Below are 110,193 nucleotides of genomic sequence, written 5' to 3' on the forward strand. Positions count from 1 at the left end.
TGGTAGTTTCGACCATCTTCAATGACAGGCAGGCCCCAGTCATGTGATGTCAGAGACATCACAGAAGTAGGCCTGAACCTTGTCTGGAACCCGGAGAGGTAACTAACATTGTTTTTTTATGTTCCCTTACCTCTCCTGGGCCTCCGATCAATATACTAGGGAGTCTGAAAAGACCCCTGAGTATAATAATAGTGTTCTAGGGTCCTAGGTTCAAATTCTACCAAGGGCAACATTTGCAAGGAGTTTGTATGTTCTCGTGTTTGCGTGGGTTTCCTCCGGGTACTCCGGTTTCCTCCCACACACCAAAAGACATGCTGATAGGGAATGTAGAATGTGAGCCCTATATGGGACAGTGGCTGACAATATCTGTAAAGCGCTGCGGAATATGATGGCGCTATATAAGTAAGCATAATAAATAATAATAATAGTGTTTGTGGGGCCTACCAATCCCAGCCCCTGCCAGGATCGGTAAGTAAATAGGGCCCGTTACCGGCTGGAGTTAAACGACCTATTAAGAAAAGAAAAGTGCTGCGGTAGCGGCTGTCGCCAGACCCCTAATTTTACAGGGCCCAGTGGCAACTACTACCGCTGCTACCCCGGTAGTTACGCCCCTGGGATAGAGCTAACATATGCAGGAATAATACACTCTACTGATAGAGCATATGTTATGGTATATATCTCCTTGTTTTTCTCTGAGTGATTTTCTAATGTTTGAACAATGGATATTATTGTAGAATGTTTATAAGTGTAAATAGGCATAGAGAAATACTTGAGAAAATTTTACAATGGATGCACAATAACTATGGGAAAAGCCAGTATAAGTTGACGTTAGTGATATCTAAAGTAGAAAGGAAGGAGGTCATGATTCCACTGTATGGCCACATCTTGAATAATGATAAAATGGGAACTTTAAATAACTTTAAATAAAAACTTCAACTCCATGTTTTCTATTGGATATATTGGATAGTGACGATGGAAACACAAACTAAAACTACAATAGCATGAGAAACAAAGCAATCGTAATTTAGAATAAGCTTTCTGACAATGGAAAATGAACAGTACCAGCATACTGGTAATAGTGAACAGTGTACATAGGGGCGGATTAAGGCTTTAGAGCCCTAGATAGTATGAAGGTTAGCTGATGGTGACTTTGCAGAATAACAGCAAATTGGCCCCGTTATACCCCATACAGTACAATGGCCCCTTCATGTCCCCAAACAATATAATAGCCCCCTTTTTACCCCATATACACATCAACAGACTCCTTAAGACCCCACAGCCACTGCCCATTACAAGTCAATTAGTTTTAACCATCTCTATTGATGGAACTGCTCATTGTGAACCTTCAGTGGGCTCTCCGGGTGCTGTGGGCCCTGGCACCTGCCTGGGTTGGCCATGTTCTGATGCCAGCTGTGCATTTATCAGAAACAGTGCTAAGCAGTACCCATATACAGTATACAGGATTTGATTACTGAAACTATGTAGTGCTTATCAGGGCTTCTTTAACCATAGGGTCAACAGTGCACTTGGGTCATCTTTAACCATAGGGTCCTGCATACGCTATCCCACCAGGCTTCCCTAGTTGCATACAATTATGATGCACAGAGCCGTCCACTCCCTGCTTCACCATTCTTCCCGGAAGCTGCAGGTTCGATGTGAGGACATCACTTACATCGCGCCTGCAGCTTCCTGAGGACTCCAGACCCAAGACAGCAGGGAAGAGAGGAAAGGTGAGTATTATTGTTTTTTTTGGTGTTCTAGGAGAGGGTTATTAAACTGTGGGGACAACTGCATGGATAAGATGAGACTCTCATCTTTAAAATGATACCAAGATCATTATGATCCAGAGTGACAGATTCAGAGTGATTCACTGGTGAAAATTATGTTTGGCATTGAAATCCCAATGCAGATCTCAATTCCCGACAGCGTTTGTGAATCACTTCAAATCTGTAAGGGCTATCATGATGATCTTGGTATCATTTTACAGATGATATGGGGCTCCAAAGTGTCCTCCGTCCTTAGGGTGAGTTCACACGGAGTAAAGTGCCGCGTGATGTGGCACGTATACGCCGCGTGAGTTTTTGCAGGCCGTATACACTCCCATTGATTTCAATGGGAGCCGGGATCATATACGCGGCGCTATTTTGTGCGGAAACATAGCTTTTTTTGTTCCAGATTTTGTTGCAGTTTTCTAAGCTAAGGCCAGGAGTAGATTGAGCAGAATGTAGTAGTATAAGGACTTCCTACATTTCCCTTTCCTTTGCTCAAAAAACTAAGCAAAATATGCAACCAAAAAGCTGTGTTTCCTCAATGTGGGGTCTTAACCTTAAGGGAGCTTTCCCACACTTTTTGGGGCTTTTGGTTCTGTCAATCTGTCTGGAGTTGCCATTCAATCATTGCAGCCACTTATCAGTATGGTGGATCCATGTCAATCTGGGATTTCAGCTTGGGCCCTACTCAAAAGTCCGCATTGCAAAACTTACCGCAAGTCTAGAGTATAATACACACTCTGATGTCACATTACAGGGATAATGACAACAGTGATGTCACTGTACAAGGACAATACATGATTATTATGGATGGACACGACTTTAGCAACTAAAATCCCAGGATTGCTGTATTCATGTCCAACATCAGCAGTACATTCTGTAGGGGATATGCGTTTTTCTTGCATGTCACTTTGTTTTTATGCTATTGTACAGGGATAATACACAACATAATGTCACATAACACAGGATAGTGTTCACAGTGATGTTACAGAACAGGAATAAAGCACACTGTTATGTCATGGTACAGTTACAGTCCTATGAAAAAGTTTGGGCACTCCTATTAATCTTAATCATTTTTAGTTCTAAATATTTTGGTGTTTGCAACAGCCATTTCAGTTTGATATATCTAATAACTGATGGACACAGTAATATTTCAGGATTGAAATGAGGTTTATTGTACTAACAGAAAATGCGCAATTTGCATTAAACCAAAATTTGACCGGTGCAAAAGTATGGGCACCTCAACAGAAAAGTGACATTAATATTTAGTAGATCCTCCTTTTGCAAAGATAACAGCCTCTAGTCGCTTCCTGTAGCTTTTAATCAGTTCCTGGATCCTGGATAAAGGTATTTTGGACAAACAATTCAAGTTCAGTTAAGTTAGATGGTCGCCGAGCATGGACAGCCCGCTTCAAATCATCCCACAGATGTTCAATGATATTCAGGTCTGGGGACTGGGATGGCCATTCCAGAACATTGTAATTGTTCCTCTGCATGAATGCCTGAGGATTTGGAGCGGTGTTTTGGATCATTGTCTTGCTGAAATATCCATCCCCGGCGTAACTTCAACTTCGTCACTGATTCTTGAACATTATTCTCAAGAATCTGCTGATACTGAGTGGAATCCATGCGACCCTCAACTTTAACAAGATTCCCGATGCCGGCATTGGCCACACAGCCCCAAAGCATGATGGAACCTCCACCAAATTTTACAGTGGGTAGCATGTGTTTTTCTTGGAATGCTGTTTCTTTTTGGACGCCATGCATAACGCCTTTTTTTATAACCAAACAACTCAATTTTTGTTTCCAAAATGAAGCTGCCTTGTCCAAATGTGCTTTTTCATACCTCAGGCAACTCTATTTGTGGCGTACGTGCAGAAACGGCTTCTTTCTCATCACTCTCCCATACAGCTTCTATTTGTGCAAAGTGCGCTGTATAGTTGACCGATGCACAGTGACACCATCTGCAGCAAGATGATGCTGCAGCTCTTTGGAGGTGGTCTGTGGATTGTCCTTGACTGTTCTCACCATTCTTCTTCTCTGCCTTTCTGATATTTTTCTTGGCCTGCCACTTCTGGGCTTAACAAGAACTGTCCCTGTGGTCTTCCATTTCCTTACTATGTTCCTCACAGTGGAAACTGACAGGTTAAATCTCTGAGACAACGTTTTGTATCCTTCCCCTGAACAACTATGTTGAACAATCTTTGTTTTCAGATCATTTGAGAGCGGGCTGTCCATGTTCGGCGACCATCAAACTTAACTGAACTTGAATTGTTTTGTAGAAAGAAATGGTCCAAAATACCTTCATCCAGGATCCAGGAACTGATTAAATTTTGGTTTAATGCATATTGCGCATTTTCTGTTAGTACAATAAACCTCATTTCAATCCTGAAATATTACTGTGTCCATCAGTTATTAGATATATCAAACTGAAATGGCTGTTGCAAACACCAAAATATTTAGAACAAAAAATGATTAAGATTAATAGGGGTGCCCAAACTTTTTCATAGGACTGTATTATGCTATATCACTGTATAGGGATAGTTTGCTAATAAATAAAAAAATGTGAAAGTGTAGCCCAGGGGTAGGCAACCTTTTTTGTTCGGCGTGCCAATTTAAATTAAAAAATCAAAGATGAGGTCCTCGGAGTGCTGGGCAATAATTGTAAAGCTGACGACACCTACACTAAAGTCATATAGCATAAACATAGGGGTGCTGTCATTCTGTGCTCCCAGCCACATGTGCTTACCACTATTTGCCTGGATATACATGTTCTTTTCCATTAGAACCAATGTAAGTACATGTGTAACCCACAATTAGTGGTAATGTATGTGATTGGGAGCAGAGTAAGGTCATACCTGTAAAGAGCTGACACACAATGTACCTGGATGCTGCATCCAGTCCTCGGCTGTTAGTAACTTCAGTTTTCTGTAAGTGAAACACAGATTAATTTCAGTCACTTTTAGTTCCTGGCGGTGCAGTAACCGCAAAACCCCAGCCAGGAATTAATGGGTGTCACACTTACACCAAAGTGACCGCACTGGTGCCCAGGAACTGGCTATAATTGCATCTAGTTACAGTGTCACCACCCAATAGAATCACACTAAGGCTGAGGCCCCACATTACAAAAATGCAGCTTTTTCTGTTGCAGATTTAGCTGCGTTTTTTTTTCCGTCAAAGCCAAGAATGGCTACAGAAGGAATGGGAAATGTATAGGAAGCTTCTTAGGGAGCGTTCACACTACCGTCATAGTCCGACAGGTAGTGTCCGCTGCTAGTGTCTGTTCAAAATCTTGCACGGACATTAGCAGCGGACACTAGCTGTGTCCGTGACACTTTTCATTCATTTAAATGGCGATCAGGTGCGTTCTTTTGCACTCCGTGCCTCTCCTTAACTGTCCGTTTGTAAAGATGTCCGACTTTTCAAGCAGACAGAAAAACCTGACATGTAGGTTTTGCCTGTCAGACAATGACGGTAGTGTGAACGCCCCCTTATATGTCTCCCTTCTGCTCAATCCACTCCTGGCTTCAGCTCAAAAAACACAGCAAAATCTGCAACGAAAAAAAGCTGTTTCTGCAACGTGGGGTCTTAGCCTAAGGCCGAGGCCCCCACGTTGTGGGAACACACCTTTTTTTTTGTTGCATATTTTGCTGCGTTTTTCTGAGCCTCAGCCAAGAGTGGATTGAGCAGAAGAGAGACATATAAGAAGCTTCCTATATATTTCCCATTCCTTCTGTAGCCATTTTTAGCTTTGGTTGAAATAAACCGCATCGAAACCTGCAACAAAAACACTGCATTTCTACAACGTGGGGCCTCAGCCTTACGCCTCCTGCACACAAATGGCACGGATGTGGTTTTCACTGACATACATGTTAAAAATGAATTGACAGGGCTGCAAATGCAGACAGATATAGGGTATGTATAGGACAAGTATAGGACAGATATAGGACCTGCTCCATAATTTTTAGTTCTTCATTTTGGCCCAAATACACACCCACAATAAATGGCTGTATATATGGGTCAATTGAAATGTATAAGTATGTACTCTTATCCAAAGTTGTGGATAAAAAGTCCGGTCATGTACATTACAGCTTAGTAACTCCATGTGCCTCATATTAATAGCAGTTAACCCCATCATGTCCCTCACATTAACTCCCTGTGTACTTTACATAAGGGACACTGATATGTGAGACATATGGAGGTAATAAGTGAATATCTTCATTATATAGGTCCTTCATTAGTACCCCCATATGTCTCACACATCAGTAACCCTTATGTGAGCCACACAGGGGTTAATGTGAGGAACATGATGGGGATAACTGCTATTAATGTGAGGCACATGGAGTTACTAACACTAAATTAATAACCCCAAATGCCTGACATTAATAAGAATAGTTAGTAACACACACGTACCTGGTGTTGTGTTTGCTTTCACTTTGCTCACAGGCGCTTCCTCTCCTCCTCAGGGCTGCAGACGGCAGGAGCTCCTCCTCACGTGTAGCAGCAGGTCCAGGGAGCCCTTATCCTGTGCAGTGAGAGGCTCACCTCTGATTGGTGGCAGGGAGAGAAGGGGGCGTGTCCTACACCTCAGCTTTAGCAGAGCACTGAAAGGACGCTCTCTCTCTCAATTTAGTGTATGAAGTTTGCGGGCTGGCTGGCGTGCCAACAAAATATGCCTCGCATGCCACTCTTGGCACGCGTGCAAAGGGTTGCCGGCCCCTGGTGTAGCCTGTGACATAGTGTAATGAAATATAAATGTGAAATGGTGTCACAGACACGTAATGTTACAAAGAAGGAATACTGCTTACACGGGAGAGGCTATATCGAAGATTCATTATTAAAATTTAGAATGGGGCTATGCTCAATTTTTTTTATAACCCTAGTGATCAAACTATCTTTTATTTGCATGCAAATGTGCCCCAATAACATCTGCTATGTCTGATATCCTTGTAGTTTCACCCAAAAAGCAATGAAATTCTGAGGACATTTGCGTAAAGCATCTATTGTACGGCCTTGGCACCATTGCTGCATGTACCGCTGTCAGCAATTTACATAACTGTAAAGATTAAAAGGGATTAATTTACCAAGCAAACCTTTTCTGTTGATCCATGGTAACAAGGGAAGGACTGTCAGGCAGGTATTAAGGCTCATTTTTTATGTGTTTCATCCTCTGATGCATTCTCAATGGGGTGTTGTACGTAAAAACAACTCATAAATGATTTTCATTGGTGGTGGGCAGAGTGTAATGAGGTTTTAATTCAATAAGGCTGGGAATTACAGTTTACCGTAATGATGTGGCGCTTACTACAGCTGGAAAGTTTTCTGAAGTGTGCCAGCATTGATTACATTTCTGATGAGCTCCTGAGACATCTAAGTGCACGGCTAAGGCGAGCGAGTGCAAATGAATAGATTCCTAAAGCGCTTTTCATTGTGCCATTTAAAGGGCTAGTATTCCTATTAATGGTCCCTGTTATTTTCTGCATTATCGCGCATTCGTTACAGCATATTTGGTTAAATGGATTTAACTGGCTGTAATAATAGAAAACACACAAAGAAAAAAAAATGGGCTATTTTTGTGATCAGCTCTAATGTAAAATATTCCATACAATTTACTCAGTTTCCAGTTATTATTTGTAATATAATGCCCTGAACACAGTGGTTGTGTTTTCAAGATATCTGTGCGAGAAAAGTTAATAAAGCTATCATTTAAGTTTAGAGCTGAGCCACAGTTACAGTCGGGCACCTGCAAGGCAATTACCAGTATATGAGAGGAAGGGTGATGTTAATCCTGGAGGAAAGCTCACAGTGAGAATCCGAGATTTGTCATTGGGGAGCATCCGGAGCACAGAAGTGGGAGATACGGCGTCCTGCACTTCATGGATCATGTTAATGAAAACAAATGCCTAAGTATGGACTATATGGGGCTACATTGTAATGTAGTAAGGCAAAAACAACCTCCCCTTGGGGGTTCTTCTGCTAAAATGTCTTCAAAGGTTATGTAAATTAAATAAATAAATGAATGAATAAATAAATCAGCATCTCCATGTCTACTGAGAAAATCTGAGAGAACAAAAAGGCTGATATGTCCTTTCAAAACTAAGAACAAGTAATGTTACTAAGATAGTGTTTTGGAAATTGTTAAATAAAAAATGCTTGTATAATGTATGTGGAAGTTAGCTCGGTAGAAGCAGTGATGCAGACCCAAACAGTCAAGACAGGGACACAAAATGTGCAGCAAACTGGTTTATTTAGAAAAAAAAACAGGAAAATAAATAAACATTGACTCCAGGCACAAAATAAATAAAACAAAATACAGCCTTAACTTCAGGCCAAAACAAAATAAAACCTGCTCGTCTGAGCGACTATCTAAACAGAACTGATAACCTAACTTTCACTCCATGGAACTGACCACAATGCAGGATCTGCAGCCTTTTTCTGGCCCAGTAATGAGCCATGGATCTACACCTAGGCTGAGGCCTACTACAGATCTTCACTGGACCACGCATATGTCAGAAACCTGGGGCTGATATATCTGGACTGCCTGTCACCTTCTCACAAATGATATTGGTAGTGTTATTGTTTGTTTTATGCTGTACACAAATTAATACAAATGCTCATGGTACGTCTGTTACAGGGAATGGTCAGTCATTATAGTGAGGTTGGTGTTTGGCAGGTGTTTGACCAATATAGTCCAGTAGAATAGATCAAATGATGACACAATGGCATTTGGCTACTGAGTCTCGCACAGGATAAAATATTTAACAGTCTCACTTAGCAACTTCATAGTAGTATAACTAGAAATTGACATGTATGACTTGTTTGGAAGAGTTGCCTGGAGAAAGCCTCTTCTTTCCAAAAAGAACATGGTAGAATGGTTAAAGTTTGCAAAGTTGCCACTGAACAATCCAATAGACATTTGGAACAATGTCCTATAGACAGACAGCACCAAAGTGCAAATGTTTGGGCATAGTGCACAGTACCAAATTTCTTAAAAACCAAACACCTCATACCACGTCAAGCACAGTTGTAGTAAAATGGAGTAAAAATGATATGTAATTGTTTTACATCCACAGGACTTTGGTAATTTGCAGTCATTGAGCTGACCATGAATTCTTCTGTATATCACAGTATTAAGAAAGTCAAACGTGAGGCCATTAGTCTAAAAGCAAAAACCTTTCTGAAACCAGATCTTGGTACAGGAAATTATCCCAAGCACCATTGCAGCTCTATCTATTCATGTTTGTAAGGTATCTGCTATAAGCATGAATGAAGAGATTGGCACCTAAGTGGCCAACACTCTATCGTCAGTGGCCACCAGACATCTGTTCTTAAGGTCAATGCATACTGTGTGTCTACAGCTCTGGAATCTCTGGATTACCAGAAAGGGAGACTGGTGAAGATTTCCAGAAGCCTCCATTGGAAGAGGGAGGAAGGAGTGACTATTACGCCATTTTTTTGTAGCATTGAAATGTTTTATTAGATTTTCAATAAAATTAAATAATAAAAAAAAGAAAACAACATTAACAATAACATCATAGGAGAACAAGGGGCAGGATGGAGGGGGAGACGGCCAACAACGGGGAGGCAGGTAAAGGAATAGGTGGAGAAGAATACAAAGCTCTGTCGTAGCAGAGAGTTCATAATAAAGAATACAATAACATGAGTGAGGCAAACAATAGAAAGGAGGACATGCCTCCAGCATTATAGAAGAGGGCAGTCAAGAACCATGGGGGAATGAAGGGAAGAGAGTTGAACATGGGTGACTCCATTTTTATTTTAACCAATTTCATGCCCCTGACTTTTACCCTATTCACACACCATTGTTTGATCCGCGTTTTGCTTCACTGTTTGACTACACAGATATAAGGTATAATGTAAAAATGTATACTTTTTTTTTTCCTATCCCCTCTTTGTTCTGATTTAAAACACTGATGCACAACACTGATCAAAACATCGATGTGTGAATAAGGCCTAACGGACTTTCAAGAAATCCATACAAATTGCTTCTCTAACCAGGAATCTGGAGCATATAAGTGAGCTGGAATTTCCCTGTGGTAGAGCTTAGATGTAATAAAAAAAAAAAAATCAAATGATTAAATGCAGCTCTGATGTTGAGAGGGAAGAACATTACAACAATTGAGTTAGGGATTCTGTGGTGGGAGACTTCTGGCATATAATAGCTTTTGATTGATGACTTTTGGTCCCATGAAAACCTCTTCATAGTAGGTGCTCGGTTACATTACTGTACCTTTGGCCAGACACCTGCCTGCAGGCTGGAAGACTGAAACAGATCCACTGCTCTGTAACTGCTAATTATATTGATCATTGCAAGATAACTGTATAGGTCAGCTGAAAAGTAGCACAGACTCGAGAACTGTGTGGCAGGTTAGATATTTCCAAAGTCACCTTAAACTCCTTCTCTCCGAGGTCTGATCAAACCAATGATATTTTAAGTAAAGCAAAATTTACCAAAATTCTAATTGACCTAATTTCTTATCCAGTGTATACGGAAGTTACTTGACAGTGTAACAGATTCAAGTTCTATTTTAACTACAGATCCAGAAGACAAATGGTATGCCGATAAATGATAAGATGCATAATGTTGCAACTATTTATATATTGATATCAGTGGAAGCTACAATAATTCATATAATAAGATCTACATTATAACTGTGAAACAGATATAGAAAATGTTGCTTTTAGAATTGGGCTCTGGTTTTCAGTATGGCAAGTACATGTAGAGCTCATCTTTACTATATATATTTCTAGATGATGGGCCATTTACATAATTTGTCAGACTGACAGCAAGATCATTATAAATCATCTTTTTCTGTTTTACCATTATAGTGTCAGCTTCATGTCACAATAGTTAATACAAAATAGCATTTAGATTTGCCATATCCTGACCTTGTGTGGTGTGGAGATTTTTATAGTTGCAGGTATCTAGGGTTCATGTATGCGTAATGACTGGTCTACTACACACATGGACAAAATTGTTGGTATCCCTCGATTAATGAAAGAAAAACCCACAATGGTCACAGAAATAACTTGAAGCTGACAAAAGTAATAATAAATAAAAATTCTATGAAAATGAACAAATGAAAGTCAGACATTGCTTTTCGCTTCAACAGAATTAAAAAAATATATAAAACTCATGAAACAGGCCTGGACAGAAATGACAGTTCCCTTAACTTAATACTTTCTTGCACAACCTTTTAAGGCAATCACTGCAATCAAACGATTCCTGTAACTGTCAATGAGACTTCTGCACCTCTCAACAGCTATTTTGGCCCCCTCCTTATGAGCAAACTGCTCCAGTTGTCTCGGGATTGAAGGGTGCCTTTTCCAGACGGCAGGTTTCAGCTCCTTCCAAAGATGCTCAATAGGATTTAGGTCAGGGCTCATAGAAGACCACTTCAGAATAGTCCAATGTTTTCCTCTGAGCCATTCTTGGGTGTTTTTAGCTGTTTTGGGTGACCAAGGTTTCTGACACTGGGCTGCACATTTCTCTCTAGAATCCTTTGATAGTCTTGAGATTTCATTATACCCTGCACAGATTCAAGACACCCTGTGCCAGATGCAGCAAAGCAGCCCCAGAACATAACAGAGCCTCCTCCATGTTTCACAGTAGGGATGGTGTTTTTTTTAAGATATGCTTCATTTTTCATTCTGTGAACAATGAGCTGATGTGCCTTGCCAAAAAGTTCAATTTTTGTCTCATCAGTCCATAGGACATTCTTCCAGAAGCTTTGTGGCTTGTCAACATGTAGTTTGGTTATTATTAGTTTTGTCAGATTCAGGTTATTTCTGTGACCATTGTGGGTTTTTCTTTCATTAAATGAGGGGACCAACAATTTTGTCCATGTGTGTATTTGTAGAAAAACAAGATTTTAGACACAGTATTAAGGCTCCGAGGCTAGTAGTGCTCCAGTGTTCCAATACATTAACCCTTCTATTCTCAGATCCACTCCCCTACTGATACCTAAGGGAGATTGAGAGCCATCTGTTTTCAGCCCACACCTATCCCCTACATGGGGTTAACAATGAGTGTTCCTAGGTGTTAGAAGGACTCCAAAATCTAATCCCAGAGTCTGGTTATAATAAACCGATATGGTGATATTGTTCCTCACACCATTCTCTATATATTTGTCTCAACAGTTCTCAGCTCTGACAGTGTATCAGAGCTAAGATTGCTAGGCTATGGTACAGAAGTAGTTTTATTTGTTATCAATAACATTAGGTGCCTAGAAATTAATTGAATATATACTCACTAGGCAGTCTTAATCCCAGAACAGGGGGACTACACTCAGATTCCCTAGTGTTTGGACTGTATATCACACTCCTAAAAAAAATTCTTGTATTTATAACAATAGGGGCCGCCTGCCATGACTTTTTACTTGATTTTACAATAAAAAAGTTAAGTTTTAACGTTTGTCTTGAGGACACCCATTATGTGAATTTATACTGTAGAGTAGATTGAGACGACGAGATTGATATATATTTTGTGGAAAAAGTTTCAGAATGACTTGCATTTATTTTAAATTAACCATTAGTATCCAGCCTGTTACAACCCTTAGTCTAAAGCCCCATGTTGTTGGAAATGCTGCATTTTTGGCTGCTCCAGAAACTTAGCAGAAATAAATATAGTGATTTCCAGTATCAGCAAATTGTACTTCATAGTGGTACAATTTAATATTCCATACAAAGTACTGGGTCAATAAAAATTCAGAATGTGGGGTATTTACAGTACAAATAAAATGCATTTGTGTAAGTCTAAAGTTACCCATATTCTTCTATGATTAAAGTGATACCAAATTTATATGGTTTTTGTTATGTTTTAACAAAAATTAAGAACTTTGAGGGAAAAAAATATTGAAGCTGCTATCCTGATACCTGGAACTTTTTATATTTCCGTATTCTGAGCTATATCATTCTTTTTTTTTTTTTTTTTTCAAAGGACCAGATGTACTTTTATTTAAATAATTTTGGGAAATATTTTGAATTTTAATGACTTTTTTTGGAGGAACAATTTAGATTTAGATTTTTTCCCACTATGGTGTTCACCATATGAAAAATGTTTTTGGATACTTGTAATGCTTAATTTTGTTTATGGGATGATTTAACATTTTTTAATTATCTTATTTAGTCCCCCTAGACTTGAACCTTCGATCAACAGATCACTTCTGTAACTTTATTTCAGTCTAACTTCCTATGTATCCATTGAGATAAGCCTCAACACATATATTAGTATGTCAGGTCTGGGAGCCTTCATAAGGGTTGAAAGCATCTTGTTCTACATTATGAAAGGGAAAGCACCTCGGGAGGGGGATTGGATGAGATTTTGTCCACTCAGGAAAGGTTAAACCTATGATCAGAGGTAACTCTGATCAGGACCATTATTACTGGATCTCCATTGTATATAACACTCTAAATATGGCACCCACTCAGGAGCATAGTGGGCACTAATGGTGCCTGCTGTGCTCCTCAATGGCTGCCATATTTCAAGAACCAACATCTGCAGTACTTTGACTGTGGATGTTGAGAAGGAGCTAATTGAGGACCTATCCTAAGGCTAAGCCCACTGTAAGAGAAACATAGCTAAAAAAACACTACAGAAAAAAACCAGAAAACAATGCAGCAAAAACACGTTCCCTGTCGTCCTCAACAGCGGCACAATGTGGGGTATTTCTGCCCCTGTGTGCTGGTAGGACAGGCGGATATTTAATTAGCCAATCAAATGTGTGGCAGGCCCTATAAGAGGGCACAAGAACCTCCCCTCTGCGTGTTTTTTTCTGTCCTGTGTGGACAGAGGACAGGTGGGAGGACTTGTGTCCTCTTAGAGAAGCTCAGCAGGATCACTCACCTCCTGAGCGGTTGTTTTCTTCTTGTCACCTTCTGTGCCCTGCGGGGAGAAGGTGCTTGTTAGCCATGTGTGGCTACCCCCCTCTATCCCCCCTCCCCCCCTCTCCTCCGCTTCCCCGCTCCTTGTGACTTACCTGACATTTTGGTGAGAGTCCGGGGACTCCGCATGCCGCCTCTGGTGGCCGCGCGGACTGCCGGCGGGTGGAACCACACTGTTGTGTATCCTGTTCCCCGCCGGCCGCTGTAAGCGCGCACTTCCGGTTTCGCCGGAAGTATCATAGCGCCATGGCAACGGCCTGGCGCTGGCGGCCGCTCACTCAGGGAAGATTCAGGCCTTATTAAAGGCCGGAAAAGACGGGGAGATGTGGGGGTAAGTGCCCGTGTTAAGGGCCTCTTGGTGGGGGGGAATGTATATCTTTGCAGACCCCTGATTACAGGGTTAGTTGTCTGGGCAGGTTGCCTCACCTGCTTTGATTGTGGCTCCGCCCACTTCCAGCCGGCCAGAATTAAGAGGCTGGCTGGCCTGGTGTCAGAGACCTTCCTGCAGTATCTGCTGAAGGCGTGCGATTGTGGTGTTCATTGATCTTCAACTCTTTTCCAGTTTGCAAACTTTATTGGGATCCGTCACCTCGCTGTCCGGTCTACAGGACCTGGTAAGATTTACCCTTTTTTTAAAAGCTGGTATGATGTCATGGTGACAGTGTTGCATGGTCTATTATCTCTCTCTGTAGGATATGTCATCCTCTACTACCCCTCCTGGGGATGGTAGGAGGAAAACCTCTTCCAAGAGGAAACATCTTTCCTGCTTCGATTGCGACACACCGCTCCCTGATGGTAGGTAGCGGCTTGAAAGGTTGTGCCCTGCGGGGTACTACTGGTCCTATAACTTGCCTATTTTCAGGCTATGAGTGGGCCCGTTGTCGCGGGTGCAGAGGTCCTCCACCTGTGGAGCCCTCTCCCAGAGATATGATGGCATGGGTCAAGGAGATGGTGAGTTTGGGCATCGCTTGGGTAAATCGTTTTTCCCTTGCTTGTACTCTCCTTTTTGTTTTGCAGGATGATTCCCTCAAAGGGATCCATTGCACCTTGTCTCAGCTCACCAGGAGACCATGCTCTGAGCTCCGTTCCTCGTCTCCCCCCCCCCCTTGTAACACCTGCGGGTGGCAGAGGATGATTCCTCCGAGGACGACTCAGTCATTCCAGCAGAACTGCGTTCCATTATGAACAAACGGGCAGGCTGCTGAAGTCCATCCGGTCTACAGTGGGCCGAGATGTTGACGGGGAAGCCTCCACGTCTGCCTCTGGGGGACATATTGCCTTCCATGCGGACGCCACGCTGACCGACCTTATGGCGCAGCAGTGGAAACAGCCAGAGAAAGGACATTCGCTTTCCAGGATCTTCAAGAGTTTGTTTCCTGTTAACACTACCCAGTGGGATTCCTGGGGGCCTCCCCCGAAGGTGGATTTGGCCGTAGCAAAGCTGTCCCGCAGAACCCTGGTGCCCTTGGAAGATGGTTCAAATCTTCAGGACCCTCTGGATCGTAGGGCGGACTCCGTTCTGAAGAAGGTCTACTCAGCTTCCTCCGCGCAAGCCTCTGTGGCCATAGCCTCCTCTATGGTTGGTGACTTTTTGCGCAACCGCTTAGCCGCCTTGGAGCGGGATATAGACTTGGGCGTAGACAGAGATGAGATTCTGGCCTCTATGAAAAGAGTTCATAGGGCTGCAGATTATTTGGCGGAATCCTCCTGCCATCAATTAAAAATCTCCGCCAAATCTATGGCGTTGTCTACTGCGGCCCGTAGACCCCTTTGGCTAAAGCCTTGGCGGGCAGATTTTGCGTCTAAAGCAGCTCTCTGTGCTCTCCCCTTTGAGCCGGGAAGGGTGTCTGACCAAAGCTTAGACGCCATTATGGAGGGATTAGCTGAAGGTAGGGGAAGGTCCCTACCTCAAGCATCCAGGGGCAGACGTGCTCCCTCTAGAGGCAGAGGTTCTTCCTCTAATTATAGACGCCCTTCCCAACAACGGCGTTTTAGATATCGCCCTAGGGGAGCTGGTCGTGGCGCTTCCAAGGAGGACACCAAGAGGAAGCCTGAGTTTTGACGTGGGGCAGCTCCCTGTGGCCCCCCTTCCTGTGGGAGGACGTCTTTCCTCCTTTTCCAGAGCATGGTTCACCCATATCCAAGACCCATGGGTGTTGAAGATCATACAACACGGGTATCACATCGACTTTCATCTTCCACCTCCAGATCGGTTCGTTTCCACCCAAACTCTTCCACCTTCTCAGCAGGCCAGTCTAGAAGCCTTGGTTGCCGAATATGTTACCAAGGGCGCCCTGGAGAAGGTACCAGCCTCAGACCTCGGTCTGGGAGTCTACTCCCTCGTCTTTCTGGTCCCCAAGTTCACCGGGGGCTGGAGGATGATAATAGATCTGAGGTACCTCAATCGGTTTATCAGGAAGAGGTCATTTCGAATGGAAACCGTGGATTCCGTGGCTGTGTTTCTTCAGCCAGGAGAGGTGATGGTTACCCTCGATTTGAAGGACGCCTATCTACATGTCCCCATTGCTCATTTCCACAGGAAGTTCCTCAGGATTGCCGTCGCTATGGCCGGCCACAGGGAGCACTATCAATTCACAGCTCTGCCATTCGGCATCACATCCGCCCCACTGGTATTCACCAAGGTGATTTCTCCGGTCGCCGCGGCCCTCAGACTTCAGGGTCTTTTCATCGTCCCTTATCTAGACGACTGGCTACTGAAAGCTCAGTCTCCTGCTGCCCTCCTCCAGCAGCTCAACCTTGCCATCAACTTCCTACAGGAGTTAGGATTATCAATTGGGAGAAGTCCGAAATCGTTCCATCCACCCGAAGAAAATTCCTCGGATTTATAGTGGATTCAAAAGCGATGCAGATCTTCCTCTCCAGTCCAAGGAAGGAAAGAATCCAAGCCAGTGCACGATTCCTATTGCGCACTCGGCAGGTAACCATCCGGACCGCCATGAGAGTCCTGGGCCTGATGTCATCCTCGGCCAGGGCGGTGCCTTGGACTTTATGGCATTTGCGTCCCCTGCAGATGGAAGTGTTGAGAACCTGGAACAGGTCTCCACGGGGATTGCACAAGAAGATCTGCCTTTCTCCCGCTACCCGTCTTTCCCTCAGATGGTGGATACACCTGAAAGACGGAAGGTCCACGGTCCCGACAGTGTGGACCCTGTTGACAACAGATGCATCCCAGTGGGGATGGGGAGCCCATTGTCAAGACAAAACTGTACAAGGACGATGGAGATGTCCGGAGCTGGGGTCATCCAATCTCAAGGAACTCAGAGCAGTGTACCTGGCCCTAGTACACTTTGCCCCAGAATTGAAAGGCAAGTCTGTCAAAAACCGGTCAGACAATATTACGGTGGTAGTCTATATAAACAAACAAGGGGGCACCAGGTCACCAACCTTGCTGAGAGAGACGAATCTCATATTTGCCTAGGCGGAGAAGAATCTGGTCCAGTTATCCGCTGTTCACATAAAGGGCTCCCTGAACATAGTAGCGGATCAGCTGAGTCAGGGTATTACCGTATCAGGAGAATGGTCTCTCAATCCAGACGTATTTCAACAGATCGTCCAGAGATGGGGTCTCCCGGAGGTCGATCTTATGGCTACCCGACTCAACGCCAAGGTGGGGACCTTCTGCTCTCTGTACCAGGAGGACAATCCCTTGGCGGTGGATGCCCTGTCCATCCCATGGAGGTTCAGGCTGTTTTACATATTCCCTCCAATTCCAATCATACCGAAGGTATTGATAAAAATAAGACAGGACCAAGCCTCGGGAATAGCCATAATCCCGTTCTGGCCAAAAAGGGCTTGGTTTGCTCAGCTCATACAAATGAGTCAGGGCATATATTGGAGGCTTCCCCCACTCCCAGACCTGGTAACCCAAGGAGAGCTGAGATGCCAGGATCTGAGGAGACTCAACCTGACAGCCTGGAGGTTGACCAGTCCCTATTGAGAAATAGAGGACTGTCACAAGCCGTCTTGAAGACCCTATCCAGCGCCAGAGCAGATTCGACTAACAGGAACTACCGTCGAATAGGTAACATCTTTAATGCCTGGTGTCTGCAGCATCAAGTGGACTCCACCGATCCCCCTACGGAGGCGATCCTGGACTTCCTTCAAGACGGACTAGACAGAGGTCTTGCTGCGGCCACACTCAAGGTACACGTAGCGGCCCTGTCCGCCTATCTGGGGAGGCGTTTGTCTCAGGATCCTTTAGTGAGCACCTTTATTAAAGGGGCAACTAGGCTGAGACCGGTGGTAAACACCCCTGTCCACCAATGGGACCTTATTCCGGTCCTGAACGCCCTATGTGGCCAGCCATTTGAACCTCTGGAAGAGGTCTCCCTCAAGTCGCTAACCGGCAAAATGGCGCTGCTATTGGCAGTCACACCTGCCAAACGCGTTAGTGAACTACAAGCTTTGTCCGCTGAGGAGCCATATACCACCTTTTTCTCTGACCATGTACAGCTTAGGTTCCTCCCTGGGTTTCGTCCCAAGGTGCCATCTGCTGTAAACAGGAACCAACTGATTTCCCTTCCAGTATTTTTTCCGTTCCCTTCTTCTGCTGAAGAAGAAAGATGGCACAAGCTGGATGTGGTTAGATGCCTGCAGATCTACTTGCAGCGCACTCGCCCCTTTAGGTGGACTGAAAACCTGTTGGTCAGCTACACGGGGAAAAACAAGGGCGCCAAAGCCGCCAAAGCTACAATATCCCGGTGGGTTACCGAGACTATTAGAGTCGCCTATACCGCCCAAGGGCTGTCGGCTCCATCTTTCCTTCATGCCCATTCAACCAGGGCAGTGTCCACTTCACGGGCAGAAAGAAGTGCTTTGTCTGTGGACCAAATATATGCAGCTGCCTCTTGGGCATCTGAATCCACCTTCATTCGGCATTACCGCCTGAAGGACCAAGTGGCAGATTCCACTGCCTTTGCCCAGACCAGTTTAAGTTCGGTCATGGGTTTGTCCCACCCATCTTGGGGACCTGCTTGCTATATCCCCACATTGTGCCGCTGTTGAGGACGACAGGGAACGAGTGATTATGAAGATAATCTTGTTTCCCTTAGTCCTAACAGCGGCACAAGATTTCCCACCCTGGGAATCATATCTTATGTATAAAACTGTATATAAATGTAATGGAGGTACTTTTGTATTTACACGCAGAGGGGAGGTTCTTGTGCCCTCTTATAGGGCCTGCCACGCATTTGATTGGCTAATTAAATATCCGCCTGTCCTACCAGCACACAGGGGCAGAAATACCCCACATTGTGCCGCTGTTAGGACTAAGGGAAACAAGATTATCTTCATAATCACTCGTTTTCCATTATCACCTCCCTCCTAATAAGTCTATGGGGAACCGCAGTGGAAAAAACCCCAACTTTACATTCCCAGCAAAGTGATTGAGATTTCATTTAATGTCATTAACACATTGCAGAACAAATGCTACGGAAATGTTTTCTAAAAATAACAGATTCACGTGTTGTAGCAAAACATAATCGGTTTATTTAATATTCCAAATTGCACTTCATGACAATTAAATGCTATACAACAAACAAAACATAACAGATACACATAAAATATGAACATTTCAGCAATAATATTGTTTGTAGCTGCTCCATTATTAATCTCTGATAAATGTCACTGGAGCCTCAGATTTAGGTCATTCTATTGTTCGGGAGCGGTGGTATTCATATTTGTTTTTCCTTAGCAGTTACTTAATATTAAGCTTAAAAATGCTCCATCAGCAAAAGGCATAATCCATCAGTAAATAGCCCGAGCACATCAATTTCTGCTCAAAATCCTTCAAAGAAGAAATGAAACTTAGGCTTATTTGCAGCACCTTGTTATTCAGTGCCATGTGACATTTTGCCTCCTATGTTCGGAGAAAATCTCAGAAAAATCTCCACTTCAGATGACTAAGCTTAGCTCTATGTATAATTTAACATTTCCTTTAAAGTATCATCACAGTAAGGGGATGTTCACACCACTATTATTAAAGTCTGTTGCTATCGTTTTTGCAATTACATATACTGTCTTATCATGACCTCAAGTTTTTCCTCACCCAGTAGAAAATTAGGAACGTCAATGCTGAATATCATTGGCGGAGATATAGTGGTATATATGGCTCAGAACCTTATGGGGCCTACTATGGTGCAGAAACATTGGTGGAGATATATTAAGAGCGACATCATGCTCCGGTCTACACATTGTGGGTACTAGCAGTAGATGCACCAGAATTATTATAGGATTGAAATATACACTAGTCAGCACATCTTGTCCCCACTTTTCTCAAAAGTAGAATACAGGTCAGATAATGTACAGAGTACCACATTTTTTAGGGCAAATCGCCATATGGAAAAATATGTCACTTTTGCAACAGAAAAATGGTGTGATCAGTTTAATAAAATCCCCACATCATGTGTTTTTGTAAGGAATAGCAACATTCTGTGTGATATATGGCACTATTACATATACCCAGTGGAGAACCTAGCCTCTCTACTGCTGAAAGATGCCCATCTCATAAAAAAAAGATACCCAGACTGGCTATCTTTGGTTATGGGATGTAGACCAAATAATTAGGACACATCCCCCCATTAGCATATCCCTTTATTTGACCTCTACATAGTATACTACCCTCTTTTTGGCCCACTACACAATACATGACCCCTTATTCTTAAACCACCCACAGCATATAACCATCTTTTTATGGCCCTGCACTCAATTCTTCTTATTCCCTCCAATATATAACCCTTTTCTTATGTCCACGCTGCATCCACTGACAACTCCAGGGTGCGCGGTAGCCAATACTGAAGAACACCAGGATGCTGTACATAGTGTCCTAACGTTCATCAGCATCATGACGTAAATGCAGCGTCGCCTAGAGGATGCAGTGGAGGGCAACCTGGACAGGAGCATGGACAGGTGAGTAAAATCGGAATAAATAGGGGTTCCATAAGTTTATTCTACCTTTGTTTAGGGGGCGTCTTTTTACAGTTTGCCTCAGGTAGCAGAGAGGCTAGGTTCAGCCCTGCCCGTGAGGCCTCCTCAGCCAATCACAGTCAGCTCCCTCCTATTTTAGTTTGCCCTTTCCTCTGCTCAGTGCCTGAACAGTATTGTCTTCAGCTTTTGACTTGTTTATGACCCTGACCTCCTGCTACCTGCAACAAATATTTGACCATATGTTTGGTTATTCTTTGCCTTTCCCTTTGGTGGTTTGCACCAGAGTCTGTCTGGTCCCTGGTTGGCTGCCACCTGCACCAGGATCACTCTGTTTGGTAGTAATCTGATAGTTTCCTCACAGTGAAGACCAGATCCTCATATGGAGGTTTAATGGTGAAGATCAGGAGACTACTTAGATAATACCCTTTGGAGTAACCCAATGCCAAAAAAGTTAGGTGACACTGTGGGTCCACAATCACAGATGACACGACAGATTAGCTGTTTAGGGTGCTGTTTGTGAATAGCACAGACATCACATGGTCACAAAATGCCTTGCAGCGCTGGATTCCTGGGTTCGAATCTCGCCAGGAACAACATCTGCAAGGAGTTTGTATGTTCTCCCCATGTTTGTGTGGATTTCCTCACATTCCATAAAGACATACTGATAGGGAAAAAAATGTATATTGTGATCCCTATATGGTGCTCACAATCTACATTTAAAAAAAAACACAAAAAAAAAAATGCAGACGTATGAATATAGTGTAAGTTTACAATGTATTCATAAGTGAATAGACAGGTTCTATATAGGAAGCTGTTCGGCCCTCAGAATCAGTCTGACACTTTCTTATATCTCTCTGCTACTGTATATAAACTATGGGAAGAATATGCAAATCTGCCTTCCATGATGTAATTAGGAAGACAGTTGCTGCCTCATTGTTGCAAACCAATAGAGGGCGCTCACTGGAATGTGCAAGCCTGTCTTAAGACAGGATTCCAGTGAAATAACCCAATAATGGCTGCTCCCTTTAGCCTCATGCCCGACCTTCCAAGAGGCCTTTGTTTAGCAATGACGCTGGGATTAATACCAGGTATAGTCTCTCAATCGAGGACAGCTGTTTCGATCTGGTTGGATCTCATCAGCCCGATGTAGAGAGGACTATAACCTGGTAGAGGTGAGAGGCTTAGACAGGGTTCGGGGGATATTGTCACTCCTTAGGGAGAGACCACCATATAGGTGTGTGGAGACTTGTTAAGCCTTTAGCACTCCACTTTGCAAGGAACTATGGGAAGAATATGCAAATCCGCCTTCCATGATGTAATTAGGAAGACAGTTGCTGCCTCATTGTTGCAAACCAATAGAGGGCGCTCACTGGAATGTGCAAGCCTGTCTTAAGACAGGATTCCAGTGAAATAACCCAATAATGGCTGCTCCCTTTAGCCTCATGCCCGACCTTCCAAGAGGCCTTTGTTTAGCAATGACGCTGGGATTAATACCAGGTATAGTCTCTCAATCGAGGACAGCTGTTTCGATCTGGTTGGATCTCATCAGCCCGATGTAGAGAGGACTATAACTTCCTAATTACATCATGGAAGGCGGATTTGCATATTCTTCCCATAGTTCCTTGCAAAGTGGAGTGCTAAAGGCTTAACAAGTCTCCACACACCTATATGGTGGTCTCTCCCTAAGGAGTGACAATATCCCCCGAACCCTGTCTAAGCCTCTCACCTCTACCAGGTTATAGTCCTCTCTACATCGGGCTGATGAGAGCCAACCAGATCGAAACAGCTGTCCTCGATTGAGAGACTATACCTGGTATTAATCCCAGCGTCATTGCTAAACAAAGGCCTCTTGGAAGGTCGGGCATGAGGCTAAAGGGAGCAGCCATTATTGGGTTATTTCACTGGAATCCTGTCTTAAGACAGGCTTGCACATTCCAGTGAGCGCCCTCTATTGGTTTGCAACAATGAGGCAGCAACTGTCTTCCTAATTACATCATGGAAGGCGGATTTGCATATTCTTCCCATAGTTCCTTGCAAGGTGGAGTGCTAAAGGCTTAACAAGTCTCCACACACCTATATGGTAGTCTCTCCCTAAGGAGTGACAATATCCCCCGAACTACTGTATATAGTGAAGGGGTATAGATACTAAACTGCAGAGCTCCTAACCTAAAATGACCATAACGTCTCAGTTCATAAAACTGAAAATGCATTCTCCAAATACTGATATTTTTTTGCTAGAATACATTGAAAGTTAATGTATTTCAAAACATGTCAGTGTTAATGCATGTTATGCCATGCAATAATAATTATACCGTTTCCTCAGTGGATAAAACAGAATTTAATATCTGTCTAAATACTTGCTATTACAGCATTTTTTCTCATTTCCTTCCAGAAAGCTAACTCGCCAGACTGCAGACATACACATAATATGTCCCTGTGATGATATACTTGTAGTGCTGACTTCATTATAAAATGTAGCATGGAAAATGCTTGGGAATGTGTCAACTATTTTCTCAAGATGTGTCAAGCTAGGCTTTCATTCATGTATTATTATAGGGATCAATGAACCCTCTTCCTTCGTTGTTTCAGTGGCTTTCCAATGCCCTTTGAAAAAGCTTAAAAATAAAAACCTTGAAAAAGTGCTAAAATAGTAACTCATTACACGTAAACATTAAATGTATCCAGAGGCAAAACCCATTTTCCAGTAATGTAATTCTCCCATGGTCTATGAGAATTTCACATCGAGCCCAATAACTCTCTTTCATGCATAAACAAGTTATTATTAAGAGCTTGTTAATATATGTCCTCACATTTCAGATCTCACATTGCTTTCGATATTACATTTCATTATTTTCAGAGCTGATATCTTTCATCTGTTCCATTTTTAAGTAGATAATATATATATAAGTCTGGGCCACCTATAGTTATTTTAATATGTAATATCTATTGCACTGGAAGGAATCCCAACATTTTAAGCTTCAAATACTTGCAGGATAAAAAATCTTAGATAACTTTAGCGACAATATAATACTGAGCTTTACATATACTCCCATATATATTCTTTGTAGCCAAGTCCCTAAGTCATTGGCGCTATCATTGATCACCACGCTTTATAGAAATTATTAGTCTCTGCCATCTCCTCCCACTTTCCACATTTTCTCACCAGTTTGGTTGTATACTGAGTTTAAGCTTTTAAGAATTTAAGCCCAATCTAGGGCAGTCTGGGGAAAAAAAGCAATAAAATAAAGTGAGATTTATCTTTAACAACAAAATCATAATGTTTCAGTACAAAATCTGGAAGGACGTGTCCATGTGAAATTTCTATCTATGACAGGAGATCTCATTATGGTCGGGGACCCATGTAGCTTAAATGTTGTGGCAAAAACCATGGCGTGTTACAGTACCTGCAAAGTGGATGAGATTCTGGCGGTTACGGTTTTGTAAATCCATTGCAGTTGCGGTTTTGTAAATCGCAGCATGTCAATTATACCTAAGGAAACACTGGCATTTTCTGTATAGCTATAATTGAAGCAAAAAGTCCACAGAGGAAAACTCTGTGGTAGCTCTGTGAAAAACGCTGCGGGAAAAACTGCAATTTGTTTCCTCACATGGTTTTTCTTGCAACGCTTTTTGGTTTCGGATCACTACATGGGGCCTTAGCCTTAAAACAGATCTTTGAAGTTTCTCTAAGCAACTTAGCAATATATAGACACGTTTTTGCCCTATTTAATTTACTACAAGTGACACAATTATGTATATAGTTTTTCTTGTGTAACTATAAACTATATAATGTGAATTGTATATCAGTCTGTCTAAACCAGAAAAATGGCACAAAAATCTACAAGTTGGATATTCTTCATACCATAACATGGCAAAAGATGAAATATGAAATTAGGGGAATCTTTTAGAAGGGGTATGTCAGCAGTAGCTAATATGTGCCACATCCATATCACAATTGTCATTATGTACAAGATAAAGTCGTTCCTAGGAGAACTGTTATTTTATATCTCCATGATGAAAAGTACATACCTCTGTCGAGTTCCAGAAAATATCTTTGCATTTGGTTCATTGTATGTAATAATAGGCATGCAGTGTAATAAGCACAACTCAGAGCATATGATTTTGTAAGTAGGTCCATTGATAACTCCATTGCTTAAGGTCAGCCTTATCATCTCTCAAAGTCCAAAACCTTCTCATTTATCAGAACTGTCCCAAGGAAAGAATTCTTATTCCTTCAAGTAACCGACCAAAATTTAGCTTCGGTTTTCTAATTTGCATTGAAAAATGGTACTTGGTTGCTATGGTATGGTATGGTATGTGGCAGTTCTCATAGGTTTTGATTTAGACTTTTCCAGAACACTTCTTTGACCTAAGTAATGCACATGTACTTGTGTTAAATAATCACTTATAAATTCCTAATCCATTTTAGAAAATTGAAGAAATTTCTAAAAATAATTTGTTTTGGCCAATAGTAACCAATCACAGCTAGGCTTTCATTTTTGAAGAAATGAATAGGAAATTCAATTTGTGTTGTGATTGGTTGATATGAGCAACAAAGGCAATTTTTATTATAGATGGTCATAAATCTCCTTCGGCTGAATAATCCATTTCATGTTCTGAGATATTTTATGATGTTTAAGATTTAAGATACTGCCAATTGTTCGAGACAAGGTTAACCTCTCTCAAAATGAGGTAGACAGGGCTTCAGTAGATAGCACTCCAGGTATCAGATTAAATGACTCCCTTTCTTTTTCCTGCATGACTGCTGATGTTTTAGGAATGATATTCTGTGTCGATGTACCAGTCTTACCCTCAAGCCAATATGTTGTCATGTCTCCTTTGCCCTGTGTGAAAAAAACCAAAACATTATTCAGCTGCAAAACACATTATTGATTGAAATAAAGACAGTAAACCTGCTCTCCAAATACACATAAATATTATTTGGCTGAGGATACTTGCAAAACTTACAAATAAATATAGCTTTTATTAAAAAAAAAAAAAGTATAACACTTTTATAAAAGTATAATATAAGTAATTCATGAAACGAAACATAAATACATGTGACGTTACCTTTAAGAGGGCGTTCACACTTGTGTGCGGTGTTCGGTGTGTGAATGGGTTTTAAAACTGACCGCCGGCAGAATGGCAAACACCGGACAGGGGCTCAAGTGTGAAAGAAGCATAAGTAGGTAATGGACAGGAATGGAAATATTTTGTGCTAACATTGTCGAAACAATTATGTTCGTAAAAAGCCTCACACAATGGGGCACATTTATGAAGTCTGGTGTTTTCATTGCCAGCCTTCATAATCCCTGTCCCAGCAGAGGGTCTGCATGTATCTTCATAAATCAGGTGCACCTTCTGTTGTGCTCTGTGCTTGCATTTTTTTGCAATTTTTGAGATCCACAAAAAAAAACCTGAAAAAACTTGCAACTTTTTGTGCAATAACCTGATTTGTGCAAAATTATACAAGGCTTAATATAGTTACCCCAATGTTCCTGTTTTTTTTTTTTCCTTAAATTACCCATATCAATACAATTCATTAAAATTCTAAATTCAATACTGAATTCATTCAGTAAAAAGGAACACAACCAGCACAAAAAGCATCAGGAACTCAACGTACTGGACATGGGAAAAGCATAGCAGGGTTACAAAGACATAAGATATAACAATAATAATTATTCCTAATTCTTGCCATGTAACATATATCACATGCAGAATTTGATATGTTTTGTTATTTTAATGTTTTCCATGTAAATACCTTGATTGTTAATGTCCCACGACATACCAACTTATATCCTCCAATTTGTTTCAGTAAATCGTGAGCACTGGAACTGCACTGAATTTTTAGTGCTAGAAAAAAAAATATTATGTTGTCAAAATGTGGATGGCATGTCTAAATAACAAATCAGGTATAAGGGAAACGTTTGTTTTTGTACTGTGTTAGCCAGTGGGTATGAAATATAAAAAACAAAAAAACTTGAGAGTCTTCAGTAGCTGATACATATTAGCCAATAGCCATTAAAAAAGGTATCAACTGCTGAAGACTCTCAAGTTTTTTGTTCTTTATATTACAAAAATCAGTAAGGCTAAGGCCCCACGTTGCGGAAGCGCAACTTTTTGTGTTGCAGATTTTGTTGCGTTTTTTTGAGCCAAAACCATTGAGCAGAAGATAGAAGTATAAGAACTTCCTATATAGTTCCCATTCCTTTTGATTCCTTTTGTAACCATTCTTGTCTTTGGCTCAAAAAAACTCAACAAAAAAGCTGCGTTTCTGCAACGTGAGGCCTCAGCCCAATAGCCATTTCAGGAGTTTCTGCCACTGATCTGCATGAGGATTTAGCCCCTTTCAGGGAATCTAATCCAGATGTCACTACCCACTGTAGATCACCACCAAGAATTGCATCTAACGTTTTTTATGACATAAAACTTCAAATCTTTGACAGAAAAATCTGTGACTTTACGAATGCCAAAACATATTCCCATTGGAAACATCTGGACTTGAATTTCACAAAGATTTTAACAAGGGATAAGTTCATAAATCAATATTATGTTATAGTTTCTAAATAATCTTGAGTGAAATTATTGATAGCACCATAGAACTAACATATAGTATTATGTTACATACAGTTTTCCATATAAACAGCTACACAATGCACATTTTAATCTATGTATTTTTAGTCTTTGTGTACACGGTAAGGCCCCAATGCCTTGGAAGCCTGAAGGTTACATAATACACTGTCAGTAGTCACTTTTCACTTCTTCCCACACCGTTGATAGCTTTGAAGTTATGTTTAGTCTGATGGTGTAAGTCAATGTTGCCAAGGAACAGTAATTGTCTTTTATCTTTTCACGTTGTTACAGATATTTTTATTATATTATCATTGAAATGTAACCTCAGATGAAGCAGAGACTATAAAAGGGTTACCTTCACTTGTGGATTCCATTCTTGAAGCAGTGTTCACTGTATCTCCAAACAAACAATATCTGGGCATTTTTGTTCCAACCACTCCGGCAACTACAGGTCCTATATACAATAGATTCAGTTATTACCGTAAGTGGGAAATATGGTGAACTCTAAATGGATATAAAGACACAAGCCTGGAGACACCCTCTCATCTGATCACAGGCTCAGGTTGTTGTTGTGACATTATCATAACCAGCCCAGATGAGAGGCCAACTGGCGTTTTGCAATCTAATGGCTGAGGTTTTTATTACGCTATGTGCTGCTCAGTGCTTCCTTTTCTTTCATTTAAGTTATAGAGACTTTCATTGTCTTTTATCTGTCCATACAAAAAAGGTTTTTGATAGGGTTTACTTGGGGTTCTTGGGCATGACCCCAGGAGCCATTGGGTTGGGCCCTGTTAATGAAGGGTTACACAGTAGTATTCTGTGAAAGAGATGTAACCAGTTAAGAGACTCTGGTTTGTCCATTTGTTAGGCTTTATACATCCTGGTTTTGATTCATGTATTGTGTTATCTTTTCTGTAAAATTATATAAAAGGCTTGACCCTATTACAGGGGGAGGAGGGGGACAGTCTTCCCCCTCCTTTTGCATTAAAGGATATCCGGGATATCCTGCATCCCCACTACTTTACATCGAGGTAGACTCTACAACACATTAAGTGTCCATCTCTGCAAATGATTTGCTTCTTCATATCAAAGTTCCCAGAATCGACCTTCTAAACCTTCCTCTCCCTTTTAGAAGTCTCAGCAACTTCAAAGTCTATTTACAAGTCGGAGATCCTCAATATAACTCTTCCATAGTCAGAGATAGATTGTTTGCATTCATATTCTTTTACATTCCCATTACATATTTGGAGTATAAAATCCTGCCAATCCAGCTGATCTTTTACATAACTTTATATCGCTCCATTTTCTTATCCTGGTTTTGCAGAATAAATGTACCTCAAATGTTTTTATCAGACCTTGTATATGAAATTAGCACAAAACATCTTAGATCCATGACACATGGGAAGGGGAGGGGAGGATCTGGTCTCTCAGACTTCTATATCTGTCATAAGACTGTGACTCCTTGACCACAAAAACTGTGCTGAAAAATTCGGCTTATACTCGAGTATATATGGTACGTTATCTCGCTTTTACTAGATAGAATATAATTTTTCGAAAATGAACTATTTACCTGGGGTCATTCTAACACCTAGAACTTTTTTACTATTTTATTGATGTGAGGGATTTTTATTTGGGGGTAAGTTGTAGTTTTAAATGGTGGCAATTTTTGGATTGCATGACTTTTTGATCACTTTTTTTGCTATATTTTGAGGAGAGACGAGGTGATGAAAATAAATGAATTTGCACATTGCGTTTTTTTTTTTTTTTTTAATGACGCTCATTGTACAAGAAAGTTATCTATATGTTCAATGTATAAGTTAGGAAGGACTAGTAGTAGGCAAGATAGCTAAGGAGAAAGGGAGGGGGTGTAAGCGAGTAACAGAGGAAGGGAGAGGGAGGTAGTGTGAGTCAGCCTATAACTATTATGATTCATTGTATGAGCTAAGACAACAAAATGATACAGTATTTAAACAAATGCAGAGGATGCCAGGGGCTCCCAGAGAAACTCAGAAATCACTCAAAACACTGCTAAAGGTATTTGAGTACACTTATTAACTCATTAATAGCACTAACAGGCCTTTTTTAAAAAAAAATTTTTTTTTGTCCCGAAAATCCCTATCAGTATGAACTTTAAGGGACTACTCCCAGCATTGTACATTTTATACATAAACATACCTGAATGAATTCCAGCACGTATCCTTAGCTGGGTATTAGGCTTATGTGGTATTCGAAAAGTCTTGCACACAGAAACTAAGTCTAATGCCATACTTGCAATCTGACTTGCATGATAAATACCATTCTCTTTGGGAACACCAGAAACAACCATATCTACATAGAACATAAAATGCACATGTATTACTTTAAGAAGGATCTACATAATTGTAGAACAAGCTGCTTAATAGGCTTCAACATTACATATGCCAGACATTTATTTTTATAAAAAAAAATGGAGGTTTCCCACAACAACCAACCAGATTTCCAGAGTGCCTATAAAAAAGCTGGAGCTAGAATCTGATTGGTAACTACAATATATCCAACTGCTATACTTTTAGATTTCTTTCAATAAACTTTCCTCAATACAATGTCTCCATTGGATACATCCTCTATAGGTATACCTATACTTGCATAGGGAATACAATGGTTATACAGAAATGTCACTTCCATATAAAATACCTTCATAGTGGGGGCATTTTGAAATGTGTAGACAGAGCTATAAACTGGAGAAGTGACCTGATACACAAAGGATTATCGCGTCCTATAGAATCTGAACCAAGCAGCCATATGGGCCCTGCTTGGATACAAGTGTATCTTTATAGAAAAAAGAACAAAACCCAAAAATAAAAGTACAGAAAACAGATTCTTGAGAGGCTAAGAACTTGTCAGCTTAAAGTAAATGTCCACATTCACACCATCTATTTTTTAGATCTAACATGCTGTGCAAATGAATTTTATAACCTATCTTTATAGTTTTCAGAGCTCCCCTATTTCATATAGTCATACAGTTCCCGGATGAAATTATTGCTGTCCATAACCATATATATGCTTTCTATATCAATTCCTCCTGGTTTTCTAGATCTCAGCTTGTTGTGATTCATTCTGCTTACTTCTAGTGGACAAAAGCAGTCCATGGTCATGTGATATACAGTCCATGGTCACGTGATTTACAGTCCATGGTCATGTGATGAGCACCCAGGTGTACAGCAAAGTAATCAGACATCTGCCTGGTAATGAGCTGTGCATCTGTGTGTCCATCACATGACCATGGGCCGTAAATCACATGACCATGGACTGAGTTTTATCCACTAGAAGTAACAGAATGAATGACAGCAAGCAGAGATCTAGAAAACTGTGAAGAATTCGTACAAAAAGTATTTTAGTAACTTGCATAACTTATTATTATACAAACAATAATAAACAATAGCAGTTTATTTGCTGAAAATGGACAACCCATTTCAGCCCCAACTGAGCAGTTTCTGCTAGTGATCATAATTTTAATACTTAACTGTACAGCAGATTTAGAACTTTGCATCATAAAAATGAAGCTCCGACCACTGTAAAGGTATATTATAAATTAACAGGAAATTTTGAACCTTATATAGATGAAATAAAATTGTTGGTAAAGGGTTGACATTCACAGACAGTAGGTAAGCTTCAGATTTCCTGGCTGGATTTGTACAGAATATCTGCAGCATACTGCAGTAACAGCAAAGTGTGAGTGATATATCTCATGTGCTATAGAAAAATGATTTGCACAGATATTTACTTGTAGTGCAAATATTAAATCCACAAAATGTAAAATTTGTTCCAAGTGGACACACCCCTAAGGCATCTTGCACATACAGTAGCTGTATTGCAGATATATGTTTTACTGTGACATGCTGATCATGGCTATTTGCCATTGCTTCTTGTTCCTGTATTTTATACGGCAGCACACAAAGGCTCAGAAACAGTATGTCTGCCACTTCCTACTGACAACAGATTGTTGGCCCAGTTTGCCTTCAGATTCAGCAGAGCTCTTCTTTTATCTTGTTATAAATGATGTGTAGATAAGAAAATGAATTGTTTCCCTCCTGCTGAATATTACAATTCTACTACTTACAGGCATCACCTATTGTCTCCACTTTATACACATCATAGTTGTCAATGATGTCATCAAAGGTAGTGTAGAGTTTGTTAAGGAAATCTACCACCTGGTACGGGGTACTGGTGCTGGACAAATGAGTGAACCCAACAATGTCACTAAAAGACAGAAATTGACATAAAGACATTGTAAATTATATATTAAAAAATGAACAGTATAAAAAAGTCAAACTTAGATATGCATATTCATCTGATCTTCATTTGACATTTGTCATATAAGATGTTTCTTAGGCATGTGGCACTCTTATTCTGGTCATTTCAAGAGATTGCTCATTATAAGCTGAATTTAGCTAAATATATATTTACCGTTGGGCTATATTATTTATCAGATATTGTTATTATTCTAGTATTGTTATTATATTAATCTCCATCAGCGCTTTTCACAGAAAGTGTTTCCATTATACCTATAGGGAAACCGTCAGCCTTTTTGTAGGTATAAGTGACATGCAGTGATTTCCAAAACCGCAATGGTGTTTGGTGCGCATTAGAGATGAGCGAACACTAAAGTGTCCTAGGTGCGAAATCCGATTTGAACAGCTGCACACTGTTCGACTGTTCGAATGGATTTCGAACCCCATTATAGTCTATGGGGGGAAATGCTCGTTTCAGGGGTAGGCAACATTCGATAAAATCATACTTACCAAGTCCACGAGTGACGGTCGGGCTGGATTCTGCTTGAAGTCATCTCCCAGCGCAGGGTCTCCGCATCCTCTTCCGGCTGGAATTCACTCTGCCTAGGCATCCGGCCTAGGCAGAGCCGACTGCGCATGCACGTGCGGCTCTGCCCAGGCCCGATGCCTGAGCAGAGCCAACTGCGCGTGTATGCGTGTGCATGCCCGCGCATGTGCAGTCGGCTCTGCCTAGGCCGGATGCCTAGGTAGAGTGAATTCCAGCCGGAAGACGCCGCGGGGATGCTGCGCGGAGAAGACTTCTAAAGGTAAGAGAAGAACCAGCGTTGATTGGCAATGTATAGCATTCTGCCAATCAACGCTGGTTCTGTATCGAACCTTAAACTTCGAACAGCTAGTAGTGTTCGATCGAGTACGAGTATTTAGAATACCGTAGTATTCGATCGAACACCTACTCGATCGAACAGTACTCGCTCATCTCTAGTGCGCATATTTCTCCGCAATGTGTGGATGGGATTCGTTACAAAATGTTGCTTTTTTCCCCCGTGATGTTTCTGCTACCTTAGATGTTTATATGGACCTATTGCAATATTGTAGCAAAATATCATGTCTGATGAAGTATGGTTCCATCTACCCCAGCGTGTTAATTCATGGAACAATAGGCACTGATATATATAAAAAAAATCACCAGTCACTTCATCATCCAAAATTCAATATTTGCTGTGCAACTACGTGTACAGGGATTGTGAATCCAGTTGTCTTTGATGAAAATCTGAACACAGATTGGTTACTTGAAGGACAGGGTTTATTAAACTAATCCTCAGACATAAACTGAACTGAAAAACTAAAATTCATTTCCAGAATATAGAATGTGTGGTACAGTGTTTCAGAAGGTGTTCCTGGACATGGTATAATGGGCATCAAACGTCATAGCTGCAGGTGGAACTACCTCTAGCATTTCCTGCATTTGGTAAGGACATATTCTGTTATCATATTACCCCGTACATAGCACAGAAGGGAATTCAGCTTCTGTTTTTGGTGGCCTACCATGTACATTTTCTACAGCTGTATCTGTATCTTCCTACAGCAAATTTGGCTACTTGCCAGGAGTGTCATGAGTTCTATATGAAGGGGATTTTCTATAGCGACCTTACCCTACTGAAAATAAATAGCTTCAACAATTTTTTTATGTCAGTGACCAGACTAAAGATCCAAAGTAGTTAAGTAAGATTATTAATGGCTGTAAGTATGAAATATCTCTGGAGCATCCATTTACAGGTCATTAATCTTATAATATTCCCAGCTGAAGGGATGTGTCCTTGTAAGCTGTGCTGCTCCGACCTGGGTTAAATACATATTTCTTATTCTCTCTTCTACATTTAGGATAAAAAGTAAGAATCCCCTTTCAATCTACTTAAAGGGGGTTGTAGATGTCCTAATTAAAGTGGTCTGTCCTATTTCCAAGTGATGACATAAAGGGTATCCATCACGTTGTTAGACTTCTTTAATTTACATAAGATACCCTAAGAAATACAAGTTAGTAGGTGCTACATTTTAGCAAAGTATATAGAATTTATTTGTAAAGTAGTGAGCCTCAAATAAAGTGCAAATATAAAATACTTGACCACTTTTTTTTCTATAAAAGGAGTCTCATAATTGTTTCCTTCAGCCGAGAAACATGTATAAGATTATCAGCTACTACAAGTGAGAATGTAAAATAGAAAAAATATCATGAACCAAAGTTCTAATTTGAAGCTGTTAAAAGGGTTATCCCATCAAAAAAGGATAAGCAATAAATATAGGTTTTCCGGGGACCTCATCATTACAACAGTTTTATTTTCCACTGGGCACAGAGATAACTATAATACAGTGGCAATAGACATGCATGTCCATAACATTATTTAGTTTCCAATGAGAAAGAACAGATTTTTGAGACCCCCTATTCTAGTTACTACTGGGGGTGGCAGTGGTGGAACCCTAAGCAATCAAACATGCTTGACCAGTGATGTAACACATGTCTTGTGGTGCAAACTTTTGTCTTGGCCCTTATAGGGCCTCCTCTCCCCCAACAGTGGCCCCCCACACAGTATTATATGCACAGTATTATATGCCCAACAATGTCCCCCCAAATAGTATTACATGCAAAGCAGTGTCCCCCCCCATTATTATATGCCCTGCAGTGTCCCCTTCCCCCACAGTATTATATGCTCCCAACAGCCCCCCTCCACTCCGGGCCTTTTATTATACTCTGGGGTCTCCTTAGACTCCAGAGTATAATAATCGAAGGCCCAGGGAAGGTGATTAAGAATAACAAACACTAATACTCACTTTTCCTGGGCATCCTGGCTCTAGCTGTCTTCAGCATCTTCCACCATCTTCACAATGTCTCTGCTGAGGCCTGTGATTGGTCCTCAGTCATCACATAACATCATTACACTACTGCCCCCCATGTGACCACTGCGGCCTAATCAGAGGCCTCAGTCACATGATGGAATATGCCGGAGAGGCCACTGAGCTCTGGAGAGGTGAGTATATGTATTTATTATTTTAAGCCACCTTCCCTGGGCTAGTATCTATTGAAAAGGGGCCAGGCGACATGGTGGGGCCCCTTTTCATTTACAATATATTTAGCGGTTGGGAAACCAGGCTTTCCCCAACCGCTGTCATAGTGTTATTGGACCCAGCCATCTCCAGCTGTCCGCGGGCCCTGTACCTTCGCTGGGCCCAGTTGCACTCCCCGCGACCATGATTGTTATGCCCCTGTGCTTGACCTATCCTGTCTCTAGGTGATAAGTGTTTAAGTGGGATAGTCCCCTTTAATGTAAAATCTATAATGGGTCCCCTCACTAATCTTGTGCAATACATATCACTTTTGGCACCTTCTTGAGTAATAGCACATTCAGAAATTTTCAACTTGATTAAAAAATAGATTTTACAACACTGCTTATTTGCACATGTATTTATCTATCTTCTTTGCACCTTTGTATTACCTAATATTAATTTGTTACTTGTATATTGATGAATTATACATATATATGTCATATAATACATGTTTTTACATTTGAGATATATTTTTTATATTCAACATAATTGTCCAAGTCTCTGCCACCACTGGAAACAGAAAACCTGTGAGAGGCTAGTACATTTTTGGTTTATTTTATTGCCCTCATTTGCTGGATATATTGAGGTTTGAAAAAATTTTGAAGGATGAGAGATACAGTATGTTTCCATAATAAATAGCTAAAAAGAAATATATGAAGACAATTACAACTTAGCATTTATTATCTGTATAAAAATATAGTGATACTCCAATTTCAAAACCCACTGGTTTAAAATAATAAGTCACCTGCAGTTGTACCATCAAATTGATTCAAACATCCTAATATCCATGAAGGATACTCTTGAACCACATATCATTTATGGTAAATTTTAACCACCTACAGTGTCATTCAACCATTGAACCCCTATTTTTTGGTCTATAGGGAGGCAGCGGTACAGAGCGATTTCTCTTTGTTGAGCAACCCCTAATGATGCATTTAGGGGCAATTTTTTTTTTCTTTTTAAATGTAGATTGTGAGCCCAATATAGGGATCACAATGTACTTTTTTTTTTCATTTAAGTATGTTTTTGTAGAATGGGAGGAAATCCACACAAGCCTGCAGTACTAACCACTGAGCCACCGTGTTGCCTTAGGGGCAGTTTGGTTTTTATGGCAGTAGAATGTACCATAGCGGTTGGAACATTTGGCACCTAGGGCACTGCTATGTCAAGCCAGCCTATAATATGATATACAGTAGGGGCTGCAGGTGACATATGAGATGTATGTACACACACTCTAGTTGTATTTATTGACTGAAGAAAGATTTATTGGGGTGAGGTACGTATGATTAAGAACCGGTGCATGAATTAAGATAGGTTGGGATAATCTCACACACTGCCAGACCTACTCAGTTTAATGGCATAGGAGTGATTAAAAAAGGGGTTCATGTTACATATTGATGTTTAAAGACAAGACTTGGACAGCCGCTTTATTAAAGTTAGCTATATTAATTATATGAGTTCTTCACTTCCCACATTCCTGACTTGATAAATTTCCATTTTTCATTTCAGAAATGTGCTCATTCGGAAGCCATGTCCTTCACAAGGGAAAGAGCAAATGAAAGCTAAGAACATTGTTCTATGTTTTATAAAGCTCGAGAAATAACTTGAGTTGATCACCCAGCCTCAGCTTCCCTGCATTTCACTTCCACCTGTACTCCAGTGAGGAGTATAAAATTTTCATATAGCAGAACAGAAACAAGGGAAGTAATACATATGCAACAGACTGGACTTCATCACAGTATTTCATGGAAAGGAACCAAAATTTGTTAAGAAAGTATAGCACAATATTTATTAAAGGGATCCTATCGTTAAAATTAAATTTTTTGTCACTAACACGTAGGAATAGCCTTAAGAAAGGCTATTCGTCTCCTACCTTTAGAGGTCTTCTCTGTTCCGTAGAAATCCCAGTATTCGCTGGTATGCAAATGAGTTCTCTTGCAGCACTGGGGGCAGGCCCCAGCACTCAAACAGCACTGGGGACGTCCCCAATGCTGCGATGGAGGTGGACGCCCCCAGTGCTGCGAGAGAAGTCATTTGCATACCGAGAGAGTTTATTGAAATACACATTAATTTTCAAAGGCCTACCTGAAGAACACAGTTGCACTGCTATAACTCTGGGCTTGTGAAGGTTTTCCTTGTCTTAGGTCATCTGCAACCTGCTTTGGGAGCATGCCTTGACAAAAAGAATAAGTCAATTGTATTAAATGTTGCTACAAATAAATATTAGCAAACGATATATATAACACGAAAATGAACAGTATTATAACAATAAACGGACACCAACTGATACTAACTGATACATGATACTAACTGCTCCACTAATACATTTGAGATATGGATTTGGATCAGTTAAAAAAACGGACACGTTAAGATCAGTTATTATCTGTTAATGTCTGTTATGATAGACACTTTCATAACGGAATCCAACGGTAGTGTGAACCCTGCCTGATTAAATAGCAATGGCCTAAGAAAAATCTTTAAAGATAATTGAAGATGATCTCCTATCATGCAAATCTAAGTTCCATTACCTACTTTCCAGCTCCTTCATAATTCACAAAAGATTTACTACAGTCCTGCTGTTTGATAGGCTCGAGGGTGTCAGATGACTACTGATCACATGTTGATAGGCAATTAATGCAATCTTTATACCAAGAAAAGTAACATTTACTTATGAAAATGAGCTCTTTGGTACACCCAGGGCATGGCCTCATATGTTGGAGCATCTGTTTTGGCCTTTGGTTGCCACAAATCAGGACCTATTATGTTAGGAGGCAGCACTTATGCTCTATCAGGCACAGTCATGCCCTAGGTGCATAAGACTGCACTACTAATTTACACAGAGAAAAAGGGAAAAAAAGTATATTCACTTACTGTATAGAAGACGGTCTGTTTTTTGTTTTTCATGCATTAGATCTTGTGTGCGCTCTGCAACTAATAGCTCCAGATGTTTACTATACTTTTCCATCTAATGTAAAGAAGAAATCTAATTAGATTATTAATTCATTAACCAGATAAACAACTGACAGCATGTACTCGTTGACAAATAAAGAATGCACCTAGATAAAAAAAATTTTGAACTGCTGAAAACCTAGGCACCTAGATATGTAAATGGTATAGGTGCTGTCTGATCAGACACTGGGTCTTTCCACCAAAGTTCTTCCCAGATTGCCCTACAAAAAGGCTCTCAGTGGCTACTTTTGGGTAGTGTTATTCTGAGTTCAGACGGAGTTTTCTGGTCCAGAATTTGAGACGGAGGCTGCCTCAGATTCCAGACCAAAAAAACGGTAGCCGCGACTGGATGCCGATGCAGTGCACCAGCATCGTCGCAACACTCTGCTCCAGATTAGGCCCAAATGAATGGGCCTAGTCGGGAGGGAGTGTCTTCAGATGGACATCCAAGGCTGAACCGACCGCGGCATCCGCCTGAAGAATGAGCATGTCGCTTCTTTTTGGCGGGAGCAGGAACAAACTGCTCACGGAAAAAAGGACTTTTTTTGGTCAGGATTTTGAGGCAGATTTGCAGCTTCCATCTGGCCAATAAGGCAAGGAGACTCCCAGGTTGCCCTAACCACTGGATGACCCATATAGACCACCGATAGAAATCCTTTCACAAGCAGCTCCCACAGTTATCTTTTTCACCATATAGAAACAGAAGGTACCTTTATTGCACACCCCACTGGGCAGTCTCTGCCCAGACTATTACCAGATGCTAAGCAGAAGAAAATTTTGTGTCACGAAGCCTATTACATGTTCTGCGATTGACAGTCAGTTAAATAATGTTTTAGTTTTAATATATAGGTTATTACAGACACAGCAATGCCAAATATGTATTGTTTTTATAATTTTTTTTACATTAGAATTATTTTTAAAAGGAGCATTTTTGGACTTTTGAACCTTTTTTTAAAATTTTTGTTGCCCATCAGGGAACTTGAATCAGCGATATTCTGGAGAAGCATAAGGTGATAACTTATTTCATTGATCAGCAACTACCAGATCCCAGGCCGCAGGGGGACCAATCCGGAGCACAATAGTGAATACACATATTCATTTTTTAATGGCTACAAAAGGAATGAGAAATATATAATAAATACTTATATTTCTACTTTCTACTTAATTCACTCCTGGCTTTGGTTCAAAAACAAGCAGCAAAATCTGCAACAAAATAAGCTGCGTTTCTACAAAATGGGGCCTCAGCCTTTAGCTGAAGCTCTGTGTTGTGAAAACACAACAACAAAACCCCCCCAGCATTTTACAGTAACAGCAAAATGAATGCGATTCTGGCTAATTCCATCCACACATTACAGAAAATGAAAAGCTGTGTTTTCAAAATCGTATATAGGTTTCCTCTGTGGACTTTCTGCTTGGGTTAAAAAGCCTCCCATTGATTTCAATGTGTAGCACCTGTAAGCCGGCACACGTTGAAGTGAATGGGATCTGTTTTGAGCGCTCACACTCTGACACGTGTATATGTGTCTGAATGCGCGGCGTGTTACTCCGTGGGAACAGAGCCTAAGAGTCTTTAATGCAGATCTACTCCATCTATAGCTGCTAATGGATCCTGTAAAAAGTATGCTGCATTTGTGTTTGCATTTTACATCTGTATTATTTCTGTATACAACAAGGGAGAAAATATACTAAAAAGCACAAAGTCAATGGAAAATCAGTGTGCACCTACTGTAAATGCAAAGTTAAACACAAAACAATGTTTGGTATTTTGGTTCTCTCTTTACCTCCAATATATGTATATTCCTGCATATGGATGTATTTTGCATTGTAAGGAATACGCATGTTCCCATATGCAGATTTTTTTTTTTTTAATAAAGTAGAAAGTGTTTTGAAACAGTGCCCTGCTTTCCTTGGCACGCCTAAAATTTATCAGCTGGGCGTATTGCAGTTACTCAAGCATAAAGCAGGGAGAGATTACCCTTATGCTTTTTAAAGCAGCTTTACATTATCATGGTGTCATATTTATTCTTGGAAATGAAACTGGTCTAAAGGTGACATGTCTTACAGAAGAAAGCCACTTAGCAATGGAAATTAAATTATATAGTATATTAAGCAGTTCCACAACGCAGGGTCAGGACCAAACGATTAATCTTCTTACACCTTGACCTAAGGGATATAGTCATACAGTGAAGATGCAACTCAGTCTTATCTAAAATTGCAAAGTAATTCAAAATGTAGTTTAAAATACATTAGGAGAAAGACTGGAGCTCAGGTAAACTAGTGATGGGAATAGTACATAGACTAAAATAGAGCATTCAGCATTCAAGTCATCTTCCCTGCAATGTAATGGAGTAATAGAAGTATTTATAATTAAGAGGACATGTCGGTACAGCCTATAAAGCATTCATGAAAAAGATGCCTCCTTACCCTAGTCTTATTAGAGATGATATATTCTGAAAATATAGAATGGAAAGATATAGTAGTTATATGTTACCTCGTATATGTTATATGTCATATAGCAGTGATATGTTATATGTTACTGTATATTGACCTTTCTTTATGATGTGTCATCCCCATGCTATGAGAGCTAGGAACGCTGGCCCTTAAAAGCAAAATATTGCCTGCTGCTAATACAGATGAATAATTTTCCTTACACTAGGGTGGGCACAGGTGCCAACATTTTGGCTTTTCTTTTCACAGCTGGAGCGGAACTAGATTTTCCATTATGGTTTAATGGAAGCAGAGGAGTAATATGAAGCTTCAGCGACACAAGGTCCCCAACTAAGAGAACCTCAAGTACGACATTCCAGTGACAGCATTGGTGTCACTTACCAGCAACTCTTTGGGTATAAGCACACGATAAGCATTTACATGCACAAATCTACACCAAAATCCATATATATACCTGTGGAAATCCATGTGGAAAATCCCCAACTGGTGCAGATTTTGGTATGGATTTCCATACATGTATATACAGATTCCAGCCTGGATTTTGAAGCTGTTTGTTAAAAAATCTATGCTGGGAACCCCCCCCCCCCCCAAAAAAAAAAAAAAAAAAAAAAAACTGACATGCTGCTTATTTTAAAATCCATGGGGATAATACTGTGTGCAGGGGCCACTATGGGACATAATACGGTGTGCAGGGGTCACTATGGGAGATAATACTGTGTGCAGGGGCCACAATGGGGCATAATACTGTGCGCAGGGGCCACTATGGGGCATTATACTGTGTGCAGGGGCACTGTGGGCATAATAGTGTGCGCAGAAATGCGGGGGGGGGGGGGTGTTATGTCAAAAGTTTGCCACAGGGCCCATTCCTTGTTACGCCACTGATTATGGAAACACTGGTGTTTCCCATACAGGTATAATATAAGCAGAAAGTCCGCAGAGGAAAACTCTGTGGCCTTTGTGTGAAAAGCTCTGTGAAAAAAACGCAATGCATTTCTGCTATGATTTCTCCCACAACACTTTTTAGCTGTGGCTCGCTTTGTGGGGCCTTAACCAAAGGATGAAACCCCACGTTGAGAAACACAGTGGAAAAAAAAGCAGCTTTTTACAGTACCAGCAAAGTGAATGAGATTCTGGCTATTCCCATCTACATATTGTAGAAAAAAAAAAAACGCTGCAGAAAAACTGCATTTTCAAAAATTCTGCTTTCAATTATACCTGTCAAAATGTTTGCATTCTACCTATAAGTTTAAAAAAAGAAGAAAACCAGCTGAGAAAAACTTAACAAAAATGCAATGAAAAATAGTGTGGAAAAAAAAACGTGAAGCCTTCTGCTGTGGGTTTTTAGCTGTAATTTCGATGTGAGGTGCCTTAGTCTAAAACTAAAATCTGACCACCAGTGACAAGGTCAGGTGGAGATTGGGATATGTAGGTGGTTTGCACCACTTTTAGGCTAAGGCCCCATGTTTTTCCTGCAGCGTTTTTCGCTGAAAACTTGCATAGGTTGCCAGATCCTAACCGCAAGAGAATCATCATCAGCAATTAGAGATGAGCGAACACTGTTCAGATCAACAATACATGTAGATAAAATTCGGCTCCAACCAGAGTGAAGAAAAATTCAAAAATCCAAGGCTGTAAAAATTAAAACTTACATCTTTATTAGATATCCATTAAAATGGTGAGAATAGGTCACGACACAGCTACGCGTTTCGGTGCTTCTGCACCTTCGTCACGGAATGAACTACTGAGCAACCACAATCACTTTTAAAACAAACCAAACCTAATACTCCACCCCCTTCAATCAACATTTCAACGAGTAACACATAATATACAACTTTATCATATTGTTAAACCTATGTAAATACAACCTCAGATAACACATGAAACATAAAGAAAACAGAAAACAGATTTACATACATATAAATAGAAAACATATATCAAAGATGATCTCTTACCTAAGCACATATAACATCAGCCGATCCGAACAGCACGCTCCCATAGAAATGAATGGAAGCACCTGGCACGCAGACTTTGCCGGCGGCTGGCCGCTTAACCCCCCCGCGTGCCGGCTGCTTCCATTCATTTCTATGGGAGCGTGCTGTTCGGAACGGCTGTCCGAACAGTGTTCGCTCATCTCTATCAGCAATGCATCATTTTCCCCACTTTTTCTGACTTATCATGGCCATGGGATATTTGTACACCCTCATAATTTCCACCTCCAGATTTCCCCCAAGTGCCCCTACCAGCACGACTACCAGTACCACACCTCCTGTCAATACTACCTACACCACCAATACTTATGTTTTCTACTTCCACCACTGCCTCCACTACTTCCAAAATTCATCATACAACTCATGAAAAAGAGGAGGAAGACCTAGAACACGAGAAACTACTTTCTCAGCAGGTGTTACATTACTAGTATGGATCTGTGTCAATGAAGATAAAGAAAACATAGTTGACAGTCTGGAAAGGCCCTGCAGTAAATTGCATGTTACATCATAACATGTAAGATTTCAAGATTGTATCAGCCTCAGATGCCATCTCCTCCTGTTACTGAGATGAGTGAGCTAAGTAAACAAAAACATTTTATTTCTCAGGAAGTACAACAACCCCGCAGCTACTAGCAAAGCCATCACAATCGGAAGTAGTCTTGCTGGTGCCACCCACATTATTGTTAGTACAGTACAGACATGGATGGTGTAGCCATAGCATGAATGTTTCCTTCTTCCCCTCCTTTAGCCTGTCGCCTGCCCTGTTCTTTTCCTACTCTGTTATTTAACTGCATTACTTATATAATAGTGATTGGCATCCATGTTTCTATTTATTTATTTATTTTATCATTTTTAGCAAAAGAAAATAGCAAATAAATCAATTTTGGCACTGAAAGGGTTACCTGTCAATGAGCATTAGACTACACTGTCTACCAATAAGTATTTGGACACCCATGCAAATGAAGATATCTGCAGTCATGATATACATCACGCCTTCCACCGTTAAATAGGAAACAGCATTGGCATTAGTCACGTGCAAGATGCCACGAAGTGCAGAACTGTCTGATTTCAAGAAAGGGGTAATTGTGGGGTACCTCAGAAATGGCCAATCTATAAGGGACATAGCAAGCGAACTGAATTACCTAAAATCGACAGTGACCTATGTGATTACGAAGTGGAAGGTGAACGGTGATTGTCGGAATGTGCCCCAAGTCGTCAGACCTCCGAAACTGGGAGATACTAGAGACCGACGGGTGCTGGCCAGAGAAACCGCACCCAACCGATGGCTCACATACACCAGGAGTTTCACCAGGCATCCGGGAGTATTGTGTCGCTCAATACCATCCATAAGGAAGCATCTGCTGGGTTCTACCAACTATTGAATATGAAGAAATGTTTTTCTATTCTACCACAGGTGTCCAAATACTTATTGGTAGACAGTGTAGAACTCATTGAGTAAAAATGGCAGTTTTTCTGTATTTGTTAACAAAATTAAACATTTAAAAAAAAAAAAAAACAAACTTAACAAGAAGATGAGATTTAAGGAATTGTCCTGGTCAGTGAGAATTAGACTAGAACACAGTTCAGGAGTCAGCTGGGGTTTCTGCAGTGATAATGGAAGTTTTAAAATGGTTAAACCTAACTAAACTGTGCTCCACTAGTCCTCCTCCTATAATTCTGTACTTCACTTGTTGGTGTTGTCTTTCTACTAGGAATGTATTAGCAGCTATTGCATAGGATCATGCAGCCATAACACGTCTTTACCTTAGCTTGACTATTACAAAATGGTTCTCCTTCTTCCTTCTTTTTGCATGTGATATTAGTACTATAATCTACCACTCAGGATGGGCTGACAGGCTCTCAAGCGATGCCAGAAACCCGTTTAGGTTACAAGGACCATGTGAACCACCTTCTCTGCTCTTTCTCTACCTCGTAAATGATGGCAGTCATAGTTCACTCAAGATGATTCGCAAAAGTTCCATTAAACACAGAAACTTTTGGAAAAGTTTCAGCTCAAACTGATTTGTTATGAAGCCAATTGCTCACCTCTAATAGCAAATTTTCTGTAAAACTGCAAATTAAAATTGTAATTCTCTAATATAATTTTATTAACAGAATTTCTATCATTAGGTGAGAAAATACATCAGGGTAGCCTGAGGGTTTACAAATTCCCTATGGCTGCCAAAGTATTTATTAATGATGAAATTACAATTACTATCATATAGGTTACGGCTTACAAATATCTATGCCACCCCTACAGAGAATATCTTATTTTGTAACTATAAACCTGAGAAAAATCTAACTTAGTATAACCACAGAGGACTGACAGTCAGATCATATTTAATAGTCGATCTTTCCTGTCCCCTACAATAGGGCATTTTCTTTACCACCTGACAATGTGCTAAATTCAGCGCACATTTCAGTTTTGCAGGTATTTTCCCAGTTCTAGAGATAATGGTGCCGTTATTTTTGGCCCTAGCTAGCATTTATAGCTCAGTGTCATTGCTGGGCAGTGAGGAACGTCCCCTTCACAGTACATGACTATAGAAGTGGACTGTCAAGGGGGTGTTACTGAGCTGTAAGGCCAGCCCGTCTCACGGTACCATGATATTCAGAAGCTGAGGCAGATACCTGCAAAACTAAAAGTGTGGTAAATTCAGTGCACTGCCTGATTTGCAATGGTATATCACAGTGATGGCTAACCTTTTGAGCTCAGTGTGTCAAAATTCATAAAAAAAACTTAACTAGGGTGCCATGTCATATCTTTTTATGGCCCCCACACAGTATCTAACCCATTTTTATGGCTCTTGCACAATATCTGACCCCTTTTTATGGCCTCAATGCAATATATGACACTTCTTTAACCCTACCCACAAAGCATATGATCCCCCTATTTATGGCCCCTACACAGTTTATGATCCCTTTTATAACTCCTCACAGTATATGACCCCCTTTTTTTAAAAAACCACCTGTAGTATAAAGCCCCCTTTTTTCTCCCCACCCCCACACAGAGTCCTGGGCTGCCCTCCGCTGACGCCTCCAGAGTTCACTGTAGCCAACGCTGTAGAATGCGAGGACGCAGTTCGTAGTGTCTCGATGTTCTACAGCGTTGTGACATAAGTGTAGTGCCACCTAGAGGAGGCAGCGAAGGGAAACCAGGACAGGAGTGTGGACAGGGGAGTAAGGGAGCATTCACACGGAGTAACGCCGGGCGTGTATTACAGCCGTACACGCCGGCGCTACGGCAGGCTGCTGAACACTTCCCATTCACTTCAATGGGAGCGCTCGTAACGCCGCCATTACGAGCGCTCCCATTGAAGTGAATGGGAAGTGTTCGGCAGCCTGCCGTAGCGCCGGCGTGTACGGCTGTAATACACGCCCGGCGTTACTCCGTGTGAATGCTCCCTAAGAATTATCAGCAGCTGCTTATTGCGGTAACACAATAAGTAGTTGCCAATTAAAAAGAAAAATGTCGTTCCCCAGTTTATTCCATGAGGCCAATGAAAGTGCGCCCGTGCGACTGCCACTCTTGTCTCACTGCTTTTACACAGTCGAGATTGAGAGCAGCTGAAGCCACATAGAAATTCGCCAACCCCAAACCCAACCAAGATTTTATTTGCAAACATTTAAAAATTGTTTCTGGGATAGTGGTTATGGTTCATGGGGAAGGGTTGGCTTATAGTGGGCATAGTTCACAAAATACACAACTGATACCTCGCAACTAACAAATTTTGCACCTGATGATTCTTTATGGGCCATACTTTAGAACTTTCTATGCAGATGCGGGGTACTAAGCGTACAGTTGTAAATCTGTATTTTGCTGGAAGATGATTCCACTATGCGGGGGAGTAGGATGGAGTAGTAGGTAGCTGCTAGGGCCCATAAAGGGGTTGTCCCATCACAAGGATCCTATCTATACTGCTTGTTAATGTGGATTTAAGACTTTTCCTAAATACACTGCTTCAGCAAAACTGCTTTGTTTATCCACACTGCGTTTCTATGGCTCTTGGGATTATTTGCTCAAATGTCAAGTGATGTATCTGCTGCTCTCAGGGGGGAGGGAGGAGGGGCTAAGTGCACGGGAGTGAGTCTGTGTCTGTAGCTGTTCCTGTGTTTCTGTGTCCTGTTTTCTTATATAAAACTGTCTAAATCCTAGTGGGCTAAAAGCCCTGGTCCCTCTGCTCACTAGGATTTAGCTTTCTTATATAGAGCAGGCTAAAAGCTAGTGAATAGAAGGACCTGGTCCCTTAGCCCACTAAGATTTAGCCGACTCTATATAGAACAAGCTAAAGCCAAGTGTTATAGGACCTTTGATGACATCACAGGCCCTTCAGTCGTCCCGTAGGATCACGCTATGTGGTGGGAGGAGCTACATGCTAATTTTGGGGCGGAGCTAAACTGGAGGTAGTCAGACAGTATGGCTTTGCATATGAAACCCCGCCCACCAATTGACGTCGAAAACCAGGAAGAAAGAAGAGTTTACAGCAGCGAAGACTGGTGAGCAAGGGACATGGGAATACCCCTTTAACATCCACAAGGGACGAAAAATGTGTCAGCGACAACGTCGTGTGTGTATTTTATTGGTTTCAATAAAGCTACATTTTACTGAACATTCTGGGAGTAAGGGTGCGTTCACACGGAGTAACGTGCCACAAAATCACGGCCGCAAAATAACGCGGCGTATAAGAGACTAACTCCCATTGAAATCAATGGGAGCATATACGGCGCGCAAAGTCTCACACGCCGTATACGTGCCACATCACGCGGCACGTTACTCCGTGTGAACGCACCCTAAGTGTGGTGCCTCTTTACTGGTCCAGGATCCTATACTTTGCTACTTTGACTCTGACAAACAAAACTGCTAAAGAGCATGTGCTCTTTTTTGGCCGGCAAAATACCAAGCTCCCTATACTGCACCCTTCTATATTTTAGACAGGACCACTCCGCACAGTATAATGCACTCATAGAGGTCCCTGCATATTTTCAGTACTACAATATAGTATGATACACTCCTCAATAGTACCATCACATGGTATAATGTCCACCTTCCAGTATAATGCCCACCTCGGTGTCCCCAAATAGTATAAATCCCCCTCAGAGCCCACAGACAAGATAATGCCCTCCTCAGTGCCGCTACACATGTTGTGCTCCACATATAAGCTATTTGTGTTCCCACACAAGATTATGACCCTCTCAGTGCTCCCACACAGGATAATGCCTCCATCAGTGTCCCCACTATCCTAAAAGTGAGCATGAAACATCTTTTCATCTATTTATGTATATTACACATGGTACCACTTACACCTCCAAGTGCTGCGACATGTGTAGAAGGAGTCAGAATACAAGACAACAGTGTCCATCTTTCCCAGACATAGATAAAACCGAGTAACATATGATCAGAATTGTTAGCATAAAGAGAGAAATCAATGTATGTGTTGGTCCTCCTGTAAGTGTGCTGGAACTATCAGTGTTTACAAACTCCATTTGTGAGCATTCATTCTTTAAAGGAATAAATCAGGCTACATCTAATACAGACTGAAATACTAAGCTGTATAATTCATACAGTGTAATGTGACAGTGCCATCTGCTTTTCCCACATTTCATTGGTGTCATAAATACTACATTATAACTGGTACATAAATGCCATAAGACAATCAGCACCATCTGCGTCTCATAAAACAAAGGGCTTGTTCTGTAAATTTTATGCCGTAAGACTTTCAGCTTGGAGCTAGAAATGTATCAAAGGAGAAAACAAATTTTAATGTGGAAATAAATTCTTATGGTAAAAAGTTTATTGTGCTATTAAGAACACTGTGTTTCATTTTGTTTATAAGAAAAATATACTAATTCACTTCATCCATTCAGTAGTTAGGCTAAAATTGTACATAGCTCTGAAATATTTAGTGTTTTATATAATTCAGAAATGGGATAATTTGTTATGTATTAAACTGCGGTTCATGGTATTATGGTAAGGTCAGATACGCACATATACTTTAGTATGATTTGTACCAAGAGGCAGTGAGTACTGTTTATAAAGACAGTTTAACTATAGCTTGTTTATTGCTCAACCAGACTTTATTAAAAATTCGTATGGCAAAATCGTAGCTGTCAAGCCGAATTTATCTGTCAACCAATGCCGGTGCCTATGGTACTGTAAATTAGGGAATTACTAATAGCCCCATTATAAAATCCTTAATCTGAAATGCTCTATTTACAAATAGGAGTGATCTGCCAATGAATTCATTAGAAAAATACATTTTGGCATATAGCCTGGGCCGATTCTAGGTTGCTGCCTCAGGCAAAAATTAAAATTTCCATCTCGCCCCTTTTCTCCCTTTCCCTGTAAGAATGTTTCCACCTGTGGGAAGAAAAGATGTGTTCTGCTCAATCTTCCTGTGGATTTTGCAGCTGATCAGCCGCAGACCTAGGAGAAATAATCTTTCCACTAATTAGACCCAATGATCTGAGACTAATCAGCGAGTAAAAGGGGAGAAAATGGAGAGGAATCTGAGGCGGAAGATGGCCTTAATTCCACTTCATATTCCGCCATGTTGATGTGCCCTAATAGTTCCCCCACCAGTAATAGGTCCCATCACATTGATTAACAGTGCAACCATAAGTAACAGGTGCTCTATAACCTATGTGGGGGGACTATTACCTATGGGGAGGTACTATTACTGTAATATTGCCCTAACAGCACCCCCATAGGTAATAGTTCCTTGCACAGGTAATAGCCACTATCATTACCTGTGTGTGTGAGAGGGGGTCAATTACCATAATTTTGCTCTAATCACACCCCCATTTGTCATAGTTCTTCACACAGGTAATAGCCCCCCATAGCAATTCTATTACCAGTGGGGGAGCACTATTTCATAATGCCCTAATATTGTCCCTCCCACAGTTAGTAGGCAATGCTATTACCTGTGGGAGGAACAATATTACTATAATAGTGCCCTGACAGTGCCCCTCCATGGGTAATAGTCTCCCCCAATATAAGCAATGTTACTAACTGGGGGAGGGGGAGCCTATTACAAAAATTGTGCCCCCCACATAAGTAATGCTATTACCTGTGGGTGACACTATTTCGGTAATTGCCCCCCCCCCCATAGGCAATAGTCTTGTTATTAACTGTTGGGGGGCACTATTCTAGTAACAGTCCCCACATAGGTAATGAAACATCCCCTCCCCTCATACACTATTCTTTATGCTCTGAAGTATAATGATATCCTACTTACTGTTCACTTACTGTATGTGGTTCCCAGGAAATTTTTTGGCTTTCAAGATAATTCCATTTAGTACCTGAATTAAGTGCTAACTAAATATAATGTTTCAGAGAGTCCCCTATGCTAATAAGATAAATAAATAATTGGATGGCGTGACAGAGCCCAGGAGAGAAGGGTAAGGGCCCCTTCACACTACTGATACGCTGCCTGACTCTGAACGTTAAAACACAGTCAGAATCAGCGCGTATAAAGCAGATCCCATTCATTTCAATGGGGAGCCGGCATACGAGCGCTCCCCATTGAAATGAATGAGCTGCTTTTTACTGTACGAGCGCTCCCATTGAAGTGAATGGGAAGCACTCACGTGTACGGCTCGCCGTGTGAAGGGGCCCGGCGTTCGGCTCAGTCTGATCTGTACACGTGAGCGCTTCCCATTCACTTCAATGGGAGCGCTCGTAGAGTAAAAAGCAGCCCATTCATTTCAATGGGGAGCGCTCGTATGCCGGCTCCCATTGAAATGAATGGGATCTGCTTTATACACACTGATTCTGACCGTGTTTTAACGTTCAGAATCAGGCAGCGTATCAGTAGTGTGAAGGGGCCCTTAGGGGGCATTCACACGGAGTGACGCTGGGCGTGTATCACAGCTGTACATGCCGGCATTACGGCAGACTGCCGAACACTTCCCATTCACTTCAATGGGAGCGCTCGTAAACGCCGCTGTTACGAGCGCTCCCATTGAAGTGAATGGGAAGTGTTTGGCAGTCTGCCGTAACGCTGGTGTGTACAGCTGTGATACACGCCCAGCGTTACTCCGTGTGAATGCCCCCTAAGATTGTTTATCATGTTTATTCAACTTCCCAGGGCCTCCGCTAATTATATTTTGGGGCCTGAAGAGACGTGGTGGGTCCAAATGAAACTGCTGGGCAAACCTTGTGAATATTCATGAAACAAATGTTGCGAGGTTGGCCAAACAGATGTTCACCTCACTTCTGTTTCTTACCTCCAGAAGACCTGTATGCCCTGCCACAGTAATCAACTGTATCAGTGGAGGTCAGAGGTCAGATTATAATGAGGGCAAAAGGGCCATTACTATCATGGTGTGCCACCTCCCCTCACGTGGGCTGGAGGTCGCGTGTCCTATGACATCTTAGCTAGGGGCGGGTCTATCTCAGAGTTGGCTTTTTATAAGCCCGGGCTGATACGACATTCAGTGCCACCATCGGGGCTCCGGGAACTGCGGTTTTTACAGCAATAATGGTTTAGCCATCCATGCTGCTCATTACCTGTATTCGATACATGATCCCATTTCTCTGTGAATTTAGTACTCTATACTGTTTGGGACAGCACCTTCGGTGAATCCATTTTTACTATAGTTTTAATGGAGACACTTGTTCTTTTTAAAGGAGAACTCTATGCAGGGTTATGATTCATGAGCAACTTTATCACTTTCTTAAGTCAGATTCTAAAATTTCAGACTGTTATAAAAAGAAGTACAAAGTCGTTTTAAGTAAAAGGTTCATGCGGTACAATTATAAAGCAAATCAAATCAAGGATTGCTTTATAGCAGGCTTATTAGACAAAGATAAAGCTGTAAGTCTTCCCTAGGAGTAACTGTAGGACCGAGAATACACCCGGTATATATTATGTAAGTGATTACCCCAAATATATCATGTACTATACATAAAATTCTTTATGTTATAATTGGAATAGCGACACAAAATATAGACTTACCAGAGTCATCATCATATCCACCGGGCTTACTTTGTTTGGATTCATTTTGTACAGCAGTTTCTTTACTTGATCAAATGTTGGCCTCTGAGCTGGGTTCTGACTTCGGCACTGTCTGATCAGCTGCAGTAGAAATTAGATAAAGAGGAAATCCAGGGTCTTTTCCGTGCTGGAATTGTATCAATGGCAAATCCACAGTGAAGATACATTACAGCATCCATGTGTAGAGAGGGAACTGTCTGCTCTCATATCACTGAAGCAGGTCACCTTGGATTAACTTAATACACAGGCATAAAGTGATCTAAGTATTAGACAGCACAAGTGCTTCCCAACTGTGGCCTTCTGTTTTCCTATATCTTTCTTACATATTGTTGTACATCTTCAAAGCACCTCTGTCCCAATTTGTTGTCACGTAATGCCAAACTACTAAAATAGTCTGTTATTTTCTGCCCAGGTCTATTATTGTTTTTTGTGTTTTATTGTATTATTATACTTATGTTTTAAAATGTCTCAAAATTCTTTTGTTATCAGTTATATTATGTATTGGTTTTTTTATATTTTATTCAAGACATGTAAAATATTACATGTGAACTGAATTTAATTGTAGCAACAAAATGCTACCCTTTAAAAAATGTATGATTACTGTAGATATGCTTCATTATTATAGAGCAACAGTGCTGATGCATAGTAAGAGGATTGCTCAGGGTGAAGTACTGGAAAGTGGACACACAGAGATGACTTTAGGTGTGCATGGAATAAACTATGGGTGGTTATTGCAATAGGTAGCAACCCAATATTTTTTACTCATCTGTCCATCCCCTGCTGCTTCTGCTTGGCAGCCTGGACAAGATCATGGTCAAATGAGTAAAAATGATCACCTGCTACCTATAATACAATAGGTAGTGGCCTGACTTATACTGGGGAGGGTCATATAGTGATATACTGTATTGTGTAGGGGGTGGGGGAGAAAAAGGGGTACTAAACTTAGTGAGGGTATGTGTGGTGTAAAAAAGGGGTTACATACTGCATGTAGGCTATACAAAGGGGGTCATAAACTGTGTGGGGGCAATAAAAAGTGGGTTATAAACTGTGTGGGGGCCATAAAAGGAGGTCATAAACTGTGTGGGGGAGATAAAAAGGGGATCAAACTGTGTTGGGGCCATAAAAAGGGGTCATAAACTGTGGTGGGGCCATAAAGGAGGGGTCATATAATGTGGGGACCATACAAATCGGGGTCATATACCATACCATACCAAAAAAGGAGGTTATTTATTATGTGGAGGGCTAGAAAAAGTTGGTTATATACCATGTGCAGGGTCGGAAAAAAGGGGCCATGTATCATGTGGTGAGCCAAAAAGAAGAGGGTGTTATACTACTTGGGGGCCAAATAAGGTTTTTTGTTTTTTTTTGATCTGCCGATAGGAGGGGGCAGGTCTTAATTAGGGGGGCCCCATTGCATGATCGAAAGATAGCCAGGTTGGGTATGTTTTTTTGTTTTTTTTTTTGGGGGGGGTGCTTTTTATAGTTCACCACAAGCAGTAGAGAGGCAAGGTTCATCCCTGTTTCTGCTCCAATTAAAGGTCCTACACTGCACTATTATTGGTTTGGGAGGCATTTTGATGTGATAGACTCAGTTGACATCTTAGTCAGGGAGATTCTTACCAACAGAAATAGACACTATGGAGAAATACCATAGAGTCCAGTAGCTTCAGAAATGCCTGATGCTGAATAGTGATCCATTCCGATCAGACTGTTTGGTGATAAGATAATAAAGTGCAGGGATGTGATAGTTAAGAGGTCTTTTTTTGTACAATATTCAGTCACTGAAACAGACCAATGGACAGAGGTGAGGGTCATGCTGAGCCACATAAAGTTCGGTTGCTAAACCAAAGTATATGTCTTATTTATATGTTCTCAAAGATTTTAAGACCTGATAAAGCTTTCACACCAGATACTTAAAGGGGTTGCCTGAGATTTGGAAAAGGTCAACTCTTTTTCACAGAAATTATGTCATTGTTGTCAATGGTCTGTGTCATGTATGCATGGATGGAATTGGGTTGCAAGACAAGACACAGCCCAAGGACAACAGTGGTGCTCTTTCTGCAAGAGGAAAATAAGTAAACCTTTTTTGTATACGAGGGGGGACCCAAAAGTTTCCAGAATGAGGCTGCTGTGTTCGCAGTTTTCGTAGTACGTGATTCTGCAGCTAGTTATTTGTTCAACCACGCCTTGTCAGTCAGTGTGCCAAGCGGCGTTGATGCGGGAGGTTTCGTCTACCCGCAGTGAATTTTCTTGCAAGAGTTGTTTTGTCCAGCCGTCGTTTTCTTTATGGAGAAGTTTTATGAGCAGCTCACGGCTGTGAAGTTTTGCTTTCTGCTCGGAAAAAAAGCATCGGAAACTGTTCAAATGTTGAAGACCACTTACAAGGATGACGCTATGTGTCAAGCTCAAGTTTACTTGAGGTTCACCCGCTTTAAAAATGGTGAAATGTCAATTGATGATCAACCACATTCTGGACGTCCGTCAACTTCCTGAACGGACGAAAGTGTCCAAAAAATCAACGAGCTTGTGCGTGAAGATCGACGACGAACCACTGAGGAACTCGAACAGTTGTCTGGAGTGAGTTGGAGCTCGATTCAGCGCATTTTATCGGAGGATTTGGGCATGTCACGGGTCACTGCAAAGTTTGTGCTGCGGCTCTTGACTGATCCACAGAAAGAGCGTCGGGACGAAACATACCATGCCATGAAAGAACATGCCGAAATTGACCCAGAATTTTTTCTAAAATTATTACGGGAGATGAGTCTTGGTGCTATGCTTACAACCCGGAAACCAAACAACTATCAAGCCACTGGAAGACGCCATCCTTGCCCCGCGCTAAAAAGGCTCGTCAAGTGAAGTCCAATGTGAATACAATGGTCATTTGTTTTTTCGATGCAAAAGGGATTGTGCACTCGGAATTCGTTCCAACAGGCCAGACCGTCAACCAGGTTTTCTACTTGGGGGTTCTCAAGAGGTTACGCAACAGTGTGTGGCGAAAAAGGCCCAAAATGTAGCAGTCTGGTGATTGGTTTTTCCACCACGACAACACCCCAGCCCACACCGCCATCTCGGTGACCACTTTCATGGCAAGAAACGACATGGCTGTTTTGCCTCACCCACCCTATTCACCCGATATGGATCCCAGTGACTTTTTTTTTAATTCCCACGAATGAAGAGGAACCTCAAGGGGAAGCGTTTTGCCGATGTGGAGGAGGTGAAGAGGAAAATGACGGAGGCATTTGCACACATCAAAGTAGAAGAGTTTAAAAAATGTTTTGAACAATGGCAGACAAGATTTGACAAGTGTATTGCCGCTAAAGGAGAGTACTTTGAAGGAGATTGAAGGAATGTTGTACAAAAAAATAAATACACGCTTCAAAAACAACTTTTCTGGAAACTTTTGGGTACCCCCTCGTATATCCATCTAAATCACACAATAAGCAACATCCATTCATTCCAGTGTGACTGCTGAGACAAAAGCCAAGGAGATAAAGTAAATATGCTTAAAGATACAAGATGTTTCATTCTGTTACATGCTTCTCCCCATTATACAAAGCACAATACAATGGTGGTTACAATGCAGCGACAGTGAGTTATGTTCAAGCAGTTGCACTTTTGCTTACATCAACATATTCAGATGGGCATGGACAGGCATTGTCAGCTTTGCCCTTAATTAACTCCGGTAACGGTAGGCAGCAGTACTCCGCCGAACTGGCATCCTCTTTCTATGTGACACAGTAACATAAAGAATAGATAAATTAGCGTCATAGAAGCCTGAACAAGAAAAGTGCTTAACAAGTGTCCTATTCTGTTTCCTTCCTTCACAAGGGGAAAATCATAATATATACTGTATCATCGAGTGACAGTGAGAATAGATATGAAATGAATTGACATTGCTATCATTACCAAGAATGTCTCTAAAAATAATGCCTTCTGTCTTGTGAGTATATCTTGGTTATGAAATACACATATTATATTTATAAAATAGTGGCATTAATGACCTTTATATAAAGTTTCCTGTCAATACTTCCATCTTCATTCTGTTGCTAGGTTCCTTAGTTATATAGCACCAACATACTCTACAAAGCTTTACAGATATCGCTCACTGCCTCGAGTAGGGTGAAAGATCTAAATTCTTTATCAGTATGTCTAAGGTACATGGAAGGAAACCGCAGCACCCGCAGGAAACCCACACAAACAAGGGAGAACATACAAACTCTCTGCAGATGTTATCTTTGGTTGGACTACACGGCAACAGTGCTAACCATTATAAGGAATAAGGAAATTAATACGTTCCGATAAAAATGTGCTATCTGTTCTCGAATGCATTGGTTGTATCTGTTATGGCAACTCTGCAATTCCAGACACAGCCTTGGGGGAACAGAGATATTTTTTATAGGAGAGCCTTTTTTCCTAATCTTCTGAATTAGAGCCCCATTATATCCTGTGTTATTTCATACACTTCCCTGTCAGAATACACTATGATACTGATCAGTATAATCTACTAGCTGGTACCCGCGACTTCGTCTGTGGTGATTGTAGAAGTGGGTATATACAGGCGCGAGTAAGGTTTTCATACTGTGTATAAGGGATGGGATATGAAATGTAACTTTGTATCTTGTTTTTGCTATAATTCTGAGAATACGTGAGACTTTTGTGTTGAAGTTAATTTGTATTTCAGCTGCTATACGATGTTTTGAGAAACTGTACATAGTGACTTTGGGACAGAGGTATTTGAAGTTAATATACCTCGATATACGACATTGTATGATTTGTTATTTTCTGCCAGTAGTGTGACATTTTTGACATTTTTTTGTTTTTAAAAGTTGCCATATTCTGACAGCAGTCACTTTTTTATTTGTGAAAAATGATGTAAAATATCCAGCACGCCAATTGGTTGAAAATAAAATGTAACTTTTACTTCATGATAATTAAAAACAACAAAAGCTCCTTAGAGCATGGATCCAGAATAAAATCAACAGCCTACGCGTTTCGAGACCTGTATCCTGGTCTCTTAGTCATAGCATGCTAGTCATTACATCATTTTTCACAATTGATTTCCATCCTAACGGTCGGAGGTTCCGTGCACCCCGCATCATATGATACCATCTGAACAACGTTCAAGGTAGAGCGATTTCCATTTTTTTGTATACTCACTTTTTTATTTGTCTGTGTCGGGGGATGTCTTTTTTGCGGGGCCGGGTGTAGTTTTTAGTTGTTGCATTTTCGGGAAATGCTATTGGTTTGATCACTTTTGATTGATATTTGTATGATAATGAAAATAGTGAAAAAACAGCGGTTTTGGACTTTTCAGTATGTTTGCCGCTACGTCGTTAAGCGTCCAGGCAAAATATTTGTATAGCTTTGTAGAGCAGGCGATTTCGGACACAGGGATACCTAACATGTATGTGTTTCACAGTATTTAACTACTTTTATATGTGTTCTAGGGAAAGGGGGGATTTGAATTTGTAATACTTTTTATTTTTTATTTTATTTTATTTTCCGTTTTTTTTTGTTTTTGTTTTTGCATTTATTAGACCGCCTAGGGGTATTGACATGGGTGGGCGGTGTCGCGGATTGTCAGAGGGGTGGGGGTCGGCAAACATGGCTGCTCCGGAGCGTTAAAGAGAGCCTCCTGGAGTATCGTTAAGGTGAGGGGCAAAGTGGTAAAGTATATGTATATGAGATTGTGTGGGGTTAGGGGCGAGGCTGTAGAGGGCAATATGAATTTTGTGGCTTTCTATGGTCCAAAGTGTGTGAGATTGCAGAGATGGTGGTGTGAGTTTGGGTTTTGTGGGGGTCCTGGCACAAATGTATGTGCGCTATTGTGACGAAAAGTAGCCTATTGCACAATTGGGTGTATGAACTATGTTTGTGGAAACTTTCAGCCAAATCGGTCAAGCGGGTTTGGCGTGATTGAGGAACAAACATCCAAACATCCAAACATCCAAACACACAAACCCACAAACTCACAAACTTTTTATAATATTAATAGGATTATTTTATACTCATACAGCAAATATTGCTCTGTGATGTGTACATCATCCAAACTCTGTTATCTAGTAGAGATGAGCGAACAATGTTCGATCGAATATCAGGCCGTTTGAGGTATTCTATTCCAATCGAATACCATGAGATAAAAGCACTAAAAATTCATATCCCCTCCCACCTTCCCTTGCGCTTTTTTTTGCACCAATAACTGTGCAGGGGAGGTGGGACAGGAACTATGACAACGGAGGCATCGAAAAAAATTGGAAAAAGCAGAGCTAGCTTTAACAGAGTACAGCATTCGGCCAATCAACGCTGATTCTGCCGGAGGAGGAGGAGTCTAACATCGGTCCACAGCAGTCTCCATTCTGGTCCGATATTAGACTCCGCCTCCTCACAGATGAGCCTCTGGCAGAACCTGCGTTGATTTGCCAAATGCTGTACTCTGTATGGAATTCGGCCAATCAACACTGGTCAATGCATTCCTATGGGAAAAAGTCAGCTCCCGCATATTGCAAGCTGACAGGGAACCTGACATAATACAGTGACTTGGGCATGTTAGATGCCCCCAGGCATGCTTCCCCTGCTGTCCCAGTTGCATTCCAGGATGTTGGCGTAACGTTCTGGAGTGTCATAGTAGACTTGGTGACTCTCCTGAGTCGAAGAGTGGGATCCCCTGAAACGAGCATTTTTACCCATAGACTATAATGGGATTCGATATTCGTTCGAATAGTCGAATATTGAGGGGCTATTCGAAACGAATATCAAATATCGAATATTTTACTGTTCACTCATCTCTATTATCTAGTGTATAACATGTAATCTGGAATATTAGTATCATAATATCATCCTCCACGTTTAACACAAAGCTGCTTCTTGTTGCTCTTTGGACACCACATAACATTCTTTCACTGGCTCACTCCCTACAAGAATTATTTAATACCTCTGTATTTTTATCTACAAAGAGACCTTCAAGAGTCACCATCTAGTATGCACATGATAATGGGGGATCCCCTACAAAAACAAACAAACAGAAACTTTGGTAGAGATTTACTGTGATATTAAGATGATGCTGTCTACCAAAAACCCACTTGTAATGTTTTATAAGGTTACTAGCAGAATACCTGAGGCTTGTATGTATGCGTGTGTGCATGCATGTGTGTATGGTCCGTGTATATGTATGCGTGTGTATGTATGTGCACGTGCATGTGATCCATGTGTATGTATGCGGGTGTGCATGCACGTGTGTAGTCCATGTATATGTGTGTGCGTGTGTGTGTGTGCGTACGCACACGTGTATGTGTGTGTGCATGTGTGTGGTCAGTGTATATGTATGCATGTGTGTGCACGTACGTGTGTGTATTTGTGTGAGTATACACACGTGTAATCCATGCATGAGTGCATGCATGTGTGTGTTCCGTGTATATGTATGCGTGGATGTGTGTGTGCACGTGTGATCCATGCGTGTGGGTGTGCATGCACGTGTGTAGTCCGTGTATATGTATTTGTGTGTAAGCTTGTGATCCAATGTGTATGTATGCGTGTGTGTGTGCATGTGCATGTGATCCATGTGTATGCATGTGGGTGTGCATGCAGTGTGTATGGTCCATGTATATGTAAGCGTATGTGTGCGTGTGTGATCCATGTGTATGTATGCGGGTGTGCATGCACGTGTGTAGTCTGTGTGTGTGCGCGCACTTGTATGTGTGTGTGTGCATGCTTGTGATCCATGTGTGTGTATACGTGTGTGGTCAGTGTATATGTATGCCTGTGTGTGCAAGTGCGTGTGTGTTTTGGTGTGTGTGCACACGTGTGATCCATGTGTATGTATGTGTGTGTGCATGCATGTGTGTGGTCCGTGTATATGTATGCCTGAATGTGTGCATGTGATTCATGTGTTTCTGCGTGCACAGAGCAAGTGGCCGTGCATGCGGTAGTTATCCATGTGTGTAGTGCGCATCCATCTGAGTGTCTTTGCGTGTGTGTATGTGGTATTTTTGAGGTGGTGTTGGTGTTGTGTGTGTCTAGAGTGGTCTGGTGTTTGTGTGGTGTGTTGTGGCATTTGTGTGGTGTTGTGCTTGTGGGTTGGTGTATGTGTACTGTCTGTGTGATGTTTATATGGTGTTTGTGAAATGGTGTGTTGTCCGTCGCTATAATCCATCCCTGTCAATCACAACTGTTGTTTTCCCGTCAGCGCTTTCACTTTCACTTTTCCCCATTATATGTATAGGGCCTAAATTTAGGGGCCCCGATCTCATGACGGGTGGACACTAGCGAGATGTAACGTGCGCAGTATTCTGCTCCTGTGGGTGGAGAGAGGGCGTCAAAATTTCAGCCAAATCGGGCGAGAATTGATTTGTATTGAATTGATTTGCAGAATTTGAGTTTTATATATATATAGATTTTTTTTTTTAATAAATTGGAGACATTTATGGCAAATCTACATCATTCTGGAGATAGGCGCAACAGTTTTTTGGCCATAAATGTCAATGATAGGATTAACCAATTCTATTCTTGCATAGCCACGCAAAGATTCCACTATTAAACAAATGATTTAACAGCCCTAGATTTCTACAGTACAGTGTGAACACTCTTGAATCACAGAGGAAATAGTTTGCAGTCTATTTATATTCTACGCCACAACAATATTGATCATCTGCAGAGAAATATTTCCCTTGTTTGATAACCTTCTTTATGACCAATACAGCAGAATAAATCATTTGACAATTGTTTCAACTCACCTACAAATATGGTCAGAATGATTCTACTAGCCAGACTAACTCTGAGTTCTTCAATAACTAAATTCAAGCTGGGGTCTTAATATTACAAAATCAGTTAAACAACTTGGATCTTGGAGAGTTAGAGATAATGAATATAAAAGAAAAACTGAAACAATTAAAAAATCTATAAAAATAAAGAAAAAAATATGTATATCTGAGGCCCAGGTTAACATCTGCACTTTTCTCTCTGCATTTTTCATGTGGAATCGAGCGGAAACCACACAGACCGGAGGTCCACAGGTTACTTAAAGGGATTCTACCACTAAATAGCTATTTTTCTGCTTTAGAAAGGCTATTTGTCTCTTACCTTTAGACGTGGTCTCCGCTGCGCCGTTCCTTAGAAATCCCGGTTTTTACCGGTATGCTAATGAGTTCTCTCGCAGTAATGAGGGTGGGCCCCAGCGCTCAAACGGAGTCTCCTTCTTCAGCTGCATCCTCCCCTTCTCTGTCGTCTTCCTTCTGCATCAGCTCCGATGCCTGCGCAGTCAGCTCTGCCAGCGAGACACTAGTAGAGCTGACTGCGCTTGCCGGCGGCCATATTTTCGAGGCCACAATTGCACACACGCGCAGTACACTCCTCAAAGTCTTCGCTGAACAGGGTGTACTGCGCATGCTCAGTAAGGTCTGTACATACCCTCCGAAGCCTGGATGACGTCACTCGCGTGTTTGAGCACTGGGGCCCGCCCCCATTGCTGCAAGAGAACTCATTAGCATACCGGTAAAAAACAGTATTTCTAAGGAACGGCGTCGCGGAGACCACGTCTACAGGTAAGAGACGAATATCCTTTCTAAAGGCTATTCCGATGTCTAAAGCAGAAAAAATACCTATTTAGTGGTAGAATCCCTTTAAGGTAACCACTTTTTTATGCGAAGATGTGAACCGGACCTTAACTAAATTGTTGTTCAAAATGGAAGTGTACTATTAAAATGCCCTAAAAGATAAATGTAATACTATCTCCAATAGAAAAGGCTACTGTAGACTCACATCACATGTAGGATAAACTTTGTTACTGATCTGAAATATCTGCCAATGGATATGTTCACCTATGTCTAACATGACTATAGATTTCAATTGCTAACTAATAGTACATTGCTATACTTTTACCTTAACTGCACAGAGCACATTTTTTATGAGTCAATGACAAGCATATGCAACTATATAGGGATACAGTTGATTGAATAGAGGACATATGTTTTGATGGACCATTTAATACAGTCCCACTGAATGTAATATCCTTGCACAAACATGGTGCAAACCTATCAGTAAAACCAACCCCATTTCAATCCACAGTCCTTCAAAGCTTTAATACATTTCCATAGGTTTTATACAATAAAACATATTTCTTACCGAAGCAGGGTCTTTTCGGATTGCTATTTCCAGTAAAATAATAGCATAACTGAAAAGAAAAGAAAAATGTTTGAATTCATTCCATAAGATTATATTCCAGTTTTTCAAGTATGGGAGTCTATGAGGTTAAACATTTTGGATAGCATTGGAACAGCTATCAATCAATTCATGAAGTTCTAGAAGCAATAACTGAGGAATAGTGCAATGCAGATTTACAATATAAGAAAGATGATCCAGAATTGTAATTTTCTCGGAAATTCAAATGTTGACTGAAGCATGTCAGGAATGGTGAATGGCCCTATGTAACTACCAAGCAAGCTATTGGGTAGTATTTTACATACCCCCAACCATTACCTGTGTTTCCAGACTGTCTTGTGAAACAGACCTCAGATCTCAAATGTTCCACAAGGTGAATGCACCCCAACTGTTTCGGGGAATGTTCCCCAAAATGAGTAGCAGTATGGATAGTATGTAAATTGAAGACTTTTCCTAACTATATTGCTTTAGAAATGCTGCTTTGTTTGTCTGCTATGTGAACTTATTCCTCCCATTTATTACACAGCGTTTCCATAATGTTGGACCTGTATGATAGGACAAGTGATGTCACTCACTGCTATCACTGTTATCTACAGCTCTGACTGCAGGGCAATCAGTTCAGCTAATTGCAGTTTGCTGATAAAGCCTTGTATATTATCTCTCTATGTAAAGTGAGAAGGTGACAGGTAGAGTGCTGGAGTCACGGTATATTTCCCCCAGATTTCTGACATATGTGTGGCCGAGGGCGGATGTTGAATAAGCTGCAGCCCAGGTGTGGGTCCTGGGCTCGTTACTGGGCCATAAAAGGCTGCAGAGCCTGCACTTATCAGCAAATCCTAGGAGAAGAGAAAGTGGCAGGCTCTGTCCTGACACTGAGAGCCTTGTGATATGGTATTGTGTTGTTTTGGTTGATTTGTATGGCTGGTAGTAAGCCACATGTACAATTAGTATTTTCTGTTTAGTTAGTCGCTCAGACGAGCAGGTTTTGTTTTGCCTTTTTGCCTGAAGTTAAGGCTGTATTTTATTTTGCTTATCATGTCCCTGACAGGAAGGGTTATTTATTTTGCTGTTTTTTTTAAATAAACCTGTTTTTGCTGCAAGATTTGTGTCCTTGTCTCTGACTGGTTTGGTTACTCCGCACCACTGCTGCTACCGAGCTACCTTCCCCACAGTAAACATATAGATAACACTGAGTCTGTTCTCTAGAAGTGTATGAATATTATCTGATCTGCATATACATTAGATTTCTATTGATCATAAGTATTGTGATACTTGATAGTGTCTTGTTCAGCAAGCTGGGAGGGGGCGGAATACAGGAAGTGAGAAGAAGAGACAGCAGGCAAAGTTGCTGAAACAAAGAGATGGGAAAACCTCTTTTAAGGGTTCATGAGAAAAGTGGAAGATGGCTTAATAATGTTCTAGGAATAGGGATTAGAAATGATGGGAGGTATGAATTTATGATGGGTAAATGGATGAATGAATGAATGAATGAATGAATGAATGAATGTCTCTCTGTCACTGAGACTTTCCCTTTCAATGGGGAATCACCTGAAATCAACATGTGCTATGTATCAAGAAGGTTCTACAGTGAACATAGACCAGAAGAAGAAGTGGTTCTCAACTCACTTATGGATGCAAAAAATATTCGGTTTGTTCACATCATGATTTCATGGGTTACACAAGATGCATTTCAGCTATAACAATAACCTTGAATTTGTCACAGGTAACCTGTGCAAACATGAAATGAATAAACTGAAGAATTTTGCATCTATAAGTGAGAGCCGATGCACTTTGTCTTCTATTGGCTGGAGGGTCTGTTATTTCTGCACCACTGCTTATCTTAAGTGCTGACTGACCTCTGCCTTTTACAGTGAACAGATATGCCAAATTGGCTGAGCAAAGGCTTTAGATCTATTCATATTTCGATGTACAAAAGATTAATGAAGTGTGTTATATGGCAGATGTACAACTGTAGGTACTGTATCTGCTTGTTATATCTGAATTAGGTGGTATGCATTTCCACCAACCTTATATGATTCATAAAACACTATACCTGTGCATATCAGCAGCTGCAGATTTCTCACGGCCAGAAACAGACTGAACCTCTTGGGGTTTGTAAGCCTGGGCAGGATGATCTTGGTATGTATCATAATCACCCACTGAAACTGGTTTGCGGAAGAAGTCCAAGCCATAATCTGAAAGGAATTGAGACGTGAAATAAATTTGTCTAATGGAGTTTATCAGTGAAATCCTTTGCAAACAAATATAAAATAAAAATTCTAAGGCATTTCTACATAAAGTGGGCCTCATTTCTCAAAACTATTGCCCACAGCAACCCGTGTTGTTTTCATGTTTCATATATGGTCACATTGGTCACTATAGGCATCCTGCATAAATAATAAGCAGGTTTGCTTTTAGGGTTTTAATATAGCTGCTTGAGAACATACATGGGACCCATTCTCAGGTCTTTAAGAAACATTACAAAACAAGATATTACTAAATACAATTTTCAATAGTGAAGGACTTTACTTGAGAAATTCACATTCCAGGTACACTACAAAAGTTGCAAAAGAAAAAAAAGGTATATAAATGTGTATTCAAGGGTGTAACTTGAGGAGGTGCAGTCGCATCGGGGCCCAGGAGCCTTAGACGACTCGTAAGCACTGGAATCAGTACTGAGATTGCAGCTTCCATCTGGGCCATAAGCCAAGGAGATCCACAGATTACCCTAAGGCTGTTTCACACTGAGTTTTTTGGCAGTGGATTTTGACACAGAATCGGCATCAAAATCCGCTGCCACAAACAGCTCCCATTGACTTCAATGGCAGCTGCTCGCTTCTTTTTTCCGCTAGCTAGCAGCGGAAAAAAGAAGTGACATGCCCTATCTTGCCGCGATGCTGCGGCTGCCTTAGCCATGGTGTCCGCGGCGTGAGACTTTATTTAGGCCTAATCCGGAGCGGAATGCCACGATGGGAATCCAATGCACTACATCGGCATTCCATCGTGGCTAGCCACGTGGTATGCTCACACGTGGAATCCATTTTCCACCATGTGAACATAGCCTTACCACACTAAGATTGATTAAACTCCTTAACACCCCTAACCATCACTATCAAGAATTCTTTGTAGGGATGAAGTAGGGGGCCCCAGACAAAAGATTGCACCATGGCCCACAAGACTTTAGTTACGGCACTGTGTACACTCACTGGTATGCAGTGGTGTGTTTGGATAAATGGTATTTTAATCAAAAAATAAAAACATCCTGATATATGGTATACCTCCAAAACAAGGCAAAATCAAAGTGTGAATAGAGCCTAACTCAGCTACACTAATACTGACTTTTATTTAGAATTTTTTTTAATCAAATGCTATCAAGATTTTACCTGTAATTTTGCATACCCATCGGTCATCAATTACGCAATTGGTGGATTTAAGCCGTGAATGGTATATTTTATGCTGGTGCAGATATGCCATGCCGTGTGCTATGTCGGTGGCAAAAGAAAACCTAAAGATACATGATATCAAGACATAAAAGAAATCCAAATAAGTTACTCCTTACCTACATAAAAACATTAACATATTCTAAGAATATACAGTAAATAACTGCAAAATGGAGTCACATATGAATATAGCCAGACTTGCATGTGAGCACAAGAAGTTACCAATTTATTACAGGAAAGAATTCACACCTTTTGCTATGCAAAGCATTACTGAAAGGCTCCCTTTGAAGCATAGGTCATTAATGGACCCCTAAGTAAGCAATTGCAAACTCTCTGTAGAGACAGTGGTGTGATGTGTCAACACAAAGTGCCTGGACAAGTATATTTTGATGTATTACTTCTTTACTCTCTCAACTTAAACAAAAAAAACTTTCTAATATTCTCACCAGAAAGAGATGAACGTCATACAATTCTGACTATATATTTTGATCTTCAGTTTATAGGGGTGGCATGGCTGCGGAAATAAGTTATTACAAATGTTTGTTGTTTCCAGTCATCATTATTCATCTTATGCGTAGTTGCAATTTTCTACTACCACATTGCTAAAATAAGCAAGTTTACTGAAGCACGGCCACAGGGGGTAACCATTTTGCTTGATCTCATTAGATACTGCTTAAAATTTGTAGATGCAAGTCTATTGCAAACAAGGGAAGTCTGCATAAATGAATGTGAATTGACTTACCTTTGATTAAATACATGTAATAAACAGTAACACTGGTAGAATACTGTTCACACCCACGATCTAGACTGTAACAATCTGTGCATGTACAGTGTATATACCATTTAGACTAGCTATGCAGGGTGATATGTGACACTGACCCCTATGGCTAGTAAGACATCACTTAATAAGAATGTTCTTCGTAAAATGTCATCGTTGATTGTAAGAAAAAGTTCTAGTTCATCCAAGTACACACATCAATCACAATTGTGGAAGTCAGTTTTACTGACCAGATTTTGCACCAGATTATATCAGATTGCAGACCAGATTGCATCATTATATGATTGATAAATTTGGCATATCTAACACTTCTGTCTTAAGATATTTCTCCACATTCAATGTCATATTCTTCTGTAAGTTTTAGGGACTTTTTAAAAAGTCATACTTAAGTCATATGATATTTTTGTGCAAATCCTATAGTGTGACTTATTTTGCACTGGAATTGTAGAGTGCAGGGTTTGATAAATCCCCACTATTAGCTGCTGAAAGTGACCTTTTATAAGTGGTAAGTCTTTCAAAGATTTGAGGCTCCATTATTTTACATTGGCTTGCTGAATGAATACGGTATATCAACTCTGGTTTATATGGAAAGGGATAATAATAATAATAATAATAATAATAAAAATAATAATAATTATAATAATAATAACTCATAGTATCATAGTGACATAGCTGATAAGGTTGGATAAAGACACAAATTCATCCAGTCAAACCTAGCATGTTGATCCAGAGCAAGTAAAAAAATTAAAAGTCAAAAATATCTATCATCAAAATGTCTCTCCCAACTCCAAAAATAGCAATTGGATAGTCTCTGGATCAAGATTCTATCCCCCAAATTTCCCTTTTTTCAATTCATATTTGCATCAACAATCTCAATCATAGAAAAATAAGAAATAAATAACACTTCCAAAAGCAGCATCCAAAAACAGAGGACATATCAAGTCTTATACTGTGTGCCTCACATTCCTATGGCCACCACACAGTTCATGACCCCCTTTTATGCTTCTCCACACACAATTTAGGACTCCCTTTTTTTTATCCCATTCCGCCACATAGTATATGACCCCCCTCCTCTGTATATGTACCAGTCTATAATTTTTATTCACCTGTCCAAGCTCAAGGCCGCCGTTCATTGCCACGTCCAGAGTGTGCTGTAGCTGACACTGATGAATGCCATTCTGGCGTTCTTGAGCGTTATAACATAAGTGCAGCGCTGCCTAGAGATGGCAGCGGAGTGCAGCTTGGTCAGGCACATGGATAGGTGAGTAAAACTTATCAGCCGCTATCTTTTGCAATACAATACACAATAAATAGCGGATGATTTAAAAAAAATGCTGCCCCCCAGTTTATTCCATGGAAGAAGTGCCTCTGCTCTATACCATGGAACAGTTGGATGTAGACACAATGTTAAGAATAAAGTACAAATCAATATGTGATTTAAGGAGTCCAATAGCTTCAATAGTAATCCACCAATGACATACCCTAGTCTGGCTGAAGTCTAAGTGTAAATCAAGGATGACTGAGGCATGGTCAGATTATGAAATCTGGCCTATCTCCACAAAGGAAGTTAATCAGAGACCTTGAATATTGCTCAGAAAAAAGTCAACGTGGTATTGATTGATCTGTGGACAGGCATAAAGAGTATATTGCTTAGCTGTTGGATGGACGTGTTTATGGAAGGCCACAGAGTGTTGATGCAACTCTGAGGGGAGGAAAGGTGAAACACTCTATCCATGGTATCTCATGATAGGATTTTAAAATCACCACCCACCAACAGGGTTATTAGCTGAAGTCGGGACAACTTCGCCAAAACTCGTTTGAGAAAGGGTGTCTGGTCTCTTTCCTTCAGCGAAATATTAGAATTATGATCCCACTGTTTATGACTCAACTGTAATTGATAGCTGTAATGGATAATTCATATTAATATTTCTCTGTTATACTAAATAAGTCTTCTGATATGCATGAATAACACAACAATAATGGTACCTGAAACCCCAGTTCAGAGGAACATCTTCATTCAGCAAAACATCACTTAGGCTTCCTTTGGGACAATATTCTGTAATTATAGCCACATCAGGAACTTCAATGCAACCCCCAATAAATTTGCAAAGATTAGGATGATCTAGGTCCCTGCAGAAGTGGTACAGGTTCAGGATCAATATATTGTACAAAAAGTTGAATAAACAAATCTAAACACAGAACTGAAGCAACAACACCAACTATGTCTACTCTACTGCTTGAATACAGTAACATTTACCGAATTTGCTTTACTTCCCTCCGTATTGTTTTAGAGATTGTAAATGTCTTCTTTGGAATTTTCTTTATAGCCACTATTCTGCCATCACTAAGGAATATGATATTTTACATTAATTAACACCAAGAAAATGAAACACTCAAGCTTCAGATATATGAAAGTGGTATTGGTAGTAATGTGGCACAAATAAAGACCCCTGCATTAAGGAAAACCTCCAGTAAGAAGAAATTATAACCTTTCTACTCTCTTCCATACAACACAGTACTACTTACCAGATATACTGAATAGTATATGGAGACTGGTCGCCATCTTCACCTCCATTAAGAAGGGGACAGAAATGCTGGTGGAGTGGTGTGACTGCTATCACTTTTTGTAATATGACTAAGGCACCAACTAGACATCATAATGTATTTCATATGTTTGCCCAAAGGTGTCCTTGTAATGCCTGAGTACTGCCTCCCAAAATTATTATTTTTTATTCCATATTCAAATTTAGGTTCTACGTCAACCATGTCGAGATTAAGTCGAGCCCTCCATACTCCTAACGGGCCCTGTACGGTAACTGTTGTGACTAGAGATGTAAGCAGGATTTACAAGAGCAGAGTACACAGCATAATGCTTTTTTTATTGCCCCATGCAGTAAAATGTCCCCTAAGTGCCCATACCCACCATATTTTCCCTTACATGATATAATGTTCCTTTAATACCCCCAGACATAGTATAATGTCTACTTGTGGCCCACACACAGTATAATGCCCTGTTATACCCCCAGACAATAAAATGTCTTCTTATGCTAAACACAGTACCATGCCCACAGTCCCCACACAGTATTATACCCTGCCCCTAGCTCAGATCCCAGGCAATATAATGCCTTCAACCCTTATACATAATATCCCCAGCTCAGCCTTCACACTTTATAATGTTTCAGCTCAGCTCCTAAACAGTATACTGCCCCCAGCCCCACCGAGTACATGAACAAACGAGTAACTATTAGAGATGAGCGAACACTAAAATGTTCGAGGTTCGAAATCCGATTCGAACAGCCGAACACTGTTCGACTGTTCGAACGGGTTTCGAACCCCATTATAGTCTATGGGGGGAAATGCTCGTTTCAGGGGTAGGCAACATTCGATCAAATTCTACTTACTAAGTCCATGAGTGAGGGTTGGGCAGGATTCTTCTCTCTGCGCAGCATCCCCGTGTCCTCTTCCGGCCTTGAATTCACTCTGCTAGGCATCGGGCCTAGGCAGAGCCGACTGCGCATGCGCGGGCATGCGCAGTCGGCTCTGCCCAGGCCCGATGCCTAAGCAGAGTGAATTCAGAGCCGGAAGAGGACGCGGGAACGCTGTGCAGGGAGAAGACTTCTAAAGGTAAGAGAAGAACCAGCGTTGATTGGCAATGTATAGCATTCTGCCAATCAACGCTGGTTCTGCATCGAATCCTAACTTCGAACAGCTAGTAGTGTTCGATCGAGTACGAGTATTTCGAATACCATAGTATTCGATCAAATACCTACTCAATCGAATACTACTCGCTCATCTCTAGTAACTATGCTTCTTAGTGCTCACTGCTCTTAGGACCTGTTTCTTCTCTGCTCCTGGTCTTTCTGCACAAATTACTGCAGTGCAGATAAGTGGACAGTCCTAAAAGTGGTGAGTATTGAGACATATCACTAACTTCCCAGTCCTCGCCACTAGGCATGTCTGGCAGTACAGATGAAAGTACTCATTGGCATTATCATTCAGAATAGTGATGACCAGCCAGGACCAGCACGGGTTGTATTAACTGTGAAACTGGACCCTTGTGTCCTGGCTGTGGTAGCCCTAATATTTCTTCTGACCCATTTCATACAACATGCATATATGCTGAATAGTGAGAGTAAAGTATGGCAGTGACTTATCTGCCCTGAGAACAAAATGATCTGACAAGATGAAATCCAACAGCCTGATCCTTCTCCCCCTAACCTTTGCTGTCAGGACACAATACACATTAGATGCTAGCTGCTGAAACCAGCGGGTCCTGCTGATATTAATTTAATGCATATGACCAGCTTTAAAGGGGTTGTCATACAAACTAAAGTGAAAAGGCATTTCATGCATTGAAATGAATGGGAATGCCAACTGTCACCAGTCTTGCGCACATTCAGCCTGGTTGTGGTCAAGTTGAATGTGGAGCGTGAGAAAACTGATTCTTACTTTACGGGACAATCTTGGGACAATCTTTATGACATCAAATTGATATTTCTAAGTATAGATGCAGATATTTTTTTATCCCTTTATATCGCACTGACCTGTCTCTAATAGGAATAGGACGAAATGACTTTTTAGCATGTCGGGAAATCATTCTAACAGATATCTTCTATTTTAATTGATGAAGACTAATTTATACTCATGAAATGCCCTATTATTATTATTGGTGTTTGTCAGACCATCCTGTGAGATTGAAACCGTCCTTCTAAAAGTTCTAACTGACCACTAGCTACAACTATAAAAACTCTTTCATGGATGTTTCTCCAGCAGTAGCAAATCTCATTTGCTTCAGCCTCCGTTTGCAGAATAATAGCTAGCAGCTATCTAAATGGTTGCTGTAGGCAAATCATCTATTTTTAAGTGCTCTATTCTTATATACATATGATATGTTATATTGAGGGCATACTATTGCACAATGATAGACATAGAGATAGACCTTATAGCTGCTATGAGGCTTATGGACAAGTAGACTAATTTCAGAGGGTCTTGCCACAAAATGGGGAAGAGTTATCAAGCATAAATTGACAAACAGCAATTTGTGCCCCCCCAAAATGGTCTGACTAATAGAAGGTGTAAAATTCAACTACACAGTCTATGGCTGTACTAGCTCAAAAGGATGCAAATACTTAATACTGAGCAAAGGGTCTGAATACTTATGACCATGTGATATTTAATTTTTTGCAAAAATATCTACATTTTTTTTCTGTCAAGATGGGGTGCTAAGTGCACATTAATGAGAAATAATATGAACTTTTTTGATTTTAGCAAATGGTTGCAATGAAACAAAGAGTGAAAAATTTAGAGATCTGAATACTTTCTGTACTCACTGTAAATGTACAGCATAGTGTGAGAATGGGTTAATGGAAACATTTGTATATCTGCTGTGTTTTGGAATCCTGGTTTTGGCTTACAAATACTGATGCAAAATTCTGACCAGGTACTAAGCTTATGTATGTGAGTTTATTCACTTGGTACAATACCAGGCACAGTCTACTGATAGACTTGATAATTCCCCTATGGAAAGAGAAGTTCCTTTTTTCTACTCTTGGACAACTCTCTCAGCAAACCCATTGCCCTTCTTATTATAAAATTTGAGTACTGATGAGCATAAACCATTCCTAGGGTCATCTATCTTAGGATTTGAAAATTTTGTGAAACAAAGCAGCAGCTGGAAATAGCACTTGTATTGTTATAACACGCCCTCTTGTATAAATTACAACTGATTTCTAATATATTTATTTTCTAATTAGAATAGATACAGTCATGGCCATAAGTGTTGGCACCACTTGTTTTGCTATACACATATACATTTGTTTTGTGTGTATTGGAACAAAATAAAAAAACTGAAAAAAAAGAGCAAAAATGATATAATTTCACTCAAAGATCCAAAATGCGCTGGACAAAATTTACTGTCATCCTCAACTTAATATTTGGTTGCACACCCTTTGAAAAAAATAACTGAAATCAATTGCTTCCTATAACCATCAACAAGCTTCTTACACCTCTCAACTGGAATTCTGGACCCCTCTTCTTTGCAAACTGCTTCAGGTCTCTCATATTTAAGGGGTGCCTTCTCCCAACAGAAATTTTAAGATCCCTCCATAGGTATTCAATGGCACTTAGATCCAGACTCATTACCAGCCACTTCAGAACTCCCTAGCGCTTTGTTTATATCCATTGGAAGTATATTTGGGGTCATTCTCCTGCGGGAAGACCTATGACCTAGGAAACTCAGATTTCTGACACTGGACCCTACATTGAGACCCAAAATCCATTGGCAAGGTTTCCTGATGCCTTGCACAGTCAAGGCACCTAGTGCCAAAGGTACCAAAACAACTCTAAAACATCTTTGAACCTCTAACACATTTGACTGTTGGTACTGAGTTCTTTTCTTTGCAAGCCTCATTCCATTTTCAGTAAACAGTAGAATACTGTGCTTTACCAAAAAGCTCTATCTTGTTCTCCTCTGTCCACAAGATGTTTTCCCAGAAGGATTTTGGCTTGTTCGCATGCATTTTTGGCAAACTGCAGTCTAGATTGTTTATGTCTCTGTGTCAGCAGTGGGGTCCTCCTGGGTCTCCTGCCATAGCATTTCATTTCATTCAAATGTTGTCGGATAGTTTACGTTGACATTGATACATCAGGACAGCTTGAATGTCTTTGGTACTTGATTGGGGCTGCTTATGCCCCATCCAGACTATCTTGCGTTGTAACTTTTCATCAATTTTTCTTTTCCATCCACATCCAGGGAGATTAGCTTGGGTTGTAAACTTCTTGATTATGTTGCACACCATGGACAAAGAAACATCAAGAAACATATCTGGAGATGGACTTGTAACTTTAGGTTTGATCATTTTTCCACAGTTGTGTGTCTCAAGTCCTCAGACAGTTCTTTTTGTTCTGTTCTCCATGCTTAGTGTGGCACATGCAGACACATAAAGATTGCATCAAATTATCTCCTCTTTACCTGGTTTCTAGTGGGATTTTTATATTGTCCACACCTGTTACTTGCCACGGGTGAGTTTGAATGAGCATCAAACACTTGAAAAAGTTATTTACTCACAATTTGAAATGTTGCCAACTATTTTGTGTGGTCCATTTTTGGAGCTTTGTGTGAAATTATGTCCAATTTGCCTTTTTTTTTCTCTCAATTTTTTTTGTGTTGTTCCCATGCACACAATGGAAATAAACATGTGTGTAAGAAAACATATTTAAATGCAATAATTTTCTGGGAGAAATACTTCATTTTCTGTAAAAAAAATTTAGTGGTGACAACACTTACAGCCATGACTGTATATTATAGATCTTTTATTTTTCAGAGTATACACTTTAAAGTTTAGACTTGTTTTTAGCAATGTTTTGTGTAGTATATATTTTATTCCCAGTGTATTTTAATTTAAACTAAAATGGATTAATTTGATATTATTATGATAAACCTACAAGCAAAGAGGGGTATATCAGATTTAATAAGATTGATGACTGTGCAGTAAAAAAAAGCATTTCAATTGAATTACAGCAGAGAATTAGAGAGAAGAAAATAAGATTGATAAAGACATACTATCTGCCAGTCTTAGTGAAGAATTGCTTTCTGGATGTGCTGACAGCCGCTGTGCAGGAGCTCAGGGTAGTGACACAACTGGCATTGGATGTGCTGGCAGCCTGGAGTATGCTTCCTTGAAGACTTCCAGCTGTGGAATGATGTGAAGATATGAATCTAATCTTGTAATAGCATCACAAGGGTCACGTTAATACAATATATCCTTATTTTAATTCTGTAATCCCTTATTCTGATTTATAACAATACAGCTAGAGATACACAATATACTCCCACAATGCAAGTGTATACAAACCATTTATGGAGATCATGAATGGTAGGATGTAGCCGTGCTGAATTGTCTCTGACACCCCAATGTTGTTTTAAGTATAAATATATGGTAAATGGCTCAACCTATTAGTTATGTTATTCCATCCTTAATGAAAGGCTCAAATAAATATTAAGACCCCAAACTCAATGCTGGCCATACATCAGGAGCTTCATATGGCCTTTTCTGAATATTTTGTGCATGGATGGTTGTGAACATTGCTGTACATTTTTCATGGCGTCTTGCAAGGGCCGCCTGTTTTCACGTATCCGTAATACATTCAAGTATTGAGTGATCCATGAAATTAGACAAAAATAAGACATGGCCATCAAAAATCAGTCAAGTGAATAGTCCCCATTCATATATAGTGAACTGAATGCAGCCGTATAATAGACAATTATCACTGTCATTTGAATGTGAGCTTAGGTTAAGCTTAATAAATATGGTAAGCCTAACTTATAAACTGAAAACTTTTGGCATCAGAGTTCACACTGTATATACGGAATTTCTCCTTTGTGCAGCCATTTCTTATCTAAAAAAAACACTTAGAGCAGTGGCGTAACTACCGCCATAGCAGGAGAGGCAGCTGCCACAGGGCCCGGGGCATTAGGGGCCCGTTGACAGCCGCTACCGCTGCTATCATTATACTCGGGGGTCTTTTCGGACCCCCCGAGTATAATGATTGGCGGACCAGGAGAGATAAGAAACATAAAAAACACTGTTATTTACTTCTCCACGATCCGGGCAGACTTCAGCCTAGTCGTCTGACATCTCATTACCCCGGCCTGTGTCCCGAGTCATGTGACGTCTGACGTAATTGAAGATAGACTACTTCGGAGGCCGACAGCATAGGAGACGGGAGATGGGTGAATAACAAAGTTTTTTTAATGTTTTTCTCCCCCTGGGTCTCCGATTATTATACTCTGGGGTCTGAAAAGACCCCAGAGTATAATAATTGTTTATAAGTGTCCACAGTGGGACATAATACTGTGTGCAGGAGTCACTATGGGGGATAATACTGTGTGCAGGGGCCACTATTGGGGATAATACTGTGTGCAGGGGCCACTACGGGGGATAATACTGTGTGCAGGGGCCACTACGGGGGATAATACTGTGTGCAGGGGCCACTAAGGGGGATAATACTGTATGCAGGGGCCACTATGGGGGATAATACTGTGTGCAGGAGCCACTATTGGGGATAATACTGTGTGCAGGGGCCACTAAGGGACATAATACTGTTTGCAGGGGCCACTAAGGGACACAATACTGTGTGCAGGGGCCACTATGGGGGATAATACTGTGTGGAGGGGCACTATGGGGCATAATAGAGCACGCAGGAATGTGTAGAAGGGGGTCGGTCGAGGGTGTCGGTCGGGGGGGCCATGTCAAAAGTTCGCCTCTGGGCCCCGCCATTCCTAGTTACGCCACTGACTTAGAGCATTGTAAATGATAGCTTACTACTCATATACCTTGTTTAACTTCACTGTACTTGATGATCCAGCTTTCATCCCAAAACATTCTTTGCCTTTGGTATTGAAACCCCTATAAAAGAAGAATTAATAAGAAATGAAAAATACATAACATTAAAAATAAGCAAAATTGAGTTGACAATCAACCTTTATTTAAGCAAATATAACAACTATTGATACGTTATAGATACTAACACACACAACAGATAGGTCAGTTGTGATTCTATCTTTTCTGATAATATTTCAGGACACAGTTTTCTCATATTGTAATGATTCCATACTGCTTGAATAGAAATGATGATGATGATTTGGTTACTACTGTAGAAGGTCAAACCTTAAAGAGTGGGATGGGATGCAGATGATTCTCTCCAGTTTTGTTGATCCGGTAGTTAAAACTACAATTGAATCACAGAATTGGAGAACAGAAGACCCCCAGCTCTGGTGCTGTTTCTGCCTTACCAAGTTTTGATTTGCCATGCTCTAGGCACATATGACGCCACAGAAGTGTGCATGGAGCACTTAGAGAGGGCAGCCAGGGAGCAAGCAAGCAGCCACTACATGGGGAAATTATACTGTATGGGAGCCACTATATTAGGGACATTAGATTGTTTGGGTGCCACTATATGGGTGACATTATATTGTATGGGGGCCACTGTAAAGGGAACATTCTATTTTGTGAGGGCCACTATATTTTATAGGGCCATTATACTGGATGGAGAAAGCGATGGGGGCATTAATACTGGATGGGGATACTGATGAGGCAATTATAGCATACAATGTCAATCAGCTGCTTCTAATATAATATAGTGTCATGTATTAAAAGGAGTATGGACTCACGGGACAGGGATGTAATATTAGCACTTTATAGGTCATCGGTGCAGTCCCATCTGGATTATACTATTCAGTTCTGGGCACAGTTCATAGAAAGGATTTCCTAGAGTTGGAAAAGGTATAACGGAGATCCACAAAACTGATAAGGGGCATGGAGGACCTCAGTTATGAGGAGAGACTAAATGAGTTAAATCTGTTTAGTCCGGAGAAGAGGTGTTTAAGAAGAACTATGATAAAACTGTATAAATGACCCATACTAGAAATATGGGAGAAAGCTATTCTATGTAAAATCCCCTCAAAAGACAAGGCGGCAATTTCTCTGTTTGGAAAAAAAAAACTTTAATCTCCAGAGTCAACACGGCTTCTTCATTGTATGCATGGTGAATCGGTGGAATAGCCTACCCCAGGAACTGGACATGGCAGTCATAGCAGACAGCTTCAAAAAAAGGATTAGATGTATAGAATTTCATGCCCTTTCCCATTCCCTGGTTGAATTTGATAGACATATGTCTTTTTTCAACCGTACTAACTATATTACTAATCTATAATAACTAACACATTGAGGTAATAGATGACAGAAAATAGATATTTACCACAGCTGACAGAATGAGGCCAGCTATAATGACCGCCACAGGAATTGCTATTGCCATTCGAATGTCATATGGGAGACTGCACTCTCCGCAGTCTACAGGACATGTAGTGCATGCCTCCTCTTCTTCACAAACGCCATTACCACAGACTGCAGGGCAGAAATATACAGGTAATTATTCGCAGATCTTAACAAAATAGGATTGCACTGAGTAAACCTAGAGAAACCAATAATTGATAAGGCAATTCATGTAAATAAATTCACAACAATATTGGATTTGATATGAGATCATAGTTTGGAAATTTAACCTAACTTAAGATACAGTATGTTGCAGAGATTTAAGGGCCCAAAATATCAAGTTTCAATAACTTTTAAGATTTTTGGTAATTTTTTTCCTGGAAATAATTGTATAATGCTGCGTACACTTGTCCAGGATTTGGAGCATTCCATGGGTGAAGGGGGGAGTGAGAGAAGAAAAAAATCATACTGACCTGTTCCTAATGCTCCTTTGTCCATATCTGGTGCCCTTTCTGTCGCATGGTGGGTCTCACACTGCCAGATACCATGAGGCTCACTGGAGAGGGATTGGTGACCTCACTCGAGAGGGATTGGTGATGTCACGCACATACATCACTTTACCAGCGATCACTGAGGCCACTGATTTGTTTTGAAAAGCCATATGAGTCTCATGGTTTCCAACAATTCGATCCCCAGCATGTGACGAAAGAGGCCCAAGAATTGACACTGGAACACCAAACAGGTGAATATGACTTTTTTTTTTAATTTCACATTCACCCCAGCTGTCCAATGGGTTGCTCCAAATTTTGTACAAACCCTTTTAAGTATCTGCTTTAAAAAAATAAGTTTTTGCCATTTCATGGGGGAGATACTGTTGATCATATTTATGAAGTGCAACTTTTTAGAAAGTGACAAAAGTAGATCTGTACAGTATCTTAATAAATAAAAAGCCCTGTGCCTTTCCAATATAAAATATGACTAATGCATTCTACAGATCTGCCCTCGCTGTTAATGAAATTTATTCTTATGTACTCATTATGTAATATTAATAATGTAATATTACTATTCATTGAAAACAAACTATAATAACTGCTGCTATAAACAGATTTTACAAGGTTTTTCTGGGCTAAACATACTGGGGATCTATCTTAGAGACAGGTCATCGATATCAGATTGGTGGGGTGCCAGGTTATAGCTCTGTTCTCTGTGTAGATGTTATAGATAGCGAATTAATATTTTTAGCACAGAAAACCCATTTAAATCTGAGATACTGTGGTTACATTTAAAGGGGTTCTATCTGTGAGAATTTTTTTTTTTTAATTAAGCACATACTTGCATAGCTTTTAGAAAGGCTATTCCACACATACTTTTTGTATATTAATCGGCTCAGTCATTTTTGAATGAGCCCGCTTTTATTCACATGCTAATTAGCCTCCATCGAGCAACGGAAGTCTCAACGAGCACTCTCTGCTATGTGTGTCACACACTTAGCAATCTCAAAGACAAAATATGAGAACACCGAGCAAACCGTAGTGTAGTATCTCAAGGGTATTGATTCAGGAGAAAGAATAGAATAGAGCTCACCTTGGAGAGTTGTGAATCTAAGTCACAACTCTGTAATAGCAGTAGATATATAACCGGAGGGGTCCTCCTTTCAGGGTATAGCTGCAATGTTCCTTGCACTTCTCAGGTGTCAATGACGGTGAAAATGAAAAGGACCAACCACTCAGATTCGGTAAAAATCTGGTTTAAAGGAACTGCGCTCCCCTTGTTATGTTAAAAAATAATGGCTTTATTAATATCAAACTCACACAACGCATTTCGTGCGTCGGACTACGCCCTTCTTCAGGTGCAATAGTTTCTTTGCTGCTGGACTGAATGCCCAGCGCCAAAGAAACTATTGCACCTGAAGAAGGGTGTAGTCTGACGCCCGAAACGTGTTGTGTGAGTTTGATATTAATAAAGCCGTTACTATTTAACATAACAAGGGAGGCGCAGTTCCTTTAAACCAGATTTTCACCAAATCTGAGTGGTTGGTCCTTTTCATTTTCACTCTCACACACTTAGCGGACAGTGCTCGCTGGAGGCTAATTAGCATATGAATAAAAGAGGGCTAAATCAAAAACTACTGAGGCAATTTACATACAAAAAACATGTGTGGAATAGCCTTTCTAAAGGCTATGCAAGTATGTGCTTAGTTAAAAATGAGTTTTCCCAATGATAGAGTCCCTTTAAACCCCATTGGTGAAATGTGTTATTTGTGCAGACCATATTAAGTCTATACATGCAAATTCTAACATACAGTAGTTGCCAACATCCTGCTGTTAGTGGGACTGTACTAACAACTGTTGGTAAGCACATAACTGGTTCTGCTTCTGGACATTACAATATTCGGAGTATTCTGTTACAAGGATATAAATCCATATCATACCTACAACAGGTACCACCAATGTCTTCGCCTCAAGAGCAACTTGCATTGTACCAATTCTTATATGGGCAATTAAAGAAGTCACCCCAGTGTGAACTAGCACAACCTGGTAATTGAAGAGAATACAACTTTACAAATAACTTTACAAATGTAAAGGATACATATGAAAAAGTCTCATTTATGAATTTATTGTTTTCAAGAAAGTAAAAAGAAAGGAATACATAATAATAATAATAATACATTTTATTTATATAGCGCCAACATATTCCGCAGCACTGTACAATTTATAGGGTTCAGATACAGACATACATAACAAAGAACGTCATTTCACACAATGGGACTGAGGGCCCTGCTCAAAAGAGCTTACAATCTATGAGGTAGAGGGGGTGACACAAGAGGTAGCAGGGGCGGCATTGCTTATACAGTGTTCGGACAATTTTGTGCATTAGGAATTGTGATAGGCTAGTCTGAAAAGATGCGTCTTTAGTTTGCGTTTGAAACTGTAGAAGTTGGAGTTAATCTTATTGTCCGGGGTAGAGCATTCCAGAGAAGTGGTGCAGCTCGGGAGAAGTCTTGTATACGAGCGTGGGAGGTTCTGATAATAGAGGATGTAAGTGTTAGATCATTGAGTGAGCGGAGAACACGGGTTGGGCGGTAGACAGAGATGAGGGAAGAAATGTAGGGAGGTGCGGCTTTATGGAGAGCCTTGTGGATGAGAGTAATAACTTTATATTTTATTCTATAATGAATAGGCAGCCAGTGTAGTGACTGGCACAGACCAGAGGCATCGCTGTAGCGTCTAGCCTGATAGATGAGCCTGGCCGCTGCATTCAGAATAGATTGTAGAGCAGAGAGTTTAGTGAGGGGAAGACCGATTAGTAAGGAGTTACAGTAGTCAAGGCGAGAATGAATCAGAGAGACAGTAAGTGTCTTTAGTGTATCTCTGGTAAGGAAAGGGCGTATTCTGGAGATGTTTTTGAGGTGGAGGTGACATGAACGTGCGAGTGATTCAATGTGAGGGGTGAAGGAAAGGTCTGCGTCAAATATGACCCCGAGGCAGCGGGCATGCTGCCTAGGAGTTATAGTAAGGCCTGAGACTGCAATGGATATATCAGGGACAGATCTGTTAGATGGTGGAAACAGTAGTAGTTCAGTCTTAGAGAGATTTAGTTTCAGATAGAGCGAGGACATGATATTAGAGACAGCAGAGAGACAGTCACTGGTGTTCTGTATGAGTGCAGGGGTGATGTCACGGGAAGATGTGTATAATTGGGTGTCATCAGCATAAAGATGGTACCTGAAGCCAAATCTGGCGATGATTTGTCCAATGGGGGCTGTGTAGAGAGAAAAGAGCAGGGGGCCGAGGACCGAGCCCTGAGGAACCCCAACAGCAAGGGAAAGAGGGGAGGAAACAGAGCCCGCGAATGATACACTGAAAGTGCGGTCTGAGAGATAAGAGGAGAACCAGGAGAGCGCAGTGTCATTGAGGCCGACTGAGCGCAGCATAGTGAAGAGAAGTTGATGGTCAACAGTGTCAAAATCTGCCGAGAGGTCCAGAAGAATAAGAAGAGAGAAGTCACCATTGGATTTAGCCTTTAGTAGATCATTAGAGACTTTTGTGAGAGCTGTTTCAGTAGAGTGCAGAGCGCGGAAACCAGATTGTAAGGGGTCAAGCAGAGAGTTAGCAGAGAGATAACGAATTAACCGAGAATAAACCAGGCGTTCCAAAAGTTTAGAGATGAAGGGGAGGTTAGAGACGGGTCGATAGTTAGCAGCACAGGATGGGTCCAGGGAGGGTTTTTTCAGTAGCGGGGTTATAACAGCATGCTTGAAGGAGGATGGGAAGATTCCAGAAGAGAGAGAGAGGTTAAATATTTTAGTAAGGTAAGTAGTGACAGCAGGGGACAGAGATTGGAGAAGGTGTGATGGGAAGGGGTCACTACTGCAGGTTGTGGGGCGAGATGAAGAAAGTAGCTGGGAGACTTCCTCTTCTGTAACAGGTTCAAAAGATGAGAATGGACAGTCTGAAGTGCGGCTGGTGAGGGGATCAGTACTATCGTAGGTGTGGGAGTCAATGCCACCTGGGGCTTGGGCAGTAATTTCCTGACGGATCTTATCAATTTTATCATGGAAATACATGGCCAGGTCATCAGCACTAAGGTCTGTGAATGGCGTCTGTTCCTTGGGTGTGAGTAAGGAGTGAAAGGTTTCAAAAAGCCTTTTAGGGTTGCTGGAGAGAGAAGAGATGAGGGCGGTGAAATAGTCTTGTTTGGTGAGGTAAAGGGCAGAGCTATATGTTTTAAGCATAAACTTGAAGTGGAGGAAATCTGCAGGTGAGCGTGATTTTCGCCAGAGACGTTCGGCACACCTAGAGCATCGCTGGAGAAATCGTGTCTGTGGCGTGTGCCAGGGTTGCTGCCTCCTATGTGGGACTTTACGAGTGGAGGGGGGAGCAACCTCATCCAATACATTTTTGAGGGTTTCATTATAGTGACTGGTGGCCAGATTGGGACAGGAGATTAAAGAGATGGGGGACAGGGAGGACTGTAGAGTATCTGAGAGGTGCTGGGTGTCAATAGCACGCAAGTTCCTATATGTGTGATGGGTAGGGGCATCTTGTGAAGGGGAGAGAGCACTGATGGTGAGAGATAGAAGGTTGTGGTCAGAGAGCGGCAGAGAAGAGTTAGAAAATTTAGAGACTGTGAGGAGTCGATGGAAGACTAGATCAATCGTGTTACCATCTAGATGTGTGGCGGAAGAAGAACATTGTGAGAGACCAAGAGAAGTGGTTAATGAGAGAAACTGTGAGGCAGCCGAGGAGTGAGGGGGGGCAATAGGGATGTTAAAGTCACCCATGATGAGGGTAGGAATGTCATTGGATAAAAAGTGGGGAAGCCAAGAAGCAAAGTGGTCCAAAAATTGGTAGGGTGAGCCAGGTGGGCGGTAGATCACGGCTACACGTAAGGAGAGTGGGCGGAAAAGTCTGATAGCATGGACTTCAAATGAGGAGAATGTGAGTGAGGGGACCGGGGGAATGGACTGAAAAATGCACTGCGGTGACAGAAGTAATCCTACCCCACCACCCTGCCTATTATCAGGCCTAGAGGTGAATACATTGTTAATAGTATGTAAATAACCTAATAGTATGATGCTGAAAAGTAGCACCTATTATAATAAAGAAGAGGGTTTATACAGATTGTATGAACCTATACAGACCAAAGCTTGTCTACGTTTCTTTGTGGCACAAATAAGGAATGTCCACAAGATTTCCACAGTTGTAAGGCCCCTACACATCCAGCAGAGCAGTGTTTCTCAACCTTTTTCAAGTAATGTACTCCCTAGTGAGAAAGTGTCAATCAGCCCCAAAGTAGCAATCAGTTTTCACATAAATATTACAAAAATAAAGTTTCATTTGAGGCCACTGTCAATTATATAATACCCCCCTCAGTGTCCCCACATGTATTATAATGGTCCACTCAGTACCCCAACATGTAATATAATGGCCTAACAGTGCCTCCACTTGTAATATGATGACCCCAACAGTGTCCCCCATGTAATATAATGGCCCCACAGTGTCCCACATGTAATATAATGGCCTCCACATATAATGTCCTCCAAGTAACCCCACAAATAATGTAATGACCACCACACTGCTTTCACATATAATATACTCTAAGTAATCCCACATACCGTATGATATAACAACCCACATAATATAATGGTCCTTATATATAATAAAACAGTCCTATGCAGTGCCCCACATATAGTATACAATATAATGGCCCCCACAATGTTCTCACACTTAGTGATGCTGCTTAAGAAACAAGTGATAAGCGGCATTGATTACTTACCTCTCTGCTCCTTGCTTCCTTTGAACACCGTGGACACCGTCCTTACTTTACTGATGTACACAATACTGATGGATGCAATCATGACATTGAAAATATACTCACCACTCTGCTCTACACTTCCTCTTGGCTCTACTCGCCAAGTACTGAAAGGAAGTGAAGTGTAACCCCGGGGACAGCAGTGCGATACATGTATTGCAGGTTGACAAACACTGCCCTAGGCCTAGAGTACTGAGAATTAATTAGGCCAATACTTGCATTGAACAATTCAGTGCTGATATTGTGGGAGACTACTAGGATATATGTACACACTGGTGTGGCAGTGCCCATTCTTTTTCGCTGGACTATTGAGGCCATTTATCAATCTGTTATTGCCAAAGTCGTTATAAGTTAGTGAGAGTGGATTTGTGTTTTTTTTTTTTCTCAAATTGAATCCCTTGCTAAATCTTTGGTAACTTTGCCTTCTTGGGATTTATAGGTGATCTGAACAATGACCTATGATTGAAAGGCCATTTTTATTAAATCAGCTTTTTAATCATCCTTAATAAAGATTATATTTTCAGCACCTTTTTTTTTTCTTTGATAGCCACTAGTGTTTCTGGTTCTCATTATGACAGAGAAGACTTTCACAGACATTAAGGTAGTTTGGATTCTTTCTAACAATGCTTTCAATGTCTTTTCATTTGATAATGACTTAGGGCTATTGTAGAAAATTTAGTAGTAGCATAAAAAATTTATAGGAAACGGTAGAAAGATTTTGCTTGTAATTGTTATAATTGTTGCTGAGCATTGTGCAGCCAGTTATTATATATAACAAAGAATATGCTCTGTTCTACCATGGCATTATCGACATATATGATACAATAGTTGGACAAAGCTACCTAAAAGTAACCAAAACAACAACCAATTCCCAAAAAATTGGGATGCTGTATAAGATGTAAAGAAAACAAAACAACATAAAACATATTGAAAGCTGAAACATTTTTTAAATGTTGTGTTTCACAGAGTGGTGAACCTCTAACTATTCTTGTAAGGCTAAGGCTCCAATTAGAAAGCCACAAAAAATACTCCAGAAAAAAAATCTTTTCCACTGTGGATTTTTTTTTTTTTGCAATGTGGCAATGGAATTAGCCAGAATCCCAGCTACTTTGCAGGTATTGTAAAACACAGTGTTTTTTTGCTGCAGCATTTCAACTTCAACCAAATTGTGTTTTCACAATGCAGGGCCCCAACCATAGAGAAATTTGCCCTTTTTAATATCACATACTTCAAAACCATTTGTTAACCCTGTCTCGACATTTTTGAGATATGTTGCTGCCATAAATTTGTAAGGCTGGGGCCTGACCTGGCGGAGACATTGCCTTCTGCCTTCCCGTATCAAAACATTTCTGCAATGAGGATCATAATATCACCGATCACATGAAAATTTTGGTTTTAAGAGGGAATTTCAAATCAAAGAAAGAACGATGGATTTATGAGTGTAAATTTATGACCCTGCTTCAAACACTGGAGAATGGGCTAAATCTGTCACATGGTTTTATGTCATCTTACAGAAATCACTGACCTGAGACCCTGAGAACTAATAAGAACCTGGAATGTTTACATTCTTCTTACATTGTTTGGACCAATTACTAATAACCCTCTCCCCCCCCACCCTTCCTCCTAGAATTCTATCCCTATGTGTCCTTTTGTATATAAATATGCATCCTTCAGAAATGGTTTTAAATTTACTTGAGAAAGGAGCCGAGAGTACTGAAACATTGTAATCTGTCATCATTATTAGTTAGCCATTAAAAATGTATCAACTACTGAAGACTATCAAGTTTTTATTTTTTTTTATATTTCTTACCCACTGGTTAACACGGTACGAGAACAAACATTTTCTGGCCATAGTGGCAATGATGACAATAAGCCATGGCGCTTTATAGTACCTGCAAAGTGAATGGGAATCTGGCTAATCACATCCACACATTGCAGACAAATATCCACAGTGGAAATGTTGAAAAAACTGTTAATTGCAACATTTCAATTATACCTAAGGAAATGCAGGCATTTTCCGTATAGGTATAATAGGAGCAGAAAGTCTGCAGATGGAAAAGTCGTGGAAAAAAACCCATAATGTGCTGCATTCTTTTACGAAGACTTTATAAGCTTCAGCTCGCTACTTGGAGCCTTAGCCTAAAATAAGTTTTTCGTTTTCAAATGAAATTGACAAATGTCTAACTTTCAACTTCTAGGATATGTTCTATTGTGTATAAAATATAGTTATATAGTTACATAGCTCCTCAACTCTTTTGGAGTTGAGGTTGTTTGTGATGTTCTGCAGAGTACCTTTGCAGACCAGTTCCCTTGTGTCATTTGTCCAGAGGTAGATAAGGTGTGTGTGAATATCTGTCCATCATCTGGTATCCACGGACCACAAATTCCACCTTTTCCCTAAATGAATGAAATAAAAAAAAAACCCTATTATATCCCACTCATGAATTAATTACAAAGATGGAATCCATGATAGAAGATCTATTTTTAGTTTTGGATCATCAAATGGTATACTTACCATAAAAGACATAGGGCAGGAGTGGATATTGGCATGGTGGATACAGCAGTTTTCCCCATTTGCATCTTTCCAGTTTGTTGGGCACTCTTGATTCTCACAAAATCTTTTTGCCGATTCAGCATCTCTTTATCACATACAAAAAAAAACAAACAAAAAACAGTATAAATGTTATGACCCCGATCAGTCACCCATCATCTTTTCTTTCTTTTCTCACTTTATTATATTTATTTACTTATTTTTTTCCTTGCTTTTCTTTTCCCCTTGATATTTTTTCCCCTCCATTTTAAGTTTACAAAAGGATTTAACCTTAATATGTGGGGTATTCATGAAAGCCATCATATATTGTAGGCCTATCTTAATAATCCCTGTGTTAGCCTGCTTTGTTAAGAAGCACAGGCCACATTATAAATCATGTGTATTATCTGCTGGGCAGTGTCTCCTACACTGAAATCTATGGTAGCTCAGAAAACTCAGATAACTGGCATAAATTAATATAAATCTGGTGGGGCCGATAACCTGTCCATAGCATGCTCTCACTACACCTCCTTTTTGGTGCTATGGAATCGCCTCAAATAATTTCCAAGAAATTCAGGAGATGGCAGATACCAGAGAGCAGCAGAACAAACAACACATATCTCACACTGTACCGAGAAATAGATCTAATTATTCCATGAAGCCAGTTTGACTTATGCTGAATTTTGACCCAGGTTATCTTCCTAGCAGCTAAGTGCAAGAAATAGATGCTCTGAAATCTAAACACACATCCACAGTACTACTCACTAGGCATATCAAATCAGGAAAGTTGAATCATATCCATTCCATGAATCCAAGAGGTCAAAGTCAATACCAAAATTAGAAGGCAAGAGAATATGCAGGTCACAAACCAAGCTCAATAAAACAGCAACAAACAGATATGAACAGAGTTCTGGAGCCAAACTCAGTAGTAATTAACTAATAGGAGGCATATGGGACATTAAGAACAGGTCTTAAAGGAGTTGTCCAGGCAAAAATGGAAACAAAAATAATTTTTTAAGTCAACTGAGGGCAGTGAAAAAAAAAACAAACTCATGCTCTCTAGCTGTGATGTTCCTGGGTCTCTTATTGAAGACACTGATTGGTCTCAGTGGTCACATGATTGCTAAGGCCAATCAACAGCTTCAGCGGAATGGATGAGGGACACAGTCAGCGAGCAGTTTCACTTTGAGAAGATGCCAGAGCAGTAGGAACAGACTAGTGAGTATGATTTGGAGCAACACCGTGGCTCGGTGGTTAGCCTTGCAGAGCTGGAGTCCTGGGTTCGAATCCTGCTAAGGACAAAACATCTACAAGGAGTTTGTATGTTGTGCTTGTGTGGATTTCCTCCCATACTCCAAAGACATACTGATAGGGAAAATGTAAATTGTGAGCCCTATATGAGGTGAGTATAATTTGAAAAAAAAAAACCAAAAACATTTTTTACCTCCTCAGCCTATTTTAAAAGTAATTGTTTTGCCTGGACAACCTCTTTAAATATCCCTCCTTAATTACTAATAGGTTCAGCATAACTGAGCCCTGACAGCTACAGAAAGCTTCACGCGTTGTCACGACAACTTTAAAGCAGTCTCATCGCTCAGAGTTGCACAGTGAAATTCCTAACATTCAGAAAGGGGCAAGGGTGGTGTAAAAGCAGAATCTCTAACCATTTTTGTCACAAGTGCCATTTAAAGGGGCACTATCACTGGGAAAAGTCATTTTTAACTATTTACATCCTTGCATAGCCTTTAGAAAGTCTATTCCACGCCTACCTTTACTATGTAAATTGCCTCAGTGGTTTCTGAATAAGTCCATTTTTATTCATATGCTAATGAGCTTCCAGCCAGCACAGGAAGTTCCCAGCAGCACTCGTACCTGCTAATATCTCCTATCTGTATGTGCAAACAGGAAGCAACAAGTCATCATCAGCAGCAGCCTGTGCTGTATACACCCATAGGAAACAATAGCAAAAGGGGTGCACGATGCATCATGCATCAGTCTAACTGGCATATGAATAAAACGGACTTATTCAGAAACCACTGAGGCAATTTACATACTAAAGGTAAGTGTGGAATAGCATTTCTAAAGTCTATGCAAAGATGTGATTAGTTAAAAATGACTTTTCCCAATGATAGAGCCTCTTTAAAAAGTTGGTAACCCGAAGTTTGCAAAGAGTAGTGCAGAGTCTTAATGAATCTGTTCCAATATGTCTTTGTACTCTACCTTTTAGTGAAAACCTTAATAAAAATCATATTTAAAGAAATAACCACACTGTATTAAACTTATTTTAGAAGCTGTCATTATTACCAAAATACGAACTAGAATTTCTTTGTACACTAATACAAAAGAAACTACTAAATTGGCCACTTTTGTCAAACTAATAAAATTCAATTAATCCATTGACTTTGACAACCAATATGTTTCCCATTGAAGCTTCCTTCCTGGGTTATCACTTAGCTTTTACATTTTTTTGCTCAGTTTACAGGACAGTTCCCATTGAAAACACTTGTGCCTTATCTACAGGATAGCGGATAAGTGTCTGCCTGCTGAGACCCACAGAGATCAAGGGAATATGGAGTGTGTGTAAGGCACAATAGTTTGCATGTGTGAGCATTACTCCGCTCAGCTATGTTCTTATACTGGTGAACATAAAAACATTGCAACCAAGCTTCATTTTCTTATCAATTGTTTAAACGGCCTGCTACGGTCATATGGTACAAGAGGACAGAGAGCTTCACTGTAACCACGGTTCGGGTTCTTAGCGCAGTCTTCTGTTCTATAGGCAGTGTTGGAAGAGGCCCCAATCCCAGCCTCACTTTGCAAAAATGCAGCTTTTTTTGTGCTGATTTTGCTGCAGTTTTTTTTTTACCCAAAGCCAAGAGTAACTATAAAAGGAATGGGGACTGAAAAAAGCTCTTAGGTAGAGATGAGCGAACACTGTTCGGAACAGCCATTCCGAACAGCACGCTCACAGCACGCTCCCATAGAAATGAATGGAAGCGGCCGACACGCGGGGGGTTAAGCGGCCAGCCGCCGGCAAAGTCTGCGTGCCAGGTGCTTCCATTCATTTCTATGGGAGCATGCTGTTCAGATCGGCTGATCCGAACAGTGTTCGCTCATCTCTACTCTTAGGGTAAGTTCACACAGGGTTTTTTGATTCCAATCCAAAAACTGGGTAGCCGCGAATGAAAGCCGATGCACTGCACCGGCATCCAGCTGCACACGCTGCTCCGGATTATGCCCAATGAATGGGCCTAGTCTGGAGGAGGGAGTGTCTTCAGGCCGAATAGGCGAGGTGACTCGGCCTGAAGAATGAGCATCTCGCTTCTTTTTTCCGGGAGCTGGAAGAAACAGCTCCTGGAAAAAAGACCTGAGCGGCTCCCATTGATTTGAATGAGATCCGTCTTTTTGGTCAGCGTTTTGAGGCGGATACCAAAAAACTCTGTGTGAACCTACCCTCATACTTCTCCCTGCTAAATTCCTTCCTGATTTTGGTTTAAGAAATTGCAGGAAAAAAGCAACCTTTTTTTAGATTTATAAAGCCACTTCAATAAAAAATATAAAATGGCTATGGCTACTGAGAAGCCAAATACTGAAAAACAAACCTGGCCATTAAGCTGTTAATCACTACGACTGCTCAATAACATCGATCTAAATGTTTTACAAATGAATAATTATATTTGCATAAAAATCTTTCTCATACAGCTGCTGCATTTCCAGACATCACATAAGCACCTGCAGTGATAAGCAGTTAAGGGAATATATGGAATCCATTTACAAGCATCATTTTATTCCATTTATTCTCTAGGAAGTGCAGTCATTTACCCTCGGCATAAGCGACACATTACATTTTCACAGTTATCTGGATGAGGATGATCCATCTATACAGCCTAGTACACATAGGACCAAATTCAGATGAAACATTCTAGTATACTAACTCAATTTTACACTGCTTATCTTTTACACTTTTATCATTTTCAGTTTGTTTCATTCAATAAAATGAGACATATTAATGGGATTTATTTTCTATTACTACTTCATATAAGAACTCTTTTAATAATGTGGACACCTATCCTATATAGACGCATAAAACTGCACAGTAGTGTAAGAGTATGTATTATATATGGGAAACCTTGAGTCCTAAACATATCAAAAGTATGCTTAACATAGTTACTTAACATATTTATTTATTAGAGAAAGACATAAGCAGTTAAAATATATATTAGTGAAAAAACATATTAAATGTCTACCTATGTGATAGGATCCCATTTGTCACCGCATACATATAAAAGTCATCAGAAACTGACACAGAGTATATGACGTCAAAGGTTTCTCCACTACGTACTTTTGCTGGAGGCCGAACCACCCATGCCATTTCCAGACCTGTAGAAAAGATCATTTAGAAAGAGCACACACAAATGTGAATACAGCCTTATATGACTAGTAGCAAAAAGTGAGTAGAAAGGTGACTGCTGCAGATCGAAAAGTGTAGTTCCCATACCCCTTTACAAAGCCACATACCATATAAATAGAAGATAAGATAAAATAAGATAACACTTTAATAGCCCCACCATGGCGAAATTCAATGAATACAATTGGTCCAAATAAGAACAAATGGGTGATCAATCATCAGCACTTTTCTATCTGACCATGGTGATTCTGACAAGCTGTAAAATAAATAAGGAACATTGATCTCTGCAGAATATTTTGGTCAATAAACGTCCCTTCTGAAAGTGCACACAGTGAAGGAGACTCTTAGCTAACCTGATACATTAGTGGTATAAATCACCAACCCATATGTAAGGAAGAGTAGATAAGGAGCATGTTCTGTGCAATGTTATAGCCTACAATTAGCAGTTTCCCTAAAGCACATAGTCATTGTCAGAAGGATTCCTTTCCAGCGATTTCCTAAAAATGGAGCACATACAGGACAAGAAGGATAAACCCAGGGGCCACACGGTGGCTCAGTGGTTACCACTTCAGCGCTGGAGTCCTGGTGTTCAAATCCCGCCAAGGGGGAAAAAAAAAAAAAAAACATATGCAAGGAGTTTGTATGTTCTCCTGTGTTTTCATGGATTTCCATCCCATATTCCAAAGACATCCTGATAGGGAAAAAATGTACATTGTGAGCTCTATGTGGGGCTCACAATCTACATAGAAAAAAAAAAAGGATAAACCCACACAAACCTGTATTACTTTCAGCTTAAAGAGAATCTTTCAAGTCCTCTGAAATTAGCGGTGTTAGAAAGCTAACAGTGCGCTGATATCCCTCCACTGTCAGAGGGGTCTGCCTTACAGTATAACATCATCGCTGGGCTGTGAGGAGCAATACCCAGATGGTACACTTCCATAGCCTTGTACTGTCAAGGGGGGTAGTTCCTCACAGCCCCTCTGACAGTGCAGGGAACCTGCAACTGAGGCAGATACTGACAAAGCTGACAGTGCACTGAATGGATTGACTTAGGGCTACTCCTGATGGTGTTGTCTAAGTGGTCCTCTGGTTTTTACCCTTTAACCTCTACAAGGGGAAATTGATCTTTACTGCATAGGAATAACAGGTTGCTAACCCTAGAAGTAGTTTCATACAGTGACAGCTGATGCAGGTAGGTCATAAGACAACAATAAGATAACAATGTGTGATACCAAGGGAAAAAGAAGGGACAAGGCAGGCAGAGTTGGTTCATCACCTACAAGCAACAGGCCAGGACAGGTAGCACAATACGGTAATCGGGCAGAAGTCAGGGCAGGCAGAACAGGTTCAGAGACAGACTAGCAGAAACTTTCTCTTTTTTAGTGGACAGTGGCATGCATTAAAATCTAGTAATATGTTTGAACTTGAGCAGTCCCGCAAAAAAAAAAAAATAGTGGCCTAGGATCTCTCAACACTGATCTGAACAACTAATATTACATTATTAATAATTAGCCTCATTTCTACTAAATACTAAGTTTAAAGAAAATGTTACTCTTTCACATGGGTGTTGGATAATATAAATTGTACTGCATGTTTAGGCAGATTGCCTTTGTCTAATTTTATATACAGAAGATTAGAAACTAGAAACCATTCAGGGTGACGAAAATGCATTAACAGCAGACATCTGGAAGGGGGCAAATATTTTTTCACAGCTGTGTAACTATTGCTGGTATTCTGCTTATGACATATTTTTATATTCCCCATAGCCATACAGGGTTATTACCAAATTGTATCCAGGAAGAAATTCAATTAATAACATAACCTTGCATTAATTGAAAATTATTCTTCCTTCAATCTAATTATTAAAGTGGTTTATCAATGGTAGAAAGAAGCAAGACAGGCACGCATTATGCCCCAAATGGTCCAAATCACAACTCAAGGGGTTAATTTATATAAGGAATATGTAGCGTTATAATGCATTTATACAATTATGCATTTGCAAGAAAAGAAGATATTTCACATTTATACTTTACATAGACATAACCTTCTATATCTATTGTCTTTCTATAGTAACTTACCTCCACAGTCAATCATATTCACTTCATCAGGCTGTTCGAGCGGCCAGCAGTCGTATTCAGTGTTGTCCAGGTCATGCCATCCTTCAGTTACATTAAAAATACTGACCTATTGCAATCCAAAAACATGTCATTGATTCCAAATGAAAAATTTAACTCAGCTTTTTTTTTTTTTTTTTTTTTATAAATGTAGATAAAATCTGCTTCAAAAATGTATAAAGAATGCAATATTTGCACAATATTTGCAGATGTAGCAGACTTTATTGCTCCCTTTGGTGTATCACATGGTGGTTTGTGGTAACAATCCGGGTACTAAGGTCTAGGTAAATTGTAACAAATTACAATAAATGAAGTTATTTTAGTTGTTAGGAAGCAAAATTGAAATCTAGTAAATGTATATGTATGGAAAACAGCAAAGCTTAAAACTCTGGAACTAAAATACTGCCATATGAATGAATATTATATCACTGGTACTTTAAGAAGAAAAGTGAAAAAAGAAAAAAAAATAAAGTATAAAAAAGTAACGAGAATAATAGGAAATCCTTCTCTGCCACTGTTTAGCTTATTGCAGTGGTCAGCCTGTAGATATTATAGTGTATATACAGTAAATAAAGGTCAGGCATAATATATATGCACCTACCATTAAACTCCCAATGAGATGCAACAGAAAAAGAAATGATTTGAAGCCTTTCATAGCAGAGCAGATTATTACATCCAAGTTCTAGGTATTTACTTAATGGTCTCAGGGGAGCTTTTTAGAAATGGTGCTGTGCCTGCGATACACAACCAGATGTGATGCTGTTCTTGCTGTTGCTGCTGTAATTTCTCCCTTAGGACTGACTGTTGGATGGTTAGGAGGAGAAAGTTGGATGTGCTCAGCTGGAAAATCAATTTACTTTCAAGGAATCATTGCATTGTGTATATCATTCAACTTGATCTCCATCTAGTGGGCATATGTGTCAATGCATGGTAGCATGTATTTCTGCGAGAATATATAGGGTATCATATGATACATTCAGATTAGAAAGAAAAGAGTGTGATTAAGCAAAATGTGTTCAAACCCAGTTTACTTTTTCTGAAAGATGACAATATTATATAGTTCACACTGAACACATATAAACTCCTGTAATCTTCATTAGGACAGTGAGCAGACTAATACATAGTACTCCTTCTATATTCTGTATTGCCAACTAGATGTATAGCATGGATCCAGCCTTAAAGGGATTCTATCATTAGAATCCCTTTTTGAACTAAGACCACATCAGAATAGCCTTAAAATAGGTTATTCTTCTTCTACCTTTATTATTCTGATCTACGCCGCCGTTCCGGTGTTATTTAGCATTTTTTGCCGTATTCAAACGAGTCTTCAGAAAGCACAGGTGGCATTCTCCTTTGCTCAAAAAGAACCTGTGCTGTCCAAAGACTCTCCAGCTCTGCCTCCATCTTCCCAACTGCCTCTTTGCTGCGTCATCGGCCGTGTCTTCAGATGAAAGATCCGACTGCGCATGTCCATCGGCCATTTTCCTGTTGCCATAAAGACACTTGTGTAGGAAGCCTCAGGAAAATGGCCGACGGACACGCACACTCGACTCTTTCGGTTGATGACGCGGCCCAAGACGCTGCAAAGAGGCGGTTGGGAGAAGAAGATGCAGGCATCGCTGGAGAGTCTTCAGGCAGCACAGGGGACACTCCCTGTGCTTTCTGAAGACTCATTTGTGAAAAAACGAATAAACACTGAAACGGCTGCACGGATCGGAAAAATAAAGGTAGGGGAAGAATAGCCTTTCCTAAGGCTATTCAAAAAGGGATTCTATGATAGAATTCCTTTAAGTCTTTAAAAACTTAAGCTTGTTGCCTTGTTTCTAAAATGGCAAGAATTCCATAAGGATTTTTTATTTATCATATAGTATTACAGATTTCAGCTAAAATTCTGTCTACCTGCAACCATGACAGCACACTCTGAAACTAAAGGGGTTCTCCAAGAGTAAATAAAAAGTGGAAAAAGCAGTCCAAAATAACAAAAAGAAGCATTGCATACCTCATGGACAACATATTACTATAACGCTGCCGCTCTCGTTGCAGATGTCTGTTTACTTGACTGCCATAATAATGACAAGTCGTGAATCTTTTATTTTCTACCATCCCCTGCATTTGCCCATCTTTTATTTGATGTCTGACAACCTCTTCTGGTTAGGGGTGAGCATGTGTGTGGAAGTCATCCGCTTTCTCTTCACTACTCCATGAGGTCTCCAGCCGTTGCTTTTGTCCTGCTTACTGCCTGTTGAGCTGCACTATACAATCTCCATCTTGGCTTCTGTCTGCTAGGCAGTCTCCAGCCTCACTGACTTCTGCCACATTGGGTCTCTGACCAACTCCTGACCTGTGAGTGTCTCTTGGCTTGGTTCTGTTGCCAACTTTATGGATTGGTTTTATCAGCCTTACACTAAGCCCCCTGGCAGATGACCGTATGACTGGTCAGTGTGCTATCTGGGTTTTTGCATAGTCATTCCAAGTTCTAGAATATTGTAGTTAGACTGCAAGGAAGTAGGCAAAGAAACCTAGCAACGCAAACCTACCTTTGTAGGCAAACATAGTCTTAAATACTTCAATTGAGGATGCTTACCCCTCCATATGAAGTAATTGATAATGGCTTTAAATCTGTGCAAAAACGTAGGTAACACCAACATTTTAACCGGAGCAATGCATAAAGTGTATAAAAAAGTATATTCAAAACTTTAATCTTATTTCTCATTGCAGCTATGAATGGAAAGACTATTAATAATATATAACCTGACATAAATCTAGAGATATCAAAAAGAATATAATTTTTTTTTTCACAGTTCCAAGTGAATTGGAATTACAAGCAGAGTTGACATATCCCAATGAATATTGTCACCCGGCTACATAAGGAATGGGGAATATATGGACAGTATTTACACTTCTACCTTATGAGGTGCGTTTCCACAATGTCTGGACTATGAGCATTGGGTCTGGATTCATTAGGGATCTTAATCTATCATTTACCTCATATTAAAATCTCCAAACATGTTACTGCAAAAGGGTGTCAGGAAAAGGCTAAGTAATAATTTCCTGCTCCTACCTGACACTGTCCTCTTGATATTACAGAGCCTTAATAGATTATCAGACACCGAAACTAACCACACTTATTACTCAAAAGTAGTGGGAGATAGTGAAAAAAATTCCAATTGTACTGGAATCAGTGAAGTGGCACCTATTGTCAGGATACGGAGTCGCCGCGGTCTCCTTGCTGCGCGGCGTCTCCCTGGGAGACGTGTTAGGAGTTCTATTGGGTGTGCTTAGGTCATTAAGGGTTAATCTTTTCCTTGCCTTCAGTCTCCATGCCATTAGCCATCAGGTGTGTTCTCTGCTGCTATTTAAACCCCACCCAGGCATGGATCCTTGCCAGCCATTCACTTTGTGGTTCCTGGTTCCTCTGCTCAGTCTTATTCCCTGTCTGTTTGTATTCGGTCTGTTTTCTTGGTTTATTTACCCGGCTTGTATTTTAGAACTCCTAACACGTCTCCCAGGGAGACGCCGCGCAGCAAGGAGACCGCGGCGACTCCGTATCCTGACACCTATTAACTGATTCAAAGAATTGGCCTCCCGCACCATACTTTACTTAGTCCTATCCATTGTATGGCCAGTTTAGCACACAACTAGCTACCAAATGCAAAAGTATTACTTTAGTTTTCCACTAAGTTTACTTTGTCCTCACTCTTATGGGATGGAGAACAAGGAGAGACACTGAGCCGATCCTTGTGTATTATCACAGTGTGAAATGGAAACAAAGAGAGACGAGTGTCTGCTCACCTAGTTGGGTTGTGATGGAGTCACAACAGCCCGACGGAGCCTTTAGACACAAGTCAGTGCTGGTAGTGCAAGACAGTTCAATGGGCAGCAGCTGCAGTGACATCACAAGAACGTAATATATGGATGCAATGACTGGACCAACCTGTTAGGGATACAGGCTGAAGGACAGTGCTCACCCGGACATACGAGAAACTTCTTTATTATTGGAATGAGAAAATGGCACAACGCGTTTTGAACCACTGATGGTCCTTTCTCAAATGCACAATTGCTTGTTTGGATGGTTCAAGAGCTCTTGAGCCATCCAGACAAGCAATTGTGCACTTGGTTATGGGATGGAGGTCTCCTTTCTTTTATAACTTTGTTATTAAAAGTATAGCTTTTTTTGAGGATTCTGATGCCCCTAAGTTGCATGGAAGCTTCTCTGCAGAGAGGCACCGAGGAAGAAACATAGATATGGTGATCTTTCCTTTACTTAGGAACCTTGATGCCTCAGGGTATTCTTTTTATTTGTCCATCTTGTTTATCAGTGAATGTCTTTCCCCATAGGTCAATTGTTAGGGAATTGCCTGTTGAGCAATTTTCCAGTGCTGCTGCTGGCACTAAGAGGAAGGAAAAGACAGAGACAGTGAGTCCTAAACTGGACTCAGCCCCTGTCGATACCTACTTGCCTCAACTATCTTGATGAAAGGGACAATCAGATGACACCAGTCCTTTCTCTAGATAAGTGTAAACACAAAACGTGGACAAGACAAAATAATACAGAAGATTCAGCAAGCCAAGGGTCAAAGCCATAGAGACAAAACAGTACCAAATCACAATCCAAAAGAGTAGTCAAAAGACAACAAGCAGAGGTCAGTAAATACAATAAAGACCAAGGAGAAACACTTAGCAAGGACAGAGTCACAATAGCTGTGAGAAACAGGGCCTTTTTTTATGGTCACCCGTTCAGTAAATGTGACTATTGCTGGCCAAATTCAAAGACTAAGTGCTAGCAGTAATGAAGATTCCACACCACACAAATGTTTGGTATAAGAATTTCTTTCTTAGTCTGAGCAGTGCACACAAAGAGACCTTTATTACAGAATGTGCAAGTTTTTATATCCACATACAGGAAGTAAACAACAGCAAGCTCTGATTGGTTGGTCGAGGTATCCGCCTCCTGTGACATCAGCTCCAGGGTACTACCTCCAGGAAGTGATGTAGCTTCTTGCCGTGTGGTTTATGCGATGTCATTTCCTGTGGGAGTCACTTCTTGCCATGTGGGTCCTGTGATGTTGTTTCCTGTGATGTCACTTTCTGTGGGTGTGCCAGGTCCTCCCATGCTCTCATGAGAAACCCTGTATAATCTCCCTGTGTCCACATGTTCAGGCCTACACCTGAGCACAGTATAGAGCCCATCTTGTCATGATGTCTGGTACACTGTCAAAAGCCTATAACACACAGGAATGTCTTTGCAGGCTAAATCTTCACAATCCCATGCGTGCATTCAGTATATACATATAGCCTAGTATACAGCTTCAGCTTAGCTCTGACCTCCATCCACTCCCAGCCACTAAATGTGTAAAGGCTGGGGGTTAATTGAATTTTATCTGTTCATGCTCCACAACAGCCTAACTGGTGTTTCCACTTAGAGATGCCCATTGTCTGCAACCAAATGGAGACTGCTCAAGTCAGCTGGGGGAGGACTACTATCTCCAAAGACAATAGATTACAAGATGCCAGCAGCGACATATGCTTTTAGTTTCAACTTGGGTCAAAAAGGCATATTATAGTTATATCCAGATATTGCTGGCATCATCTTGTCACATAATATCATATTCAGTTTGAAACATAAATAGTTATACTGTATTTAGTTTTAAGGATAACAATGTTTTTAGTGATCATATATTTACAACCTTCACATAGCCAGCAACCATGTGTGAGCTGATGGCCAATTTAAGGAAGTCCAGAACCCTCCCCAGGCTTGATTGGAGGATAGGCTGTCAATCATCTACACACAAATGTTAACTCCATAGTAGAGACGAGCGAACACTAAAATGTTCGAGGTTCGAAATTCGAATCGAACAGCCGCTCACTGTTCGTGTGTTCGAACGGGTTTTGAACCCCATTATAGTCTATGGGGAACATATACTCGTTAAGGGGGAAACCCAAATCCGTGTCTGGAGGGTCACCAAGTCTACTATGACACCACAGGAAATGATGCCAACACCTCTGGAATACAACTGGGACAGCAGGGGAAGCATGTCTGGGGGCATCTAACACACCAAAGACCCTCTATTACCCCAACATCACAGCCTAACAACTACACACTTTACACACTCAATACCACCTCTCTGACAGTAGGAAAACACCTTGAAACGTGTATTTGGCACTTGGAGTGAGGAGAGCTTGTCATCAGCAGTGAATTTGGCCCTTGTAGTAAGTTGAGGTTGGCACCAACATTTGTTTTGAAAATCAGGGTGGATTGAGCCTCTAACCAGCAGAGTTGGGGCAAATTCATGGTGGAGGGAGCCTCTAAAAACCCCAGTTTGGACCAATTCATGGTGGAGGGAGCCTCTAAAAACCCCAGTTTGGACCAATTCATGGTGGAGGGAGCCTCTAAAAACCCCAGTTTGGACCAATTCATGGTGGAGGGAGCCTCTAAAAACCCCAGTTTGGACCAATTCATGGTGGAGGGAGCCTCTAAAAAACCCAGTTTGGACCAATTCATGGTGGAGGGAGCCTCTAAAAACCCCAGTTTGGACCAATTCATGGTGGAGGGAGCCTCTAAAAACCCCAGTTTGGACCAATTCATGGTGGAGGGAGCCTCTAAAAACCCCAGTTTGGACCAATTCATGGTGGAGGGAGCCTCTAAAAACCCCAGTTTGGACCAATTCATGGTGGAGGGAGCCTCTAAACAGCCCAGTTTGGGCAAATTCATGGTGGAGGGAGCCTCTAAAAACCCCAGTTTGGACCAATTCATGGTGGAGGGAGCCTCTAAAAACCCCAGTTTGGACCAATTCATGGTGGAGGGAGCCTCTAAACAGCCCAGTTTGGGCAAATTAATGGTGGAGGGAGCCTCTAAAAACCCCAGTTTGGACCAATTCATGGTGGAGGGAGCCTCTAAAAACCCCAGTTTGGACCAATTCATGGTGGAGGGAGCCTCTAAAAACCCCAGTTAGGCCAAATTCATGGTGGAGGGAGCCTCTAACCAGCCCAGTTTGGGCAAATTCATGGTGGAGGGAGCCTCTAAAAAACCCAGTTTGGACCAATTCATGGTGGAGGGAGCCTCTAAAAACCCCAGTTTGGACCAATTCATGGTGGTGGGAGCCTCTAACCAGCCCAGTTTGGACCAATTCATGGTGGAGGGAGCCTCTAAAAACCCCAGTTTGGACCAATTCATGGTGGAGGGAGCCTCTAAAAACCCCAGTTTGGACCAATTCATGGTGGAGGGAGCCTCTAAAAACCCCAGTTTGGACCAATTCATGGTGGAGGGAGCCTCTAAAAACCCCAGTTTGGACCAATTCATGGTGGAGGGAGCCTCTAACCAGCCCAGTTTGGGCAAATTCATGGTGGAGGGAGCCTCTAAAAACCCCAGTTTGGACCAATTCATGGTGGAGGGAGCCTCTAAAACCCCCAGTTTGGACCAATTCATGGTGGAGGGAGCCTCTAAAAACCCCAGTTAGGCCAAATTCATGGTGGAGGGAGCCTGTAACCAGCCCAGTTTGGGCAAATTCATGGTGGAGGGAGCCTCTAAATACCCCAGTTTGGACCAATTCATGGTGGAGGGAGCCTCTAAAAACCCCAGTTTGGACCAATTCATGGTGGAGGGAGCCTCTAAAACCCCCAGTTTGGACCAATTCATGGTGGAGGGAGCCTCTAAAAACCCCAGTTTGGACCAATTCATGGTGGAGGGAGCCTCTAAAAACCCCAGTTTGGGCAAATTAATGGTGGAGGGAGCCTCTAAAAACCCCAGTTTGGACCAATTCATGGTGGAGGGAGCCTCTAAAAACCCCAGTTTGGACCAATTCATGGTGGAGGGAGCCTCTAAACAGCCCAGTTTGGGCAAATTCATGGTGGAGGGAGCCTCTAAAAACCCCAGTTTGGACCAATTCATGGTGGAGGGAGCCTCTAAAAACCCCAGTTTGGACCAATTCATGGTGGAGGGAGCCTCTAAACAGCCCAGTTTGGGCAAATTAATGGTGGAGGGAGCCTCTAAAAACCCCAGTTTGGACCAATTCATGGTGGAGGGAGCCTCTAAAAACCCCAGTTTGGACCAATTCATGGTGGAGGGAGCCTCTAAAAACCCCAGTTAGGCCAAATTCATGGTGGAGGGAGCCTCTAACCAGCCCAGTTTGGGCAAATTCATGGTGGAGGGAGCCTCTAAAAACCCCAGTTTGGACCAATTCATGGTGGAGGGAGCCTCTAAAAACCCCAGTTTGGACCAATTCATGGTGGAGGGAGCCTCTAAATACCCCAGTTAGGCCAAATTCATGGTGGAGGGAGCCTCTAACCAGCCCAGTTTGGGCAAATTCATGGTGGAGGGAGCCTCTAAAAAACCCAGTTTGGACCAATTCATGGTGGAGGGAGCCTCTAAAAACCCCAGTTTGGACCAATTCATGGTGGAGGGAGCCTCTAACCAGCCCAGTTTGGGCAAATTCATGGTGGAGGGAGCTTCTAAAAACCCCAGTTTGGACCAATTCATGGTGGAGGGAGCCTCTAAAAACCCCAGTTTGGACCAATTCATGGTGGAGGGAGCCTCTAAAAACCCCAGTTAGGCCAAATTCATGGTGGAGGGAGCCTCTAACCAGCAGAGTTGTGGGAAATCAGGGTGGAGGGAGACACTAACCAGCAGAGTTGTGGGAAAGCAGGGTGGAGGGAGCCTCTAACCAGCAGAGTTGGAGGAAATCAGGGTGGAGGGAGCCTCTAACCAGCAGAGTTGGGGGAAATCATGGTGGAGGGAGCCTAGTATTAGCAGAATTGTGCAACGCTTATGGTGGATGAGTATGGGGATGCGGAGGAATTTGAGAGGTTGAGCACAGACATGGAGTTTCATGTTGGGGTGCTTTACACAGGTGGGCACAAAAATGAAAGCTCTATCCAGTGGTGGTTCATTTTTATCAAAGTGAGCCGGTCGGCACTCTCAGCTGACAGACGGGTGCGCTTGTCAGTGATGATGCCACCGGCTGCACTGAACACCCTCTCAGATAGGACGCTGGTGGCAGGACAGGACAGCACCTCCAAGGCATATAGGGCAAGTTCAAGCCACAGGTCCAACTTCGACACCCAATACGTGTAGGGCGCAGAGGGGTCGGAGAGGACAGGGCTGTGGTCGGAAAGGTATTCCTGCAACATGCGCCTATACTTCTCATGCCTGGTGACACTAGGACCCTCCGTGGCGGCACTTTGGCGAGGGGGTGCCATCAAGGTGTCCCAGACCTTAGACAGTGTGCCCCTCATTTGTGTGGACCGGTGAGAACTTGGTCGCCTACTGGAGGAACTGCCCTCCCTGCCGCCAACGTCACATGCTGGAAACATCTCCATCATATTCTGCACCAATTGCTTGTGGCAAGCATTGATGCGATTGGCCCTCCCCTCTACCGGAATAAAAGAGGAGATGTTGTTTTTATACCGGGGGTCAAGGATAGCAAAGATCCAGTACTGGTTGTCCTCCATGATTTTGACAATACGCTTGTCGGTTGTAAAGCACCCCAACATGAACTCAGCCATGTCTGCCACAGTGTTAGTTGGCATGACTCCTCTGGCCCCACCGGAAAGTTCAATCTCCATTTCCTCCTCATCCTCCATGTCTACCCATCCGCGCTGCAACAATGGGACGATTCAAAGTTGCCCGGAAGCCTCCTGTATCACCATCACATCATCGGACAACTCTTCTTCCTCCTCCTCCTTCTCCTCCATTAAACGCGATGAAGCGGACAGATGTGTGGACCTACTCTCCAGCTGTGATGCTATCCCTGACTCCTCTGTGTGATCTGAGTTATCCCTGATGTCAATCAGGGATTCTCTCAGAACACACAAGAGCGGGATTGTAAGGCTCACCATTGCATCCTCAGAGCTCACCCTCCTTGTGGACTCCTCAAACACCCGTAGGATGTCACAAAGGTCTCTCATCCATGGCCACTCATGGATGAGAAACTGAGGCAGCTGACTTTGTGGCACCCTAGGGTTTTGTAGCTGGTATTCCATCAAAGGTCTCTGCTGCTCAACCACTCTATTCAACATCTGAAACGTTGAGTTCCAGCGTGTGGGGACGTCGCACAAAAGCCGGTGTTATGGCACATGCAGGCGTTGCTGGAGAGATTTTAAGCTAGCAGCGGCTACTGTCGACTTGCAAAAGTGGGCGCACATGCGCCGCACTTTCACCAGTAGCTCTGGAACATTGGGGTAGCTCTTTAGGAAACGTTGCACCACTAGGTTGAAGACGTGGGCCAGGCATGGAACATGTTGGAGTCCGGCAAGCTCCAGAGCTGCTACCAGGTTCCGGCCGTTATCACAAACGACCATGCCTGGACCCAGGTGCAGCGGCTCAAACCATATTGCCGTCTCATCGAGGAGGGCATCCCTCACCTCGGAGGCAGTGTGCTGTCTGTCCCCCAAGCTGATCAGCTTCAGCACGGCCTGCTGACGTCTACCAACGCCAGTGCTGCAACGTTTCCAACTCGTAGCTGGGGTCAATCTAACAGCGGAGGAGGAGGCGGTGGCGGAGGAGGAGGCGGTGGAGGAGGAGGAGGAGGGGGGTGTTCTTCTCGTGTCCCTGCCAGGAATGTTAGGCGGGGAGACGAGGTACACCGGGCCAGTTTGGGAAGCAGTCCCAGCCTCAACTACATTCACCCAGTGTGCCGTCAGTGAAATGTAGCGTCCCTGTCCGCATGCACTTGTCCACGCGTCGGTGGTCAAGTGGACCTTTGTGCAAAGCGCGGAACTAAGGGCCCGCCTGATGTTGAGTGACACGTGCTGGTGCAAGGCGGGGACGGCACACCGGGAGAAGTAGTGACGGCTAGGGACGGCATAGCGAGGTGCCGCAGTTGCCATCAGGTCCAGGAAGGCGGGAGTTTCAACAAGCCGGAACGCCAACATCTCCTGGGCCAGCAGTTTAGCGATGTTGGCGTTCAAGGCTTGCGCGTGTGGGTGGTTAGCAGTGTATTTCTGCCGCCGCTCCAATGTCTGAGAGATGGTGGGTTGTTGTAAAGAAGCGCCTGATGGTGCCTTTGATGGTGCAGGAGAAGGAGATAAGACAGAAACAGGGGAGGATGAGGGAGTAGTCAACAAAGTGGCGGAGGCAGATGAAGTGGTGTCCTGGCTCGTCCTCTGGAGTGCATCGCCAGCACAGTCAGCAGTGGCAGTGGCAGAGGCAGAGGCAGTGGCAGTGGCGTGAACGGCAGGCGGCCTTTGTCCTGCCGTTGCTGCCTGCCACTGATTCCAGTGCTTGGATTCCAAATGACGGCGCATTGAAGTGGTGGACAGGTTGCTCTTCTCAGAGCCCCTAATCAATTTCGAGAGGCAAATTGTGCAGACAACACTATATCTGTCCTCGGCGCATTCCTTGAAAAAACTCCACACCTTCGAGAAACGTGCCCTCGAGGTGGGAGTTTTTCAGGGCTGGGTACGAACTGGAACATCTTGGGAGATTCCGGGTGTGGCCTGGCTTCGCCTAAGCTGCTGACCTCTGCCTCTGCCTCTAGCTACCCTTTTTGGTGCTGCACCTGCCTCAACATCCACACTACTTTCCCCGCTTGACATCCCCCCTGTCCAGGTCGGGTCAGTGTCCTCATCATCCACCACTTCCTCTTCCAACTCCTGTCTCATCTCCTCCTCCCGCACAATGCGCAGGTCAACTGGATGCCCTGACGGCAACTGCGTCACATCATCGTCGATGAGGGTGGGTTGCTGGTCATCCACCACCAAATCGAACGGAGATGGAGGAGACTCTAGTGTTTGAGCATCTGGACACAGATGCTCCTCTGTTAGGTTCGTGGAATCGCGACGTGGAGGGGCAGGTTGAGGGACAATGAAAGGAGCGGAGAACAGCTCTGGGGAGCAGGGACAGTTGGGGTTATTGTTCTGTGAAGCTTGGGAATTTTGGGAGGAAGGAGGACAAGACTGTTGGGTAATAGGAGGAGAGGAGGCAGAGTCTGACTGGCTGCTGGACAATGTGCTGTAAGCGTTCTCCGACAGCCATTGCAAGACCTGTTCCTGGTTCTCGGGCCTACTAAGGTTTGTACCCTGCAGTTTAGTTAATGTGGCAAGCAACCCTGGCACTGTGGAGTAGCGCAATGCTTGCTGCCCCACAGGAGTAGGCATGGGACGCCCTGTGGCTTCACTGCTACCTTGCTCCCCAGAACCATTCCCCCGACCTCGCCCACGGCCTCGTCCACGTCCCTTTCCGGGAGCCTTGCGCATTTTGAATTCCCAGTCAGAAACTGGCACTATATGGCAGTAGCAAGAAATTTGGGTATTTGTAAACCCAATATATTTGAATTTACAGTCAGACAATGGCACTATATAGCAGTAGCAAAAATTGTGGGTGCACGTAACCCCAATATATTCTTTGAATTCCCAGTCAGACAATGGCACTATATACCAGTAGCAAGAAATGAGGGTATTTGTAAACCCAATATATTCTTTGAATTCCCAGTCAGACAATGGCACTATATAGCAGTAGCAAAAATTGTGGGTGCACGTAACCCCAATATATTCTTTGAATTCCCAGTCAGAAACTGGCACTATATGGCAGTAGCAAGAAATGAGGGTATTTGTAAACCCAATATATTCTTTGAATTCCCAGTCAGACAATGGCACTATATACCAGTAGCAAAAATTGTGGGTGCACGTAACCCCAATATATTCTTTGAATTCCCAGTCAGACAATGGCACTATATAGCAGTAGCAAGAAATGAGGGTATTTGTAAACCCAATATATTCTTTGAATTCCCAGTCAGACAATGGCACTATATACCAGTAGCAAAAATTGTGGGTGCACGTAACCCCAATATATTCTTTGAATTCCCAGTCAGAAACTGGCACTATATGGCAGTAGCAAGAAATGAGGGTATTTGTAAACCCAATATATTCTTTGAATTCCCAGTCAGACAATGGCACTATATAGCAGTAGCAAAAATTGTGGGTGCACGTAACCCCAATATATTCTTTGAATTCCCAGTCAGAAACTGGCACTATATGGCAGTAGCAAGAAATGAGGGTATTTGTAAACCCAATATATTCTTTGAATTCCCAGTCAGACAATGGCACTATATAGCAGTAGCAAAAATTGTGGGTGCACGTAACCCCAATATATTCTTTGAATTCCCAGTCAGACAATGGCACTATATACCAGTAGCAAAAATTGTGGGTGCACGTAACCCCAATATATTCTTTGAATTCCCAGTCAGACAATGGCACTATATAGCAGTAGCAAAAAATGAGGGTATTTGCAACTCCAATATATTCTTTGAATTCCCAGTCAGACAATGACACTATATAGCAGTAGCAAAAATTGTGGGTGCACGTAACCCCAATATATTCTTTGAATTCCCAGTCAGACAATGGCACTATATACCAGTAGCAAAAATTGTGGGTGCACGTAACCCCAATATATTCTTTGAATTCCCAGTCAGAAACTGGCACTATATGGCAGTAGCAAGAAATGAGGGTATTTGTAAACCCAATATATTCTTTGAATTCCCAGTGAGACAATGGCACTATATACCAGTAGCAAAAATTGTGGGTGCACGTAACCCCAATATATTCTTTGAATTCCCAGTCAGACAATGGCCCTATATAGCAGTAGCAAAAATTGTGGGTGCACGTAACCCCAATATATTCTTTGAATTCCCAGTCAGACAATGGCACTATATAGCAGTAGCAAAAATTGTGGGTGCACGTAACCCCAATATATTCTTTGAATTCCCAGTCAGACAATGACACTATATAGCAGTAGCAAAAATTGTGGGTGCACGTAACCCCAATATATTCTTTGAATTCCCAGTCAGACAATGGCACTATATACCAGTAGCAAAAATTGTGGGTGCACGTAACCCCAATATATTCTTTGAATTCCCAGTCAGAAACTGGCACTATATGGCAGTAGCAAGAAATGAGGGTATTTGTAAACCCAATATATTCTTTGAATTCCCAGTCAGACAATGGCACTATATAGCAGTAGCAAAAATTGTGGGTGCACGTAACCCCAATATATTCTTTGAATTCCCAGTCAGAAACTGGCACTATATGGCAGTAGCAAGAAATGAGGGTATTTGTAAACCCAATATATTCTTTGAATTCCCAGTCAGACAATGGCACTATATACCAGTAGCAAAAATTGTGGGTGCACGTAACCCCAATATATTCTTTGAATTCCCAGTCAGACAATGGCACTATATAGCAGTAGCAAGAAATGAGGGTATTTGTAAACCCAATATATTCTTTGAATTCCCAGTCAGACAATGGCACTATATACCAGTAGCAAAAATTGTGGGTGCACGTAACCCCAATATATTCTTTGAATTCCCAGTCAGAAACTGGCACTATATGGCAGTAGCAAGAAATGAGGGTATTTGTAAACCCAATATATTCTTTGAATTCCCAGTCAGACAATGGCACTATATAGCAGTAGCAAAAATTGTGGGTGCACGTAACCCCAATATATTCTTTGAATTCCCAGTCAGAAACTGGCACTATATGGCAGTAGCAAGAAATGAGGGTATTTGTAAACCCAATATATTCTTTGAATTCCCAGTCAGACAATGGCACTATATAGCAGTAGCAAAAATTGTGGGTGCACGTAACCCCAATATATTCTTTGAATTCCCAGTCAGACAATGGCACTATATACCAGTAGCAAAAATTGTGGGTGCACGTAACCCCAATATATTCTTTGAATTCCCAGTCAGACAATGGCACTATATAGCAGTAGCAAAAAATGAGGGTATTTGCAACTCCAATATATTCTTTGAATTCCCAGTCAGACAATGACACTATATAGCAGTAGCAAAAATTGTGGGTGCACGTAACCCCAATATATTCTTTGAATTCCCAGTCAGACAATGGCACTATATACCAGTAGCAAAAATTGTGGGTGCACGTAACCCCAATATATTCTTTGAATTCCCAGTCAGAAACTGGCACTATATGGCAGTAGCAAGAAATGAGGGTATTTGTAAACCCAATATATTCTTTGAATTCCCAGTGAGACAATGGCACTATATACCAGTAGCAAAAATTGTGGGTGCACGTAACCCCAATATATTCTTTGAATTCCCAGTCAGACAATGGCCCTATATAGCAGTAGCAAAAATTGTGGGTGCACGTAACCCCAATATATTCTTTGAATTCCCAGTCAGACAATGGCACTATATAGCAGTAGCAAAAATTGTGGGTGCACGTAACCCCAATATATTCTTTGAATTCCCAGTCAGACAATGACACTATATAGCAGTAGCAAAAATTGTGGGTGCACGTAACCCCAATATATTCTTTGAATTCCCAGTCAGACAATGGCACTATATACCAGTAGCAAAAATTGTGGGTGCACGTAACCCCAATATATTCTTTGAATTCCCAGTCAGAAACTGGCACTATATGGCAGTAGCAAGAAATGAGGGTATTTGTAAACCCAATATATTCTTTGAATTCCCAGTCAGACAATGGCACTATATAGCAGTAGCAAAAATTGTGGGTGCACGTAACCCCAATATATTCTTTGAATTCCCAGTCAGACAATGGCACTATATAGCAGTAGCAAAAATTGTGGGTGCACGTAACCCCAATATATTCTTTGAATTCCCAGTCAGAAACTGGCACTATATGGCAGTAGCAAGAAATGAGGGTATTTGTAACCCCAATATATTCTTTGAATTCCCAGTCAGACAATGGCACTGTATACCAGTAGTAAAAATTGTGGGTGCACGTAACCCCAATATATTCTTTGAATTCCCAGTCAGACACTGGCACTATATGGCAGTAGCAAAAATAGTGGGTGTATATAGCCCCAATCCTATTGCTAGGGGACTTGCAGGGTATTTCTGAGGTGAAGGTGGGGGGGCACACCGTTGGAACGGGTATCGGGGGTATATATCGGGTATACGGGAATACACTGACAGTGTATTCCATTCAGGATCCTGGGAAAGCTGGGTTGCGGCGATTGAGCCCGTCAGTGCCACGTTACACTGACAAGCTTCTCCCTGGAATTTAGCTCTTATAAGAGCTGTTGGTTGTCTTCTCCTTCCTATCCTAGCCTGTCCCTGCCTACCCAGAATCTAAGCCCTAGCTAACTGGACGGAAACCTCCGTCCCCGGTGAATTGCAAGCTCAGAATGACGCAAACCTGGGCGGCGCTGTTCTTTTAAATTAGAGGTCACATGTTTTCGGCAGCCAATGGGTTTTTCCTACTTTTTTCAACGTCACCGGTGTCGTAGTTCCTGTCCCACCTACCCTGCGCTGTTATTGGAGCAAAAAAGGCGCCAGGGAAGGTGGGAGGGGAATCGAGTAATGGCGCACTTTACCACGCGGTGTTCGATTCGATTCGAACATGCCGAACAGCCTAATATCCGATCGAACATGAGTTCGATAGAACACTGTTCGCTCATCTCTACTCCATAGTAACCAGAGGACAAATAGCACTGGCTGAGCTGACGAGCCGCAAGGAATACTCAGCTGTGCAAAAACAGGAGCAGAGGATTATATATTATTATTATACGCTTCCTGTGCCGTAGCATGCGGCTGGAGGATGGTGCAGAGGTTCCAACGGGCAGGGATGTTACGCCAATACTTTGCCATATAGGTATATTGATATAGTCAGTTGCTCTAAGGAGAGTTTTGCAATTTGACTTTTGGCACCATTTTTTAAAGTGTGATTAAAAGTGATGTTTTATTGCTGGTTACAATACAACTATGTAAGGAATTTGTGTTATAGGAAGAACTTGCTGTGTGTTTGAGCAATGCTTTAGGGTGTACATTTGACAAAACAGAAAACAGTACAAGTAGTGTATTTCTTCATGCATTGCTCACATGCTAGAATGAAAAGAATCTGGACAAGAAACATAAGGGATTTTGTACTGATCCTGAGGCAATTTTGCTAGAATGTATGGGATTTTTAGGGGTGCTAGAACGAAAAGAGTCCGGACAAGCAAGATGAGCAATTGGATCAACGTGCCATCTATTTGACTGAATGTACAAGGTGCAAAACTTTACATATGAAGCCAGAAAATAGTAATGGCATTGGTATTGTATCGTAATAGTGTGTGACACAGATGGCAATTCTTTCTAGTGTCCATGATTCTCTTGTTTAACAGACACTTTAGGCATTAGCGTCGATTTAACATGACAGCAATTTTTGAAGCTTTTTTGCAATAAATGTATCAAAATGTTGCCTGTTGATTGATAAATCTGTAATTAAGTCAAGTTAGAAGTGGAGCGTGCATGTGCAAAAACGTGACTTTTTAAAAAGAAACATATAGAAAATTATATGTACACCTACCCATCATCTAATCCATGGCCACATTACAAGTCACTTTTGAAAAAAGTTAAAAAAAAGAAACACAAGAAAAAATGCACACAATAATACATAGTATATACATACAGTATATTAGGAAACTGGTTGGCATACTTGAAACCTTGGGATTCATTTGCATGTGTCACAGTATATGTAATGTGTCCAGACACTATAAAAATATTAATAGTGAAATCTATAACTGATTTATTTAATGTTTAATATTGCCATCAAGCAGCTATATGCCTGTATGCCTCAAGTAGGATCTCTGCATGCATTGTTTTAGTTTCATTAAGATTACATTTACATACATCCGGTCACCTGGTCATTTATTCCAGATAATAAATCATGACTGCAGCATTTTTTGATCTAACATGTTAACAGTTCCCGCACCATGCAGCAATTGAGGCTATGGAGCGCCACATAGAGAATTGCATAGCAAAATAAGGGTAAATCCACATCACCTTTACGATAGTTTGGTCTTCTACATCTGAAGACACTAATGAATCTCAAGGGACACCACTGATTGTAATTAGAGATGAGCGAACACTAAAATGTTCGAGGTTCGAAATTCGATTCGAACAGCCGCTCACTGTTCGAGTGTTCGAATGGGTTTCGAACCCCATTATAGTCTATGGGGAACATATACTCGTTAAGGGGGAAACCCAAATTCGTGTCTGGAGGGTCACCAAGTCCACTATGACACCCCAGGAAATGATACCAACACCCTGGAATGACACTGGGACAGCAGGGGAAGCATGTCTGGGGGCATAAAAGTCACTTTATTTCATGGAAATCCCTGTCAGCTTGCGATTTTCGCAAGCTAACTTTTCCCCATAGAAATGCATTGGCCAGTGCTGATTGGCCAGAGTACGGAACTCGACCAATCAGCGCTGGCTCTGCTGGAGGAGGCGGAGTCTAAGATCGCTCCACACCAGTCTCCATTCAGGTCCGACCTTAGACTCCGCCTCCTCCGGCAGAGCCAGCGCTGATTGGCCGAAGGCTGGCCAATGCATTCCTATGCGAATGCAGAGACTTAGCAGTGCTGAGCCAGTTCTGTTCAACTACACATCTGATGCACACTCGGCACTGCTACATCAGATGTAGCAATCTGATGTAGCAGAGCCGAGGGTGCACCAGAACCCCTGTGCAAACTCAGTTCACGCTAATAGAATGCATTGGCCAGCGCTGATTGGCCAATGCATTCTATTAGCCCGATGAAGTAGAGCTGAATGTGTGTGCTAAGCACACACATTCAGCTCTACTTCATCGGGCTAATAGAATGCATTGGCCAGCGCTGATTGGCCAGAGTACGGAACTCGACCAATCAGCGCTGGCTCTGCTGGAGGAGGCGGAGTCTAAGATCGCTCCACACCAGTCTCCATTCAGGTCTGACCTTAGACTCCGCCTCCTCCAGCAGAGCCAGCGCTGATTGGCCGAATTCCGTACTCTGGCCAATCAGTGCTGG

At 41.4% G+C, this 110,193-nt stretch overlaps 1 protein-coding gene across 1 annotated transcript; it reads right to left on the reverse strand.

Moving 5' to 3' along the window:
• Positions 1–25,152: 25,152 nt before the first annotated feature.
• LOC142210734 (atrial natriuretic peptide receptor 1-like) lies at positions 25,153–92,929 on the reverse strand. Its single transcript, XM_075280152.1, has 25 exons — positions 92,759–92,929; positions 91,413–91,518; positions 89,174–89,306; positions 85,538–85,546; positions 84,912–85,035; positions 84,689–84,793; positions 78,513–78,615; positions 76,068–76,213; positions 74,644–74,716; positions 72,871–73,000; positions 67,567–67,653; positions 67,296–67,439; positions 67,085–67,210; positions 64,475–64,596; positions 63,145–63,286; positions 61,056–61,104; positions 54,563–54,664; positions 50,901–51,020; positions 37,430–37,523; positions 36,644–36,731; positions 31,288–31,427; positions 29,364–29,516; positions 27,544–27,642; positions 26,377–26,468; positions 25,153–25,459 (listed from the first exon to the last, which is right to left on the reverse strand). The coding sequence occupies exons 1-25, from the start codon at positions 92,927–92,929 to the stop codon at positions 25,298–25,300; spliced, it is 2,820 nt and encodes a 939-aa protein (XP_075136253.1). The 3' UTR covers positions 25,153–25,297.
• Between the last annotated feature and the right edge of the window lie 17,264 nt (positions 92,930–110,193).

This window comes from Leptodactylus fuscus, chromosome 1 (genome assembly GCF_031893055.1).
Source record: "Leptodactylus fuscus isolate aLepFus1 chromosome 1, aLepFus1.hap2, whole genome shotgun sequence".
In the NCBI taxonomy this organism is placed as follows: domain Eukaryota; kingdom Metazoa; phylum Chordata; class Amphibia; order Anura; family Leptodactylidae; genus Leptodactylus; species Leptodactylus fuscus.

What these genes read in the sequence shown, in the direction of transcription:
- LOC142210734 (XM_075280152.1), bottom strand. Translation starts at nt 92,929, where the DNA reads ATGGCCGATGGACATGCGCAGTCGGATCTTTCATCTGAAGACACGGCC. An exon ending in GAATATGATTGACTGTGGAG is followed by an intron (nt 89,307 to 91,412) that starts GTAAGTTACTAT and finishes TCTTTTCTACAG; the next exon opens with GTCTGGAAATGGCATGGGTG. An exon ending in ATGGGTATGCAAAATTACAG is followed by an intron (nt 63,287 to 64,474) that starts GTAAAATCTTGA and finishes AATTCCTTTCAG; the next exon opens with ATTATGGCTTGGACTTCTTC.